Source organism: Paramormyrops kingsleyae, chromosome 5 (assembly GCF_048594095.1).
Source record: "Paramormyrops kingsleyae isolate MSU_618 chromosome 5, PKINGS_0.4, whole genome shotgun sequence".
Classification (NCBI taxonomy): domain Eukaryota; kingdom Metazoa; phylum Chordata; class Actinopteri; order Osteoglossiformes; family Mormyridae; genus Paramormyrops; species Paramormyrops kingsleyae.
The window spans coordinates 25,488,413-25,632,591 of record NC_132801.1 but is presented as its reverse complement, the minus strand read 5'-3'; the positions used below and the strand labels follow the sequence as shown (position 1 = coordinate 25,632,591).

The following is a 144,179-nucleotide window of genomic DNA, read 5'->3' as shown; positions in this document are numbered from 1 at the left end:
TAAAAAACCTGAGCCTCACAGGTAGATTGTGACACTTGACACCCATGAATCCATCTGTTTAACCAACCCCTTATGCTGGACAGGATCATGAGGGCTCAGATCGTGGGAAGCTACCCAGATGGAATACCAGTCCATCTCTGGGCGCACACACATACACGCAATGAAGAGAAACCAGTTAGTGTAACACTATACCTCGAAAGCCAGCGGCATTATCATTTCATCAAAGCAAAATTCCCAGTTATACAGAATCATGTTTGTGTAATTTCTTTACAAATTATAAAACAGCACCCCCTCCTGGCAACAACGTCACCTAGTTGGAGATGAGGTGGCTGGCCTGTTATAAGGTAAAAGACATATTCAGCTCCTTCTTTGGCCACAGTCCAGCCTAAACTATATTCTATACACTGCTGTATAAAAATGCGTAAATAATTCAGAGCTGGCTTAGTCAAAATCAGAAACTGATTGTCACTGTTCTTTTTCCATCCATCCATTATCTTTAAACACGTGAGCAATGGAGAGTTGCAGTGAACCTATCTATTCTAGAAATCAAGGTAAATTGCACCCTGGGAGTGATGTCTGTACAAATGAAGGCACAAAACAAACCATATAGATATATATCGACATATAGATCAAAATATGTATTACGGTATTTATAGATGAGCATGAATAAGAGAAGAAAATGCAGCCAAACAGCTCCAGGTCCCCACACATCATGATGCCATATGCTGCATTAATGTAGAATACCTTTCTAGATTTTGAATTTTATGGTAGCTATTTTTTATCTGGCTTATACTGGTCAGGGTCATTGTTTTTTTTTTGGGGGGGGGGGGGGGCAGTGGGTCCAGCCAGAACAGCAGAGTTTAATTAGCTGTAGCATTGTTATGCAGGGGGATGGTGGTCACTTTTTGCGGCTCTACAATATGTACAAAATATATCGTAGAATATGGAGATTATTTATCCATCTCAGTGGGAAAATGCTCTTTTTGCTTCACCCCATCTTGCTCTCCATGAGACTCACATGCAGGCATGAGTAAGCTTGGGGGGCAGCTGAATGGGAGCTGGGGACCTCAGCTCTTCCTCAAGGGCCCATGGACATGTGACTGTCCTGCTAAGACCAGGCTTGAACCAGTGACCTTCAGAACACAAGCACAGAGGCTTAGCCTGCCAAGCCAGTAACCACCACAGGAGCAGATGTCTGGGTGCTGTGTAGCTCAGTGGGCTAAGCCTCACTGCCAAAGAGCGGGAAGTCCCCAGTTTGAGCCCTAGCCTTGGCAGAAAGGTCACCTGTACAGTATGTGGGGCCTTGAGTAAGGCCCCCCAGCCCCAGTGGCACTGCACACTGGCTGACAGTGCACAGTGACCACCCCCCCACCCTGAATGTATCCTCATTTCTTTGTGTATCTCATGAAGAGCATGATATGGTAGGAAAACAGAAAATTTCTCCAAAGGGATTAAAGTTTCACTATTCTGTATTATTCAACGTGGTTTTATATTTTTCAGTCAAAGATATATATTTCTTACTGGTGTGTTCAGTTTGGCTAGACCTGGTAGTGTCAGTTAATGTTGATCTGGATTTTTCCTGCATTACAAAAAGCCGAAAATAATACTTTCCAGGGTGACATACCCGAATAGTTATGGCAATGGAGTTAAAAGTTCCATTTTACTGCATCACAATTTGACGGTTTGACAGTCACTTAAAGGACGATGCCAGAATGTTGCGACCTAATTGTTGTCAGCGTGCTGAGCCTGTCTCACGGAAAACTTGCCTGAGACAACGGCAGGAACCAGCAGGATAAAATAATGCATCATTCTGGCAGGAAAAGGTACTGAGCCGACCAGGAATGGTGCTATCAAATGATGTTAGGAGTTTTATTCAAAACCCGAACATTCAAACTGAAGATTATTAGGCATGAAATAAGTCATAGTAACTGTCAGTATGGATAATGGTAAAGTAAATAGGTGAAAGTGATTAATTGTCATTGTCGACACACCACAGCATGCAACAATGAAATGTATCCTCTGCATTTAACCCATAGCAGGGGGCAATTCAGCGCCCAGGGAGCAGTGCTTGGGGGCAGTACTGTACCTCGCTAAGGGTACCTCAGTGGTACCTTGCTGGTCGGGGATTCGAACCAGCAACCTTTCAATCACATTTCCCTAACCAAAAGGCCACCACTGCCACCGACTGATAGATAGATACAGTAGATAGATAGATAGATGGATAGATGCAAGCATGTCATTATTTATCATTGTACAAACACACGTACATGGGAATTAATTGATATTTTCATGTATCACACTTTGATCCCTTATAAGACCCACAAATACAGGTGGAATCCAAATCAGCCAACTATCCAGCACCTTTGTACAAGTTTTTGGGGTTCAAACCCACACAGCCACACACTGTGCCAAATAACCATTGCATCATTATTCAGAATCATAACCTCTCTATCTGGTTGACATACCAGGGCATAAATTATCGTAGCACTTCTAACTGGGTACGTGTGTCAGCTTTACACACTCATTTGGCACATATTTGTTGTTGACAAATTTAATCGCACTTTCATTGAGCTTCAGTACTTCTTATTAAATGTTGATAAGTGTTTCCACCAATTTTAACTTTGATTCAAGCTGAGCTTAATAACAGCTACTCAGAGACCTTGCTTTTTTATTTCCAAGCACATTGTTCATTTGAAAGTACTTTCCAGGCCTGACATCATAAGCCTTCGGCACCCTTGTGATGAGACACATCACCACAGGGTGGTGCCACAATCACACTTAACAGTTAGGCAAGCATTGATTTGATGGCAGGCTTTATCATTTTCACTCACGAGAACACAAATCCCTAAGTCAAAATTTTATAGATTGTTCTAGTCTTTTGTCAGGTGCTTAAGTTTATTTTTGGTTTTAGTTTCTTGTCATCCATATATTTATCCTTTAGCTTTTTTCTGAATTTAAAATAGCATTTTGAAGGCTTAACGATTATTGTATTCAGAGTGCCTGTGTAGAAATCCCACATTTCACAATAGCTGCAATGTGAGATGATCTCAGCGTTCTGGAAATCATCTGTGTGTTCAGTACCTAGAACCACGACTTTACTGATGTTTTTCTGTCAGCAGCAGGAACCTCTGACTGCTGCTGCCCCCCGCTGGTCACTTCTCTGTCCTGATCTGAGGGGGTCCGTCTCTCAAAGCCCAGTGAGATTATTTCCATGCACAGATGACAGATTCACACTGTTATTCTGGGTGAACTGTGATGAATCCTCTCCCCAAGCCAGTGCCAGAAGCATATTCACCCTTTCGGCTACCCCATTGTTGATGGTGTCTGTTTGGTGTCTTAGGCCCCTAATTAACATCAATATGGTTTATTTTATTTCCAGGTCAGGTTTCTGCCTTTAATTGCTACCCTTGACTTGTTTGTATGTTTTTTTAAAATCTATATTTATGTAAATATTATTTAAAATTTGGTCACTTCCAGTAATGGAGCCTTTGAAATGTATACCCAAAGAGAATAACAACGATAAATCATGGTTAATTTTTCAAAGGAAAAGGTTCAAAGGGTACAAGCGGGATAAGTTCTTGACGTAGGTAGCGTGATAGAGAAGGAGGGATGACTCCTAGGTGTCTGATGGCAAATGTGCACAGACTCATAAGACGTCAGCTCTCAGCTATAGCAGTATTGCACCCCAGCTGACTCTTGCCCCGTTTTATTTTCTTGCATCACATGAGGCTTCATGACTTCTAGAGCATGTGTTGACTAAGTTCACACGTCACCTGAGGAAAACAGCTTTGTTTGGGGTAACTGAAGGAGTCTCTCTCCAGCACGTAGCTCTAGCTGTAGTGACTCCTTGCAGCTTTTCAAGGGCAGTATGCTGGCAGATTTATTTGCATAATAAAACAGCTTTTATCTCAAAAAGTCTATACAAGCCTTATATATCTATGTGCTTAGCTCACTACACCTACGGTAACTCAGGCTAACATGGGATACATTTCAGAATTTTATAAGCTGCTTGTTGGAAATATCAAGATTATTTGATTGACCTATAATGACAAAACAACATGCCTTGTTGATCTAAAACATTCTTTTTGGTCCTAAAATCATTTAAAATGAATATTCTCCTATTTACCTTTGTTGTTTGTTCTCCATTTTACATCATTTATGTGTATCGTGTAAAAAGAATTAAAAATACGACACTTGTTTGCTTAGCTAGTTAAAAATTAGTCATCTGGTCGAAATCTAAATAGTTATCTAAATGGACTTCTCTTGCAGGAACAGTTTTACTAACATATGCACAAAAGCAGTTGGTCAGGCTACATTATTACTAGATCTAGAGGCTGCTGGGAAACATCTACAATGGTAATTTTCCAAAGTGTATTTACATAAAGGGTATAAAATTGCTCCAACTGCTTCTCCATCCACACGCCTATTTTAGGAGTGCTTTGAGGAAGTCTCTGGCGATACCCGAGTACCAGATCGCTTCCCTCCAAACTGACACACCTCTCCAAGCAGCTGTTTACGCAGAGCAATGCTGACCTTTCCCTTACTTGGGCAAGTGACAAGCAGCGAGGCAGAAGCTAACTCCCATGCTTCCTACCAGCTGATCCAGGTCCTTGTGCCCTTCCTTGTCAACAACAAGTCAGACACCACAATGTTCTACAATGTAGAGAACGTGCAAAACAAGAAAAAATTGTGGACCAGCTAATTCCATACATTAATGACAATGCCGATATGCACTCTGTGGCCAGTTTATTAGGTACACCTGTTCTTAGTGCAATCAGCCTTTTAGACGGGGAATCATGTGGCTGCAGCTGAATTCATATGACCTGCAAACAGGATCAGGATGCTCCAGCATTAGAATAGCTAAGACAGGTGATCTACGCCAATTTAAATGTGGTGTGATTTATGGTGCCAGGCATGGTGGTTCTAGAAACATCCACCCTCCTGGAATTCACATGCATCACAATTTGTAGAAATTACGGAAAATAAAGCAATAAACCAAAAAACAACCAATCAGGGGCAGTTTTGTGGCTGAAAACACTTTGTTAATTAGATAGATCAGAGGAGGATGCCTTGATAAAGCTGACAGGAAGGCCAGAAGTGCAAAAATAACAGCCTAGTACAACAGAAGTGTCCAGGAAGGCAACATTGAAATCACAGGGCATCAACCCTTGAAATGGTACTGGTGACAAATGTGACACCTAATGAAGTAGCCAGACCTTAATCATGTGTGTTTCATTCCTCTTGTTTTAGGGTTTGTGCTGCTAACAATAACCAATCTTCCATTTAAAGACAATGGACAATGATGTATTATTCATAAAATGTAATACATGGTCAATGAAACGTACCTATGAAAAATTGTTAGCTTGTGTTAATGTGATTAACCGAAGTTGGAAAAACAAGTGACAACTAGAGTCTGGCACGGAAGGGTAACGTTAAAGAGGCATGTCATCACATTTGAATAGGACGACATAAATACAGAGCAATTCCAAATAATCAGGTTGTCCATGTTCACGCCTTTGGTTTTGCTCTTATTAAAACTGGTTTTGTTACTAGATGTGAATCAACCCTAGGTGATTCGGCAATTCTAAATAATTTATTTGTTGATGCATTTTAGTTTTTAAATGTGCAATAGAAGTAAATAATCTAGATATTTTTAAAACACAAACATACTGAATCAAGGTTGTTTCAAATGTGATTGTTAAATAGAGTTTTGATGAGTACCAAAGTTGTTGAAGTGCAAGATCATACTACCTTGTACATAACCTCTGACGACAATCCCAATGACTTCACTTGGAAGAAGGTGCCAACCCAGTAATGAGGTCATATTTATTGGAGCCAAATATTGTCATTCATACTGCCATTTTCGAATCACCCCCTTGGGTCAACAATTTTTACTGGTGCCAACCCTGCCTCCCACTGCTGCCGTCGGCAACAACTTTGACCATCGCCATGGAGATGTTTGCAGTAGGGTAAGGAGGGAATGGGCCTCCACATGGACTTTGACCACTACTGATTTAAGACCACAGTTGCCTGTGAATCCTTGCCAGCTTGTCTTGCATTTTCGCCAAGCTCTCATGCCTTTCGTTCCAGTTCTATATTCGGCGTATGACGTCATACCTGGGTGCCTTGCATAGCCTTTCATGTGACTGATCTCCTTACCTTCTGACAGGCCCACTGCCTCTGGCGATTTTTGAACTTCTGCCTCATTTGCTGGACATACCAACCCCCCCCCCCATGTAAATCCCTGATACCGTGCCTAAAGAATTAGCAGAATAGATATGTTAAACAATTTTCCATGATTTTTATACAGTACGCGCTAACACAACTCTGCCATAGTCAGTACCAGACTCAGATGAGAAAGGGGGAGGGCTTTTCGTAAGCTACCCACCTTATACCCATAAAACACATACGGGCACCTCAGTGCTGGGAAGAGATGGATCTTCTGCATAAATATTGATGAAATCATGTGGTGAAAGCCAAAGGTCCTGAGAAGCTATGTGGCCAACTACCCTTCTACAGTACCATCCAAGAAAATCAACACTGGGACATGGAATGTAAGGACAATGTCTGAAACCGGGAAGACCTTACAAGTAGCAGCTATAGATTTACTTTACCTGGAATTAGTCAGACCAGAAATGTGCAGTCTTGAGTCTCTGAGGAGACCACAGGAAAGATACTGCTATACTCTGCACATGAGGAGGACAATACTCCAAATATCGAAGGACTAGTGTTGATATCATCCAAATCCATAATGTGGGGCTTTGGCTCTCCAGTTGAAGGCGTGGGTTTGACTCCAGTCTCTGGCACAGATTTTTGGAGGGTGGTTTACGGCTCATCAGGTTATACCTGTGATCAGTAGTTCACTGGTTTGAATCCCAGAGTATGTAAGCATTCCAGAGTACAGGTACTCATACATATGTAAACGGGAAATACAGTAAAGTATCTTTTCATTATCATAGCATTCTTCCTAACCGAAAAGAAGAACATGAGCATATGGGGGGTCTCAGGAGACAAGGGTTTGGACAAGTGCTCCCCAAGGGAGGGAACAAGGGAACAATATTCTAACAGGGTCTATTATGAGGCAATGCTCTGTTCTAGGCTGTCAACTTCCAGCATCTATACATATCAAGAAGGTGGTAAACAGGATGACCTTTAACTGAAAGAAAGACCCAGGTGACTATCAGATATGTTACCGGCAAGCTGGCTTTCAAAGAGACAGATCCTACACATTATAGTTGAGCATTCAATGGAATGGAATGCCTTGCTGTACATCAGTTTCATTCATTTTGAAAAAGCATTTGACAGTGCGGGCAAAGAGACTCCTTAAGAAAGTCTCAGATATTAATGTGTTTGATTCAAGTATCAAGTATGAAGGATTGAAGTGCAAAACTGCCCATGGAGAACAACTAACAGATACCCTGTACCCCTTCTCCTCTTGCCTGTGATCCTCCAGATAGAGTAACGATGACCTTTAACAGAAACTAAATTAGCTTAGATGCGGAAAAGGTGACCAAATGGCATTGAAGATGAACCAGCAGGCAGGCCTTGTCCTGGAATTTCCAGCACAAAAAGAAAAGACAGGCAGACACTAAAAATAAAATCTACTTAAAGTAGACTTGAATAGTAATGTGCCCGTACCTCACTGAAATTAGTTTCAGAAATTTCACAATGTGTATAATTATTGCATGGTACATACTGTAGAATGATCAGCAAGTTTTCCTTTTAGCTGATAATTCTCAAAACATAAAATAATACATAGGATATTTCCCAAAAAGTCTTTGTCTGAGCTCATGATAACAGATCCATCCAGATCCATTGTTATCTGCCCTACCACAGGGCTGTTCATTAGGCCAGTTGCCAAAGACTAAGGAAAACCTAAAAATCTAGCATAAGCAGCTTTAGCTTGCTCTGTTCTGCCTCCTACTCCACAGACCTGCCCAGCACCAGCACACAGTTTTGCTACATTCCTCATTAAAATAAGCCAGAAAAGTAAATTATGTTGTATTTTCATTAATTGCCTCGCCATAAGGTGTGAGATTCATTATGCTGTTTTGAGTAATCCAGTTAAAATTTTATGAAGCAAATTCAAGGCTAGCAGGACTAAATGAAAAGAACCTTCATTAAAATCTTCATAATTGCTGCACTATTCCATCATTTGCGGTATTTTACATATACTGTATAATAACATTTTCAAATGCATCATTCAAAATAAAACTTATTACAATCGTGTAATTTCTTGGTCATAAATACAGCACAGGATATTATGTAAGGGGCACTGTCAATGGGGGTCCCCATCTTGTCCCCTTCTGTCCTCCGTTTCCCTGTTTGGCCAGTGGGTGTCGCTGGACATCCCGTTCTAACCCTCGTGTTTTCTAACATTTACAGCTTGTGTAAGAGTCCAGCTAAAAATCATACATCCCATGCTGTTGTGAGTCTGAGGCTGACCAGCCTCCCCCTTTTTGGGTTGTTTATGCCCCAGGACCCTTTATGTAAATTTTATGTGTGTATTATGTTCCTTGTGTTTCTGCCCTTTGGTGAGGTCCTTACCCTGTCTGTACTTTAGCTGAGTATTTAGTCACATGTGTCCAGTTTATATCCTGTGTTCCCTGTATCTGCTAGTGATGTAGCCCTTGGTAGTGATGTAGCCCTTGGTAGTGATGTAGCCCTTGGTAGTGAAGTAGCCCTTGGTAGTGATGTAGCCCTTGGTAGTGAAGTAGCTGTTGGTAGTGATGTAGCCCTTGGTAGTGAAGTAGCCCTTGGTAGTGATGTAGCCCTTGCTAGTGATGTAGCCCTTGGTAGTGAAGTAGCCCTTGGTAGTGATGTAGCCCTTGGTAGTGATGTAGCCCTTGGTAGTGAAGTAGCCCTTGGTAGTGATGTAGCCCTTGGTAGTGAAGTAGCTGTTGGTAGTGATGTAGCCCTTGGTAGTGAAGTAGCCCTTGGTAGTGATGTAGCCCTTGCTAGTGATGTAGCCCTTAGCTCTTGGTTGAGTGTTAATAACCATGATAATAACCCATACCTGTCCCTTGTCAAGACCTCATTACTTGTGCATTTAAATCCCTGCCTGTTCTCTATCCCATTGTCAGCTGTTGTATGTGTTTGCAGTTAAATGGTCCCTGTGAAAACCCTGGTTTGAATCTTTGCATGTGCTTTGCATTTTCTCATGTTTGCTTTAAGTCTTTGGTAGTTCAGTGTTTGCCTGCCTGTCTTTGACCCATTGTGGTCCCTTTGGATTCTTGTTCGTGTGAATCTAGTGTGAAACCTTCTTCATAAGACAACCAGTGGATCAACGTCCATTGTGCCCTGTTGTAACAGGTACCCTGGATGAGATATAATACATTAGTTTTTAAATTAATGTTATTTTCAAATAATGAATCTTGTGATACATTTCCAGGATGATAGAATCGTAATATTTGTCATAATCATCTAAACCTAAATTGTTGCACAGTTGGATCTGGCATTGAGAAACTTGGTCTCCATGTTTTGGGACAAAGCACTTTAGGGTGTGACTGTAACATTCTTAATATCAAATTAGAGCATCTAAAATTTCTGTTCATCAAATGTTTATCAATGTTTCATCACAGGTTATCAATATTAAATAAGTTTTTTTTTTTTTTTTTTAAAAAAGCTTTTTCTAATAAATGTAACAGGTTTGCACTTGATTTGGCTAGTAAGTTTGCAAGTTAGCATTAGCTAAAGTTTTGATTGTAATAAAAAAAACTGCTGGGCAAGTTTTATAGGAGTTACAAATGTGAAGGTCTGTGTGCCTTCGACTATGTGCAGCATCATGCGTCCATTTCTACAATGAACAGTGCCGTGTTCACAGTGCTCACATGTTTCAGCTTTTTAGGAAATGAGTAGTTTGTGCTGCTGCCCAGGCCCACTCCTAAAATACATGATTTTTAAAACAGTTTTTAAATGCAAAACAGCTCATCCCATTCCCCTTAAATTCCAATACATCTGACAGAACTCATAATTCATGTTTTATTTTTTATTTCTTTTTATTTATTTCTTTTTTCTTTACAAAAATAAGTATTTTCAAAATATAAACAAAATACTGGTGTTAGAATCCTCCTTCTCAGTTAAAAACAGGGTAATAAAATCCAAACAAAACAAAAAAGATTTCATGTGCAAATGTGCACATGCAGTGGACCCATATATACAAACAAACAGCATCACTCAAACCAGAAAAGGCACATTGATGTTACTTCAAAGTAATACAGCAAAACACAATTACACTCTGCTTTGAAAATGATACTAATAGAATGGAAATGAGCACTTCAGCACTGGGCACATGAAATTCCGAACTGCAACATATAATTTTCCAAAAGTAATATGAGAGTCTTTTAAAGTAGCTGGATCATAAGTCTGGTCATTATTCCAAAATCAGAAGAAATCTACATAGTGATGTAAAACTCTTTGCCGACTGAGTATTCAAAAGTTGATTTTTTAACTTGGTGAAATATAATTTTCAGGCTTTTTATAACTGCTTTGTCAGCATAGAGCATATGAAATCGGTCCTAGCACCGCAAATACAATACTGGAATCCAGAGTACCAAAATGGTCTTATATATCTTCATACTGGATATGTTATATTCCAACCAGCTTTTGCAGACATTTTATGTTATATGATCAAACAAAATATATGCATGCACAAAAAGACACTGCACCGTTTTTAAGTATTAAATACCTTATATCGTGTACTTTGAGGTCCACAGAAATGTTGGTATGTTAAATGCTGCAGTAAACGATTGCACAATTGAATCGCATTACATAAATTTTACGTAAATTTTGAAAACAAAGGACCACATCCAATGTTGCTAATTAAATCAAGAAGATTTTTGTGAGTCATGGCAGAGGATGCCTTTACCAAAGCAGACACACAAACTTATTTTCAGTGTGATTACTCCAGCTTCCGGTCATCCCTTAATACGCCATAGCCAATGAAACTCTAGGCCCTATACTGGCAATAGTTCTTTGGCTGCACAAGCTTGTACCATACACAAGTACACTCAGGTTTTCTGGGGAAAAAACAGTCATAATTTGGGGACAAATCAAAATAAGTGCAAGGATATTTACATTATATCATGCTTGTGACACAGGATCTTCTAAATCAATGGCTGTATAGGTGCCACAAGCTTCTGAGACAAGACGACAAAGGTATAAACATTACATGATCAACAGCAAAGACAACCTAATGGTTACAGAATCTTTCCAAATCCTTTATCTCCTTGTAAAATATTTAGCACTGCTCATCAGTTGAGCGGTATTTTTAAAATGCTGCTTTTGATCATTTCCTATCTTGAATGCCCTCTAAAACTCCGAACACCATTCCAAGGACAACATACTCAGGCCTCTTTCACTTTCTAAGTCACGGCTACTTGTACGCAGACCAAACCTCCACGCTATCTTCACACAGGCCCGACGGCTTGGTCAGAAAATCTAGGAGACAGTGTGAATGGACAAATACAGTGATCCTGAAATGATACAACAACTGTGGTTTAACACAGTGACACATTTTTCACAGTCCAGAAATTCCACGGACAGATGATCTCCAAATCCCTACAGATGTCAGTCTCTCAAGTTGCCTCCTATTAGTTTACTACTGAGCTGCAGTCTGCATTCCCTCTTCAAGCAGAATGGTCGATGAGTAAGGCTGGCGGTCCACACCATCTCCTTCACTTGGCCACCCGGTAAAAAGCCAGGTCGAGGGGTTCTTTACTGGGCACGCACCAGTCATCTGCCTCGTGGCTCATCTTGTAATGTCTCAGTGCTGTCATGTTAAACACAGGCAGCTTCTCCACAGAATCAGTTGACAAAGCCTGGTGATGGGAGAACAACCATCAACATGTGTGCAGAACAAAGACAAGGAACGATGCTTCTTAATAGGTGCCAGCCTGTCTTGGAGATGCTACTCTAATACTACATGCACATAAGTATAGCTCCAGGCAGCTAAGAACAACCAGGGTGACTTACTTTCAGGTGGATGACGGCATCAGTGCCATGGCCCTCCATCGAGTAAAGCTGCAAATCTCCCTGGAAGTACTGTGCGTACAGCCGTGAGATGGGAAGACCATAGCCAAACCCAGCCTACAACCAGGATAAGGAGTACAAGTCATTTAGCTGTTGTTACATACTGCTTTTTAACTTGCGTACTAGAGGGAATCTGATGTTTTCTGTGCAACAGGTACTGGTGGCAAGATTTACCAGTGGTGTTCGCTGGTGCTGGCCAATCTGTGGTGTGGGAGCTGTAGAATACATATAACTGAATAGCTTCTCCATCTTCCGGAAGGGCACCCCACCACCCCTGTCACTCATCTGCAAGACAGAACGGCAGAATTAGTCAGCAAACAGGTGTGTGCTGCATAGCAGATCGGCAGGTCAAAATCCGTTTGCTCAAGAGGCGACCCTGACACACCGATAAGCACTGAACAAAAAACAAAATTTAGGCCAAGATTCCGTACATCACCACGGTTACCAAAAGTTAAACGAAAACGTACTATAGACAGACACAGTTACAGCAGCATAGATATTAAAAACAGACATGATCATCGCCCTGCATCGTTAATAAACTTCTAATACAGCAGTTACTAGTAACTTTATCTAGGGTTAATGGATAAAGTTTAACAGTGCTGGATAAATTACATAACATAACCAGCCTTGGACAACATTCATAAAGTGAACTGTAAATAGAGCAGAAAGTACTCTAGAGGGAGCCAAAAAAAACAGAAAAGGCTAGTCAGATAAAAAATAATACCTTGATTGACAGGTCCTCTCCACCAATCGCTACCATGACTTGAATTGGTGGAAGGTAGCTACTGGCCTCATGGTTTTCAATCGTTGCTCTCATAGCATTCTGAAGAAGGTAAGCTTTAGTTAGACAGTGGCTCATAAGAGTGTTCATTGACAAACATTTTAAGACGGGTAGGCTTTCTTACCTTGAAAAGCTCAAAGAGGATGTGATACAGGTGGGAAGGCACGTAGACAATGTGGATGGGTTGTTTGGCATTGTTTGCTGAGCAAGGGGAAAAAATCTTTTTTTAACATTACATATTCTAACATGGCCTCAAAAGGACTGTGACTTTCACGATGTTGACTCAACAGATTTACATGGATCACCTCACCCGCTGGTACTCAATGGTGCAAAAAATTGATAACAATCACAAAGGCAGCCAATCATATGGACTTTTTTCTTTACAGTGCAAACTTCAGATGTTCCATTTAAATGTGCTTGAATTCTATAGTGCTGTTAGATCATTTAGAAAGTAAAGTCAAACAAATAACTGCATAATCAAGGGATTTTCAACAGCTAGCATTAAAATTTTAGGAAATAACTGAGCTGTGCTAAGCAGTTTCACTTACTGTTAAGTTCTTGCAGCTCCAGGTCAGGTGAAGTGAGGTAATACTGGTTACAAAGCATCGTGGCACTCTCGAAGGCGTCTGGAAGAGGACATGTGGACAGACAGCACTTTAAACTCAGCTCTCCTATCAGGCTTAATCTCTCCACGTTGAGGCTAACCATGACCTGGGCTTGCAGACTGACATCATAACTGCTTTTTCTTCTGCACAACAAAACAAAGAATTCAAATCATGCCGACTCACCTCTTACAACCTCTGCGACATTGCAGTGGGGGTCAATGCAGCCAATAGTGTTTGGGTGGGCTGGGTTTGTGGTTCCATCAAAGACAAGAGCTACATGACGCAAAAAAGGAAAGAGCTGTAAATGCAATTTGAAAATAAGGCAGTCTAGGAAGGACCGCAACTTAAAAGTACACTGCCAAAAAATTATACCACTCTCCTTAAAGGTTTGAAGATCACAAAACTTTATGATAAAACAGAACAGCAATTCAGCTTACGCCACAAAGCTTCACTGAAATTTCTGCACTTCAAGCATGTCAAGCTCATCACATCTAATAACCTTTCTCACCACATTGATATATCTTATTATGCAACATATTTCTGTACAGTAGAGTTGCTATTATTGTTCCTGTTTGTTCCCGGGCACTAGATACCGTCTTCATTACTGTTAAACTGCGATTGGAAATGCGCGATTCAGCTTGACTACAGCCTGACACTCACTGTGCTGGTTGATGAGCATGCGTATGGAGATGCGGCTCATGTAGAAGCGGTCCAGGAAGTACTGGATGTTCTGATTGGTCACGGGATCCTGACCAAAGGCCTCCTTGTACTCCATGACGCCCTGTGCCATAGTGGGCACTACATCATTGTGCCTGTTCCTGATATTCACCAGTGTCTCCACAAAGCTAAATAAAAATATACAGAGAGAGTCTGAGACACAATCCCACATGATTCAGCCTGAATAAAGCACAGAAAATACAGAAACTAATGGAAGACTTACTCTTCCAGGACTTTATGTTCTTCAGCACTTTTGTCAAGGAATTCCAGGATCTCCATCAAGCTTTGGATATACCTAAAGCCACAGAAATAGGAGACGAACGTGCATTTTCAAATTCTGTAAGAACTAAAAAGCACACCAAATGCTACTGACCTTTTGCAACTGCAGTGAATCACTACATGCAAACAACTGTATATTTGTATTGTACTTAGTTTGACAGTTGTATGTGTTTGCAGTTAGATGGTCCCCCCCCCCCCCAAAAAAAAAAAAAATTAATAAAATGGAGGGCAATTGCCCATTTTACACTTCAAAACTCACAACATTTTCTTTTAAAATATGCAGCTTTTGTATTTTGTTGTTTGTTGATCCTTCAGCCACTGCAGTTTTTTTTTATAGAATGTGCACCTGTCGTCTTAAAAACCACATGAAGGTGGATCCCGTATAAAAGTTTTTTATATATAAGAATTCAGTGCGCATTGTTTGCATGAAGCAACTGAATACAGACGAAAACAGAAAAGCACCAGCGCTGGCCACTTATTTCAAATAATTATCGCAAAAACAAAAATATTGTAATAAAGCGAAATGGGACAAAACAGCACTGAGGGTTTCCGTTGAAAAGGCGACTACAGACAGCCCTTTGACCCATGCACCACGAAAAAAAGAGGCATAGACTGTTCAGTTGGTGCAGAGTACATTGTGTTCCCTCCGCTGCAAGGAAAACAAGAGCACCTAGAGGAAGAGCCGCGCAAGCGCCACTGTGTTCCTGGGGAACGGGGAAGTCTGCAAAACGTCTTGGCAGCTGCATTTTGTTTTTAGAAGTACTGCTTAATTGTTATGTAAATAATAACTAAGTAGTCTGTGCTGTTGAAAAAATAACACTAAGCCATATTATTCGTTTGCCTGAAATACACTGTAAACACTGCTCGAAAACATCGAGACACGTGACTCGCGGAGGAGGAGGGAAGTGGGACAAAGTTCACAGCATAACCATCGTACTGTAAACTACCCACATAAGCCAAGTCGAACAAAGGACAAGCTATTTATAAAGCTGACGATGCTCATTCTGCTAGAAAACAACTAAAATAAATACGAGACGTAAACGTAAAACTAACACATTCATAACACAAAACACGTTTTAAATAACATAATTTAATCTCTTCTTCATGATAAGCCGTAAATATGCATTTTATGACTGTCGCAAGTCTAGCATATAAAATGCTGTTACTGCAACTCGGCATGTAAATAAATGAAAATGCAACGATAATTTGCTCGTACCAGCTCTGCACCAGCTGTACGGAAGGGGTCGTCAGCAGACGGCTGGGCAACAAATTGATCTCCTTCATGATGTTAGAAAGGCGGACGGGAAGCTCCTGTCTCAGGAAGGCAAACGACGTCTTCTCACATGCATTGGTTGAACCTGCGATTGCAGAAATTACAGCGTTTATTGTCAGTCTTTTTACAAACACAAAACAAATTAAATTGCACTATTTTATCTTGAGAATTTGCCATTGCAAACAAGGAACTGACCAGACATTCATATTCCATGAAACACGTACACAATACTGAGTAGTGCTGAATCCAAAATGCAGTGCTTGCTTAGATTAAGAAGTTGCATTTGTCGACCCACTATTGATGTTTATCAACTGTCAAGTACACAGTTGTACAGTTCTGTTATAATGTATGACAGATGAGAAAGAATATGAAAAAAATTGTTACCAGTAACCGATAAATACTAAAAAGGTAAATACGATAAATTATGTTATGTAATTTATCCAGCACTGTTAAACTTTATCCATTAACCCCAGATAAATACTAAAAAGCTACTGCCAAATTTAATATTAACATTTCTGCTTTAGTGTAGCTATAGCGACGCTGCAGTGACGCATGAACGTTCGTAAGTATTTAGATTGTAAACAGCTCTAAGATTAAATAGCAAATTACAAATGACCAAGCATTCTGACGCAATAGCCACTGAACTAACCGGCCATGCAGAAGAGTACAGTAAAGCAGTACGTTGCGAAACGAAGCACTCCATGCATTTGAAACGTATTTTTATTTTTAATATTTGCATAGATTGTTGCAGATGACTAAAATTCACAACACAACGTAAACTGTCACTTAAGCGATAACAGACAAAAATAAAACGCTATTAGCCGCAGCAAAATAAAACGTTATTTAGGCACAGCAAAATACGAATCTGATGTTAGCCATCAGTTGTGAAACATAATCACGTTAATATAATGCATATACAAAACCCCGATGACGTTAAAGGTAAACAGTACTCACCGAAATCAAGAAACTGTTTCATGGAAAGAGGAGAAGGTGAGAATTTCGAAAAATGGTCAATGTGCTTTGGCACGTTGGCCAAAGCAGAATTCTTCATGAGGAACCTCACAAATTTCATTGTGATGGCAAAAGCATAACTACCGCAAAGGAAAAATAAGAACGCGCCCCAATAAACAACACCAACTGGGAAATGAGCGCTTATTATCTGACACCAGTTAGCAGTCTGTGGGTCTCCCCTAAAAGGTGTGGTTTGTATGCTGCATGAGGGTCTGTATGTTCAACCAATCAAAAGCGCTGTGAGGCAATTTTATCCAATGAGGCAGAGAGAGGTGTGTCCAAAATCATGCAGTCAGCAACGTGTACGTTAACATGCTGATGTATGTGATGTTTATGTGGATTTCGTGGGACGTTCTGTCCTGCCTGCATGTCCAACTTAAAACTGGGCAGTGGTTCGAGGAATGGGATAAACAGAAAATATTCCCTTCAGTCCATACCTCCTGATATATCAGTGTGGTGTATAGCATCATGGAAAAAATAAGATGTATTTACAGTTTCAAAATAGAAATTTCACGACATTGATCGACTTTTTCATAGTAACCAGCTTTAGTCTACATGCAGATTTAACGTTTCAGAATATTAGACCACGGAATTTAAAACGGACCATCTCTTCATATTGTTTTGTTTTTAATTTTTTTCAGTTTTTCAAATATATCGTTTTGATTGTACTGGGGACATAATGACGTTTTTGGCCCTAGGTAAGCTTTCATCTTCCAATAAAAATGGGTGTCATGAAGCCAAGGCTGGTGTGGTATTTACCTGGACATGAGTGCGATTTTTAAAACAAATGTATGATGAGTGTGTTAAAATACAGATTATCCATTTTTTCAGTCACTTACCCAGTACTGGATCACAGAGAGCCTGGAAAATACATAAGAGCAAATGGCAGAGGGATCCCTGGATAGACTACCAGTGCTGGACAGGGCACATTCACACACACACCCTGTATTGCATAGTGTTATGAATGTTCTACCTTCATTAACATTATATACTGGACTCATTATATCATGCACATCCTGATCCCCATATCACGATACCTATTCATCACTTATTTATTGTTTACTGATTTCTATACTGCACTGTCTTGTCGTGCACTGCCTGTTGTTTGTCCCATTGTCCCCCGATGCACATGTCCCCTCCCCGGCAACTGTGGCACGAAGAATTTCTTACTCAAACACATCTACAGGTGGCTGCCCTTCGCGGACAGCTTGCTCTACAAAGAGCAAGTTGAGGGAGGCGTAAAAACAATTTCCCCACGGGGATCAATAAGGTATCAATTATTATTATTATTATTATTATTATCTGATAATAAAACATGAAACATGCAGTCACTCCCGGTGAGCAATTTAGGGATTCAATCCACCTAACTGCATGCTTTTGCATTGCAGGAGGAGAACATCAGACACTGCACACAGAATGGGGACAAATTGTGAAGCCTTAGCCCTGAAGCTATACCCACTAAACCACCATGCAGCCCCATTACTACTAGTGCTAGATTTTTCACATTTACTTCTTTATCAAAGACTTTTATTCAGTTGAGAAAGCCAGGTTATCTAGTCCCTGGAGCGACTGGGGTTAAGGGCCCAACAGCAAAAATAGCTTGCAGACCCTGGGGTTCAAACCAATGACCTTCTGATCACAGTCGCAGAGCACAGACCCACAGAGGCACAAGCTGCCCATTGGTTGGTCCGCAATGGACCAGCATCCTGACCAGCCCGTCCTCTGTTTCATGCCCTGTGCTTTTGGGAATAGGCTGCAGATTTTGGGTAAGTGGTGTAGGGAAATGGATGGATTGTTATTGCTGTTGTTGTTATAAGTACAAAGTAACAAGGGGTCATCTACCCTCACTCGAGAACGAGACCCTGACATACTTGAACTCCTCCACTTGAGGCAGTACCTCCTCCCTGACCTGAAGAGGGCAATCCACCCGTTTCCGGCTGAGAACCATGGTCTCGGACTTGGAGGTGCTAATCCTCGTCCCCGCTGCTTCGCACTCGGCTGTGAACCGCCCCAGAGCACGCTGGAGATCCCCAGCAGATGAAGCCAACAGGACAACATCGTCCGCAAAAAGCAGCGAGGCAATCCTGAGGCCACCAAACTGGACACCCTCCACACCCTGGCTGCGCCTAGAAATCCTGTTCATAAATATTATAAACAGGACCGATGACAAAGGGCAGCCCTGGCAGAGCCCAACCCGCACTGGGAACACGTCCGACTTATTACCGGCAATGCGGACCAAGCTTCTGCTCCGTTCGTACAGGGACCGAATCGGCCACAACAGTGGACCCCGGACCCCATACTCCCGAAGCACCCCCCACAGAGCACCTCGGGGAACCCGGTCGTAAGCCTTTTCCAAATCCACAAAACACATGTAGACTGGATAGGCAAACTCCCAGGCCCCCTCCAGTACCCTTGCGAGGGTATAAAGCTGGTCCAGTGTTCCACAGCCAGGACGAAAACCGCATTGTTCCTCCTGAATCCGAGATTCGACTATCGATCTCACCCTCCTCTCCAGTACCCCGGAATAGACTTTCCCAGGGAGGCTGAGAAGTGTGATCCCCCTGTAGTTGGAACACACCCTCCGGTCCTCCTTCTTAAATAAGGGGACCACCACCCCGGTCTGCCAATCCAGCAGCACTGTTCCTGACCTCCACGCGCTGTTGAGAAGGCGTGTCAGCCACGACAGCCCCACAACATCCAGAGCCTTCAGGTACTCCGGGCGGACCTCGTCCCCCCCCCGGGGTCCGGCCACCACGGAGCTCTTTAACCACCCGGGCCACCTCAGCCCCAGTGATGTGCAAGCCCTCCCCAGCACCCTCGGGCTCTGTGCCCTCAGATGTCTCAAAGGCGGTATGCGTACTGTAGATGTATCTGAGGCAGGGTTGAGGAGGTCCTCAAAGTATTCCTGCCACCTCCAGGTGATGTCCCCAGGTGAGGTCAACAAGGTTTATTATGAGTGGCCACACTGGAATTGGATATCTTTACACTGTAACTTAAATTTAAATTAAAGTTGTCCTCCGAAGAGGGGGGGTGGTAGTGGGCCAATAAAATAAATAAATAAATAAAGAATAGGGGTGACAGAGCGTCTCAGTACTTGCACCCAGGTTGTGGAATGAACTGCCTGACATTAGGCAGGCCCCTAGCCTCTCTGTTTTTCAATCTCATCTTAAAACTTATCTTTATTCCCTGGCTTTTAACTAGTAGTGAGGCTGTACATTCTGATGGTCCATATTTATTGTAGTTTATTACTATTATTTATCTATGTGTTTTATAATTCTATGTTCCATGACTTAATTGAAATGTAAAGCACTTTGGTCAACATTGTTGTTTTTAAATGTACTCTATAAATAAAATTTGGTTGATTGATTGATTGATTGATTGATTGATTAGGTACGGGGGTTTCTGCCACCACTGGCACCGACCACCCTGCAGCCACAGCTCCATACAGCCACTTCAGCAATGGCTTCCCTTGGCCGCCACCCGATCCACATCACACATTAACAACATGAAAACAATGTCATTTTATTAGATTGTTTAATCATCATTCATTTTCAGGGTCACATAGATTATGTGTAATTAATTCATTTATTACTGCAGGTGTATGATTAACAATTCTGTATATATGGCTTTGATCATAAAACATCTGTTGTGTTATATTCATTGCAACTTATCAGCTAGTTTAAATGTGCAGATAGGTTGCACTATACTATCAATTTGATCACTAAGTATGACTGTGACCTACTTTGATGAAAAATACTTGCCTGTAGATAAAACATACCTCAATTTTACTGACAAGCGCCACCATGTGGTGGCTGTGGGAAAATATTACAGTAAACATACATGTTTTGTAATAGTATCAAATGTATCAAATGAGTTATATCTAAGAACAAACTGGAAGTGTACTTGATATATATAGGAAATGTAGTGCTGTGACAGATGACCTGGCCCCCACAATCCCCCGACCTATAACATATAGAGTTGTTTTGTCATGAGTTGGATCAAAGAGTAAGAACAGGGCAGCCAACATGTGCTCAGAACTTGTGGAAACTCCTTCAGGCCTGTTGGAGAAGCATTCCAGGTGGCTACATCTGGAAACTGGCTAAAAGAATGCCAAGAGTCTGCAGTGCTGTCATCCAACCAAAAGAATACTATTTTAGAGAGTCTAAAATTTGAGAAAATGTTGGTCATTGCAATATACAGCGCCCTCCACAATTATTGGCACCCCTTGTAAAGATTTGTAAAAAGGGTTAGAAAAAATCCACCTTTTGGTGAAGAAACTTCATGTCACACTGAAAAATGCAACCTTTCATTAACATAAATGCATTCCAAGAAAAAAAATCCTTCATCAAGAAATAATTATCTTTAACAAAAACATGTGCCACAATTATTGGCACCCCTGGAAATTATAGTGAACTCAATGTAACTGAAGCATGTTTCCCCTGTAAATTGTACATCTTTGAGTTGAGTGGAGTGAAGAGGAACCTTCAAGCTGTAATCCATGACTTCCTGGTTAACAGGGATACGAACATGAGGTGACACAGAACCGAAATTCCCTTAGACATCCATCAACATGGGAAAGATAAGAGAACATACAAACCAAATGAGGGAGAATGAGGAATGGGTATTAAAAAAAAGTTACTCGCCTTAAAATGCCCATTTCTACTGTTAGGGCATTAATAAAAAAGTGGACAACTGGAACTGTTACAAACCTGCTTGGAGGAGGACCCAAGTTTATTTTCCCACCACGTACATTGAGGAGGATCACAAGAGAGGCAAAAAAATCCCCAAGGATGACTGTTGGTGAATTACAAGACCAAGTAAAATCTTGGGGTTACCACGTTTCTGAAAAAACTATCAGTTGGACAGGACAAGAGCAGCCTATGCTCCTTCTGCAGGCCAAAAGTTACATTACACACACAAACACACACACACACACACACACACTGATCAAATTTTGAGACAACTCTCCCAAAAACTGAAGCAACATCGCTTAGTGGCAGCAAAGTGAAGGGTGACAGCTTTCAGCTTTTAAACTTCTGAATGTGAACAGTGAAAAAATATTTGGCAGTTCATATTTCTGCTTCACTAAAACATTATATCGAAGAAGACTTAGATAAAATACTTGACCTTGAGAACTCTATTTGAAATTATTACTCTATTTAATTATTAAAATTTTTGATAGATCTTATTTCACAAAAACATTAAATGGATGAAAAGTTACCCCAGAAAATCTACACCTGATACGCTTCAGATAAATCGCACCAAAACTGACCAGTAGCAATAGGTGGATTGCAGAGGATGGAAACAGCAGAAACAGAACGTAAAGGCAGACTTGCAGGTACCTTACTGTAAACACAGCTAGCTGAAATCTGAAAGTATTTTTTTTTTCAAACTTCCCAGGAATATTGTAAGATGATTCTCAAATTGTGGGATTTCTGACTCCTAGCTCTTGGTCAACAATTCTGAGCCCTACAGGAGACATGAAACTAAAACCTGGAGGAGGAGCCTATTGATTCTTCTTGAACAGAAGTGATTAAATGTTCTTCTTCTGGACTAGGATTTTCCCGTGAAGGACAAAGGGACAGGCAGTAAGGTACGTGCATTGGATCCTCCAATAGGCTTTGCCTCCTCTTGAGGCTCACTGGAGTCCATTTCTCAACACTGAACTGGCTTTCCTTTCAGGGACAGACCTACCTGACGCCCTGCTTAAAGCATTAACCCCACAAGCCACATCTATGTCGGGGAGAAACACCCCTAGCCTTCCTGAGGTCTTTCAGGCTCTGAGTCAACAGCTTCTCTCGGCATCCCCTGGACTGAGCCTCCGACGCTCTCGCTGCTTCGGTTTGAAGTCGCACTTCAGCCCTTGGACAGCCTGCACTCTGTGTACAGGACAGGGGAATTACTTCATGTCTAACTAAACACATTATTTCAGAATATCATGTGTATTTTCTTACTCAGTGCTTAGCATTGTACTATTCACACCACATCTCTTGTTTTCTCAATGTAATGTGCCTGTGTCGCACATCCCTTTAATCACACCACATCTCTTGTTTTCTCAATGCAATATGCCCACGCTGCACACCACGTTCATCAAACACTATTGTCCTATACATTATACAAACATGGAGCAGAACTGTACAAAATGGAATTTTCACCAGCCTGGCAATGTGACAATAAAAGTTTATATTCTATTCATGCAGTCAGCACTGTGGGAGAGCTTCACAGAGTATCGCATGGCAGTCAGACCTTTCTGTGTCCTGCTGCCAAGAGTGTCTTACTTTTTCAGTTCCAAAGGTTTTGGCTCCCCACTCCAAACTCTTCATGGTGTTCTTCTTGTTCAGGTGCCTGCACCCCCCATTGAAGCCACAGGAGAGCTGCTCCTTCCTAATACAGCTCCATCTGAACCGGCAGCTACCTCAAAAACATTTTCAATGCCTCCCTCAGGCCCTTGAATAGATGTTTTTTTTTTATTTGAAATATATAAACATAAAATCCTTTCAGCAGATAGACTTGCAAGACAATACTGCTAAACAAGTAAATATACTTGTGCATTCACACTTGCTATCCACTTGGTGGCAGTACAGTACCTGATTAAAATGAACATTGGACGTTTGCTCGCATGCAGGCTGTCGCTGTGGCACAGGAGCAGGGCAGAGACGCCAGGCGAAATGGGGGCACAGCCCTTCTAAATGGGGGGAATCGAGAGTCCAGTGCAGCATCAGCATCATACACACCTCCCTCCGCCCTTCCTCCATTGTTTTCAGACTGGATGCCTGTCATATCATCTTTCTGGTGATAAGTGGCTGGCTGTCATTAATAAGAGCAAAGTGGTCCAGAGCTGGCAGTGTGAAGCGGAACCAGGGACCATGCAGTGGGGTCTGCCAGTTCACAGAGAGCCGAGGACTTACTGGTGTACTTTTTATGTACTTTTATATACCCACTGGTGAAAAAATTAGATAATAACATTTTTTATAAAACAAGAGTTTCTGAACTGGTTTAGCCTGAGGAACTACATTATTCCTTGGTCAGTAATGACCCAAAATCACAAGGAGGCTACCGATAATTATTTAAAAAAACAAACAAAAACAAAAAAACACACATCAGATGAGGAACACTGCTTTATGCAATGCTGCCTGTAATTTTCATTGGCATCAGAAGTGTTGATTAGGGATTCAATCTCACGCTTTTCCAAAATCAGTGGTATGATTGAAAGGTACAGATAATTATGATTGCCACTAATTCTAGTGATGAACAGAAGGAAAGCTGCTGTGCAAAGTACAAGGTCACATCAAGGTCACAGCTGTGTATTATGTCTGATGGGGATCTTTCATTGACCATAGACTTCCTGGAATATACTGCTCTACATATACTGTTCAGACAGGAAGTTCGATATTATGTGAGAGCATTTCTGAGGCTGTGTGATCCCTGCACTGTGCGCACAGATTCCCTTCAGCCTTCAGCTATACTTTGCCATACTGGAGCACCAGGGGACAACACAGCATCACACTATCAATTCTGACACATTTGTACTACATCCATGAAGTATGTGGAAATTCTATAATGCACATATTCCCTGCTTTATCTGTAGTATTTATAAGCATATACAGTAATAGGGATATCCCAATCCATTTTCTAGTACACCGATCCAAACCGATCAAAACCGATCTGATCTATTAGTAAATATTTACATTTTAAGCCTCTTGATTTCACAGTATGCTTCCTGATGATGTTTCTGCAAGTGCCTCATTAGATTCATTGTATGAAATGACCACGCATCCAAAGGATGGCATTGCAAACATCGCAGGTAGCTGTTGGGCTACTTTGAGTGTCAGTTTTAAAGTTTGTGGTTTCAAGTCATGTGCCTCGGGCTTTACTGCAGCATGTGACGGAACCTTACAATCTGCACAAAATTGGGCAGACGGGAGAAATTAAATAGATCGGACCTTGTATAGCCGATACCGATCGATTGAAAAATACCTGGATCAGCGCCAATCCCGATCGTTGATATCGGCTTGGGAAATTATCAGTACATAGAGCAAAATAAAGGGTGAGTAAAAAGCTGCTGCATCTTTAAGTTTCTTTGAAAGAGGAACTTGTGGCAGATTCAAAAGATACTTTATCATGGACATACAAAAAACATTGCTAAAATAACATAGTTGTTCCTCTGTTCCTTTGGGAAATCATCAGTTGCTCAAACTGTAATTCAGTGATTAGGGACAAGGACTCATCTGCCTGTGGGTGAAGGAATGAGAGTTTGATACATATTTACTTTCTAGGCAAAATATATTGCTGAGAAGATGTGGTTCATATCTGAAAAACAAAGAGCAAATCAAAGGCTCTGGCAGGAAGGGAGGCACAGGAGAGGGTAGACAAAAGGATCAGCTGGGAGGTCACAGTCTTTTCAGAGTCGTCGTCCTCCCCCACGTACATGGTCAGAGAGCACGTGTACCTCTGGCTTTCACTCTCCTCACTGGGGAAGACAGTCTCTGCCCCTAGTTGAGACCATTAGTGTTTTGTGGTCAACTGTAAAGTAACCATGGTTACCATAAGTCCGTGTGGTGCTTATCGCCCCCTGCTGGCGGTATATGGGCATGTGAGATAGCAGGAGGGCATTGTTCCCCCAAGGGAGAGATAAGGTCAGGGGAGAGTCTCTCTCCACACTTCTAATCAGTTTGTAAATGTATAAAATAGTCCTTTTTAATGAGGAGATTGAGGAGTAGATAACAAGCTGGCTCAGGGTGTAGATTTGGGTGTGGACAGTACGGACACACCCCCACCAACACTGTGGGAGTACTGTGTGTGTTTGGGGGGGTCGGGGTTCCGGGCTGATTAGGTTCCTATCATTGCTAAAACCAAATCTACGCCCTGTGTTTGGCTCTTGTAGTTTTCTGGTACCACTTCAGAAAAAGGCTCCATTTTGTCACTTATAAATAGTAGAATCTCATTAATTAAAAAAAAAAACTGTTATAACTTGTTTATAATTGTTTATGAGTGATTTACAAAGAATAACAACATAATTAATAATCTGATTATAAACCATTCATAAGAGGAGTCTTAATGTAAAGAGGTACCAGTTTTCCTGCTGTTTTTATTGTTAGAGCTGAAATGGTGTTTGAGATGCTTGCCTTGTTTGCCCAAACCTGATGTGTTCTGCGGGCGTCTGTCTCACCCTCCAGTCCTCCTCTCATCTGGATCCGTTCACAGATACCAAACTTACAGGGCATTTCATAGTTAATTTTGAAATGACCGAAAACTTAACAATTAAATGAAATAGAGAGACTTTACACCAACCCATGAGAAAATAGTGTTTTTCTTTATTGCATTTTGCATTCCATGCGACAGAGATAAAGAGGAGAGCAGGTCGGAGGGGGGGGGGGGGGCGGTGGGGGTCACAGCAAGGGTCAGGCAGCACCCAATGCCCCTGTAGCAACTGGGGTTACGGGCCTTGCTCAAGGGCCGAATGGTGGCTTCCCATTGCCAGCCATGGGAGTTGAACAGCAACCTTCTGATGACAGGTATAGGATTCTAACCCACAGAACCGCACACTGTCCCAAGGCATTTTACCTTTTTCCACTGTAATAATTGTCACAAAATGACAAGGATCCATGTGAAGATGCAACAAAAAAAAAAATACCCATAGTCTGGAAATAGGCAGTAGATTGTAGGGCAGGAACAAGCAGCTCAGGGGATTACACCCACGAATGTGAGCAAAAAAACAATAAATCAGGTACACTGGAACAGAACTGAAACATAATAACTTACTACTGGGTAAAGAATGCCGTAAGATACACATCCAGTTCCTGAGCTAGAGACATATTAATATTCTGATGAGGCAGACTGGGCAGACTGGGCGTGGCTGAACTGAGATCTGGCTGCATGCAGGTGTGACAGTACCTCTATGAATCAACCTTTACTTATGAATAATAATAATAATAATAATAATAAGTACCATACATTTAGCGCCTTTCACAATCCCAAGGTTACTTTACACAAAAAAAAACAGTAATCGGTACAGAAGGAAGAGACATAAGAGAAATGTTCAAAGAAAAGAAATGAATTTTATGAATTTGTACTGTGTCTGTTCTTCTAGTATATGAACAACAGCACACATTCACATGCAGATTATTATTCTTATATATCTGCAGGGTTTCTGTACCCCTTCCCACAGCCCCACACAGAAAGAAGGTGATGCCCTTTTCCAGAAGTTTCTGTATTGCTGAAGCACTTTTGTGATAAAGTATCAGAACGTCGGAGCCTTGTTCCAGCCAAAATCCCCATGATTCCCTCATAGTGGTTCTGCATGACTTTGGTCTCATGAGGTCATTTGTGTGCTTGTGCAGCCAATTACAGTCCATTCAGAGGACTACTGGACTGGCTCAGTACTGGTTATTTTTTACGTTGTTTAAGTAGTTAGAAGAAGGGTGCTTTTTGCCTTTGAATGAATATATTTAGGAATATATTTATGTAATCGTGCATTTGCAGTACCATTCAAAAGTCTAGACACATTTCCTCTTAATGCATATTTCTCTATTTTAGCTGTATTGTAGTAAAAGGCCTCAATATAATTAAGTAATACGGATCAAATATTGAAACTACGAATGGAAGTGTTCTGATGCAAACTCTCCAAAATAGTCCCCTTTCGGTTTAATGACAGTACTGTAGGCTCGTGAGATTCTTTCAACCAGGTTCCAGACGTAGCCACCTGCAATGCTTCTCCAGCAGACCTGAAGAAGCTTCCACAAGTTCTGGGCACAAGTTGGCTACCTTGCTCTTATGCTTCCATCCAGCTCATGTTAAACCAGCTCTGTCGGGTTTAGGTTGGGGGATTGTGGGGGCCAGGTCTTCTGTCAGAGCACTCCATCTCTTTTTTGTTTACAAAATCATACTTACTACTTAACTTTGAGGTGAGCTTAGCACTGTTATCATGTTAAAAATCAAATGATTTTTGGTACTGTAGGTGTGTCCAGAATTTTGACTGTATTTCAGCATATGTACGTAATTAATGGAACAAATTTCAATTCATTGGGCTTTGCCGAGACAACAAAATATTATAATAGACCTTAAAGCTGAGGCCTTGTTTTTATTACCTATCCTGCCCTCTGCCATAACCACAAATCCAGGAGGGCTGTGAGTCACAATGAGCTAGGACAAGGTACCATTGTGCAATTTACAAAAGGTGTAAGGCTGAGGCTTCAGTGCTACCCAATGAGCTGGCCCACTTCATTATATGTAAAAATACATTGTGGCAGACATAATACTATTACTGTACCTTATCCATTGAAGTTGTAGATACAAAGGTCTACTTTAGGGTTACTACAGTCTAAAAATATCCCAGGAAGGTGTGAAGTTAATTACATCTTGACGAGGTCAAGTCCATCACAGAGCAGTCACCTGACATTTTAAAAAGTTCTTGTGCTGATGAAGAAAACATCATGAATTACAGTCAAACCAAAATGCAGTTTGGGGTTACATAACCAACACTGCAAGGGTTCTCACAGGAATAACATTACAGTCTTCAGAATCATGCTACATTCATTATGGTTTTTCATTTAGGCTGATCTGTGAGATATTAGGAGTACAATGCAAAACTTCACTGTCTGCGTCAGCATATTTAGTTGTAATTAATCATCGTTTTATGAAACTCACATGGACAAAACTATTGTGGATTACAGATAGACAAGCACAGTCATGGCTGATTAAAGGTCAGCATAATACAGGAAGCATCTGGAGATGTTTTAACGAATAAGCAAATTCACTCAGATTCTCAGAAAATCTGTTATTCAGCGCAACTTAGTCAGCCTTGGCTGAACAAATCTGTGAAACAGAATGAATCAGAAACCAGCTCTCAAAACTTAATTTTATAAAATGTGATATCATATCATGTTGGTGTTTTGAAAGTTTTGTTTCCTGCTGCTAGATTCATAGATTTGCTTAAAACAACCACTTGAGGTTTTAAAGTATAAAATGCTGGGTAAGTGAGTCCTTCCCCATGGACAAAAAGAAAAAAGAATTGATCGCCTGTAATCAACAAGACAAAAAAAGTCTTTAACTTTCATAGTATTTGATATTTACAACAAAATATTACGACACAATATTTACAACAAAATAAATGCACTTTCCAATTATTAGTTATTCAATGCACAGTGTGATCATGAGCCTCCCAACATGGAAAAGTCGCTGTTCAATCCAATCTCAGTGACCTGCACAGTGCAGCGGTAAATCAGTTGCATTGTACTCTCAGGTCTTCCGGGCTATCAACTCAGTTCCTGCCCTGGCTATGTGTATGCTACTAGTATGCTCCCTCTGAGTGTTTGAGTAAGGTAAACAGGGTATTACATATAGCGTGTGATTATCAGCATGCATGATCGCAAGTGCCCTGATATGGATGTCTCTTTCATGACCTGTTTGGGTATACAGTAGGGACATTTCAGTCCATTACCTTTCGTGGGACTTGAACCAGTAGCCCGTAGAGTGCTAATACTACATCTTTTGTGGTTTACACCACCCTGACCTACAGGTTATGCATAAATGCAATGTCTGCACAATATAGCAATTTAAGACCATGGTGTAATTTTAAGCCAGTGATTTAAGACAAATGGATATGCTATACATTACAGTGGACGTGACTCAATAATGTTATACACCTTTAGAATAAGAAAACACTTAAGACTTTTTTGCAACTAGCCAGCTGGGCTAGTTCAGTTAAAAAGGAACTAAGCCAAGAAACAACTAAGAGACTAAATAAATGGGAAATCATGTGGCGCAGTACAAGAACCCAGGGTTGGTGTTTGACGGTGATAGATCGTCAGCCTCATCCTTACCGAAGCCTCATTTAATGAAACACAGCTTGGTACTCATGAACACATGAACTTACGAATTAAATAGGGCAGGATTAATCGGGGTAGAATTAAGAGGCGGCTGGAGGTAGTTTTGGATGTGATCCCATAGTGATCCTGCTGGCACATAAGTTTCCTGAAGCCTCATTTCATATTACCGGTAGTTGTTTTGTTGAGCTTTTGGGTTTTCTTTTTGCTAGTTTAGCACTATTTTTTTGAGTTCACCATTTAAAATGGGCCGTGACCCTGTTTTGTGTTGTGATTTCATAATAAAGGTCTAGCTGTAAGTGGCTGGCCTGCACCCCTGTCCTCTTTTCGTGGCTGACCTCCACACCACAACTTTTCAACACAGTATCCAAATAAATGTCACAGCTGATTCACTGGGGTCTTTGTTTCAGTGAGTGCTGCAAGTTTTCAATACCTGCATGCCTACTTCATTTCACAATCAGGCCAGAATGTGGCAAACACAAAAGAACAGGTGCTTTTTCTTTTTCAGTATGGGTTGACTTTATCCAGCTACTTAATTTCCTTACATAATTTTAAGCATGTTTTGCCAAGAGGTAAATTTGTCCTTGTGTTCGCCAAACATTTATCTTTTCAAAACTTTCATTTGGATAAATTCCTCCAATCAATGGAACCCGACAGTACGTCGATTTCACTTAATGGCTCGTTTTTAACTGCGAGAGGAAACTAGAGAAAACATGTACAACCCAGGCAGAAAACTGAAGAAGAACAAACCCAGGGATGGGAATCAAGCCCAGCTGCCTGGGGGTACGAGGTCATGATGCTGTCCTGTGGTTCTCCACGGTACCAGAATAGTGCTTCGATTTATCTACAGCTTGACCAGACGAGGACATTATCCTTAGCCTCTTCATTTTGATTTTTATTAAAAGCTGCACCTGAAATACTCTGGACATGGTGCAGGGTCACAGCAGCCTTATCAATCATTCCATATGAAATTATTAATGCAAATTATATATTATTATTGTTTTATGAATATGTGCTTCTTAAACACTCAGGGCAACTACTTTTGAAATTACATATGGAGAAATATTTCTGATATTCTATGCAGCACATATAAAAATGACCACAGTCATTAGAAAAACAAACAATATTGTTGTGGTTTGAGAGATGCAGGACTGGCCAGGCACTGGGAGAATGAAAGGGACGTGATTAAATCCAAACTAAACAGCGACTGGGAAACGGTAAGATGTGTGCAGGGAAGGGCACAGGCAACAGGACCGGACTGGGGGTGGTGAGACAAACAGGGACTTATATATAAACACCAACGAGGGGCAACAAGCAAGCAAATCATCCGGGCCGTATTAGGGAGGAGATGGGAGGATCAGGCAGACATGACGGGCAGGATATTACAAATATATAAATGAACAACAGAATGCTGTTTCTATACTTCCTTCTTAATTTCTCTGGTCAGTTAACAATTAGCTGCTTACATTTAAAATATTTCCTGGACAAAAAGTGAATTTACAAGGTAGCTTTTGCAAACAAGTTTAAATGGTTATAATCCATTTGACTGTAGAACACTGTACACATTAGATAGATCTCTAGCGAAGCTAAAGAGCACAGAAAAATTCCATTATTCAGCTGGTTTCCTAGGTTATTTTTTCAGATTTGCACATCCCAAAATCAATCTGGCTTTTGGGGTGATTTTGGATCAGTATCAGTTAGGTGTGGTCCAGTATTGGGCTGTCTGGTCAGATGACGTTCAGATTTGGCTGCTATATTTACCCTAATGCATTCCGTTCATAGGCTGACTGTCATTCAATTTAATACTTGGGTGGATCTGGACTACCAGATATGGGCCATCAAAACTGCCACATTTAATTCAGAACTGGGCCACATTCGTGGTGTTATCTGGGTTGAAGCCATGTGCATGTGTTGAGGTAAATCTCTAAAGATGAACAACTGTAGTATTTTTTGATGAAATACAAATATAATTGACTGAAGATGTCGGGAATAGTTAGCTTATGAATTAACTTCAATAATTCTATCATTCTCTGCTAAATGAAGCAAAAGCTTTCACTCTATTTCTTAGATTAAATAAATCTCTGATATCATATAGGTCAGCCATTAACCAATGGAAATGTTGTAAATTAATGAAATGTAGCTCTTTAAGGAGCCAGGGAAAACTTAAGATCTTTTTCTGGAATGGTAGAAGAAAGAGGAAATGGTACATAGAGCATTCTTCTGCAACTCACATTTTCTTCTTTAAGTCTATTAAAGCTCTTGGTTAGTATTGTATTCAGTTTTGCCAACATCTTGTTACTCAGCCTTCATAGTAAAACAAACAAAGCAGAACAAATAAATAAATATATAGCTAGATAGATAAAGAAACATACAAACGCAAGTTACTTTGTTTCTCTATGTCAAATCAAACCAGTCACATGGCTTCTCCTACCACTACTACACCAATGACATCCAGATATACCTCACCTTCCTTTCTGAAGACACCACAGTCTCCATTCACATCTCTGCATGCTTCATGACATTGCAGCCTGGATGTGGTACCATCACCTCCAACAAAATCTCTCCAAGACCAAGCTTGTCGTCTTCCCTGCCAGCCCCACCATCCACCATGACATTACAATTCAGCCTGTATCATCCACACTGTCTCCATCAAGGTCCACCAAGATATTTGGGGTATTGATAGACAACCAGCTCTCTTTTGCTGAGCATATAATAGCGTTCTCTCAATCGGGCAAAATGACTCTGTATAACATCAGGGCATCAGGCCTTTTCTGTCTGAAAATGCAGGTCAGCTTCTAGTCCAGGTACTAGTTACCTCATGACTAGACTATTGCAGCTCTCTAATAGCAGCATTACCAGCATGTGCTGTCAGAACGCTGCAGATCATTGAAAATGTGGCAGCATATCTGGTATTCAGTTAGCTTAATGTCACCCTTGTCTCTCTTCACTGGCTCCCCACTGGTGCTAACATCAAGTTCAAATCCTTGGCGCTGGCCTTCAGACCCATTAATGGACAGGCACCCATCTCCATCAAGAGGCAGTGTAAGACCTGTGTCCCAACTCGCACCCTTCGGTCGGCAAACCAACGCTGCATCACCATGTGAGAAGTATCATAGCAGATGTTTCTCATCTGTGGTTCCCCAATGGTGAAATGAAGGCCTCAAGACCCAGTTGTTCCAGGAATTTCACTACTAGCCTGATACCCCTGTTTGTTTCCTGAATGTTTTTATCATTGTACTCCTGGTCCTTCAATAGTCTTATTAGGTTCTTGCATTGTTAGATGTTGCTGTGTAGCTCCTGCCCCAGTGCTGCTCACACTTGGACCTGGACATTCATTGGAAGCTCAGCCTAGATGCTCTTATGCCTAGTCGACTCCTCGACAGCATGTATGTTTCTAATGTGCTATTTGCCTCACTTGTACATCGCTTTGGACAGAAGCATCTGCTGTACTATAGTAAATGTACATTTATTTTTAATTTTTTTTTTTTTAATTTTTGGTGTAGACTTATATATAACAACACATCGCAAAACACACTTTAAACTCTTTTTTTCCATTGCATAGTGCCCCTTGTCTTCACTAAGCTATATATTCAGGGATATCTCCTGAAAACACAATTAAGGGAACACGGTTAATCTTAAAAAGCTGGTTAAACCTCACTTTACAAATTGAATGTATCAGTCTGCGGTCATTAAGTAGCAGCCCATGCATCAACACTTGTGTTGTGGAAAAAAATGAAACAATTCAACTATAATTATTCATCACATTTATGTCCATGCATATAAGAGATAGGTAACTTGGCAGCATACACATAAGGTGCACTGTAAGACAAATTTTATATATACCTATTTATACAATTTGAAATAATCTTGGAAGTTATATGCAAAACTTCAAAACACTTGACTGTCACTTGATTTACTGACAAATATCTTATTGTCTTGATTCTGTTTGGCATAAATACGTGTCTCATACTCCTAGATGAGAACAAAGAGATGTAAAGCTTTTTATACCCGTTCAGCTGGAGCCTGTGCAATACAGCATAGGGCATAATGCAGGGGAACATCCTGGACAGGATGCCAGTCCATCACAGGCACAGGCTCTGACACACACAGGCTCACACTACGCGGAAATATCTATGCCAGATGACTGAACGTCGTGTCTTTGAGCTGCAGGAAGAAACTGGTAGGAAAACCCAGACGACTCACGGAGAACATGGAAACTCCACGTGCACGCAGCGTTGGGACCTAAACTGTTGAAAGCCTACTGAATAAATATATGGCCAACCACAACTGTTTTTAATGGGCATTGGTGGCTTGCTGGTTAGGGAAGTGCGCTTGTATTTGTAAGATTCCAGCTTCGAATCCACGACTAGCAAGGCACCACTGAGGTACCCTGAGCAGGGTATTGTTCCCCAAGCACTAAATTAGCTGCCCCCTGCTATGTCACGTTGTCATATATGGGTTAAATGCCGGGGACACATTTCGTTGTTGTGCTGTGGTGTGTGAACAATGACAGTCAATCACTAAATTCTAATTAATAAACTGAGAAAACACTTTTAAAACTCATAAGTGTTTTGAGCGACTAAAAGAACGCTTAAGCAATAATACTATATCATAGTTATTTAATTACTGGGATGGTACCAGCCTTCTGCTACCGTATTGGTCCTAGGCTCTTATGTAATGTAAGACGTAATTCATTTATATGGGGGAAATTATAATGTGCATATATATATGTCTTAAAAGTTGTCGGTAGCATATTAAAAATTTTGTTCCCTCCCCGTTATTTACGGAGATTGACATTGGTCCTATTGAGTAGCAGGGATGCTGAAGAATCCACGCCCAACCTGAACAACAGCAGCCTCTCGTCTCCGGTAGTTAGCGCGGCTGGAAAGCTGCTTCTCAGTGACAGCGTGAGAGCGAGGGGGCAGCAAACAGCTTCAGCTGTCTTCAGATACCGTTAGGGTACAATCGTTTCCTTCCTGGTCATGGCATTTACGGATTGTGCAATGGGCGACCGTAAGTATGTCTTGGGTTTTTTTCTTGATAACGTTTTCTGATCCTTGTTTGATGCCGTGGATCCCGAGCCAGCTGTTTTAGACGTGCGTTATGGAAAGCAAAAGCTGGCGCTACTGTGTGAGTAAAAGATGCACAGACAGCGCAAACAGATATGCCTTCCGAGTGGGGGACGGCGACGGAGCGCACCGTACATACAGCCATGTTGTAGTGGTCGTGCTGCAAATGAATTTATGGTTAGGATGAAGATCTTTTGTCTTCCTCAATTGGCCACAGCGCCCCCAAATATAGCGTGGGCTCTGAAACGTAATTAATGCGATTCTTTTTACGGAGCCCGACTGCACGTGATTATATAGATATACTGTAAAGGCTATTCAATTACACTGAAACATTCCGGTAACGGGGCCACTTGTGCTGGATATTATTGGCAGCAGTAAGCCGGAGTTCTTCAGCCTTTTTTAACTTTAGCGAATTGCATATCATATGTGTGTGTGTGTGTGTGTGAGAGAGAGAGAGATAAAATCGTTGCGCTCTTCCTGTCACTTGAAAACAAAACGACAATGAGGTTAAGCCTTGAAGTACGAAGTCTGCTATATGGCGTTGCGCTTCTGTTTTCGTATGCATAGTAAGCTCCAATTATAAAAAAAAAATGTGATCCCTAGCATGGATGTGTAATCTTGTAAAAAGAATCTGTCACATTTTAGCTATATGATATTTTCTTATCCGTGCGTTATGGAAACACATGGAAAGAAATGTATCTTTTACCTAGTGTAATTATGTTAGTTCAGTATGTCCTCTTCTTTTCGCGACGAAGGCATGTTGTAGTTTGATGGCGATGTAAAATGCAACGTAGGAAGCCGTTTGGCTGCATGTCGCAGACCTGACGGTGATTCATTGCCTATTTACCGGGTGGAAGCGTAAGACGGAGCGCTGGCGATGGCAATACAGACCAAAAGGATGACGCTGGGGTTTTAACCTGAACACCGACCGGTGACACTAAAAAACTAAGTGGACAATTCTTGTACAATTGCATATATACATTCCAATACGAAACAAATGTGTTGGTACTCAGTATGTTTCCATTTTTGTCTTTGTTTCCATTCGATCAACAGCTGTAGTTCACAAACCACACTTAGAGTAATATGAAAAATAAATAGGCCAGGATCGTCCTGCTACAAAGGAGGATCATTTAACTTGAAAAATCGTTATTATTATGACCAACAGCGGTTCAATAATACCATAAAGACTGGTTGGCTGTTTTCACTCTCATTTAGGTCTTATGAGTGATTGGGGAGTTTGGCATTTTTGATACAACAGGGGGAAAAAGTAGACTCTAGATTTGGTCTTTATTGTAGCATGCCCTTTCTAATAGGTACAGTTACAAATTTGTGAAGGATCATTCACTGTGTCCTTGGCTGTCCTATATGTCCTGTACTTTTGTTATGGAATGGATTCTGTGTGATCTATGCTCACGGTTACAGGAGCCATTTTTAGAGCTGTTTTCTTGTAGCTACTGTTTGTGTCTGTGGGCTGACATGCTTCTTATCACTAGAGGGCGATGTGTGCTGAGTGATGGTCAGGTGGTGCATGTTGGAGGTTTTAAGGTTGCAGGTGAATAGAAGTGGGTTTGTTCAAGTAGCGGAAGCTGTACTACAGTACCACACAGCCTTAAAAGTGCAGTAATGTACTTTATCTGTACTACCATCAAGCAAATTGGCTGGATTGACCCATGGGATGAAATATGACGTTTCACTGGGGTTATGGGTTTTTATTTCCGGGGAAGTGAAATGGATCAAAATATTTCCCAATTACAGCATTGTGTCTGGAAACATAATATTTGTCAGCATGATGAACATTGTCTCATGACGTGACAAATTTCAAACCAATTAATATGGTTGGAAACAGCTCCAGAACATGGAGAAAATGGACAGCACAATGACTCAATGGCAGATATGATTAGCCTGTCCATGTGTTTCTGTGTGCTGGAGGACAAATCTCACTGAAGTTTCTTTTACTGTGTCTAAGCCTCAGATATTTGGGAAGATGGAATCTTGTACCACGGTCTGCATGTGTCATGCAAACAAAAATCCCAGCTGCCAGATTTAGACTTGAGTGTAGCAAAAATAATGATTTTTTTTAAATGAGAATGATTGTCTGATATGATACATGTTCTGCTCTGTTAAAGAAGTCATGCCTTTCAGTGACACTGAGTAAAAATACTGATAATACAGATAGTGACGATTTTGACTAAACAAACCAACACAAGAAGTCAAGTTAGTCACCTGGAGAGGAAACTGGCACCCATATGGTTGACCAGGAACAGAATTTATGCTTCCTGTTTTTATTGTATTAAAGTCTTAATGTAATCCACTATCTTATTAATTAAGGTTACCAGGCATAAAGCTGTGGGCATTGTTCCACTGCAACAGGTGGCATATTTTTGATACCAAGAATTCAGTACTTTCCCTTTCCATTGATTTCTGGTCAGGTACCAGTATCTAAAGTACCAAACCAGTTTATCTTTTCAGTACTTTGGTGCTTTGGGGCGGGGCTCACAGGCATTTATTATCGATTATTTATAAAAAAAAATAACCGGCCTCGCAAACACAAAGTACATCCGCTATCCTGAAAAAGCGTAGTTACCAACTCAGAAAACAATCATCAACAAAGTAAAAAAAAGACCAATAGTAATAATGGATGAGTGGACATATGATGAGACTCGAACTTTAATTGCGATATAGCTGCAATAACAGATGTGGTTTTCTGCGATGGGTTGGCACCCCATCCTGGGTTGTTCCCTGCCTTGCGCCCATAGGCTCTGGACCCCCCTGCGACCTTGAATAGGGCTAGCGGTTTCAGAAAATGGATGGATGGATGGATGGATGTGATTTTGTTGCAATTAATAATGGAATATTTATAAAGCAAAAACAGAGTTCAGAATAAATACATTTCTCACAAACCTGTCTATAGGACTGATTTAAACAATACGGATGAAAATGGTTATGATTGGCTTGGAGAGTGCATGCAGAGCTCATGCAAGTGCAGCGGCGGTAAACTTTAAACTGATTTTGTAAACATATATTAGATAATCTTGAAAAAGAATAATCATTAAACTTGCTAAGTTCCTGTCACAAAGTAAAAACATTTTAAAGAAGCTTAAGCCCTGTCGCGCTATAATGTCCAGACAGTATGACAAAGGCTGATCTCAACCCAGCTGTCTCGGTCCTTGTGATGTGAGAATTGCATGTGCATAACATGCGATGTTGGTATAATTATCACATATCCACCAGTCATATACTATAGGCATTCTTCAAATTCAGTACAAAGTATCCCACCTTGTGTTGTGATGTCATTCAGCACTGGTATCAGCTTTTCTTCCAGTGTAAATCCATACTTGTAGTAATTTTTTGAAGTACCAAAAGTATGGTACCTGGTGCAGTGGGACAGCACCCTAAGATATTAGTGCTTTTGACTGTCTGTGGTATGTAGGGAGAGTTAATCTGAATTCTACAGAATGGAGCCGGATGAGAGATGAGGTGATCCTGGAACTTCACTTTCCTAATGATCGAATCGACTTTTTAATAGTTTCTGTTTTACCTTGCTTTTTTATTGAACACACTTATGCTGAGAATTCTAGAACCTCTCTACACATTGTAAAACAACCCTATCCCCAGTACATTGTAAAACAGCCCTAGTTCTAATACCAGTAAATGTTTGTGGTGAGCCTGGAGCTTATTGCAGGCAGCATAGGCCTCCCTGGGCAAGATGCAGGGCACACACTCACATGTACAGTCACACAACTGGTCATTTAAAGGTGCCTGACGATGTGCTTTTGGGCTGTGGGAGGGAACTGGTGTCCCAGGAGGAAGCCCACACAACACAGGGAGAACATGCAAACCTCAAACACACACACGCACACACACATACAGTACACACACACACACACAACAGGGGCAGTATTTGAGCCCTATTACTCACTGTGCCCCCCACTACAACTATATTTAAACCGATTTCCAGAATTTGCTTTCAATGTCTGCATGGGCAGGTTATAAGAAAAAGAGCAAAGAGGAGTCTTCTACTGAAATCATGGCACACCTTGGTTAAATTAGACAACTAATTAAACTATAATAGACAGCAGCAGTAGTGGATCGGGACCAAATGAATGCCCAAGCTTTAGGGTTCCTATTGACATTAAAGTCAGCTGCCATTGCCTTCTCAGCCCCCTCTGTCACAGTCATGACTTGATTAGCCTGCACTCAATTTGTGCTGCTGTTCTTTTAAGCCCAGAGGACTGTCGGCAAGATGGTACTTAGAGGACAAATGCCTAGAACTGCAACTTTCCTCCTTCTGGTAATACACAGATTCAAGCTGAGCTTTTCACATGAGCTTTGTTCCATTATGAACTATTCATACTCTTGTCCCTGGTAGATTTGTTTGGAAAATGGCTTTGACATTTTGTGATAGACAGACAAAAGCTTATGATAAAGGGCGACCCTGATGCATACAGATGAGCAACAGTGGATGGTCGCCTTTTTACATTTGTAGGGCACTCAGATGTCCAGATTAGAGTTTTAAAAAATGGTGAGGTACCATTTCACTTATCTTTAAACCATGGAGATCAAATATAGCCAGATTAAAAATGCATTCATACATATTCATGAACTGCATACTCACGCTATAGTCAAAATGGAACCAGAGCCTCTATGATCCATTACAGGGCATGAGGTGGAGCTCAAGTAATTCCATGTTGGGCAACTATGCATAAACACAGTTGCATGCACAAACACACACACGGTTTGGTTACTAAAAATCACTGTGGAGCAAAAACTTATATGAGCTTTTTGTCTTTAGAATAAAGGGTGAAACGCATGCAAACGTGAAGACTATAAATCACAGAAAAAGATGGATTCCTGCCCATAAAGGATGATAAATTTAAAGCCATTATCACATTGTTTAACTTAAAGTCTTTCCTTAGCATCACAGGATATTCTCACCACATTTCTTGGCTCAACAAAGCTAGACTTTAATGTCGCGTTTGTGGAAAAGTACGGACAGGTTGGTCTATCACCTATGAGTCACCCCTGCATTCAAGACCATCTCTCACAAGCTGACCAGTAACCACGATCTCTAATGAGCTTTGCTAAGATAAGCACCACCCAGGCTGTTTTCAGGAGCTGCTACTTAAACACTGCCGTTAAAATAGTTGACACAGCACAATGCTGCTGAGACTCGGTCATTATGTGGGCTTGCACACAAACGCCACTGTAATCTCGAAAGAGCATTTAAGCTCTTGCATTTGCTACTTTTCAGTTGAAAAGCTTGGAAATACCTGTGATGAGTATGAAACAGCTAGCTAAAGTACGTGCGACTCATTTCATGCTTTTGCTTTTAAATTTTTATTTATTTATGCTGATTCCATCTGTTTATTTATTTGTTTATGATATTTATAGTATTAATACATTAATATAACATATTATCAATATGTAATATAATAATTAGTAAAATACCATATTATATTAATATATTACTATTACATTATATTGGCTTAATATCTTGAATCGAAGGTGTGCAATACAAGAAAGAGTGTTTCATTAAAGTTTCAGTTGATACTATGGCTCTGACACCGTAATCTTTACCATTAGCATCTGTCATTAGGGGTGTAACAATTCATTGATTCTAATCGATACATTGATCATTAAGGTCACGATGCGGTTTCATTGACTCGTTTAACAAATACCAATTCTTATCATTAAACCACGGCTTTATGCCAAAACGGGTTAATGCCAGACGAAGTTTGGAACTACAATTACTGAGGCAACAGAGCGATGGTGACTTTTATGCGCCTCAGCACTCGGTGACCCTGCTGTCACATTACCTGCTCTGCCACTTTGTGCCTGAGTTTCAGTTGTTCCTAAACGCTTCCACTTTGCAATAATACCATGTGTAGTTGACTGTGGAATATTTAGCAGGAAGAAATTTCATGGACTGACTTTTTACAAAGGTGGCATCCTATAACGGTACCACGCTTGAATTCACTGAGCTCTTCAGAATGACCCATTGTTTCACAAATGTTTGTAATCCCGACTACATGGCTAGGTGCTTGATTTTGTGCACCTGAAGCAATGGGTCTGAATGAAACACTCAAATTCAATGATTAATAGGTGTGTCCTAATACTTCTGTCCATAAAGTGTATGTTCATATGTTTTCAGAGAGTAAGCTATTCATATTCTGAAATAGTTTTTTGTTGTCAAATACAAAGCAGTATGTTTCTTGCGCAGACTTTTTTGTGTTTTTGAGCCATACTTTTTTCAAAAATACATCCTCCTGAGACCCAAGGAAAAAAAGTGTCCTTCCATTGTAGTTATTTGTCTTTATAAATTTAAGTCTTTTTGAATTCAAATAAATTCCACTTAAATCATTTTCAATGTTTTCAAAATATTTATCATGTATTACTGAATTGATTTGAATCGCATCACATATCGAATAGCTGCCTAGCACAATCAAAACAGATTCATCATTGCGTAACTTACGATTTCCACCCTTGTCTGTCATATACTGAGACTGCAGGTGATCCTCTGCATGGGAAAAGCCCTGAACTGCTGTTTCTCTACTGAGCAGCTTTTCTCCCCTTTTAAATAAAAAAATGATGGGGCTGTCCCATCAAATCCAAGATTTATAAAAACATTTTTACAGCAGAAGAAAGACAGCTTGTTATGGAAAGCTCTGATTTAATTTATTTTAGCCTCTGATTGGCTCGTCAAAATTTCCCGAGATATTGAAATGTCATCTCAGTAATGTACCCACAACACACCAATATTATTCTCCTAAAATGACTGCTACTTTGTACTGAGTGGTCAATCACCCAGTGTTTCCGGGACGGGACAGAACATCTTATTTTTGCTGAGCCCTTCCTGCTTTCCCAGGTATGACTGATTCTGACGCCCGGCTTCACTGCCGTGGAGAGCACCTGCTTTACTTTGTTTTTATGTGCAAGTGATGTAACTGCTCTGGGATGTCACGCCTCTCAGCGCCCACTGAGGACTCAGGAGCTCTGTGCCTCTATGGAGGCGTAACCTGATATATTCTGGTAAGAGGGAGTGTGTGTGAGCAAGCAGCAGAGAGAGATAAATGGATGAAGGACCAAGTAACTTTGTGCGAAGCAGCGCATCTTGTCAATAGGAGAAGAGAAAAGGGCGACGTTCCAGGTTTGATCATTCTTTGTGTTTCACGCAGCCCCCACCTGGGATTCCCAGTGTGCTGGCCCAGAAAAACCAGGTTACCCAATTGTTTGTGCTTGGCTCCAGATCGCAAAATCGCAGTAGGTGACATTTAAAATATCTGTTGCTGCTAATAGAGAGAATCTCCACACTGCAAGTGCGTCTGAGCTTGTTATGAGCTTGAGTATTACTGCTGTAAACACCACCTGCAGGACCAGTGACGCCGCCGGCTGGGAATCGGCCTTTCGAGTTATGGATGTGTGTAAAATTAAATGCTTGTTATCTTGACGGGTTCACACTCCATTTCCAAACATTTCTATAGCAGTGATTGTAATATGTGGTGATAATTATGATGCTGTATAAACAAATTCATGTTGTGGCTGTACCAATGGCTGAGTTAAGTAGAAGGCAAGATGCATAATAAACGAATAAAATATGGAAGGATGAGTCACTAGTGGAAACTTGAATGGGGGATGGAGCAAACATTCTCTACAGCAAGAATAACTGTATATTGTTAGAGTACAACGCTGCTGGAGTCAGTGTGGAGAGGAGGGAAGGGAGCCATCGAGTGAATAGTAGGTGGACCATCACGGTTGCATGGTTACTCATTTCACTTTGAATTCCCAGGTGCAGCAGGAACGCGTGAAAGTCAGGCCTGAAACACGTAAGACGTTAAACAAGGAGGCTGACTGTTGTTATTCAACATGCTGCTGAACTTCATGCCGCACGCACAAGGCGGACATCTTCCATTTATTATGATGCGTAATGATAAACTAGCACAGAAAAGAATAGTGATTCCATTTCATGAGTCTAATTTGTGGGTGAAAAAAAAAATTGTCCAACCGAGGATCTGCAAAAAGTTTCTCAGTCCATATTGGATTGGTCAGAGCCTGGGTTACCAATAACAACGCCGTCTGCTGTACACGAGGATGGGGGTGACAAATATGTTATCGATGCCATCATCTCTGTCACTACCAGTGAAATCTGTGGGAGAGAAAACTTCACCATCAAGCTTAAAAATGCAGGGATGAACTTTTTTTTTCACAGTGCACCACAATGGAGGTGTGAGGCGAATGCATAATACAATTGCAACAATCCTACAGGTGAAAGAGAAAGTAGCACCACCTATATGATAGGAGAACCGATACAGGTTATATTGGGTGACAGTCATGGGCGTAAATTAACTAGATCGATGAAATTTTGTGAATTGATATAGAGTCGTCAAAACCAGGATCACAATTAATTGTAGCAGAGACCCCCCGTATTCATTTATAACCCAAAAATGAATGGAGAGAGACTCGAGGGGGGCAAATATATTTTTATGTGTATTCAGATTCACACCAGGTAATTTCTGCTACTAAATTAAACTTTTTTGTTTGGTTTAAGCCTATCACAATCTGTGAGATAGCAGCAAAGACTTGCATAAGACTAGACACCTATGAACATGCTAGCTGTGATGAAGACCAAATTCAGTTACATAAAGATACTGGAATTCACAATTAAGACTCAACAGACTCAACAATCTATGAACCAGTGAAACTGAGTTTATGCTTTTAGAGCTTGCTATCTAAAAATGTCCTGCTGACTAATATAATTGACCCCTAGAAACAATCAAGAAAATGGACTTGGCACAGTTGAAATAGTCAGTGCCAGAGCAGAATTGACTCTTCTATTGAAAATGCACTTTAACACAGGTGTGAACATTGCCAGGATGAGAAATTTTCTCAAGGTCAGTGGAAGTTGGTAGTTACTGCAGAAAGCTGGACAATAGGGAGCATTTGATCTTGAAAATCTTAAAGTTCCTGAATCTGTTAGATGTCAGCTGGAAGATATGATTCATATAATGTTTGTTCATCACAGTATTTGGTGTTTGAACTCTTCTGACACCCTTTTCAAGTCTGCAGTAAGTGATTAATGCACAGAAAGTAACAGTAGACGTCGTAAGGATTGTGTTGGGGTTACCGAAAAAGAAATTGCTGAGTGAGAGCAGCAAGAAACAAGCATGACAAACAAGGAGTTCTTCTTCGTTAAAAAAAAAAAAAAACTGCATTTGCAGTATTAAATAGTGTAGCGAGAGCATACTGGGAATATTGTAAATAGCCTCTTGTTGTCGAGTGGGTGCTTGCTTGTGTCGTATGTGAAATCTGTCTGATCTTCGCATGTCTTTAGTCATTGTATAAATTACCTACCATGTACTGTATGTGCCTTATAGTCCAGCATCAGACCCTCTTGTGTTTCTGCATTATGTTTGTTTTGTTGCTGGTTTCATGCTGCATTAATCCTTTTAAGGGCTTAATGAAAGGGTGTTAAAAAGCCTCCTTGTTTCTCCCCGCTGTGATGCCACAGTCTGCCAGACTTTACAATACAAAGAGTGTCAGACATCTGTAACTAATGGACAGAATGCTGTTCAAAACTGTATAATTGAAAGATTGGGTGGGACCCTATCAAAATAGCTCAGGTATTTTTATTTCAGGGTGGCTAAGCCCAATGTTTTTGTGAAGAGCTGCAGGCTTCGGTGAGGCCCCTGAATGTAGGGAAGTCAACAGAAGTGGATACTGTAAGTTATTTCTGTTGAACTTCGTTCAACAAAGTTCTCGTACAGCGTACAGTCACAACTGGTCAGAGAGCTGCTCCGGGTGGTCAGTAAACAGGTAGATCATTAAAGGAGGTGTATCTCTATAGCTTAAAGATTTAAGCAAATGATTTGCATTCACCTTTCAAAGACACTCAAACAAAGCAAATAGGCCTTTGTAAACAGTTTCCCTTTTCTTTTCTGCTTTGTCCTGGCATTTGTAACAGATTTTTTTTTTTGAAAAACCATAATCCCAATCACGACACCCTTCACCCCTACCCATCCCTAACCTTAACCATAAGTAACCAACCCAAATACAAGACTTTTGGCATTTTTACTTTTTTGATTGCATTCACAGATTTCTTTAAAACTGAGGTTATCCAAATGGGGACCTCAAAAGATGTCCCCAAAAGTAAGGAAATTTCAGGTTTTACTACACTTTGGGGACAATTTGGTCCTCAAATGTGATCTATGCAAACCGACACATACACACACACACACACATACACACACACACACTGTGGGACATTTAGAGATGCTAGTTAGCCTAACTGCATGTCTTAGACATGTGGAAGAAAACCTGCCCCATACACAAAGAACATGCAAACCCCACACGCACAGAGCAGAGGACAAATTCAAACCCCCAATCACGGAGCTCTCAGGCAACAGTGCTGCTCTCCAGATGATCTGTTGTTGTTTCGATTTTGCGTTTTAATATATGTGGTGCAACCAAGTCAAAGTGATCTTGAAAGTCAATGAGCTGATGGTGTTAAACACTTATTTGCCTTTAAGGCCTTTAGGTACCATGTTCTGAGTATTAGGGATGCTAATTATGTTGACGTGCATGAAGAAGTCTATTAATCTTGGTACTGGGAAACAAATCCGTAAAATTCTCAATATAATGGTTCCCTGACTGACTAAACATGGTATTTATACCTCAACTGAAATTTAAGTTCCCTTTGTTTCTAGAAAATCTGTCCCTTTTTAACCACCAATAATTATGCAAAATATACGGAGAGGGCTTCCGGTTGAGTACCTGCACATTAAAAAGTCTCTGCACGGGCCTGGTCTGTTGAAAGCCGAAATAAAATTATAAATGCCGAAAACCTGGAGAAAATATCGAAAACCTATTTTCTCCACTAACATCTTTAGAGTTATTCAAACCTTGATGGATTAAGTGCTTTTTAAAAATCAGTTGCCTGAAAACAATTCATACTGTCTTTCATATTCATTTGAATCATTTTGCTTGGCAGAAAAATATATGAAAGATATTTATCACTGGTCATCTGGCTTTGAAACAAGCCAACCGTCAGTATTTCTCCGCTAGAAACAATTAGCCTGTAAGCTTTTTTCCTCTCTTTTGTTTTTATCCAGATGGCAGTGCATTGCGCACGGAAAACGCGATATTTATACAGTGACATTTATTCTATTTGTTACGTAATTCTTATCAGTATTATATACTTAAATTATAGACTAAATGATGTACTTTTATTGGTATATAATTTATATTAGTATTGGGTATTGTTATCTACAGATGACCACAAATGTATTTCTCCTGAGGCCTGATTTTGGGTCCTTGAGAATGTGTGCTTCCCTATGCATGGACTATACTGGGGCATTTTAATCACTTGGAATGTGTTAGCATTGGATACAGAGAAGCACACGTGCAGCCGCTTGGCTTGGCAGCGATCCTCCTCGGCCACGCTTCACCTAGCGGTCTATCAGTGAGTCTGGTTGGCGTTTCCGCCGGGAGATTAGTTGGAATCCCCGACTCTCCCACAGTCCAAAAAAACAGGTGAACCAGTGAGACTAACTGTGTGTGTGTCTGTGGGTCATGTATATATTACATTGTAGGGACCAAATATGCCCACAATGTGGTAAACATCTGTTATTTTGACATTGTGGCGACCATTTTTTGGTCCCCCCTAGAGGAAAGTCAATTTTAGAAAAATGTGTGACTGCAATCACACTTAAAATGGCAAAAATTGTGTTTTGTTTGGTTAGTCATTACTTACATTGTTGAGATTTGGGTTATGCCCATAGAAATTCATTTATCGAATAAATTACATCTAAATATGTTTTTTTTAGCATTTAAACACACACACACACACACATATACACACATATATATATATATATATATATATATATATATATATATATATATATATATACTGTATATGCATGCTAAACTAAATCCAAATCACACAGCTGGTGAATGACGCAAGAGGCTATGTCACATTTGCAAAAATATATGAGTAATTGGCTGAATAGTCTGTAACAAGAGCAAGTTAGAATAAAACGATGAGTTCATACATTTATTTTGCAGATGCTTTTGTTGACAGTGAGCTACATGTGAGGAAAGCTTTGGAGTCAGAGCACAGGGTCAGGCAGGGTTAAGGGCCTTGTTTGATGTCCCTCTCCTGCCACATGAGACTGGTTATTGATAACCTAATTAAATGAGCAGTTATTGGAAATAGATGGATGGAAAGCAGTTTGGGAAGTAGCTCCATGTATCATTCTGAAATTTACGTCAATAAGTCTCCGCTTAGCTTTCTTTCTATTGCTTGGTATGAAAGTGTTTAAATTCACTGAATAAAAGATAAGTGACTGTATGCATTAAGCATGCATGAATGTATGCACAGTAATTTCCGATAGAAAAAAAAACTTATGGTGTTAAAAAGCTGACATCATCGGGGCTTGAAAATAAAATTCATACGACACTGAATAAATGAATAAAATGTGTTTCGTTATTTAAAATTAGAAACTGATATATGCCAGAGATGCCAATATTGTTACATGTATTTATATATTCAATATTCTGTATAGAAAAGTGAGATTTATACGCATCTGGTATTGATGGCTTACCAAGTTCAAAGTGTTTCCTTCATAGGAGCTCTTGATGGATGCGTGTGCAGTCTGTCATTTTGATGATGTGTTTCAGTCTGCCCCAAATGTAATGGAAGTCTTGAGGTTATACAATATGTTTCCGTATATTTTTAAAGCTTTCAGGCTTTTTGTTTTGACAGTGCTTTGCGAGTAGCTGCAGGGTGAAAGCTTTCTAAGGTACACTGGGGATTTGTAGAGGTCGCACATGGCCGTCATCGAGGCAAGATTGCTGGCTGCTACATCCCGCGTCTCAAACGGAGTAACGGGAGCTGAGATGCCGGGAAGATGGCTGCTGTGCTGGCTGGATTGGCTGGTGTAAGGATGGTGTAAAAGCTTTGGAAAGATTTTACATGTAGTTTTTAAACGTCTGCAATGAAAGGCACATGCCAAAATTTGAACCGTACTTAAAAGTTTACATACTGTATGAATATGATTTATAGCTGAGTCATGAAGATGAAGTGTTACTGAGACCTTCTCTTTTATAGTAAATATCAGCATAAAGTAAAACTAAAGTAATTCCCAGTGTACTACATTCTGCTCTCCATAGACCTCCTGTACAGATTTCAACAAAGGTGTTTCTTTATGCCTTTTTGACTATTTATTTAATTTAAGCTGCATGTAATACAATTTCCTGTACATATGTAGGAGGTTATAAACAAAATAAGCTCATTTTTTAGTGTGATTTCCTTTTTAAGCAAGCACACTGATGCATTTGGACTGGATGATTAATTTGTTTTTCTGGAAAGTCTAACCAAGCCGAAAGCACATTCACTATTTGTAGATGTCTGCCACAAGCAAGTAAAAGCCATGGGCCTGTGGTAGTTAGCCTGTCAAACAAAACACAGAAGAGGTATATCAGTAACAATGGTCAGTAAAGCAGAGCAATGCATAGGCAGAGGTGGATAGTTCAGGACCGGAATGTAAAAATCCAAACCAAGGATTGTTTCAACCAACCTGCAGTTGAGTACTGTATAACTGTGACGCTTTATACTTAACTCGTTGGTTGAAACAAAATCTTGGTCTGGATTTTTTCTTTCTGGACCTGAATTATCCACCTGTGTGAGGAGGGCATTGTAACGACAGAAGGATTCCACCAGATAGTGATGCAGAGTTCATTGTCCTCAGTCTAAAATCACAATTAAGTAGTCAGAGCTGGTATTCAGACTAAAGTTAATCTGGCTCAAACTGGAAAATGGAGGGTAATGAATGAAGTCATAGGTAATCATACACAGGAGAACTCTAAGGCAAAATGCCGTAGTTCACACTGTAGTTCAAAAATAAGAAACAGGATTTAACAAGCTGTGTGTGTGTGTGTAGGGGGGGGGTCTGAGTTCCGATAATGACCCAGTGCCTTTCAAAGAGCTTCTTTTGAGGGGCAAGTGCACAGAATTCAATGGGAGTTGGGGAGGGTTGCTGATACGAAATGTAAATAAAGCTTTTGCAAATTAATTTCTTTTTGGTTGGATTTATGGTAGAACAGTTGCTTAAAAGAGAATGCTGCTCGTTATCTCTGAATATTCAAAAGGGGCCTCAAACAGGCAGCTTTAAGCTTAGGCACCAGTCACCTTTGAAGTCTATAAATACTACAAAAGATACATGGAGAATCATTGTCTGATGACATTAAGCACATACCCCATGCAGGCATTATCTTACAGCAGCCTTATAGAGACCCCTGACATGAATGCTTGATGTTAAGTTGGGCATATGTTTGCAATAAAATATCTATCGCAGTGCCTAGTTTGTAGTTTGTTGTGTTCTGGATTGGCAGTCATTGAGCAAACCTACACTGATGATCAACTGTAAATTGGGGATGAACTGGCCAGTGAAAATGACTGGGTAGATTCCCAGTGGTCCGCTGCATCCACTGTGTCCCCAGCCATGAAACGTATTTGGGGGGATTTCGTGTCCAAGGCTGATGTTTGTTCCCAATCCAACCCCAATGTAAACTACAGCCTCTGTTTATCAGGTTTGCTTACTCAGCATAGTTGTTTTGAAGCCTTGCCAAGTATAAGCTAGATTTAATATATAAACACCTATAATATTAATTTAATTTAAAAGTCATGTAATAAAACGCGAATAACCAAAAATGTTTAAAACTGTGTTTATTACTGCAGCGAGCTCTTCGAAGTCAGTGCTGGCTCATTGCCTGAATTGCTTTTAATATTTCCTAAACAGACACTTTGAGAAACTGATGCTGAAGTAAAAGCCAAGAACAGAATAGAGATACTATATTCATCCCTGTGAGGAAACTACCCCCTCCCCCATCTTGCATATACAGGTGACAGCAAGTTAGGGGGTCACAGTGCAGGGTCAACCAGTGTCCAGTGCCTCTTACTCAGATGTTGTGGGATTCAAACTGACAACCTTCTGATCATGGAGAGCCGCACATATTAATAATATAGATTTATAATGTTTATTATTATTGTTGTTGTTGTTATTATTATTATTATTATTATTATTATTAGTAGTAGTAGTAGTAGTAGTAGTAGTAGTAGTAATAATGATGATAATAATACAGTGGTACCTTGGTTTACAAGCATAATTCGTTCCGGAAACATGCTTCTAATCCAAAGCACTCATATATCAAAGCGAATTTTCCCATTAGAAATAATGGAAACTCATATGATCCGTTCCACAACTCAAAAATATTCATATAAAAATTATTAATACAAAATATAAAGTAAAAATACATAAAACAAATTAACCTGCGCTTTACCTTTGAAAAGAATCGTGGATGGTGTGAGGGAGACGAGAGAGGAGGGTTATTTTGTAGGGCAACTTTCACTATAATTAACGGAATCACTGCTATCTGTTGGCTCACTGGAATCTTTTTCTGTTTGTGCGACTTTAAAAAGGAACCCATCCAATGACAGCCTCTTTTGCCTCCTTTTCGATTTTACAAAAATGTGGACATTGCATTGTCGTTAAACAGATTCATCGCTCGCACTGCTACGCCCTTATTCAGGTGGTGCTTTTCTACTAAATTTTGACTATACGAGTGAGGCATGCCGACTGAGACCGAGCATGGGAGACGATTACCCACAATTCCGCAGCGTGAGAAAGTGAATAACCATTGGTTCAGTTGTGATGACATGCGCTAGGCATCAAAACAAGAAGCGCACGCATGCGCAAGAAAAACAAGGAGCGCATGTGTGCCATATGATTTTTGATGATACTTGGCGCTCGTAAACCAGGACTTGCTTGGTTTCCAAGTCAAAATTTATTAAAAATCTTTGCTCGCCTTGCGGAACACTCGTAAGCCGCGTTATTCATAATCCGAGGTTCCACTGTAATGGTAGTGATAATAATAAAATGATTTTAATAAAATAGTTTTACTGGTCAGTTAAGAACATAAGAAATTTACAAACGAGAGGAGGCCATTCGGCCCATCAAGCTCGTTTGGGGAGAATTTAACTAATAGCTCAGAGTTGTTAAAATCTTATCTAGCTCTGATTTAATAGGAACCCAGGGTTTTAGCTTGCGCTACACTATCAAGAAGACTATTCCATACTCTAACTACACGCTGTGTAAAGAAGTGCTTTTTCAAATTCGTTTTAAAATGTTCTCCCGCTAATTTCCATTTATGGCCATGAGTTCTAGTATTTAAACTAATATTGAAGTAACTATTTGGTTGAACAGCATCCAGACCCGTTAAAATCTTATAGACCTGGATCATGTCCCCCCTTAGTCTCCTTTGCTCGAGGCTGAACAGATTCAGCTCAGCTAACCTCTCCTCATAAGACATTCCTCTAAGAGCAGGAATCATTCTCGTGGCCCTCCGTTGCACCTGATACATATTACATGTAATGTGCATCTAATTTAAAGGAAGGCTCCTGACGGTATGAGTAAAACCACTGTAATTGTTTTCCTCAGAGCTTTTCAGCTAGATCTTTACATCCTGGGAAAGGTTTTGGCTTGTGCGCATCATACGCTGTGGTGCTGGTAGACTTCACGCATGGAGATGGCGGTGAAAGGCCGTGAGGATGAGGGTTTCGGTCTTCGCTAGCCTCTTGGCATCTCGCTACAAAGTGCTTGTGGAGGATTTGCTGCAGTCCTCATTTGGGCTCCTGCAATGGTGACAAATATGTTGTGCCATATTGCTGCTATTCCCAGTGTTGTACAGCACCAAACACTTACATAATCTGCGTATAGTCTTTGTTTTTTCAGCCATGTGCTCCATTCACCGATTTTACACTCAGGCATCACAAGGATGCGTTAGTTTGTGAAAGACTATGGGAATCGCACCCTCCTAAAATACCAGTGGATTAACGATGTTTATTCCTAATAACCATATGTCAATTGATGCTTGCTACTAAAGAACATTAAAATTGCATCATTATAATGGAGGCTGTGATATTTTGGCTTATATTCATCCATCCATCCATCCATTTATCCATCTATCCATCGTTCATAACCACATATCAAGAGTCTGGGGCAAATCCCAGGAACCATGGGGCAGGGGACACCCTAGACTGGATGCCAATCTCTGACAGGGCAGCCTAGCCTGTAACATGATTTACCATATTGTGTTGGTTGGGAACACAAAAATAATCAATGCTATACTGTCAGGGTTGTCCCGTTTAGGCTCTGAGAAATCGGTCGGTGCTTTTTCTCCCGACTGATTATCCTGACAGTCTCTGTTCTTGATTTTTTTACTAGCAGTGTGATCACAGTTATCACTAGAACACTAAGAACATCAAGCAGACGTCCATGTCAGGTATGAATACTAACTGTAAAATAACACCATTTATAGTCATTACCTTCTCTTCCTTTCTCATTTTTTATTAATGACAATGTTTAGTTCTTTCAGAATACTGTCCTGGGAAACAGTGCATCAGTATCTGTTTATTTTGCACCTGATTTCTCCAGCTCTCCTTTTTCCCCAGCCCTTGTTTAATGAAGCACAGCTGTTTCGAAAAACATGAAGCTAAATTTGTGTAGTAGGCAGTTTTAAATTGTCCACAGATGGGCCAATATAGACAGAAAGCAAACTTTACAAAAATTCCACTGTCTGATTGCTATGTGCTGGATATTTTTTGTGAAAACAGTACCTATATATTCCAGTTTCTTATGGGTAACTGAAGTTTGAGGAGTTAGTAATGTTGCAGCGTGTTCTATATGAAATACGATTATATATCACTCTGCTATTCGTCGTTCACATATCAGTTACATCACAGGCCCATATATGAAGAAATAATCTGGCTCATGTTATAGCGCTAGACAGTTCTGTTTCATTGGAGTATTATACATACACACGTGCGCATGTCGGGTGTACCTATCCATATGGGGACCGCTCATTCACTTCTATGGGAAAAATGCTAACGTTAACTATGACAACCCTAAACCCCACCCAGCCCTAACCAAAAACAAGAGTTTTTGCATTTTTAGTTTTTTCATAGCACCGTTTTTTATAAAATAGAGTTTTCCCTTATGGAAACCGGTCCTCATAAGGGAAAAATGGATATTTATCACATTATGGGAACATTGTGTCCCCATAACGATATACTGTAGGTATATACTCGCTCGCACACACACACACATACTGTATATGCACACATACACGCACGCACACCGCACACACCTATATATATATGTGTGTGTGTGTGTGTGTATGTGTGGTGTGTGTGTGGTTTTGTATGTAAATATTATTTTCTTAATTTGCACATTGTCAGAAATGGGGATTGCAATAGGTAAGAATTTGAACAGACAGACGAACAGATGGTGGTACCAGGTATGTTTGTGGTTGTCTTGGGAAGTTTATCATTACATTTATACAGGCTTTATTTGCTGAACATCTTCACCGATTGACTTCCATTTTTGTTAAGCTTTGCGGCATTTTATATCCGTTGGCTTACAATATTGTGTGACCGCTAGATTTAGTGATTGGGTAAAAGGTAGTTAGAATCATTTTTTGAATAATTTTGTTTGCTTTTGTTTTTAAGGGTGGCTGAAAATTGTGGTGGTGCTTTAAATTCTCTCTGTGGAAATCGTGAGTGGGGATGCACTTCCAAAGAATTGCAGTTGGAGATGCGTGTGTGTGTCGCTCTCCCTCACTCTTCTGAAGCTTATTTTCCTGACTGTTCCTTTCTGATTCATGCTCTGCTCCACAACAAAGCAGCTGATGGGTTTCCGTGCATGCGGTGTCCCTGCAGAGGACCTACTGCACATCGGTGGTGCTCATGCAAAGGGCTGTCAATCTGTTGCCGGGTTCTGTTCATCCCATGCAAAGTCCTTCAGGATGTTCCCCCTGCTCGCCTTCCTGCTCCCGCTCTGTCGCTTGTTCTCTGCTTGTTTTCCTGCGTACGTGCTTTACGACACGCGAAGGTCGGCCGCGATGGCATTCTTCCCAAGGACACTTACAGCTCGCTCGCTCGCTCTCTTTGTACACTGAATCTATACGCAATGTACAGTTTCAGCGACATTTCCCTGTGAAATCTGGTGTGCGTGCGCAGGTGGGTATACATATATAAATCATCAAACACGCTGTACACTTATCGTTCATAAATGGATATGAGGGCTGGGAGGTGGAATTTCGTTATTCGAATAAAAATTGAATTTTAAAAACATTTACATATTCAACAACAGGAATCCGCAGTCATATTTTTTTAAGATTTATGTGGACAACCATTAAGTCATCTAACACATTTCTTCATTTTTGTTTCGCATGTAAGCCTTCATCAACAAATACCAATCATTTAATTTTACGCCACAATTTAAACAACTTTTTGTTGTTGCTGCTGCTGGCCTTTGGATAGCTAAAAACCAAAAAATTATATGTTATCTTGTCAATCCCCTCACTTAAGACAGTAGCAGGCTAGCGTTCACGGTCGGTTGAACAAAACTGCTGCGCGATGATGGGCTGGCTCTAGTATAATTGCAATTAATACTCAAATTAATTCAAATGATAAATCTTTTACATTACAAACATTCAAATTCCATTTAAAAGTAGTTTCTCAGCTCTGGGGAATATGTAGATGTGCATTTTTTGAGGGTTACTATAATGGCATATAGTTATTACTATTCAGGGGCGCCATAAGGCAGGGGAAAGTTAGGATGATTCAGAAGGACCCCTAAGTGACAGGGGGCCTAAAAATAACTGGATTGGTCTGGACTGGGGGGCCCCTGTTATTATTTACTCCCTCCTTGGTCATCTCCTTCTCCTTTTTCTGTTTTTCCCTAAAATGATGGTGTAAATTTCATACCGGTTTGACCATCACCATATCTGTAAAAAGGACCTGATTCATAGACTTACAGATCCTCTCTCCTGTAGCCATGCAGGCTAGAATAGAATGGAAATTCCATATGAGGGCAGTCGCCTCATTTTGAAATGTTCAGCTCTAGTGGTTTATGGGGTTTTTTTTTATGCAGGTGTTTCAAATGGGTGTATGACTGAATATGTTACGAATATAAAGAATGAAAGTATGAGCTAATACAGAAAAAGCAAATAGACCCCATGGCACCTAAGGTGTAGCCAGTTTTTATGGCCATGTCAAACTTTGATTTAAAATGTAACTTTGATTTGTTTGATTTGCAAAACAGAGTAAGGGGCAGATAATATAAAATGTAGTCATTACAAAACATTATGCCTGTACAGTAACATTTAGCCTTTTGACTGGGGCAAACTGGCAACAAAAAGCAGGCCAGGAATTTGGGGGCAGTACCCTTTGGTATGTCTTGCTGCCGAAATTAAGCTTTATCTGTTTATTATTATGCTCGATGGATGGGTTGGGGAAAAAGGACAGGCTATCAGGAAAATCCCGATTGGCCGGTCCGCAGCTGACTTTTGATATCTGATGCTAGCGTTAATCAGTTTCTTGCAACTCCTCCCTTGACCACGGTCTAGTTTATACCCAGAATTTAACCCTTATATTGTCTCCATTATGTCTGAGTGTCATTTGTCTAAGTTTTCATCTATAACTCATCAATGACCACCCATCAACTCGGCCCCTTAGCTGCATAGGTGTCTTAGGTGTCGTTCAGCTTCTTGTTCATGAATATACTTTTAACCAATGTTTCGAATAGCCAAGGGCTAAGCCACGATTGTTTAGCTGCTGTTGAGCTGTAAGTGTGCCGCAAAGTATACATCATTAAAAAGCTATTTGAAAGCTTTCCCATGCCTGCTAATTAATTATAATTCATTTGCATCCTTAACAGCTTCTTCAGTTGGGACAGCAGGAGCACAGAGAGTGGCGGGGCACAGGGCAGGTGTACCCTGAACCGGATGCTAGAGGCAATCAGGCAGCATCTGTGCCCAAATATATTCATAGCAGTATGCTTGTCTTTGACCTTCGGCACACAATCAAAATAATAAAACTTAGAAGGAGAATGCAAAGTCTTTATTGGCAGAGCTAGGATAATTAGCACCTTCAGCCATGCTGGGATCATGGATATGTGAGGCTAAACATGTGATAAGGGTTGGGGGGGGGCAGCTGGCAGTGAAGCTTGCACAGGTCATTACATGGACTGTGACCACATTATTGTAGGGTACAATATCGCTATGGAAGTGTTATCTGTTACTGTGTCTCCACTATGTACGGTCGATACAGTCCTTGCATTCTCATTTGAAATATGTCTCAATGTGTCGGCCTAAATGCCGTGCCTTGCGGTGAAGTACACGTGGTAAACACCCCTGGCTCCCCGCACCTTCAGCCTACACAGCCAGGTTTGAAACCCCAAGCCGTTGAACTTTGACTATAATGTGTTTTTACGGGCAGCCCGGCGCGAAGACAAAATGCTTAGCAACCAGCACTCCCACGACACTGTCCTACACTTGCTTTTATGTGACCATTATCCAATCTCTCCAATCTTTCTGTGTCTTAAAGCGTCATCGCATTTCAAGCGCTGATATAGAACCAGAAAACCTAGAGCTTTAATGCAAAGTGCAGTGTGTGAACAGGCACGTAGTTCGGAAGCGATGGATTGCCTTTGATTTCATGGGCTTTGTGACATTAATATATGAATTAGCCATGGGATATAAACATATGGACATTGAATAATTTGCCTCCAGGGAAGCTTTTCTGTATTGTTGTTTTCTAGACTCAGAACTTACTGCTGTGCACATTAATTGTTACAGTATACATGTCTGGTTTGTGATCATCGTTTGCCTTCTATTTCTCTAATCCACGTCTCTGTATGTGCTCCAGTGTGTAGGCAGTGCATTATATTTTCTAGCAACTGCAGAGGAGGTAAGACAGGAGTTATTAAATTTATCGGAGGCTCACCAAATAACCACAAAGGACGATTTGTTGAAACCTAGTTATCACTCCTCAGATCTGTGAAGCCGCCATTATATTAACAGTGTACTTTACGGAGCACAGAAACTCCCTAATTACGCACCAATATCCGAGTAATGTGAGTTTTTTCCTTTTCGGATCGTGTCATGGAGATGTAGTTCATAAACTGTCTCTTACATAATTTATTTGAACTCCTATAAATTATACATTTAATATAAAACATGTTTCTTAGGCTTCCATGTGAGAGTTATTGCGATTGTAGCTGTGGTGTCTGTGCAGGTATCTCTGACAATGAGCTGGAATGTCCGGGAATTATCTTCAACGTCAAAGTTTTCCCCTGCTGTTCATTTTTGGGGATCATAGTTCGACAATCTGTCATCAAAGGAGATACATGCTTTTTAGAATAGAATGTCTTTATTGCCATTGCGGCAAAAGAATTCAGCCTGCATTTAAATCAGGCCATAAACCTGGGAAATAAGTCTGAGAAGCTCCTCATCACGATGCAAAGGGGTCGGACGAAAGGCCAGATGCCCTGAGAAGCTGCCCGGGGAGATGGGAGACAGGCCGGCACACACAGGCGTATAGTACAGGTCCAGCAGCCGGCTGTAGGACCTATTGTCTGAGCTGATCCTTTCCATCAATCTGCCGTGTGACACCCACAGACGCTGTCGCCCGCCTCGCCGTCCTGCCCTGGCTGCGGCAGGATGAATCACCCACTCCGTAGAGATTAACTCCTACGGTAGCAGACCTGAGCATGAACCTCCTAACAGACTCCACCAGTTGCCTCGCTTCCTTATTTTATTCATCCCCTCAGCCTCTCTCTATCCTTGGGCACTTTCTGCTCCACTGTATTGCTGCTCCATCCACATTTAGCGTGACCTGGCCAGACCGTGGGGCGGGGGGGGGGGGGTGGATTCTTACCCACAGCCGGCCTGTATGATGAAATATGAACATGCGAACCTCAGTGCTCTGTCCTCCCTCTAGAGTCGCGCATGTCCGTCTTTGGACTGCGCAGGTAATTTAGGTGATGGGGGAGGCTTTAACATGTCCTCGTCAGCAGTTCCCATCTCTCCCAGGTGGTGCATGAGCTCTGCACCTGTTTCTCGATCCGGTAACACAGCCCTGCCGGCTCCAAATGCAGAGAGCTCCATGCGCTATTCTCATCTCATCTATTCTCATCTCTTCTCATTTATTCTCATCTGCTGAAAGCACAAATAATAGAAAGTGTTATAAATGTGCCTGTGTGTGTGTGCGTGTCTGTATGTCTGTGTGTCAGATCCACACACCAGATCATCCATCTATCTTCTATCTTTTATTCTGGTCCAGTCATAGAGAGTCAGGGGTTCATCCCAGGCAGCATAGAGCACAAGGCTGAGGTACCTGCATAGGATGGCAGTTCATCACAGGGCACATACATGCACAAACAATCATACACTACCGATTATTTAGAGATGCTACTTATTCTGACTTCATGTCTTTGGACTGTGCGAGGAAATCATGTGACATGGCAAGAACATGCAATCAGCACAGTCACCAAGCAGAGGCAGACTTCAGAATGCTAGCATTGCTGGTGTGAGGCACCAGTGCTAACTTCTCAGCCACCTGAGCTTGAAATATATATCAAATTATTTATTGCAGTATTAATTTCTATGAGCTGTATGGGCGGAAAGTACAGGGGGCTTATTGGGGATGTGGTTGAAACGAGCTTAACAGAATCAGCAGCAAGGAGAGGAAATAAAGAAAGGTATTTTCCTGTCGGGGTGAGGAACACACACCGGGGGGGGGGGGGGGGGGGGTCACTAGGGCTGTTTTAGGACTTCCTTAACCACCCCCCTTCCAAATAAAAATACATAAATTAGTTTAAATCATATGCTCATTCATTTATATTAAAATCAGTCCCACCCTACTAAAGGTTCACTGCCCCCCCCCAAATAAAAATATATCAATTAGTTTAAATAGCATTCTCATTCATTTTTATTAAAATCAGTCCCGCTTACTAAAGGTTCACCGCCAACCCCCAACCCCCAACCCCCGCCCCACTTCGTAAATCTCTGCTGGTGCTCCTGGCGTCAGGGTCTGAGCTGGGTCACTAGACAACGGGAAACAAAATTCAATCTTTTATAAGGACTATAAATAAGGAGCTGATGACCCCGAACAGTCTACCTGACTTTGCCTGCCGGAGACACTTTCCTGCAAAGTTAATGATAGTCGCTGCATGAATATGCTGATTGCCAGTCATCGCCAAGAACATCACACATCTACATAATGTGAGACACCGGTAGCGTATTCTGAGCTCTGCGGTGGCCCGGTACCAACATCGGCTGCCTCCTTCAGCTGGGTTAGAAATATGTAGTCAGGAAATGAATTTCTTTTAAGGGTAACAGCAGCTGCACTTTCAAAGAAATCAGACTTGCAAATCATCTTGTGCTGCTTTCTTAGGACATGCTTTAAGTGTTTCTATTCATAAACTGTTATTTATGCTTTTTTAGCGAAAAAAAACACATTACCATGGTGATGGTAGCTTGTTCTCTTGGGTTTTAAACGGTTTTAATAGGAAATAATTTGAAATGACTTTATTTTTATTTTTAACCATCATAATCCCATTAGAAATAATTGTATGATGCTTTGATAGCCTATTGTCTTATTTAATTTTATTTTATATGAAGTACAGATAATATGATCTTTTTTAGAATTTATAATTAATAACATTAAAACTGTGAGTGCAATACTGCAGCATTTATGGTATTTTTAACTGACTACCAGTTATTTATAAAAAGAAACCGCACAGTAGGGATGTGGGGAAAGGGGAAGTATTCATCACCATAGTTACTAAGGCTTTTGTTCAGCGTTAAACTCGAGGTCATTAAGATTCTCAAGCCTGCAGTGACTATCAAAAAACTCATGAAAGGGGGGAAATTATGCCTCTTAACTGTCACTTTCATCGTAACTATAATTTTATAGATATTCAGAGAAACTCAGGTTGCGTAATTTGATTGATAAGTAGAATGGGAAGGTTGGACCTAAAACCCTGAAGTCAGAACTTATGCCTTGAATGACTACTTCCTCCGATTTCATCTTTAGTAGACTGATTTTTTTGGAATTCCTATTGAATTGCTGGCTAATTATTAAACCCAAAGACCACGTTTGGATTGAAGTTCATCATCAGGAAGCCACAATCCGAGTCTATTTGCCCCTATATATGTTTTCAGATCAGATAAGATGCAATCAGCGATGATCACAAACCAAAATTTATATAGCACTGTTTCAACCACTGGGTTTACAAAGTGTTTCAGAGAAATTAAGAAAAAGAAATTAAGATATGCAATAAATAAATAAATAAACATACAAACAGACAAATAATTAAATAAAATGCTACCAGAACCATGGGATTTTAACCACCCACCTTCTCCGTAGAGGACTCTAGCCCCTACCTCACTAGGGACTCTAGCCCTGTTTTGGGCGTGCATGGTATGTGAAGGAATAATTCACATACTAGCTAACAAAACCTTTAATGAACTCAAAAAATATAAAAAAAAACACATTAGAAACAAAATGATCACTAGGGGTCTAACACAGGCAGGTTAATTAAACAAGATCTTCAACAGGCTAGGGAAAACACAAGGAGAAACTAAAACCAAACAGCTTCAAGGAGCATAAGCAAGAAAGACCTACAGGAACAAAGCAGCGAGCAAACACAGGGAAACAACAGCTGCAAACACAATGACCAACTGACAAACAACGGCAAGGGAAGGCACATATATACACATATAACAGATTAATCATGACATGATTACAAAACTAAAAACAAACAGAAACAACCAAGGTACAAAACAAGGAATCATACAAGAACACAAGGAACATAATAAACAAGGATATACAATGGAATTTAGGGGCACAGAACATAATGTTCAAGTTAAGGCCAGGTTCGAACCCATGACAAAGGAGATGCTCGCCCACGTAGCCCATTCAGTCATGCAGTAGCCCTAGGAGCAGGGGAACAAACTAGGAATAGAGTAGACCTGGGAAACATCGGGAGACAGGATAGACAGTGACATCTGCTGGCCAAATGGGGAGCTGACATACAAATAGGGGCAGAACAGTGACCATTCCACACAAGCCCTACCAGGGACTCCATCCCCTAGCTCTTCTGGGGCAGTGACCCCCAGAATTCTCAAAAATAAATGAATAAAATATCTGATTATATGTGCCTAAAATGAAATAGATAGCAACAAACACTAGCTGTATAGTCTTGTCAACATTTTCTTTAGCATGAAAAGCAGTCAGTATCAGCTGAGTGAAATGCTAACACAGCACTTCTGATTTTCTGATTCTGTTGTGTTCTGCAGGCTTGTCTGGTGGAACATCCATGCTTCTGCAATTCACCTAACTATTTTTGCATGTATCTGTGTTTTAATTATTCAATGGCAACAATTATACAATTGCAAATAATTATATAGGTATGATCAAATTATAAATCAAAGCAGATCAAATTATGGATCCATATAAAATTAAAAATTGCATCTCCTTGCAGTTCATAGAAGATAAAGATATGAGAATTGAGGAAATGTTATTGTAAGGTTTAATGACATAGATGTTGTAGTTGAGTAATGACTGATTTAATTAAAACTGAAAATAGAACACTGTCACAATGAATGCCTCTCTGGTCCACCCTAGACCTTTTTGGAGAGTAGCAGTATTACCAATAGTATCAGGTTTTCTACTGAGATGTTTTCTTACATTTCTGTTTGAAGTTCAGCTTGAATTTCACTTAGTAGTTTCAGCATGCAAACTTTGTAGAAAGATTCCACTGCATTGCATCATGCCCCCCTGCCCACCACCCCCAGCTGGGTGCTGACATGGACCTCAACAGGCCTCCAGATGGTGTCCTCCAGCCTCCTTTGGCCCTTAGATGGGAACATAAGTGCTTTCTCTGCCACTGTGTACCTGGGGGGGGGGGTGGGGGGTTATTAGGATGGTTCTTTATTATTCTCGTCCATCTCTGTCTCCCCTCCCCTGCTATAAGCTGTCGGCTCACTTGTGATGGGTGTCGGCATCCTTGGAAATTACAAGGCCGTCATCACTCTGCCGCATCTTTATCAGTAGCTGAGAATGACATGCGCTGATCCAGACGAGAATCTGGTGTGTTTACGTGCAGACCTCATTTTCTCAAAGGTCAGTGCTCTGGCAAGGTCAGGGTTAGCAATAAGGCCAAAGGGAAGTGCTGAGGCTGCATGACACCCTGTAAGTTGGTCCCAGTAGAATATCAGAAGGAAGAACTCTGTACTCATCACCCTTTCACAGCACCCATGTATGTAGCAGATCAAACAAGACATGGGTCACCAATGCACATGCATTTCATGTGGATTTTGAGGTGGACCATGCTGCTTTTTCATTTTGAGTGGCAGGGAATATGCTGGTAGCAACACTGCAAAAATGAACACTCCAGGCAGCACTCCAAGCAGGATGGTGAACAGAACCGTTGGATACTGGGAGGGAACCTTACTTGGTAGCAGGAGTCAGGGAAGGGAAAAATGCACACAAGAAAACAATACAGGCATTGGGTGGCGTGTTCTGAAATCTGGATGTGGGGTCCAAAATCTGCCACAGTTTTAATAGGATTCTAAAGCTCTGTTGTCATTTGTATAAATACAAGTATAATTAGATACTTTCTTGCGTACCACCCTGCAGACTTAAATACCAAATAATGATGAAGAACAATAAAGAGTAATAACAGAATAGAAAGCAAGAACAAACATTATGCATACAATACACAAAATATATAATATATAAGCAATACACGTACAACATACAAGGACAATCAAGTAGGACAAGATGCAGTGATTTTTAGTGGAAGTGATTAATAGAAAACATTGGTGATTGGGATTATACCTCAAGTTCTTGGTGTATGTATATTGTGATTGGGCGTATAGCACTGGTCTTAATCTGAGTGGTTTACCCTGCCCTGGGATTACTTATCTTTACCGCCTTCCGTACTTAGTGAGGAACACACCTATACCCAGGCCTAGGAATGGAAATAGGCAGAATAGTCTTTCTCAAAGCATTCCTCAGTCAGGAGCTTCTGTGACAACAAGTAAGTAAGATGGGGGACAGCATGGAAGAGTCTGCGTGGCAGCTGGGTCAGCCTTTTCAGACTTGGGTTGCACACATTGTGTCAGCACTGTTCCACCCGGCCTTGGCATCGATGGTGCTCTTCCCTACAGCCCTGTTAATGGGTTCCCAGTGGCTTTGCCAGAACCTGGTCCAAAACAGCCTCTGTGAAGCACCCCCCTACAGGGCAAACACATGCAATGAGGGCGATGGAATGCGGCAACTGATGATGTGAGCATTAACCTGTCTGTGTTCTGATGTCTGATTTAGAGGACCCATATTGCTTGAACAGACACAGCAACAATAGATACTAGTAAGGTGCAATTAAAGTGATTGGTTTTCTGTATGCTTGTGTGTGGAGTTAGCAAGTTTTTATGGGTTTTATCTAACAGTCCAAAAACATGCAATTTAGCTTTAAATTACCACTTAACCATTATCCATTAAACTATCCTGCGGTGGATGGCCATCCTGTCTGCATCCCTTGCGTCATGCCCTGTGCTTCTTGGGATCAGCTCCAGGCTCACTATGACACATCATTGCATAACTGGCTTTTGGAGATGGATATGTATGTCTGTGTGTATGTTTGCGTCTATAAGTCATATGGGGGAAAATTATAAATAATAATAATTATTATGGGAAATGTATCTCCTTAATGCGTTGTGTTAATTTTAAAGTCATTTCTATAATCAAGTTAACGCATGGAGTACTTCGCTGCCCTAAGTCAGTGATGGGCACAGCTAGCTAACCGAAAATTTAGCTTTGATAACTGCTAATCCGCTACCTGTAAAGCTATAGGCCTACTGTATTTCGATACCGCTAACTGATAAACCATTGAAAAAATTAGCGGAAGCAAACCATAATCGTTAATTGAAAATATATTAATTTAACTTCGGTTTAGTTTTTGGCTCTGAAACCCTTAAACACATATCTAGAGAGCTAAAATTTTAACCTGTTTAACACTTAAATCCAATCTGTTGGATTAGAGTTATTACCAGGGAATATTTAGGATTCACCCAGTTGGTATTGTTGGATCTTGTGTCTCCGGAATAAACCTGCGCTTAATTTTTCATTCAGTGATATTCACTGGTGATATGCAAGATATGAGCTGATATCTGTGCCACTAGAAACTGAATATGAATTTTGTATATTTGAATCTGCAGTTATCCACATTACAAAACTGAATCTGAATTTAATAGTTTGAATCTGAATTCCAGTAACTCGAAATAGCATTTATCCTACCTCGAAAAATTCAGTTAGCAAATTCAATTTCAATCTAGTGTGACACACATCCGGGTCCTTGAGAAAATGTAATCGACCGCAGATTCACAACGCAACTCATTTCACAGCATGAAGTAGGGGGGTGTTTCACGAAGCAGGATTAAGGGAAAGTCTGACTAATTTCGACAAATCTGGCTCATTTAAGTGGGAGTTCTGTTCCATCAACGAATCGCCACTGAGCTACCATGGTGACTTAAGCGAGTGAACAAGTCTGCTCCCGTCTCGTCGCACGGAGCGGGGAAACACGAGCAGGGATCCAAGAAGTCAAGGAACACGTGCTTTATTCAGGATCTCACACAGGGAAACACGCAAATGACATTAAAGACCGTACTGGAGAAACATTCTCGAACAAGGACATAATCCAGTTATACTTATAGTGGACTCGCTTATAACGGAATATCGTCTATAAAGGATGAGGTCCGCTGGTCCTGGCCGTGCGCCTCTAAGAACATGCAGAAAAAGCATCAGATATAGCGGACTCGCATATAACGTAATTTTACTTATAACGTACAAACAATTTGATCCCAGGGCCGCTTTTTCCTGTAGTTTTGTTTGGCTATAACGGACATGCAGGCTCCGCCTACAAGGCGCCAGGCGTGCCGGTGATATCCAGCGCAGGTAGCCTACGTAGTCAGGATTATTAATAGTCACACTCTATACATAGACATGGCATAACAGCAGGCAACACTGATTGGTCTGTGTGGCTGTCCATCATCAGTCACGCTCTGCGTCGGCAGACGACGCTCGCGGCTGGAGGGATACAGTAAGCAATGAGGTCAAGGTTACTTCTGTATCGTACATGTATAACCACTTATAGGCCATATATACTTCCAACAGTCAGGTAAAGTTGGATTACTACATGTACAATATAATAATCTATACCACAAGTGTGTCTGCTGGGGTGTGGCATGAGTAAATTGTGTCCTGTAGTTGTGTTCTGGGCAAACAGCAACTCATGATATAACGGATTTTGGATATAACGGACTGTTTTGCCAGATCCCTCAGAGTCCGTCATAACGGGATTGTACTGTATTAAAAATATTTTCAGCTCATGGTTGGGCTTGTACAGTTTGAAATGAGCTTGAAAATGCAGGTGGCGCAAGCACAGTTAATATTACTACTAATCATGAATGTCATAAACGCAAAAAAACTAATACGAATTAACAATGTCAGATGTATTGTAGACACTTAAACGGTAACTTCATGAAGGTATTCATTTAAAAAAAATAACTGTAAAACAGAATATTTTTTGGCTGTGCCACCTGACATTTTTCAGTCTGTGAAAACTTTGACATTCACCCACATGCAAAATATATTGAATATGGGCAAACAAATCTCTATATTCTGATTACATCTAGAGGTATACCCATAGAAAAAAAAATGTACATTTACCGTATTGGCCCGAATATAAGACGACCTGAATATAAGACGACCCCACCGTGACCTTTTCCAAGTTCATTTTTGGGAAAAAGTTTTTTGAAGACCAGATTTTGTCTTATATAGAAAACTTGTTTATTTGATAACGATCTTTTACAATTTGTTGGAACAAAAAAAAAAAAGTTCAATATGTCAATTTCTATAGCCTATGGAATAAGCTGTGTTAGCGCAGTGCTATTAAATAAGACACTTCAACTCTTTATTTCCTGAAAACTCTGTTGCCTGGTGACATGAATAGCATTCTAAAAAAAAGAACAACAGAGTAAAGATTTGACGGGAATATAGCTCGGGAATATTCATTACTATAATTTTGAAATTGAACTCATAACTCCGTCTAAGATGTTGGTTAATTTGACGAGCCTTCGAACCACTTTGTTCAAGATAACCTCTTGACATCTTCATTATTCAGTGTTGTGGCATTGTTGTGAGGGACGGTGGCCGAGTCATTTAGGCTAAGTCAAAACACGAATAAGACAGCCGCGAATATAAGACGACCCCCCCCCCCTTTTTAAGAGGTATTTTTAGAACAAAAACTGCGTCTTATATTCGGGCCAATACGGTAGTTATTTTTGCTTTTATGTTATGTGTTTGTTTACTCTATTGTTTTGTTGTTATGTATTCTTAGAAATGAAGGATTGTAGCACTCCAAATTGGGAGTACAGCTGAACCTACCAGAAGCAGGTAGAACATTTCTATAAATTCATAGAAGCAAGGACTCTGAGCAAAGGTGGGCCAGCACACTCTTAGATTCTGTTTTTAACTGCCCTTGTCCCAAGAGGTTTGCTAGTGAGATGTTTATGTTTAATGACTTTTGTTCTCTCCTTGTATTAAAACTGCATGCAAAACTTGTTTAGTGTAGTTTTCATATATAATCTATTTTTAATTGTAGCAGAGTAAGTAGTAGCAGAAAACAAGAAGAGCTGATAGTACAACAAAATAAAATGTTGGTTGATATAGAGATACTGCAATTGGGATTATTAAATGGACACAAGTACAATAAATCATTTCCTGTAGCAAAAAAATGAAAGTTTTGTACATTGTTTTAAAGAATACTTGGTGTATCATACAGGACCATTCTGATTGGTTTGTTCATACATAAAGCCAGAAGGTCTCAAATGAAAAAAAAGATTAGTACTTAACTACATGAGACAATTTACTAATTACCCTTGTTGAAGGGCAGCCTGCAGGTATTTACATAATGAAGAAAGGGGCAATTCAAGTTAAATGTTTTCAGTTATCGCAATTTACTAAAGAAATTAATCCAAATTATATAAATAAAAACCAGGATACTGAATGAAAAATGGAGTGATAGTGTGAGGTGAAGGCAGGGGGCGCTGTATAATAGCTGTATTTTTCCCATGGGCTACTAAGACATTTTGGATTGCAATAATGAATGTGTCCACATACAATGTAATTATAAAGTGAAGTGTCATTTGTTTTAAAACCCCACACATGTTAAAAAAGGGTCAAGGGTATAATTACACACAAAACAGAATGGGACATCTATCTAATTTGTACTCAGGGTGATCTGTATGCTGGGGGTTAGGGACAGTTTTCCTTCTCAGGATAGATCAGTCATAACTAGATAAGAGGTTCCTGAACACTGGTGAATGGGTGCAGGAATAGAGGGATGACAGTATCCAAGGCTGAGTCTGGGCTACCTTATTGTATGTATTAGATGGGCTGGTAAGTCTGCAAATCTACAGCTTACATCCACTCTAATACCTGCTCTTAAACTCCCAAACAGCAGCCTTCCACCAGCATCTTTGGGCTGTGCGCCTGCCTGAGTCTGCGTGCGAATTCGCGTGGCCCATTCCCAGATTATCCTGGAGGCCGTAATAAATTGAAGAACATTCATAGTTGGCTGTGTTCGAAGGCAGCAAATGTCTGCGGGTTGTTCAGAGCAACTTCAGAAGTTAACATATCAACGTAAACCTGAATATTATGAGTCATGTAGGATCCACAGCCAGCGCGATTTAACAGATTTGCGCATTAAATTCTGCATCATATGTCTGACTTTAACCTTGTTGCCTCTGGATTCTTTTATACTGTATTGTAATATGAGTAATGATTTGCAACGTTTAAAAGTCATGGCTAAAACACAGTAAAGGATTGTGAAAATACAGTCATGCCTCAGCAAGCATTCGGCCAGTCAAGCTTGGAGAACCTGGAAGTGCAGCACATTTCCTGTGGCTGCTTGCGGTCCCACTAACACGCCACATGGCCAATGCTAACACCCAGTAGCCCTTGTTCCCCCGGCTGCTGCTACTCTTGTCCACTCCTCATTACTATCATCTGTTCATCTTCAGTGGTGACCCTCCCCATGGGAGCCATTTGTGAAAGTGTGTTGTGTATGTGTGTGGGGGGGGGGGGGGGGGGTGTTTAGCAGGGACTCCCTGTTCCCTGTGCTGTGCTGGAGTAGTTTGCAGGTTGATTCCTGCTCTGCTACCCTCGCTGGCTCACACATGCACCTGTGCCTTGATATTAAGGCCGTATCCGCTGCAGTCCACGGGCCTCCGCTTGCCCTTCACTGATTTGCAAGTGGAACCCCGCAGGCTGCAGTTTAGAGGTCCGCAGGGGCCGGCAGGCTTCTGTTCCTGGAACTCACACTGTAAATGTGTGTATTGCATGTTATACACAAGCCCGCTGAGGACTGGTGGCATGGCTGTGTGGGGGCTGGGATGGAGCGGGTGGGTTTTGTTCCTGCTCAGGTACAGCTATAAGCTTTTAATGCATTTAATGAGACACATTTGTGTTGGTTGGACTGTTTCAAGGCCTGAAGTAACTAATATATTTGCATGCCAGTGGAATCGAAGGGACCAGTTACAGAGAATAGAATATCTTTCCTGTACATGTACAACAAAACTCTGTGTGCCTTCCTCCGCCAATGCTCTATAAATAGAAAAAGATATATATAGAGAGTATGATAAAAATTTCACATGACCGTTTTAATAAAAATAGAAACTAGCAGAATAGATCATTTACCAGATGGTTTTACTACCTAGGTAACAGTGGAATGTGTTAGTCAGAAATGAAGAGTATATCTATTGAAATACTTTCTTTGCACTGGATGTACTTGAATTTAAGTGTAATGCCCTTTTTTGCCCAACCCCGACAGTGGTCTCTGATCCTCCAGTTTTCTGTTTGTGTCTTGCTTTGCAGATTGAGGGTCACTGATGGAGTCTTTGTTCGGGGGAGAGCTGGGCCTCCTGGGCGGGGGCGAGGGACTCAAGGAGGATGTCTGTGGGGTGGGTTGGCCCACCAGCCCCATCCCCGATGACATCTACTCTGCCTCCCACTTCGCCCTCATCACTGCCTACCACGACATCAAGACTCGACTCGCTGGCCTGGAACGAGAAAACAGCAGCATCAAGAGGAAGCTGAAGCTGTATGAGATAAAGGTAGAGCGTGTGAGCGCCCCCAGAGTAGGGGAGGGGGGTGGCACGTCACAGGGGACTTTTTGTAGGATTGACTGAACCTTCGGATCTTGAGAAAAAGAGGAGCGCTTTACTGTATGTCTAACTCTTCAGTGTTTAACCATAGTGCAGAGCCTGACAGTCACATACCTGGGCTTCCTCAGTGAGGTTCTGGCAGATCCAGACAATGCAGTAAAGTGAGAAACATAAAAGCGGTTTTACAGATAACAATCGTGATAACAATAACAAACTAATTATTCCTTTCCCTTCACATGGCTTTACGCTGTCCTCTCAGCTCGTCAAACACGCAAAGCCTCGTTCAGCTGTCTGCCTATACCTGCTCTGAATCACTGGAAATGTCACATTTGGTTCATCAGATCAAACCCCGATCTTTGACATCGATCAAGCTGAGGTTCTGAGTCCTGTCTCTGGATGCTGCTGCTGCATGTCTGTTGTACAGCTGCTGTAGTCTGACGCTGGTAAACGGACAAGCAGAAAGAATAGCTCATTTTTAAAAAGCAGAATCTGAGCTTGTCCAATGTATTGGACAATATCTGTGGTGGATTAAGCTGTGGAAGCAGAATAGAAAGCTGTGAGGCTGGAGAGGCGGATTCATCTGCTCATAAGTTCATGGGCACATTTACATGCAGTGACTACATGCATTGTCAGTGGGACTCTCTTAATACACTAACCGCTTTGTGCTCAGGATTTATTTTCCATTCAAGTTTAAAGACAAGATCTATCAACTCTATTAAATGGGGGTTTTCCACTAGAGTAAGAAAATGTTTTGATATCAGTGAACAGCGGGTGGGTGATTCTATAAAAAGCTGCCCTACTACCATATCTTGGTACAAAAAGCCTTTTGTGGATGAAGTTGGACCAAAGATGCTATGCTGTTAATGCATTTAGACTGTTAAAGGTTAGAAGAATTTTGTATTCTAAATTTGGTATTACATTACTTTTCAATCATTTGGTGCTAATATTATGGTCATGTAATTTACCTGTGAATTTATGAATGGGCTGTCTTCTCTGCACCACCAAAAGGTCGGGTGGCAGCATTCCGTAGCAGAAAGTCCCAGGGCATATTTCTAATGTTAGCATCATATGTGAGATCCAGGCTAATTGTAACACAAATCTTTCATTACAGTTTCATTTTTAGAAAAACTGTGAGATGCAGCCATTGCGACCAACTCAGAAACTCTAGGTGTTTACACACAAAAGAAATGTGTGCCACTGACAGCAATGGAAGCTGTTACCATGCATTGCAATAATACATGACAGAGATATGAGCAAAGGACTCAGCAGGGGACCCTATGGCACTCCATGCATGCGTGCATAGTAAACAGAATATTTGAGTTTACTCTAAGACCCGAACCAGTACATCAGCTGTCTGCTGAAACCAACAAGGTTTTGTAGGTCAAGAGAATATGGTGATTTTCATGGTGCCAAAGGCAAGGGAAAATGCAAATACAAAAGTACATGAACAAGAGACACAATCAAAGGAGAGAATTGTTTAATGTAGCAGCAACTGGGTCAGTACCATGGTGTTGCCCAAAACCAAATTGATATGTACCGTGGACATCAGCAGGCTGTGAGAAGGTGGACAGCAGTAATGTTTTTGTTCAAAAAAAGATTTGAAGACGTTATGTAACTAGAGTGGCAACAGACACACAGAGTACAAAATGTATTAGACGAGGTGGATGGGCACAAATATCAAAACGCACAAGTTTTGGGAAATGCACTACCTATATAAAACTGTATTATGTTGGTTGTGTTATGTGTGTGTATTTCTGAGTACCATCAACTCTCCGCATTTTCAATTTTTGTAAGTTTGATATGTTTCTTACTGTTTTTTAGTCTTTATTGTTTGAATATGACTATCATGTCATAAAAAGTTATCATTAGTTCCCACATATTACACCTAACATACTGATATAAGGTTTGAATGCTGCAAAGCTGACTTGCCCTCAGAATAGATGAGGTGTGCTCATTGGCTGGCTGGCAGGTCATGTGACCAAGAAGCTTTAGGGGCTCCGAAGTGACAGATACCTTCAGCCAGCAGCACCAGCAGCAGTGTACTTACCTGTCACACCCTTGCAGATGTGCCCATGCTTACAAACGGCCACTACTCCCGAGCAGGTGCTCACACCAGGGCAGACATTTTCATACGCGCCGAAAAGAATGAAGCGTGTGAAAAAACACGGGAACATTTTTACATAAAAAGCAAAACATGTTAGAATTAATCAAAATGAGAACAAAACAAATCAGTTTTGACTGGCTTATAATAAGAGTTATGTAAGGGATGTAAATGGTAAGACGAAGCTGAAGTAAAGAGGTATAATGTCTGCTGGGAATTGTCCTGCTCAATTGCGTTTTGAATCCAGCCACGTGACAGAGTCCCACGTTTAGCTAAATGACCGTAGCCATTACAATTTTCGTTCGTCATGGCCACCGTAGGCTGGATGTAATTTATCTTGAAGGGTGTAACTAGGTTTCAGTGGCCCAGTGGTTCTCACGTGCTCGTAAATGAATGAGGAACTGGAATCCAGCGTACTGCAAGGTCACCTTACCCCTGTGCCATGCTGGCGTCTCTTTTCAGTTCCCCATGATCAGCGAGTTCGGAGAGGACAGGAACTCGTACTGCTCATTTGAGCCCAAGGAGACTGCTCTGCTGCAATCGGAAAATGATAACCTGCAACAGAAAGTCAACACCCTCACCCACGAGGTAAGGATGGAAGAATCTGGTGGGGGAGGTGGAGGGCAGAAGAAGGAGAAGCTAGAAAGGGGTGGGGTAAAATGGAGGATGTACATCAGAAGGTCCCTGTAAGCTGCCAGATCAGAGGGATGTGATGCCTCATGTCTTGGGAAGCAGTTAAAGAGCTCTGGATACGTTCCCAGGATCTGCGTCATGATTCATACCTTCGGTGCTTCACTACAAGAATGAAAATCCTCAAAAGCAGTCCAGCAGATATACACTTTTCACAGTGCTCCAACCAGCTACCCAGGTCTATGGACGGCAGCGTGTTGCAGTGGCCACTATGGTGATTAGCATCACCGGCTCCTACTTTCTGCTGCCACTGCCACTTAGTTTCTTCTCCTTTTCTTCTTTGAAAGTCTTTCTCAGCCCATGCGTTAGCCGCTCGCCAAACTTTTCCCTCCTCCTCCTCCACTAGCACTTACTGTCTAATTCTTCTAGGCATTTGTCATTTTTTCATAACATAATGTCAATTAATTTTATTGGCATTATACATAACCTTCAGCTGCCAATACACTTGAATCTCCTTTGACAGTTCAGTTCCTACCACAATATTTTGAGCCAGTCCCACTTTCTGAGGGCTTAGTCATGATGCTTAAGTCACTGATAATTTTCTTTTCAAAATCCCTGCAGAATATATTTCACATGCAGCACCAACATTAAAGATAAAGATGTCAAACATGCTTTTCCTTAAAATCCAGATCTCTACTTGAATTACAAATGAAGAATTGCTTCCTGGTTGCCATTCTCAGCGCTACGTTACTGTTCATGTGCATTAATATCAGATATTATAGTCGAAATCTACCATCATTTGTTGTTTGGCACTGCTCTTGGCCTCAATGTGATGTGACATCAGACCACAGGGAGCCAAAGTTTAGAACTTTTGAGAAGTGATACTAAGTTTCAGTGTTACCCACTTAAAATAACTGGTTTCTAACCCCAAAATGTTTTTATCGGTTTAATCCAGCAGTGCCTTTCTTCCATGCCCATGTGCACTCTGATCTTCCTCTCAAGTCCCCTTCTTCTCACAATCTCCTTCCTCCTGCGCTCACAGCTCCAGAAGAGTAAGGAGCGTGAAGAGCAGCTGGAGGATGTGATCCAGGCCTACGAGAAAATCCACATGGAGAAAAGCAACCTGCAGAGAGACCTTGACAAGATGGTTAGAGACAAGCAACCCTCTATGGTTCTCCTCAAGCATGTGAATGATTTAGCCTGAAGCTGCCCCAGTCCAAATGAGGGTAAACTGTAAGATGGTGTAAACGATGGTCAACATGCTCTTATAGAGCTTTATTGGTGGTTCATCTGCCCCTTGTCAGTACGCTTTTCAGAAAATAGCGTCATGGCCACTTGCTGTTGGAATGTATCCCATGATGCTATTTGTGGTTTTGACTGCCTACTACCTAGTCAACTAAAAACTAATCCCAGTACTTAATATTCAAGTATAATATATGTTTATAGTGCTGAAGTCCAGTTCTGAATGGATTTGTGATTGACAATACCAGCATGGAAAATAAGAACATGACTGGTATAGAAGTAATTACAGACTATAACTATGTTTCAGGCAAGAAGTAAAATTTGGATTTTCAGTTGAGTCTTCTTGATCGCCACGCTTGTCCTAAGACATTCTAGTCATTTGGCCTCGCTGCCTTGACCTGTGTTGCAGACGACGCTTGTGGAGAAGCACGTGGAGCGAATCCGCGGCCTGGAATTGGCACTCAGGCAGCGGGACAGTTCTCTGCAGAAGCTCAACTCGCAGCTGCGCAGCAAGGATGTGCAGTACCTGCAGCTGCACGCCAACCCCACCATCTCTCACAGTGAGTGCAGCTGCTGCTCCGGTCTCTCGCTCACCTCCTGCCCATGCTGGCCTGGGGGAGCCCTGTACCCAGTACCCCTGCTACCTTTGCTTTGTGTCCAGTACTTTCCAACGGTAGTGTCCACTCTTGGGGCCTTTAGGGTTTTATTGTTCATCCTGCTGCAATGTAGACACTCTGAAGTACTGTACTTTAATGATGGTTTGAGGCTCTGGTGCACTGTGTAGGTCTCAGTGTGCGCTCACATACACACTGACGCACAGAAACACACACACAGAAGCATCCTGTATCCCATCCACGCTGCGTGGTCGTCCTCACTGAACCGGTCCGGTTCACCGTACCATCACTTTCCGCCCACTCGCTCGATCTCTCTGCATGAAGGCAACATGATGCATCACGGAAGGATGCTCTTCAGGGCCGAGAGGCACCAAAGCCTTTGTACGATCCGCATTCCTGCGATTGTCAGCTGGTTCTCAGCCAGGGACTGGCTGTCCTGCTTTGTTCTAATATCCAACCAGGCTTCCAGAACCGGTCCAAAAGAAATATAAGGATACACATTTTTTTTGTGAATTTGAAATTTGTCTTTTTGTGAAAGGTGACTCAGTTTATGGGCCTTTTTCATGGTGGCTTTGCATGGTTGTCGATGTACTGGACCCATTCAGGAGGCCACCTTACTGGGCGCGGAGGCAGCGAGCTACTTCTCACTCAGAGGCATTAGTCATGAGCGGAGGGTGCCCCGCTACACAGCGGCCGGTGCCAAGTGCTTCTTTCACACACGGTATAGGCAGCGATTAACACGAGCGCAGATTCGCTGGGAGTCGACGTGCCGTGTGGAGCCGCACGTTAGCAGCCGAGGCGTCGGGGAAGCCATGTGGCACCAGAACCGCCGCTAAGCAACATCCCCATCGGTCCCGAAACTGGGATCAGTAACTTGTATATTATTATTATTGTAATCATTCTTATTACTGCAATTGTTTCTTCAGACATGCAGTTAGATTAACTGGTATCACCAAATTGCGGTGTGTGGTCACCGCTTTGTACCCTGTACCCTGCCTGGCATAGGCTCCTGCTCACTGGGAACCCAAACCAGTATACATGGTTGGAGGATGGATGGATGCAGGGGCATCTGAAGCATTTTGAATGTGGTGGGGACACACTGGCATAAAACTAATATTTTATGTTAAATGTGGGGGGGTCCAAACGAATAATTATGAAATGTGATGGGGACACGTCCCCCTCACATTTAATGGCGGCGATGCCCATGGATGGATGGATGTATGGACGACTGTTACACATTTCTTTATCATGTTTCTAGTGCCATTCTACTTAAATCACATGTTTTTTTTGTAGGTATATTAATGATAAACAGTAAGAATAATTATGGTAAGCTCGTACATCGATCGATCGTCAGGTCGTCTTCAATCCGTAATTACCTGATGGGAGAATGACAATGATTTATATAAATGGAACAATAGAATCAGAGAAAGGTGACTCACGGGCCACTAGGTGGCAGCATGCATTCACGGGATACCCTTCGTTCTTCAAACAATTAAGGGTCCGGATGGCAAGTAGAGGCTTTCGCTCTGCAGTTTCACCACATTCCTACAGCGACAGCATGCGAAATGTTATACCTCAAAGTAGGATCTTCAGTAACATAATGGTAACACGGCTGAGCAAGCTGGTTAAGGGCGATAATGCGAAAATGTGCATATCGCCTATTTATGGCCCTACAGTTGCGATATCAGTATTGCAGATAGATTTTTTTTAATTAGAAGTAAAAGAAGCAGCATTATCTGTATTGTTTATATATTGTGATCGTTCTGATACCGGTAAAGGGATTTCACTGAGGTTGGTAATGCACCGGTGCAGGTTGTGGTATAACTCCACACGCGTGTGCGTTGCTGATGCCTACATCCGCTCCAGTGCTGCATCCCCCAAAGCCAAGTCACCAGCATGGGAGAGGCAGCTGAAAAACGCCCGTTCATTTTATTGCAGTGCGTCACCAAAGAGAGAAATTACAGAAGAATGCCGGAGTCAGAGAAGGGGAAAAAACGCAAACGAGCTGTAGCAATCATTCGCTGCTAATTTGCGTCACTGAGTGGAAACAGGCTGTTGACTGCGGCGCACCGTCAGCTGGTCAGCTGGCAGCCCATGTGCGGGGCCGCGGATGTTTTACGAAAAATCTAATGATTGAAAAAAAACAACCACAGAAAAGCCGTCGTGACACTGTAGCCCAGGTATTTCACAGCCTGCATGAAACAATGATCGTGAAATAACAATCAACCGTCACATAACGGCCCCACCTTATCGTCTCGATCGGTTTTAAGCGCACAGCTGCCGATTTACGTTCATGTAAGTTCTAAGGAAGCCACCCTCCACGTTAAATGACCTCACCTGGAAACTGATCTGCAAAGCTTTTTACATTGTCCCCTGGAAACTGCTCTGCAAAGCTTTTTACATTGTCCTCTGGAATCTGCTCTGCAAAGCTTTTTACGTTGTCCCCTGGAATCTGCTCTGCAAAGCTTTTTATGTTGTCCCAACAGTCTGTAAACTGCCCCGACGTTTTTGATGTAGCTAATTTTAGGTTTATAATGGAATAATATATAAGATTTCTTGCTTGAGCGTGAGAGTCTGAAACCATGAGTGTGGTGCCAGATGCATGAGAGTTGGCAGCCCTGGGTTACTCAGCTCTAGAGGTTAAGGGTGTTACACCTGCTGTGTGTGTGCGTGTGGCCAAAGGTGCAGAAACTCCGCCAGTAGACATTGAAGACATGAAGTTCTTTTGTATCATCAGTAGCTATAAACAGCTAATAACGTTGGAGATTTTGGTGAAATAATCATAAAATCATCGCCTCATATATTTGTTCTAGACAGATGTGAGGTAATTCATGCAGGGAGGAGAAATATAAAGTACAGGTATTTTATGGGTTCTACTGAAATAAAGGTAGCTGATTATGAGAAAGATCTCGGTGTGTATGTTGATGCTTCCATGTCCCACTCTTGCTAGTGTGGGGAAGCAATAAAAAAGGCCAATAGGTTGTTGGGTTACATCTCTAGGTGTATGGAGTTTAAGTCAAGGGAGGTAATGCTATGATTATACAATTCCTTGGTAAGACCCCACCTAGAATGGGTGGTCACCATACCTTAAAAAGGACATTGCTGCCTTAGAAAGGGTTCAACATAGGGCTACAAGAATGATTCCTGCTCTTAGAGGAATGTCTTATGAGGAGAGGTTAGCTGAGCTGAATCTGTTCAGCTTCGAGCAAAGGAGACTAAGGGGGGACATGATCCAGGTATATAGGATTCGAACAGGTCTGCATGCTGTTCAACCAAATAATTACTTCAATATTAGTTCAAATACAAGAACTTGTGACCATAGGTGGAAACTAGCGGGAGAACATTTTAAACTGTATTTGAGAAAGCATTTCTTTACACAACGTGTAGAGTATGGAATAGTCTTCCTGTTAGTGTAGCGCAAGCTAAAACCTTGAGTTCCTTTAAATCAACAATAGATAAGATTTTAACAACTCTGAGCTATTAGTTGAGTTCTCCCCAGACAAGCTTGATTGGCAAAATGGCCTCTTGTTTGTAAATTTCTAAACGTTCTTAGGCCTCTGAGCCACTGCAAGATAATTAACCCAACGCTATGTTTATCTTTGACGAAACAGCTCAGAAGGGGAACTGAATCACTCTCAGTCCTGCTGCTTCCAGCGCCGCTGTGTGTCACATGCATCTTTATCCCAGCCTGGGTTTCCTGCAGGCCTGATGCTTGCTGTCCGAGGTCATTATTTCTAGGTGAACCAGTAATCCGGGAGATAAAGAGCTGATTGATGAGCATGTACGCCAGTGTTTCCCAACCCAGTCCTCACGGAACCCAGCCAGTCCATATTTTTGTGTTCTCCCGGCTCCCAACACACCGATGCAAAGTGTTCTGAGTTCTTGATTGGTTGGAAGCTGGGAAGGAGAAAAAATGTGGACTGTCTGGGGTCCCTGAGGACTGGGTTGGGAAACACTGATGTAGGGGTTCCACTGGATGGGCATGACGCCTTGCACGTGTTCCCACGCCCACAGTGCTGGACTGCCCGGCCCTGACCCTGCAGAGCTCGCGCAGCCTGGACACCCTCACTGACATGAAGCTGCAGAGGTTGGAGGCCGAGCTGGAGGGGGCACGGCACGAGGCCCAGGGCGCCTGTCAGCGGGAGGAGGAGCTGAAGGCCGAGTGCGAGCGGCTGCGCGAGGAGCTGCGGCAGAGCTCCCAAAGGCAACAGGTCAGGGGCCGCCAAGCACAGCGCCCCCCACAGCCATACAGAGCTTATTGCGTGAAGATGCTCTCCTCTTAATTAAAGCTTGTTATAGGCACAAAGGAGTGACTTATTGGACACTAATTATGAACTTAATAATCAAGTCAATTAGTTGCACTTATTCCTAAATAAATATCGAGCGTGGTGTGTGACTCAGCAGGTTAGGTGATCTGTAGGTCGTTGGTTCAAATCTCAGGGTTGGAAGAGTGATGTCACTCTAGGGCCCCTGATCAAGGCCCTTAAGCCCCAATTGTTCCAGGGACTGACTGACACCCTGCTTTCTCAAAAATCTACATTGCTTTGTTTAAAAACATCTTCTATATAAATAAAAACAAAGAAGATGAATTTATAATGCTAGTTTGATAAAATGTGACCAAATGCTTTTACTTCTGTACCTTAAGTTTGAATAAAGACGTCTGACAGGTGCTTACAGTACCTGTCAGTACATGCTGACTAGGGAACAGTATGAAGTTAATAGCCCCATCAGTCATCCAGCAACACTATGGTGCCTTTTTGATGCAGGGTATGCGTGGGGGGGCAGATAAGGTTAGACTGCCGTAGTGACAGGCGCCAATGAAGTCCTGCTGACTCGGGCTTATGGCTGTTGCTTGTGCCCCCTAGTAGGTGGCGCTGCAGGCGCACCCCTCTCCCGAGTGGTCTCGTCACATGTGAGAGTATCTCATCCTGAATGCATGGCATGAGCATCTCAGTCCTGATGTCTGTCTGTCTGCCCCCTGCAGGACATGCCAGGCATCTGCGAACAGTGCGACGTGGCCTGGATTAAGAAAGCGGGGGACGAACAGTGAGTAACCAGCTCATCTCAACACTGTCTCATCTTTATTTATGTTTTAAACCTAAAAGCATTATGCCTGAATTACCCATAGTGTGTGTGTGTGTGTGTGTGTGTGTGTGTGTGTGTATGTGTGCTCGCGCCCGCCCTGCAGTGAATTGGCAGGTTGTCCAGGCTGTTCCCCTGCCTTATTCCCTATGCCACCTGCCTCACAGTTGACCAACATGAATGGGTGAATGCTTTCCAGGGCAGGACAATTTGAATTCGCTCTGGAGGTCTGGCGACTCTCGCTTTTGTCATCCGGCACACGTCCGTAGCCCGCGGTCCGTGGCAGACCCGGCGTTGCCGCTGCCTGTTGGCACGCCAGAGGAGCCCGTATTGGTGTGGAAGGCAGGGTTCCATGCAGAGCAGCTGCAGAAGTGCAGAGAGGTGCTCCGTGAGAACAGGAAGCGCCTCGTGGCAGGGCTGTGGCTTCCAGTCCGAGGGAAAACAGTGTGACGGCGAGCCGCTGAGACCCAGCCCTGTTTATCAGCTGTTTCACAGGCTCCCTCTAAGGGGGTGGGGGGAGGGAGGGGGCGTAGGCTTGTCAGGAACTAAGGTATGGGTGGGCTGCCAGGGGCCGAGAAACAGCACAGTTTCAGACAGAGCGAAAAAAATCAGGCGGAGGTTCCGCCCGGGGCAGACAGCAGAGGGCAGCGGCCGGTGGCCCACTGTCGGAGATTTTCCAAACCTGACTCATTCTGTCGCCTGCCACCCCCTCTTTCATATTTGTATTTTCTGTCTGAGTGGCTGTTCAGTTCTTGTAAGTCCCATCTTTTAAAATCAGGCCAAATTGACTTGAAAATTGCCAGCATTTTCTTTAATTCTGTACTGTGGAATTCTGTAAAGTGAAAAAAAAAATCAAATTGTTTTAAACCTTCTGAAAATTATAAAATAAGCCATGAGGATTTTGTGAGCTTTTATTATATCTACAATTAATGATTATATTCAGGGTTCTTTCTTATTCTTCAAATTTGAACTGGTACATAGCACTTCAGTTTGTGTTTGATTAGATAACAAGTTGAATTGAGTTTGTGATAATGCAATCACTGCTACTTGTGAGACACGTTTCCTCCCAAAGACGTTTTTCTAGCCTTCTAGCCTTACTTGCATATGAATGTGTGCCAAATGTATTGCTGTTGTTCACGGTGCACTAAAGGTTCAAATAATCTAAGGGCCATGTGTGTGGAGTTAGCATGTTGTCTTCATGCCACCTTAGGTCTGTGTGTGTGGAGTTAGCATGTTGTCTCCATGCCACCTTAGGTCTGTGTGTGTGGAGTTGGCATATTCTCTCCATGCCACCTTAGGGCCATGTGTGTGGAGTTAGCATGTTGTCTTCATGCCACCTTAGGTCTGTGTGTGTGGAGTTGGCATGTTCTCTCCATGCCACCTTAGGGCCATGTGTGTGGAGTTAGCATGTTGTCTTCATGCCACCTTAGGTCTGTGTGTGTGGAGTTGGCATGTTCTCTCCATGCCACCTTAGGGCCATGTGTGTGGAGTTAGCATGTTGTCTTCATGCCACCTTAGGTCTGTGTGTGTGGAGTTGGCATGTTCTCTCCATGCCACCTTAGGGCCATGTGTGTGGAGTTAGCATGTTGTCTTCATGCCACCTTAGGTCTGTGTGTGTGGAGTTAGCATGTTCTCTCCATGCCACCTTAGGTCTGTGTGTGTAGAGTTAGCATGTTCTCTCCATGCCACCTTAGGTCTGTGTGTGTGGAGTTAGCATGTTCTCTCCATGCCACCTTAGGTCTGTGTGTGTGGAGTTAGCAGTCTGTGTACAGCTTTTCTCCAGGTACTCGGAGTGGACTCCCACAGTCCAAAGACATGCAGCCCGGCTGACGGGCGTCTTTATATTTCCTGTAGTATGTGCGTGTCTGTCTGTCTGGCATCCCATCCTGGGTGTACACATTGTACTGTGTACTGTGCTTCCTGGGATACACATTTCTAGAATACAATGACGGAGAAATAATCTGCGTTGAGGCAGTGCCAGAGTACAACTGAGAAGGTACCGATCGCTGTCATTTGGGTCAGTTCCAGACCGCAATCCCTCTCTTTGGCATATTTTCCTCTTTGGTTTTGAGAAACATGATTGGTGACCAAATGTCCCCCACAATGTAATAAAAACCTCTTATTTTTTTACGTTATGGGGACGATTTTTCAGGTGTCCACAAAGATCTGTGAATACAATCATAAAAGTAAAAATGCCAAAAGTCTCGCATTTTGTTTGGTTACGTATGGTTAAGGTTAGGGCTGGGTAGGGGTTAAGGTCGTCATGTTGGGATTAGAGTTTTCCCCATAGAAATGAATGGAGAGTCCCCACAAAGATATAATTACACAGCCTGTGTGTGTTTCACTAAAAGTTTTTTTAACAGTAAGAAAAAGATTTTCAGTATATTTTGCATTTCATTTCTTCACTGTATTCCATGGAGTGTACAAACTGCCAGCAAACCCCAAAAACTGCTTTTCTTTATCATATTTCACGTAGCAGTGGTTTTAAAGTAATATTTTAGTAGTGGTGGGCGATATGATAATAATCAATCGTGGCTGGTTACAATTCTGTGCACAATAAGTGTTTCAGAGTTATCGCGATACAGCACTACTGTACATAACACTGCTATTACAGGCAGCAGAAACATCTCAGTGCTGTCTGAATATCTCACTTCTTTGCCCATTATCTGTCTCAGTGGATCTTAATTAGTCACTAGATCTTGAACTAAAAACTTGATCTTTTCTAATATTTAGCTAACTTGGTTAAAAAAAAAAATCTGTCTATGCCATCGGACAGCTAAAAATGTTGCACTCACACCATGCAATAAATGCTGTCTAATATACAGTATGCAGTTTGGCTGATAGGGAATAATTGGTTCGAAAAAATGGTTCTGCTTTGATTGTGTGGAAATGGTTTGGATTTGCAAAATCCTATGTGAACCAATCTAGTGATATTTGGAAACTCTGCAAATTTACCATTCATATAAACGTGAATGTGTACTCAATACTTTATTAATAAAAATGCTTTTGGTATAATGAGTCATGTAAAGTAATTTAATACCTTAAGTTTGTCATTATACTGTTTCTTGTGAGGATAGAATGGTTAATTAACACAACTACATACATTCCTATTTGGTTGGCTTGTAAAAAAAAAAATGTCTATCGTTGATCGTGATCCTAACCAAAAATATTGTGTTGTAACATTTTGGTCACATCGTCCACCCCTGTATTTTAGCGATTATCACAGTTGAGCTGAAAAGTCAGGAATATGCATTTTGTAGATGTGAACGGCAGCCGTAAAAATGAATATTTTAGTATTGGACTATAACTATCAGTAAATAACCCTTGGTAGCAGATGTTGGTAAACTGCGGCTTAAACTTACTGTGGGTAAACTTTGCTGTGAGGAATTTTAGACTTCAAGCCAATTGTAGACGATTACCCTTGACTGTTTTATTTGAAACGATTACTGAGCTAAAATCTCTGGCCAGAGCCCCAATCTCAGCCAGACTCGTGCATTAGTTGGAGAGCGTGCGTTTGTGAGAACAGTCAACACGACTTTCGCACTAGTGACGATGGCTCTGTGGGCTTGAGGGTCATGCCAGCTTGCATTCCAGACGGCGCCAACATGTCTGCTGCGATGGCTTTTGTGACGCCCTCTGTGGTCGGCAGCGAAGTCACCGAGACCCTGGCACTGTTTCCACATTGTGGCCAGCGAAAGTCTGCTTTCTGTCCGACTGCAGTGACAGAAGATGGGAAAGTCATTTCTGATTTGAATCATGTAATGCACGTTGTTTTTCCCCTTCATTTGTTAAAAGAAAAGAAAGTAGTGAGGTCTTCATGGTGGACTGGAACCTAGAGCCAGCCGGGGACAGTGAACATGGTAGATCACTGCTTCTAAGCCACAGCCTCTTACCGCTTGTTTATTCTTCAGTGGCACTTTACTATCTAACATTCATTATGAGGAAATGAAATATCACACTGAAATGGAAACCAGGAAACTTAGCTTGTCTTGAGAGTAGACATGACTAAACCTGAATATAGGGTTTCTTTTTCTTTTTACATTCAGTAGGTTAAACAAGGCAATGAAACGGCTACCCCTCTGAATAACTTTTAAAGATTCAGTTAAGTTAATTTCCAGTCCAACTCTATCTTATGCCAGTGTGCTAACAAGCAGGCCCTGTACCGTTACGTTACACAGGAGTAACCCTGTACAGGACTGGTGCTCGTGCACAGACTGTACACCCATATCACACGTGTTTCGTCTGCGAAAACTTGTATGCTGACAGACACACAGATCTATGAACAAATGCACCAATGGCACGCTCAAATTCCTCCTGAAAGAAGCTCATATTCACTCATGCAGGTGGGTGCAAACATACAAACAGACGGGTGCTGTTTATGCGCAGTTAAAGATAGTAAAAGAGGGCAGCTTCCTCTGACGGAGCAGAGCTGCAGCGGCAGCCACCTGCCGTTTGTAACACATTCTAGGCATTGACACGTACGCTGTAGTATGAAATAAGTTGACTTTTGTTGCTTTCCAAAGTGGAGGGTGAGAAGAGCAGACCGCAGTACGCCACAGGGCAATGGTTCTTTCTCAGAAGGAAACAAACTAGCACATTTGAAGGTGCGCTGACTGAGATGGATTTGCAGTCTGTCTTTGTGTTTGACCTGCCGGTAGTGCCACTGTAAAGCTCCTGTAAGTATGGGGAATGTGAGTGTGACTGTTCTGTTTGGGGCGGGGTGGTGTTGGTGGTGGGGGGGGGGTTGGGGAGCAGGGCGCAGGCCCTTGACAACTTCACTGGAATGCGTAAGGGTGCAATGCACTGTGTCAGCAAACTGGGTTGCACTGGTCATGCACGTTTGGGCTTCAGTTTATATACGTAGTGAGAGATCCCGGTAGCAGCAATGCTAGTCTGCATCTGAGTTAAAGAGTTTGTTTGCAAACCTGGCTAACATGACCAGAAAATAAAGGAGTCTTTGCATATGTGTTTGCAACTGCAGTATGTTTCACTGTAAACAAATACAAGCGGTGTGTATTACTTTTTCAGCGTGGTTTTATTGGTATTAAAATGCAATCACGGTTGTGCTGTATTGTACTCTTAAGTTCATGGACCGTTTATTTTCAGAAGTGTTAAGCTATTTTCGCATAGGAAGTATTAAGACGGGACTGAGGAGCAGCCTATGCATGCAAAACAGAAAAGGGTCTCTCTTGCTGAACTTATGAATGTTCACCGCTGCCTCCGTCTTCAGAAAATAATCATGATGTGCCATGAATCCACTATCTCTACTCTGCTTTACCTCCTGGTTATCGTGAGTAGATGCATTTGAGTAGCGTCATTTATGCAGTGATATTTTTGTGCGGTCTATGAACCCATCAAGGGGGCTCTTTTTCTGTCCTGTGAGGTATGTTTCTAAGTAACAGAGATGATGGCCCTATCATTGTTGTCATCGGTACCTGCAGTCATTATCAGTTCAGATCGTGCCACTCCTGTCAATGAAGATGGTTTGTGTTGAGGGCCAGAAATAGGAAATTGTAGTTGGTGTTTATGCTTTGATTTTTTTTTTTTTTTTTTTTGGTTTGATGGTTTGTTTTTCTCTCTTGTTTAGTTCAGGAAATACAATAATCAGCTGATATGCTGCTAACTGATGCTGGTACAAAGCAACCAAGTACAGATGCTTGTTATATATTCACTGCTATTAATAATCGACCTACAGACACATGAAAATGCTCACTTCACATGGTGATTTTTCTATCGTTTTACCATGATGCTGAAACCTTCCCTAAATAGGGACATTTAGATGCTGTGGCCTTTTCTCTGCATCTGGTACATGTTCAATAGGTCAGTCAGTTATCGTTGGAAATTTTGTGTCACTGGTTAGAACGATATTGCTGTGGAGAGCCACATGGACCATTAAGATTACAGCTGGGAGTCCTTGCTTGAGAAATAATTGTCAGGAAATTGCTATTTAAAATGAAGTCTTAGCTTGTATTTTTATGCTTTGTATATGTTGTACAGTATGTATCACATATTAGTCTGCATTGACCTGGCCTTTTTTTTTAGTACATACTGTAGCACTTATTCTTTCTCAGTTATGTTCCATGGGCATCAAAGCACCTTTTTAAAATGTATACTTCCCAAAATCTAATTTAATGATTGAAATGATGAATAGATTTTAAGCCTCTATTTAATACATTTTAAATGAGCGATTTTAATCCTAGTCTTCCAATATTGGTCTGCTTCTACATTTTGTAAAATAAGTTGCAATTTCAAAATTCAGGATCAGAATCAGAATGCCTTATTTACCGTGTACGAAAAGTACGAGGAATTTGTTTTGGGGCAGGTGGTGGCATGAGGTATAAAATTAAACATTCAATCAGGACAGATGTACAAATGACGATGAATAGAATAAAAAATAAAAACAGAACAAAGAATAGGAATGTGCTGATGATATATAAATAGCAGGGGACACGAAATTACTGAATTCTATTGAACAAAAAAGTATATTGCTAAATGTGAAAATAAACATGAACCCGATGTGCACCGTGTAAGCAGTTAGTGCCAGTTTGTGTCATATTGGGTTGAATCATTCGACATTGTTAGCTCAACATGTATTTTAACCTTGAAAGACTCAGTCATATCCATGCCTTTTATGCCAAATGTTCACGATGACAGGTCTTAAATATTAAAAATCAATCTTTAATCCTCCTTTTGTGTATTCTAACTTCAAATTTATATTGCTCTGTTGTTGAAGCATGTATATCACTAATGACTGCAATTATTCATGCAAAAGTTTTTACTGAGAAGATTTGTGTGTCAAACGTCAGATGAGTTTCTGTGCATGCATGCAGTCCTGCTGCATGTGGAATTGCAGGCGTTACCACAATGCAGCAAAATGCTAATTACTGCACACTAAATAAAACCTCCCCATTTAATTTGAAAGCTATTTACAATTTCACAAAATTTGCATGTTTCAAATTGTTTTATTGTATACATTTTTGATGTAACAATCATCTTGTCATTTTGATTACTATTTATATATTTATTTAACATTTTTTGAATTGTAAGACACTCAGCTTTGTTAAATGTCCACTGTAATTTTATGCTCCATGCACTTGTCTGAAAGTGACTTTCTCTGTTTCAACTGTTTTCACCAAATTTTTTGAGAGTGCATAATCTGTGACATTCCTGCATGCCTTAAGCACAAAAAATAGAAGGTGGAATGATTTATTCATTCTCTTCTTACTGTGAAAATCTCTTACTTTTTCTAAATAGTCTTTTTAGTGAAAGGATATATATATATTATGTCATATAAATGTATTAATCTTGGGCATTGATTATAATAATAATAGTATTAACTTTTTTTTGCTACTAATATTTTACTGTTAAATACAAGTGTACAGCTACAAATATTTTATTATTTGCTTTAACATTGTTTTATTCTTACATTACATTCTATTCTAGACATTTCAGTGAATGCATTACATTCGAGGCAGTGAATGAGCATTGTACGATTTAGAGTTGAGTAAAAGTCCAGGCCGGGATTTTGTTTCAACCAAACAGTTGAGTACTCTGTGACTGTGTCATTTTTTGCTTAACTGGTTGTTTGAAACAAAATCTTGGTCTGGATTTGTACTCTCTGAACCTGAAGTATCCAACTATGATGGTCTATGGGGCTGCTGTATACTCAGTTTTCTTCCCCCAGCTAATCTTTTAATTAAGCATGATTAGGTCAGAAACCTAATGTGGAATTCACATATATATTAAAGGCTGGTATATTGAATCAAACATATTTCAAGTTATATTAAGCTGCATTCATGTAAAATATGACCGTGTTCTCAGTTTGGTTGCTGCTCGTCAAGACTGACATAATTGTTTGTTCGTTGAATTTATAAGTTTCAAGTGTTCAGTTGACTAGCAGTTCCGTATCAGTACGTAAATTTACATAATATATGTGTATATATGTCATCATAGGTTTTCCTCCGGGTACTCCGATGTCCCCCCACAGTCCAAAAACATGCTGAGGCTAATTGGAGTTACCAGACTGTCCATAGATGTGCATATGTGAGTGAATGGAGTGTGAGTGTACCCTGCAATGGGTTGGCCCCCCATTCTGGGTTGTTCCCTGCCTTGAGCCCATAGCCTCCAGGACAGGCTCCGGACCCCTCTCGAAGCGGTTACAGAAAATGGATGGATGGTTGGATTATGTACATCCCAGAAAAGACTGATGGAAATGTTTAGGTATGCTAAATCATAGGCAGGATTAAATCAACACGTTAATTAGATATTGCCAGACAGATGCAAAATCAGCACTCGCAGTGGGTCCTGGATAACAGGGTTAAGAAAGCGTGTTAGAAAAAGTTTTTCCTTTTTTTAACATGTAAGCGACAGCCTTTGCCTTTTTTTCTGAATGGCATACTGATGAATTCCACTCCCTTGTTATATGTAGGTCTTTAGAAAAAGAGACGTATGCAGGTAAATATGCTTGATTTAGGAAAATGGGTTTCCTAGATATCAGAGCTGGCCTGGCCTAGCAGGCCACCGTTTAAAGCCATGAGAAAGAGACTTGGGGGGGGGGGGGGGATCATGTCTTTTCTGGCCCCTTTCGGCCGCAGCCCTTTCTGTCTTCCTAAAATGGGGAGCAGGAAGTAGGCGGTTGATGAGTCATGCCTTGGTGAATGCATAAAGCCGCAGCGAGGCCCAGTGGGACAGGGGTTATTAATGCTGCCACATGAGTAATTTTCATCTCCCCCTTTTGTATCGCATCATGCGGTGGGCAGAATTCAAACCAGCCAGGCAAGCAGCCAATAGAAAGAAGCTACAACATGTTTTATTGCCCGTCAAGTGAAACCTTTATTTTATGCAAGGAGCTAAAAATAGTTGTTCAGAATAGGTACTTTTAGTTAGTGTGACCAGATAATCCATCTCAGGGAAGACGCTCTGAGCTAAAACTGAAAGGCTCCTGCGCTTTGCTAAATAGTTCAGCTCTTCTTGTGCTTTGACTGTTTTGTTTCCTTGATTGAAAGACTCATCCAGCTGTTAACATTAGTGACGCATACATGACTATAGGAGGCTGACTACTTAACACACATCATGATTTTGGTGCTTAAGTGAAATCCAGGTCCTTTTAAATACAATTTAAAAGTAAGTAAATTGTAAGTAAGTTTGTAAATCCCTTCCTATCTCAAAATGTCCTCCCTGACATGGATCTGGTCACCCTATGTTAGTGTGTGATTTCGTACCAGCTTTTTCATTGTTGATTTGACATTTTGTTAGTGTGGCCATTACCTGAGATTCATGTTTAAAAAGGCCTGATATTTGCAGGTATTTTGTAAATACACCAAGGATTAAATGAGGTTGTTAGACATGAGGGGAAGTCTGAACTCTGTGTCCTCCCTTATAGATTTAGCCTTTGTTTCCCTTTGTTAGTAGTGATCTTTCAAATTTGTCCTTGCTCAGAGATACAGTTTTCCTTTTATAAAAAATGGCAGTTTCTATTGTACTGTGTAGGTACTAATTTGTAAATGTGGTTGCTGTTCAGCAACAACACAACTGCTTGTATATGCTGATAATTTTTTTTGTTATAAAATCTGTGATGGGTGTTTCAACAAAGAATGTTGAGGTTTTCCTTGAATAGGCCATTCAGCTGTCTGAATAATTAACAACTTATTCGTTTGCTTTCACATCATGCTGTTAAGACAATTCAGATTAGTTTAAAACATGGAATCTTTCACCCGTTTATGGAAACATGAGGCAATAATGTGCTTCTTTCTTTCCTGCATGATCATGTGTTATTTTTATGCGGCAAAGTGGTGCTGTAGCTTCAGGAAATCTCATGTTTGTCATTTACAAAATGAAAGGAACTACGAAAGTGACAAAGCTCAACTTTGAGTAAATCAACCTATCTTTTGACAGTATGACTGCATTCTTCTTTAGATTGTGTTGTACTGTGTTTATTATTATTGTTGTTATACTTTTCATTATAGTAGTATAATATAATCCTCGTACTGTGATGTTATTACTGCTCATTGATACTTTCTGATCATATCGATACTATATGTATATATGTATAAATATATATATATATATATGTGTGTGTGTGTGTGTGTGTGTGTGTGTGTGTATATATCCATCCATCCATTATGTATACCGCTTAATCCATCTGGGTCGTGGAGAAGCTGGAGCCAATGTGTGTGTATGTATATGTACTGTATATATATATATATATATACACACACACACACACACACACAAGTTGGTCTACCTATCTAAATGGGGACCGTCCATTCATTTCTATGGGAAAAACCCTAATGCCAATCACGACAACCTTAACCTCTACCCAGCCCTAACCTTAACCATAAGTAACCAACCCAAATACAGACTTTTGGCATTTTTACTTTTTTTGATTGCATTCACAGATGTTTATAAAACTGAGGTTATCCAAATGGGGACCTCAAATGATGTCCCCAAAAGTAGGGAAATTTCAGGTTTTACTACACTTTGGGGAAGATTTGGTCCTCAAATGTGATCTATGCAAACTCACATACACACACAGGCACACGCATACAAAATTAAGTATTAGTTGTAACCAAATGAGATCCAGGAGGAAACAGTTGAACATTAGATACATCTGCATCTAATGTATGCAGCTGGCATTTTTAGCTGTGGAAACGTTTGAAATGAAACAGTTTCTAATTTTACTCAACAAGTACCACTGAGATCAGGCTGTAGTGGATGGAATCCCTGAATTAGAGCTGGGCAATATGTAAGGAATAATTGACGACGGGCCGTTGAATTATTAGAAAAATAATGCACACCCGAGGTGGTGATGCGGCCACGACGCGAAGCGGAGTATACTACGGTTGCCACACCTCAAGACATAGATCAGATGATATATTTCAAGGGATTCGTCCGGTTTTTCTACTTAAATCGCTATTGTGAGTAGGATTATTTCTTCCGCATCTCATCCAACGACTCTTTTGCTAGTTCCAAAACGTCATTAGCTGTTGTTTTTTTTGGTGTTTTCTTCGTGTTTTTCTCCCTCGAGTATGTCTAGCTGTTCTTCGCTGATCGTTTTGTTGTTGCTGGCTGCCTTTGATGTCCGCTTCCGTTTATGTTGTGTTTCATCTGGACTGTCTAATACTGCTGCAGCCCAGTTGTTGAAAGTTTCATATTCACCGTAAATATTAAAATTTACTTTCGGAAAATCATCTGTCATGTTGTTGTTTTTGTTAGTCCTGTGTGTTGTATAGGTACTGTATGCTAATTTCCGTTATTAAAGTTAACTATGCGAAGTGATATGGAACTGTAATGCGGTCAAGAGAGCTGCCTGGAACTACGTTCGCCGTGCGTTTCCATGAAAATAATTGCACACCTCAGAACGTTCGTCAGCCAATCAGATTCAAGCATTCAACGGTCCCGTAGTATAAAGCAAAATATTTTATTACGATAATTTTTTTTCCATATCTATCGATAATTATCACGATATAATTCAAGTGATTATGTCTATACTTAAAGGCTCCATTTTTTAACGGAGCCCCTTAAGGGACCTGTGCAATAAAATTAAAAGCTGTTACTTTTGACTTTTTTACTCCTGCACACGCGAAACTATCTCTTGTGCACACAAAAGTAATAGCTTTTTATTTTTTTACACTTACGACTTAGTTTTGCGCATGCAAAATTATCTCGTGCGCATGTGAAAGTTACTCGTGTGCACACAAAAGTAATAGCTTTTTATTTTTTTACACAGGTCCTTTCCGAGGCTCTCATCCATTATTAAAAAATAAAACATTAAGTCCCATTTTAAATCATTATGCAATATGTCCCATATTTCTTCAGTTGAAAGTGGAAACCCTAATTGCTGGTCTCTGTCTTATACTGTAGCTTTTACAAATATGTTACTCACTCTGATTTCTTATTGCTTCCACAAGCTTCATTATTCTTTTCTTTCGTTAACTTCACTTTTCACCAGCTGAAGCTACTTGACCTCCCGCTGCACTCACATTGAGTCCGTCAAAAAATTGTGCTTATGTTTGTATTTTGCCTTTTACCAGCGCACAGAATTTTAGCCCACATATATAAATTTAAATAATAGTAATAGTAGTAATAATAATGATAATACATTTATTTCAGACCCAAGTAGCACACATTTTTGGGGGGGCCATAGGGGGGCCATGCATATTGTCAAAGGGGCACTAACCCCCCTTAGAATCACCCCTGCTGATTTCGTGCATGATTTAACCAAAACAGGAGCATGTGTAGTTATGTGAAATTTCCAAACAATTTGTTAGTGGAGAAAGAGTTCCTTACATGAACTATACACTTATGTTCTCTTCCCTGCACAAATTTGTTCTTTAACAAGCAAACATGTGATTTGCACAAGTACTGGTACATTGTAAAGCTTGCCCTCCATAGCTTGGGGGTTACAGCACAGGGCCCGCTAATGTACAATGCTCTTTGAGGTGGGGCTTAAAGGCCTTGCTCATGGTCTCAGACATGTGACTTCTGCCGAGGCCAGCACTTGACCCAGCAATCTTCTGATCACATTCCTTCTTCCACTTGTCCTCTGAAATGTGAAAATGACCTTCTCGACTATGGCCAGTGAGAGCCAGTGAAGCATGTAATGGCGTGCTGTAAACAAGCATATGATTGGCTGGAAACTATACCTGGGACTGAATATATGCACCTACTGTGAATGAACAACAAGAGTCTCTTTTTCACCCACTCACCAAATTGTTCACTCCTTCATGTTTTATGTTTAGAATGAGAACAAGAGACCCAAAGGAGTAAACAATTTGGTGAGTGAGTGGGTGAATGAGAGACAGGCTCCCTCTTGGTCATGACTGAATGAGAGAGCCATACCTTGGTCGTGACTAAAATACACCATCTACTGGTGTAGTATATAGCCTACATGTGCAGTGACTTCCCGTATGCTACAATTGTATTTTAGACATGCAACATTTTCATGATTTGTTGCGTAGTATGGCGCACGGAGTGCGGACAAAGGAGTAGGATGCCAGGAGTTGGGAAAAGACGGGGTTTAATTAAAGGGAAGACAAGCAAAAGCAGACTGACAATACAATGACCAGACTGGGGAAACAAACTTAAATACATTGAACTAATGACAGCAACAGCTGGTAAAAACTGGGAATCCACACGAGGTTAACGAGGGGGCGTGACACATAGAAGGAGTGGACGATCGGGGCAGGACAATTTAAAACCAGTTTTAACCAAGATTCGTTAGTGTTTGGACTTGTTAGCTGACTATGTGATTAGCTGTTAGGTTAGTGTTTTTAACATGAGTAGCTAACTGTAGTCAAATAGAATTTTAACAACCGATTATGTAATAACACAGCGTTATGTAATTACTCAACAATTTGTAACATTCTGTCAAGTTATGACATAATGCGGTGTAATTACATAATGCATCGTCACACACTGTGTAACAACACATTATGTAATAACACCATATTATGTACTAATTCGACAGAATGTTACAAATTTTAATCGGGTAACTTTTCTGGGGTGCAATCTCTGAAAGCTTCACCCTGCTACTGTAAGTAGTTCATTATCTCACACTTAAGATCATTCATTGATAAATGAGTGTTTCTCAAAACCTTGTGTAACTAAAGTAGTTTGTAACCACATTCATAATTTAATGAGTGATCCGACCCACTCGTTACTTTCTGTCATTCCTTATTTGACCTTTTGCCTGCTATTCTGTCACAGAGAAACAGAAGTCGGCCATAATGGATCACCGAAACATGCCTATTTCTCTGTTTTTTGACGTTGTAGTAATAATAATAATTATTATTATTATGATAATGAGGATAATATGAATACAATGATAAAAATAATAGGTTAATATTGCAAAATATAATAATGTAGGCTATAAATTTGTTTTTTATTTTGTAGAGTTGTTATATAATGTGGCACTATTACATAATGCATTGTTACAAAGTTACGAACAGACACAAAAAGGTGTCGACAAATCACTTGCTTTTGCTCAATATCATCTCTCTGGAATGCAAAATACTGGTATTTCCATACAAAGGAAGACAATTGTCTTTTCATAACCAGTTCTTGTTTGCTTTTCTCCTCTTCACTCATTTTTAATTTCTCGCTTACACACGCGCCACATGGTCTATGAGTGAGTCCAACAGCAGGGACGAGAATGATTGTCTCAGAGAGCGTGTGCAGAACTCATGAAAAGCAATGAAAAGCAGTGACTGACAGCCCTGGTGAGTATTTTTATATATGGGTCAGTGACAAATAAGGTTTGGCAAAATGAGCAGCTCAGTCTTTGTTTGATAAAATGTACGTTTTATTTAAATTTTGGTTTCATGTAATTTGAAATGGCATTTGCACCATTTTTTAAAGGTATGACTGAATGCACCTGAACATGTCAAATGGTGTAACCACAAAGGAATGAGGAAATATGAAATATTCCATGCACCTAGACTGTAAATGTACTTTAAAAAAACTTCATTTAAAAATATTGCATAAAACAGATTTTATTACCATTATCCCAAAATTGAGATTTTATGCTATTTTTTTGCAATATTGAGTGGGACATATGCTGAAAACACCTCTGCTTACTAAATAATCTTTGACAAATTATATTAAAAAATTGTTTTAAAAATATTATTACACTGCATTAGAGGATTAAATTTTATTCCACATTAACTTTCCTACATTATCATATTTTTAATGAAAAATACTGGTCACACCAATTGACACAAACCAGTCACACCGCATGACCATTTTCTTCTATAGTCAATGGCCATTGCTTGTTGAAGACACAGAAACTGAAAATCAAGTGTGACAGTCTACAAGGTCAGCTGACCTTATTTGATTTGATTTGAAATCAAACATCTAACAATGAAATTATAAATTCATGTCTTATATTGTGATTCCAGTTAAGAAAAATATCTAGCAACAACAACTCAGGTTAAAAACATGCCTGTGTGTTTCTGTCTGTGTCTGTCTATATGTGTGTATGTCTCTGTCTGTATGTGAGCATTTGTCTGTGTATGTGTTTCTTTCTGTCTGAGGCCCTGTTTATACTTGGTTTTAAAATGTGTCTTGAGCAATTGGATGACAAGTGGACAGCACAAAATCCAAACGTAAAGAATATCATAATAATATAATAAGACTTAGGGCTGTTTTCGACTAAGGATTCGTTCGATTTTGCCGTAGTCGACTGATAGTCGAACCTTTTTTTTTTTTTTTTTTAGATAGCAGCTAGATTTTTTCCATTTCAAACAAAAGAGTTAAAAAAAACTAAAAGAAAAACATGGTGTGTAACAAATACCTTTTATTCATTTAAAGCCAAATTCACAATCAGAATCTAGTGATCCCGGAAAATAAAATAAAATAACTGTCGTATTGCACAGCCTTGTATGCAAGGACAACATAAGCCCCTAGTGATTGTGACGTTGTCTACGTATAAGCCCGTATAAAGGATAGACATGTTTAATGAGGAAACTAACTGCGCAAAGTCATGCACTTTTTATCTAGACGTCTGAAAAATTGTTTGAATCTCCGGTCTCAAATGAAAAAAAGTTGCACAGAAGGACCATTGTCAGCATCAGCTCAAGTAAATGGTAACCACGCTTTCGAACAAACACTTTTCTCCGCCATGCATTGTTCTTAGCAGCTCTGTGTCTCCGAGGACGGCGCTGTCTGTGATCAGGGCAGAGTAACGCAACTCTCACACACGCTGCAGTATTTGAGAGCTGCCTGCTCCGCCCCACACACTCACAGAGTGAAACTCTCCGACACAAGAAAAAAACATAACTGATAACATCGGGCTGATATGGTAATAATTAAAATGTTAACAATTAAAATGATTTTTAACGATTAAAAAACGTCTGTGAGCCCACCAATAAGCGCACAAAACGAACTCTATTAGAATCAATGATCCTTAATGTTACCTGTAAGCTACAGTTGGTTGAAGGCTCATTATCATTACCCCAGTTCCCAATAGCGTAATTCGTGTTTTCTTTTAAAGCAACATTTCATAGCAAACTACTTAAATAAACAGGTCATTGAAAGATCAGAATTTAAGCCTTACCGTTTTATCCCAGGACTCTTCCAAAACTTCTGGCTGTGGTCCTGCACAAGGCAGCATGGGTCACGTGTTCCACAGCAACAATAACACTGGGCTGCCCGCAGACGTGCCTGTCTGAAAATCGGCGTAGTGCACTCGGATATCGGCCGATGCCGATACATTAAAAAATGCTAAATATCGGCCCGATATATCGGCCGGCCGATATATCGGTCGACCTCTAGCTGCTTCTCATTGGTTACATAACACTTTCCTACTATTCGACTATGAGGTTCATAGTCGAATCAGACGTCTACGAATCGAATCGTCGAATCCTCGACTATTAGAAGTCAGCCCTAATAAGACTCATTATAATCTGATTACTCAAACCACTTGCCGAGGAGGTCTGGGACACATTTGAGCACATATCTTTTGTAGTGTAAAAAATAATGCGTCCTGATGCATCCTGGACAAGGATGTCATAAGAAAATATGTCATCAATGCAGGACATGGTGGTGGTTTTGGTGACAGAGTCATATGTAATATCTGTGTGTGGGGCCATTTGACCATCTAGCTGAAGTGACATGGGCAGTAATGAAATCTGAACACAAGTGGCCAGCTGGACATGATAGATTCTTGGAGATGCATGATAGACACACATGTAAATGGCCATGTGTCTTGGCTGCCCACTTATGATCCAATGGGCCATTTTAAAACCAAATGCAAACAGGGCCGCTGTGTCTGTCCGTGTGTCTGTCTGTCTGCTTTTGGGTGTGTAAACTACGTTTGACTTCTTTTGGCACGGTAATTGGCCCTAGCAACTTCTTCCTTGCTTGAAAGTGCCATCTATTATGCAAAAGGAAGCTCTGTTATACTATATTACTTATGAAATAGCAGAAATTTAAGAAATTGTATTTACAGATGTAAATTTTAATCTTTGAGTAACATTTCTCCTATCACTGAAATATTGGTCTTTTAGGTCTTTTAAAACTACTATTCATGTTCAGCAGTCACTGTTCACCCACTTCATTTTGCTATGTTATGAAATTATGTACATATATTACATTATGTATTGCTGGAAAGTGTAAGTGAATGGAATTCAAATATGCATAAAAGATAAACATTTATAAAACACCAAGGTCGTAAACATAATCATTTTGTTCTAGCCTTACAGAGCTTTGATAATAATGTTGTGGATAAATCACGTTTTACAAAAATGTAGCACTGAACACTTGAAAATAGTTCCATATAGTAAGTTAATTCATATTACATTTACCTACCATCATAAACTAGATATTTGACAAAATTGACTTCAAACAGAAAGGCTTGCAATAGGAGTTAAATAGTGTAACCGGTTAATTTAAAATCAAGTTTGACAGGCATTATCAGGGACACTTATGTAAGCACATGGCCTTGTATGAATTTTTCAAACATAATATTTAAAGTAATTTTTCATAATTATGATGAATTGTCAGTTTTTCCTGTGGTCATACCATTTGACATGTAAACTATCTAAAGTATATCTAACCATACCCTAAAAATGTCAAATTATCTGATATTTTAAAGAGCGTTACTCTTGGCATGCAGCAGTCAGGGTCATCAGAGGTCCTTCTTTGTGATATTATTTCCCATCATATGGATTTCTTGCACAATAGGAACAAAACAGCTCCTTGAGTGGTGGTTACACCACCTTGACACTAAAGGAAGTTGCCCTGATTAACATGAATCACCAAATTAATTACAATATTCAGAACAATGGTTTTCCATTAACCAGGGTTTGAGTCTCTGCCTTAGCTCTTTGTGTGAGGAGTTTGCATGTTCTCCTCATGTTATTATAGATTTTCTTCCAGGTACTCCAGTTTCCCTCCACAGTCCAAAATGCTAAGGTTAATTTGAGTTACCAAATTGCCTGTAGGTGTGCATGTGTGAGTGAATGGTGTGTGACTGTGCCCTGCAATGGGTTGGCCCCCCATCCTGGGTTGTTTCCTGCATTGTGCCCATAGCCTCTGGGATAGGCTCCGGACCTCCACGACCCTGAGTAGGATAAGTTGTTACAGATGATGGTTGGATGAATGGATAGATGGATACTTCTAATGTAAGATTATGGCAGACCTGTTGCTAGGGTGTTTTACTGAGAACCATTTTCAAGCAATTTGGTACCAAGTTTTTACGGTTACACTAGATTGAATTTTTTGCCATCATCCCCCAAGCATTTTCTCAAAATTGATGCAAACCAGAAATTTTAGACTAGGTCCTCAAAAAATAATATATGCAAGTAATTTACAAGTTTGTTTTTAAATTTCAGTGCCTTTAAATTTAAATTTAGTCATCAGTAATGTGTCTGTCTGCGGAGAGAATATCAACCGCGTTGAGAGGTTCACGTACCTCGGCAGCGACATTCATGTCTCTGGTGACTCTTCCTATGAAGTCAGCAGATGGATTGGGAGAGCATGGGGGGTCATGAGGTCGCTGGAAAGGGGTGTGTGGCGCTCCTGATATCTTTGCAAGGGGACAAAGGTCCAGGTCTTTAGAGTCCTGGTGCCCCCTGTCTTGCTGTAAGGCTGTGAGACATGGACACTATCCAGTCAACTGAGACGAAGACTAGACTCCTTCGGTACTGTGTCTCTTTGGAGAATCCTTGGGTACCGCTGGTTTGACTTTGTGTCGAATGAGCAGTTGCTAGAGGAGTCCTGAATGAGGCACATTACCTGCATTGTGAGGGAGCGTCAGTTACGGCACTATGGCCATGTGGTGCGTTTCCCTGAGGGTGATCCGGCTCGTAGGATCCTCATTGCTGAGGACCCGAGTGGCTGGACCAGGCCAAGGGGACGCCCACGTAACACCTGGCTACGGCAGATGGATGGCCATTTCCAGAGAGTGGGACTGGACCATGTATCTGCATGGGGGATCTCCAGTCGTGATCCTAAGGAGTTTTGCTGTGTGGTGAGTGCGGCAACGTGCTGCATCAGCGAATGCTCCCCAACCTGACCTGACCTGACTTAAATTTAATTAAACCATATGGACACAAAAAAATAGCTGAACCTGGTGCAGAACTCTCTGATATACAGGTTGGCCCCTCTTCTCCATCATCTGAAGGGGGGGGGGGGGTTGTCCCTTCATATGGCCTACCTTTTACCCATTTGTAGTGTTTGAGGTTCGTTTTCTTTTCCCCACTTAGTTGAGCCAACCTTCCGTTTTATATATTGTTTTTAATGACACACGGAGAATGAGATTCAGATGTAACGCGGATCATCTCAGTTTTGAAAGGAATGATGTTTGTACCTGTGGCACTGGGTAGTAGAGAGCAAAGATCTCAAATGCTGTTTTGGGGGATCTCTCTTAATGTGGGACTTTATCTTCAGATGCTGGTATATCCCAGATCCTCAACTAGAAAGATGTCAGCCTCACCTCATATTTGTGCTTCTGAAAACATGAAACTTTACATTCCTGTGTGCATTGTAAATTAAGTATTAATTGTGCTTCTATACTTTGCCTAGGGTTTGTCTTAATTTGAACAGCTTCACAATTTGACTTCAGTATTCAGTCAGTGTTCATCTGATTGCAGGGTCAGTGAACACAGAGCCAATGAAAAGTATAGCCTGACCGTTAGGTTCTGTTTATCTCTAGCATGGACACTGGCACCTAAAAGGTACGAATGAAGGGCTTTGATGAATTTTATGTTATAAGTTATAAATCACATTTGCATAGGTATTTGCAGTTTGCATAGTTAACTTTGTTTGAATTAAATGTGAACAAACAGGAAATTTTATCTATAATTGGTGTCTCATCGTGTTATTGTACAGTGTTTTACCAGTCAGCTAAAGATCTTTCTCCCTGCAGTGTCACCTAGCAGTTATAGTTTCTGTGTAAACTGGACAACATTCTTCAGCACTATTTCGGAGAAAAGCATGTGTTGCTGTGCTTTCATGATCAGGTTAACACTGGTCTTGCTTTGTTAGGTCAGAGACCCCAGATTCTTGCAGTGTTGTTGATTTCATTGATTACTTTTAAACATTGCTTTGTGAAATAACCACATGGTTCATTGTTGTTATGCGTATACGAATTGATAAATCTGTGAGTACTGTACGAATTTTCTAACATAAAATACCCTAAAAGTCTGATTTCTTTTCTTCCAATGATATCTTTGAGTCCTGTTTGAGGCAGTTTGTGGGAGAAAACAAAGACATTACTGAACTCTGGTCAGTAATCAACAGAAAAAAGAATCCAGATTTCATCTGTTGAACATGATCTGCAACCTGTATGTCTGTAAATATTTTGACAAAATGGAATATTCAGAATTTGTTTTACCAAACAATATAGAACATATGTGTGATGTCACACAGTCATGTAAAAAATCACTTTTGCAAGCTGAAGAGTCAGTTGACTGGTGCACAGTTTGTATTAAAGCTTTGCCAAAGTCTCGTACGCTGAATCGCACTTGTGCCATAGGCCTTCATACAGGCTGCTTTTGGAGGAATGGACCGTTTTACTTAGGCAAAGATTTGCTGGTGCATTTCTAGTAATTCAACACTTGCTGTGTTTTTTTATTTTATCAACCACCATCTTTGATTCCAGTTGCATATTGAGTCAAGTTATGATAAAAACCAAAGCATTTCACGAAATTGATTGGAGAGATGAGATAAAGGTCACCTTATCAGGAATCTGAGGAAGGTCATCTATGCAGCTGCAGCCTCCATCACACACCATCATCTCCAGACTTACTAAGTAGATGAATAAAAACATAGAGTAATTTTGTAGGGATGCTGGAAGTTACCTGGTCTGTCTATAATTTTACATATTCTCGTCTAATTGGTATTGTGTCATTTGTAAGAGGTTTTTAGGTTTCCTAGAAAAGCAGTATGATATTTTTAGTTTCTTCATGTGACAATAACAAGATGGTAATTAATGATAATCAATGGCTATATTTCTGACCTCTTTTGTAGTACATAACAGACAAGACATCATTCATGGATAAGCTACATAACAAAGTTCAGCTTTTTAACAATAAAAGGTTTTCAAATGATGGTATATCCTTTAAATACAGTAAAGATTTCTCCAAATAGGCTGCATAACATATATTTTTTAATTAAGTGAGACTCAACTTAAAAGGGAAAATAAAGTTATCTTTGTCTCTGAAGTAGTAATTTGCCAGTGACTGACTGAATTTTCAAGTTTAACTTACCAAGTCATTTTTCATGATTATCGTATGTGCTTATAGCAGTAATAAACAATGCTATTGACAAAGTTGATGTAATATGCAGCACTATATATATGAGTATCCAGTGTGAGTTTTTCACATTTGGTTATTTGTATTTTTCAAGGGATTAACTTAACGCGTGTGTGTATGTGTGTGTGTGTGTGTGTGTGTGTGGATTAGGTACTTTTTGCAATCAAAAAAGTAGAAATACCAAAAGACCCGTATTTAGTTATGGGTAGGGTTAAGGCTGGGTAAGGGTTAAGGTCGTCATGTTGGGATTAGAGTTTCCCCCATAGAAACCGATGTCCCCACAATGATATAATTACAAACCTGTGTGTGTGTATGTGTGTGTGTATATTTATTTATTTATTTATTTTACAATCTGCCCTTTAGGTCTGCGTATTTTGTTTTGTTTAGCTGTGAAATTTATATTCCTATATTCCAGTCTGTATGATGTATTAACTTAAGAATGTATCCTGAAAATCTTTACTGTTACTGAGAAGGACATCCATATGCCCTAGTTAATGAACATACTATTTTTAGTGAGCTGTTTACTCCTTGTGTAAATTTAGGATTAGGTTTCTAGTGGATATGAAATGGGACATCCTCCAGTAGAATAACAAAGTAAAAAAAACATTTATTAACTCAATCGTTTCCAAGTCAATTCTAAGCCAGCGAGAGCTGTCCATTAAATATATCATCTATGATGCGTGAGCTACAAGCCCAATAAGATCAATCAACACCACATACACAACAGCGCCCCCGGGCCGGGGCAGGATGGAATAGGGCCTGCATACACTTCTGATTGTATCACTGTTGCATATCTGGCCGATTAGGTGGCCAGATGGGTTGTTATCCCATGACGTCCATGGAAGTTATTTCCTTCCACCTTTTCTCTTCTGACCTTTCACTCATTGCTCTTTAATTCAGCCTCAATTGTTCATTTTGTCGTAAAAAATTTCACAGTAAATTCAAATGAAATCAAATTAAACTGCATTCTGTCAGACACAAAGTATCCCATGGATGCCCCCCCACCCCCCACCTAATTCCTACTCCTCCCAGACCCCCCAACCACTACAATATGTAACCGTCCTATATTAGGCTTCACAAAAATAGCCAAATATTTCAGTACATATATACAGAAATGGTTTTGTACAATTGCTATCATTTGACACAATGTTCAGTTGCTTTAGTCTTTTAGGCCGAAATATATTATGAGGTTATGTAGTATTGCATTTGCGTTATGCAGCGCTGTGTGGCTTTTTTGTTTGCTACAGTACCGTGTCTTGAAATCTGAAGACATTACATGCACATTCGAGTGCTTTCTCTTGCCATTGAACTTTACATACTGTGATGTAGAGCATTGTGATGTTGAAACTGGTGTCTTTGAATTAGTATCAGTTTGCTAATGAAAAATGATCAGTCAGTGACAATGAGAAAGTGGGAACCGACTGTCATTCAGCATTGTGGAGCTCAGGATAATACTTACACTCACATGCTGATAATATATCTAAGCATTTTCACTCTCACGGTTGAAACGATGCTGATTGTACTGTTCATTTTGGTGGCACTGACTAATTCATTGGTGGATTTATTTGCTTTTGAGACATGAGTTAATTGTTGTGAGTACGTTACAGGCTTTTGCAACTAAACCGTAGCGTTGTGCTATATGCATGCACTGTTTTGAGAAATGCTCTTATAGTCTTGAGAAAGTTAAGCATGTTTCATGAAATGTGCCAAAGTAGTCAAGAAAAACTGTAAATGTGACCAGTGAATAAAGAGACATGTAATTATGTTCCTTGTGCATATGTATTTATATATATAATAGAGAGAGAGAGAGAGCATTTTGATGGAATCACAGGACGTATCCTGGTCGGAATCCAAACATTCTCTTGATTTAGCTGTATCTTACAGTACATTTGAAAGCTTTCAAGCGTTTGCAAATATTGCAGAGCTTGTTGATTTTGCACCAGTTTCTGCGATTGCAGAATTGTAAAATCCTGGAAGGGATTGCAAGATGTCTTGTGCAGTCACCCTTTCTGTCCTCTGCTGCCACCTAGCACTGCTGTATCAGTTTTGGGGTGATTCATCTCAAAATTACGGTAAATCGTGTGTAGATTTTCATCCATATGTTTTTGTGAGGCGATAATATGATCCATCAATGATCAAATACAGTAATAAGATCAAAGTTCCTGTGTCTACTGCAGTTAACCTTCCCTTTGTTGTCACTAGGCAGGTTTGGTTCAGTTTTGGCGCGACTTGTCTCAGTATTTCATCAGGTCTACATCTTCGCCAGTGCAATGAGTCTGCTGAAGATCGCTCAGATATTTTTGTTATAGATATCACACTAATACGTTCAAGCTTCAAATCTGCCCTTTTCTTTGCTATCACTATGCAGCACTTTTAATTGTGAAGCGATATATCTTAAAATTTGATCAGTTGCAGCTTATCATCCATACAGTGCTTCTGCAATGGTTGGAAATGATTCGGCAATTTGAGTTAAAATGAGTTATCATGGTAACAAAATCAAGTGGTTGAAGCTGCCCTTCTCCTTGCTTCCACTTTGCAACGTTGCTTCATTTTTGGTGTGATTTCTCACAGAATTTGATCAGTTCCAGCTCATCACCTATACAATGCATCTGCAAAGGTACTAACGAGAAAGTGTCTGCACCGGCAGACCGGTCCCAAAGCCACATGCATCCACCAAACAGGGAATACAATCATGAACGATAAAATACATGCTGATATTCATCTAAGAAGCATCTTCCACTACTACTGTACTTTTGTGTCTATCACTTTTTTTCCTAAGGGTGCACTTCTGCTGTGATATTCCTGTAATAGATTTTCAAACAAAACTTGACAAATCTTAAGTTCCCACCTTGCTTATATGAATATGCATTACGGAATCGACTCCATCTGCACATGGTCATTTTTATATTACTTTCTTACAATTTCACAAACGTAGTTTTATAATATGATGTACAGTAGAACCTTGGAACTCAAACACCTCTTTATTCAACCAACTCAGACATCAAACAGGTCAGTTGAATTTTTCACGACTTGTATCTCGACCGTTACTGGTAAAACTCGTATGGGTCGAGACACGTTCAACTCTACCAATGCAGACCTCGGACGGGTTGGTCAGGAAAAACCTAGCCACAACTTAACTGAAAACTCAGAACAAAACAAAACAGACCTACTGTGTCTCTGATGGGCTGAAACAAAAGCAAACAGACCTTCTGGGATGCTGGTGCCTACTAATCACTCTGTCTTGCAGTACCTCTCGACTAAGTTTGACGTGTGAAAGCTGTGTTTTTATGTTCGATGTGAATTTTTTCGTCCTTTATCTACAGTACATTTAGTGACACAGTAATCATGGTCCTTAAGAAAGTGAGCAGTGATAGCAGTAAACCAAAGAGGAAAGTAGTGAGAGCAACTGCAGAACTTAAAAAGGAAGTTATAGCGAGACTTGAAGGTGGTGCACATGTGTCTGCTCTCGCTTCAGGGTATGGGATTGTCATTTATTTCATGTTTATTGCTTTTGTTTCTGTGCTTTTTCATGTGTGTATTAGTTTTACATTGATCATGATTTTCATCATTAGTTAGGAGGTAGATAAGTTTAAATAGGAAATCATTTGGGGGTCTGGAATGGGTTAAATTCATTTACACTATTTCTTATGGGGAAATATGACTTGGAACACAAACAACTCGACCACCATATGTCCCCCCACAGTGTAATAAAAATCTGTTATTTTGATGTTGTGGGAATCATTTTTCACATCCCCACAAATATCGGTGAATGCAATCAAAAAAGTACAAATGCCAAAAGTCTCGTTTTTTGTTTGGTTACTTATGGTTAAGGTTAAGGCTGGGTAGAGGTTAAGGTCGTCATGTAGGGATTATTGTAGGGAGTTTTCCCCATAGAAATAAATGGAGATTGCCCAGAAAGATATAATTACAAACCTGTGTGTGTATGCGTATATGTTGCTGATCTTGAAGAGGTTTTTCCATCACATTGCCTTTTCCATTCTGGGTAGAAATGTTTCGTCAGAGCCTTATGGAGTACCTCAGAATACGTTGTCATTCTCACTTCCAGGTGAGAGTTGAGTTCTTGGCTTTTGTTGCATGGTTGCCGAGGTTGTTTTTCCAGATGCATAGCAATCGAGAGCACTTGTTCCAGGAGAGGTGAATGATGGGCAAAGGAAAGTGAGGGCTTTCTGATGTTAGACCTGTGATCACATCAATCTTCAATTTAGCTGATGGCTAATGTGACAACTGAGAATTGTTTATCAACTTTAACAAACTGACAGGAAAAAATCCTGACAAATGGTGAGTAGGGGTAAACAGTCTTGACATCAGTTCCAATTATAGCTGTGCCGACAGTTTAGAACCCTTTGGTCCCTTTGGTTCTGTGCACATAACTGGAACAGTAAATTATTTTATACAAGATCAAGGGTCTTCCTTGGGGTCTGCAAAGCCTGACAAACTGCATTGTTGATACGTCAGCCTGTTCTATGCCCTGTGTGGCATTAGCCTCCAACAAATCAGTACATTACTCTCCTCCCTTTCATTTATTCTCTCAAAACAAAGGTTTAATTGTCTCTTTCAACACCAGCTAATTATTGAACATCCCATCTCAGCCTCCTGAAAAATATTTAAACCCCCTGGCTCCCCATTCCTGTAGTGAAACATATTCATGGGGGAGTCCTCCTGTGGAGCAGGAATTGCTCAGGGCAGACCTTATTTATAAATAATTGAATATAACATTGCCCTTTAGTGATAAGGGGACCATAGCCCAGGTCCTGGTTTTAAAAGTTTTGAAAAACCGTGCAAAAATGTAGGAAAGGCTATAAGATAACAGTATGTTGTTGCAGAGTGCTCAATAGCAACATGGGTGTTCCATCATAATAATTTTTGTAAGGTGTTTGGTCGATGTATTTCACTCTGGTTCAGTCTGTACAGAAACCGTACAGGCAAAATGTCTTGTTCACCAGCTCATTACGAGACCACATTACAGTGGCTGGTTTCTGCTCGTTTCAGCTTTCTGCCTCAAATGACTGAGACGATGTGCAGTAGGGTGGCTTTGTCAGTGCATGCTGTGTATGGTGTCGGTCACGCTCTGTGCCCTGGCCATCTCCGCCTTAACAGTGTGTTCCTATTGATCAGACGTGGCCACTGGTTTCCAGTCTGCCTTCACGCAAGCATTTAATTAAATCATCATTCATTATTTTAATCATTAACGTTAATGTAGATCATTTTACCTAATTTACCTATCTTGAGCTTGTCAGGGGTAGAGAGGAAGCAAACATCTGCTCACACTACAGGACCTGGCATAAAAACCCCATTTTTAGACATAAATGTTGGCTGTCTAATTAGGAACGTGTTGCTGTGGTCATTAGTAATAAATGTTGTGTGACTAGAAAAAGTAATTTCAAAACTCTAGGGAATTTGGAGTAAAACCATTAAGGCATAGTTGCTGAAAGTGATTGCTGAGATCTTAAGCATTTCACGGTGTATGTTTTTAGATTTTAGGAGGTTTTTGCAACCTTGCTGCTGTGAATTTTGAAATACAGGACAAAACGGTTGCCTGTCAAAAGCATAGATTTCTTATGTGCTTCTGTGGTTTGGATACAGAAAATAGAAAAGCGGGTAGCTTTTGAAAAGCAAACTTGGAGGCCTGAGTCTCGGCGAATAGCAGCAGGGTTTGGGGCTCTTTGGAGACGACCTCGGCGAATAGCAGCAGGAGTTGGGGCCCTTTGGAGACGGCCTCAGCGAATAGTAGCAGGGGTTGGGGCCCTTTGGAGACGGCCTCGGCGCCGTGAAGCCAAAGAGATGCTTGCAGCAGGGTCCTACTCTGTTTCTGAAAGGAGTTTCTCACCGCTAACGTGGGTTTGTTATGATTCAACTTTCAGACATCGCTCTCATTTTCTGTTCTGCGGCACCGCGCGTTCAATTGGATGAAATAGATCCATGAATGAAGCAAACCGCTCATCTTTCAGCAGATTAACTCATAATAGAAAAAGAGAAACTTCAAGACGACAAATCTGTACTGTCATGTAATGTTCTGATTCTATTTTTAAAAACATCGCAAATAACTTGGTGTTTGTGTGCTAAAGGGGACCGTGATCACCATGTCTGTTTTAGTACAAATTCAACGCGTTTAGTATTTTAATCGTTCAACAAATTCCCCAGAAGTGATATCACCTCCTGCCTCTCATCTCCACAACATGCAAGGAGGTATGGGTCTGGGTCACAGTTTATAAAGGTCAAGTGGAAGATTAGCATAGATACAGGGTTATGGTAATAGCAGAAAAACCTATGCTAATTGTCGACACTTCAAAACACACTTCCAGCCTGAACCAGACTGTCATAAGGACTACATTAGAAATGGAAAACAGAGTTACTGATGCTGAGATTTTCCAAATGATCTCAAGACAAAGCAAAATATACCAGCCAGAAAATGCAGGCTCTGCAAAGGCTAATGGTCATACTAGGCCCTTTTCCTTTAAATGTGAGACTGAATGCCGATCGGGGAGCTTTTCAGTACGAAAGGCCAAACCTTTACAGTTATATTAGCCATTAATGCCTCTAATGTGGTATGGAGAGCAAAATATGGTGGATACATATAAGGGAAGTTCCGTTTCCGTGGCCGCGCCCCCATCTTCAAACCCAAAAAAACCAGTAAGAATGATACACTTGGTTATTTTGCTCTACTTGTTGTTCATGTCTATTTGCGGCCTCTCAGATGTGTGCTGAGCTAGTGACCTCACTGCTAAGCCAGTCATTCCGGCGCAACTGTGTGGTTGTTCGCATCTTAGTCAGACAGAGGAATTATTAAATTTATAATTAGTTAAAAAATATTTAGATTTTGTAACAACACAAAGTGCCTAGTTTTTTCAACACAATGCTTGTTATTTATAGAAAGAATTATTACACAAAGACCATGTATAATAGAAGTCTTTATTTGTTTTTAAGGCATTTGTACAGACTACCGAAAAAGCTCACCCAGTGAGTTTTAAGCAAATGAGCCATGGATGGATACTGTACCTAATATTTAGATTTTGCTTTCAGGACCACAAATTTTCCTCTGTTTTATTTACAATGAAATATACATAATTTTTTATATAAATCCATTTCATCCCTTTACCAAATTGTATTTCCGAAAAACATCCACATTATGGGTTCCTGAATTGCACTAGATTTGCTGTCACCTCAGCGCACAGGAATGAATCTTTTTGTAATGTTTACTGTGCTGAACATAATTCCACGAGCTGCTCTCTTAATGAAGAAGTAACAGGTTTTGGCTTGTCTTGTGTTTCATTGTTAGCTATTAAAGCTGTGTTTCTCAACCCAGTCCTCAGAGACCCCCCCCCCCCCCCCCAGACAGTCCACATTTTTGCTCTCTCCCAGCTCCCAACAGGTATCAGGCATTCTTGATTGGCTGGGAGCTGGGATAGAGCAAAAAGATGGACTGCATAGGAGTCCACGAGGACTGGGTTAAGAAACACTGATTTAAAAAGAGATGTTCTTGGTTCGATAAACCCATTCTTACGTTCTTTCCTCCTTGTTTTTGCCTTGGATGCAAATTATTGTTTGCGATTTTTGACCATGTGCCGGGCTGACATTCACCTGCTGGCCTATATTCTTCAGGGTGAACCTGGCGCTGGCCTACACCGAACTGACGGAGGAGCTGAGTCGCCTACAGGCCGTCAGCGCCAAGCAGAATGAGATCCTAAGGAAAATGTCACAGGAGCAGGCCAGTCCAGGTGAGGTGGCGCCGCGCTCGTCCCACTGTTCAACAGGTTCAAAACCTACAGTTTTGCGTTTCTCGAACTACCGTCTCTGAGTGACCCAGGACATCCTGATTCTGGTTTGCAGATTACTTCCCACCTCGATCAGTGTTCACAGGTAAACAGCGCTTGTGAAGTCGGAAGCGGGGGTGCTGATGCATGCTTGTCAGCCGTCACGCATCTGGCGTGACACTCACGATTTCTGACTCACACGCTCACGCAAGAAATCTTACACCAAATCTGTATTTCACTGCAAACCTAAAATTAGCTGCATCAGAATCATTGGGGCTGTTTGCAAACCCTACAGACTATTCACAAGGTAATGTTACATACTGTACATGTAAATGCATGTGCATGTGTGTGCAAACTTCTTTCGAGTTGAAAATCTCACGCCAGCCAACTGACCAAAGTTAGCAATCCTGCACTTGTAATCTCAATCTCTGCAGCAGAAATCGACCTTCCATTAGCAGTAAAGGAAAAAAACAAACGTATTCCAGCAGCTAATCTCCATTGTTTCACTGGCATGTGTTTTGTTTTGTTGACTGAAACAATACAGCATACAGAAACTAACAAACTGTTACATTTTCTCCTGTATAAGATAAAGAACATAAGCAACCTACCTCTTATCTGTAAGACTTGCACACCTAACCACACAACCACAAAGAATATTTTCTCTGTGATACTGGATACACAACTTGAGCAAGAAGTAAATGCTATGGATTTTTGTTTTTATTTTTGTTTTCTGTGCAGGATACACAATGCATGTTATTTACCTTTGAAAAGGTCATTCCAGAAATGAGTGAACACAGTAAAATAATCTAAGAATACTTTTTATTAAGCTAGAGGAAGATTGCATAGTAAGCCTAGGAAGCATGAAAGCAGTATTAGTGAATGATTGTGTTCAGTGGAAAATGGGTTACAAATGTGCAGCGAAAACCACTGAGGTGTGAGGCAGAAAGCAACATGAAAAAGGCAACGAATTCTGGTCATTCAGCTTACGATCAGTGATCTTTAATACAGGCAGTTTTTATTCACAAATCTCATCACATATGGATGACGAAAAAATTTGAATCAAGGTTTGAATAAAGGTTGGGCTGAAAACTAGGATATGCTGATTGGTCCAAAGTGGAAAAGGAATGCAGTGTGTGAGTCCTCCTCATAGAGTTCAGATTTCAAGCTTTATTGTCATGTGTTCCAGAGTGAATTTTTTGTGCCATGGTTGCAGGGAGGGGGGGGGGGGTGGATGGAGGCATAGTCTCCAATTCTCACGCATCTGGTGTGACGCTCACACTCTCAGGCTCACGCAAGAAATCGTACGGCAAATCTGTTTTTTTCCATTATAAACCTAAAATCAGCTACATCAAAACCGTTGGGGCAGTTTGCAAACCTTATAGACTATTTACAAGGTAATTAGACTGTTACATACATGTGCATGTATATACAGACTTGTTTCAGATTGAATATGTCACTCCAGCCAGTTGGCAACCCTGTGCACAGGACTGTAGCACAATACAAGAAAAACAGCAGAATAAGCAGTTCTAAATATATATAATATAAATAAATGCAGTGGGGATAAGGATGCAAACAGATTGTGTAGTTATAGTGTGATTTATTGTCTGTGTACTAGGGAGTCTCTAGCAACCAAATTCCTTGTGTGCCCCAGCATACTTGCCGAATAAAGCTGTTTCTGATTCTGAGAGCTGCTTTTTTTTTGCAAGTAATCTGTTTGTTTGAGTATCTTTGGGTTGTTGCCCTCTGTGGTTGACCAAATGTGGCCCATTCTGACCCCATGCCGCCTGTGCTGTGCCTCCCCAGTCCAGCTGCACTCCCCAGTCCAGCTGCATTCCCCCATCCCTCAGCGCCACTCCCCCATCCCTCAGCGCCACTCCCCCATCCCGCAGCGCCACTCCCCCATCCCCCAGCGCCGCTCGCCCGTGCTCCAGCGCCTCTCCCCGGACATCCACCGCCGCTCACCACTTCCCGAGATGACCGACGGCCCGGCGTCCTACTCGTGCCGGCCCACTACCCACCACCTGCGGGCCAGCTTCCAGGGCCGGCGCAGCTACTCCGAGGTGGCGGACCCCTCGGCCTACCAGCGGCCGCCTCGCTTCACCCTGGATCCGGTGTCCACGCTGCCCAAACCCCGGCCCTATGCGGAGGGCTACGTCAAACAAGGGGTTCCCCAGCCTGGGCCCCCAGGGGGAAGTGGGGGTAGCCTGGCAGGAAGCCCCCGCCACAGCCGCGAGCCTCCCTTTCCCATCTCAGAGGTACCCCATCTGCGTTTTGATCCGCCTCCGGGTCCCGCCCCACTGCTGCCCCCGGCGCCGCCGCAGTCCTCCGAAGACGAGGAGGAGTGGGCCTGTGCCCACTCCAGCAGCCCCCCACGCACCCTGGGGGCGTCGGCTGCCACATCCGCTGTCCGGGGGCCATCTTCCTGCTCAGCTTTTCCGATCCCCACAGGGCCAAACACTCTCAGCTGCCATCCACCTGGCTACATGCACGCCGATCACGCCCAGTCTTGGCCCTCCATCAATGTGAGTCATAGAGCGCAGATTATCCGGAATTTTCTTTGATACGTTACTCCGGAAAAAGTACATCTGCATGAATTAGGGAGGCTTAGCTGCGTCACTTAAACACCTTTTTCTTGCTCATAGAGATGCCAGTGTTAAGCTGAAGTTGTTCTGAAAGATGTTGAGAATTACGTATTTATTTCTGGAAATGCAACATGCAGTTTTGCAAAACAAATGAATTTAGTATTTTGATTAATTCATCAAAAGTAGTGATTCGTCATGCTGCTAATAACCCAAGTCTGTTGAGTATTTATTCAGCAAAACCTTTGCTTTTCCACCCTTCTAAAAGTAATGAACAAAACAGAAATGAAACCTGTGAGAAATGTAAGCAGTTACCTCAGTAAAAAGGTTAGCATACAGGCCCGCCATGGGTGACGGTATTTTAATGGGAGATTTTAATTGATTTCAGCTGTGGATGGAAACTGAGGAGAATGACATCCGGAGTTGTCCGCTGTGTCAGCTGATCTTCCCCATCGGTTACCCTGACGATGCTCTCATCAAGCACATCGACACTCACCTGGAGAACAGCAAGATCTGAGGCACACGCCTGGGTTCGGCCATCGTGTACCTTGTGCAGTCTCAGAGCGTTTTGTGAGAACACCACATGTTATCTGGTATCATTTTCCAGAGTTGAGTCATGCATGCATTGCTGGAAGGAAGCAGAAACTGCAAAAAACGATAAATAAAGCAATTAGAGAGGGCCATTATAGAAGAAACATTTGCCTGTTCTCCTTTACTAATTGACTGTTTCCAAGTCTCCATCCCAGGGTATATCTTGTACAGCATGGTGAGTGAGGGTCGATGCTATCAGGGACTTTCAGAATGACAGGTGGATCTGTTTGATGAGACTGTAAATGGACTGAGATTTGATGTAGAGTCCTGGTGTTCGACGGCAGCTGTGAATCACTGATGATGTCTGTGGAGCATCCTGCCGCCACATCACATCAGGGCGCCATCACCACCGCCGTCGTCGCTCGCCATCTCAAGCGCACACTAATGAAGATGCACGACCTTGGAAGCGCCTGCACTTTCATTCACGTCAGCGACGGTCTGTCCTCTCGTGGATGCGTTCAGGACGGCCACACGCAGCGTGCGAAGAGGAGCGTAACAGCTGCTATCAGTCTGCTGGCTGGCCTTTACTGTGTAATTCGGCAACGGAACCCAGACCTTTAGGGTCCCACCTCATGATCTTAGCAAGACATCTATTAGTTCCTCCGACAAACTCACGGTACCTACAGTCTGTATTTTGGTAACACTGTTTAGAGATAGCTAAAGCCTTTCTCCTAGAGCAGTAGATTTTAATTGCATCTTTCAAAGGGAGCAGTAGATGTAAACTTTCATTTTAACTAAGCGCTTAAAGTAATTATTTTAATAACGGAGCTAATTTAGTGAGCTTTCTTTGTGTTCATGTTAGTAGCTAAGAGAGAGCAGGAAGACCTGTACACAGTCGTCCAAGACCAAGGATGGAGAAAATGCTGCTTGAACAGGCACTAATTTCACTTTCAGAGGTTTTGGGATGTATTTCCCAAAGCAGTCGTGTCATCTGTCATGTTTTCCTGTTTTTTTGGGATGTTATTAAAGGAGATTTCATTTGATCCAGGGAGCAAGTGTAGTCAGTTATTCAAGAACTGTACTCAGGTTTGCCAGCATTGGAACAGGTGACAGACGATGTGGTTAAGAAGCCCAAATGTCTCTCACCATGTGCCGTGAGCTTGTAGGTCATGGGTTTAATTCAGATTGTGTGCTGCTTTTAATGGTTTCCTTTGTGCATGCAAGTGACTTGATTAAGAGTTTTTGGTAGGGAAAAAAGAAAAAAAACTTGGGATAATACAGATCTGACAAAATCCTTTCCTGTCAGCTAATCTGAATGTAGTAAGTACTGCTGGTGTATATAATTTTTTTTTTTTAAACAAAAGGTATCGCTCTTTCTTTTTTTCAATCAAGTGATTGAAAGTTTTATTTCTGAATTTTTATAACTTTGCCCCACACACATTGATACTGTATGGTTTTTGAGTATAAGGTGCCGGGACGTTTGTTTCATGACTAACTGCCTTCAGTTGTTTGCACATGAGCTGCTTTTCGTTATGTCTTCCTGAACATTAGAGGAATGCAGTGCTTATTTTACAGCTCAAGCTGAGACCATGAAGAAAGACCAGTGGTGACGTTAATTCATTTTTGCACCTCGCAAAAGCCATGTCTATTGGTTTTGGTGATTAATAGCAAACGCTTCTGCTGTGATGTGGGGCACAAATCCCACAGATGCGTTCCTCTTATGATGAACGTACCAGACAGACAGCTTGCTGTCTGATCCCACTGATTTATATTCATTCACCAAACCAACAGTTTATAAATATAATGATGCTTTGCAATGATCTGAAGTGTTGGTTGAAATCAGTCCACAGAACAGGAGATCCCATTCTGAGTCTGCCTGTTTCATCTTTAGCTCCTGGATGATTCTGAAATCTTGAAGCCTCATAAAGATTCACAGGGGCTTTCAGAATCACTCTTTTTATGTCTGATTACCTAATGCAAGGCCAGATTGTACATGGCAGTTGCTCCCTGATGTCTCCTTGAGAAACCACAGCCATTCCATGTAGTTTTTTTCTCCTCCGGCACATAATTAGTGGAATACAATTTGCTAGAGATGAACTAGAGCAAAAATATAAGGATTGGCTGAAGAACTCAGAATGATGTTGCTTTGAAAAACAACTGAGGCAGAGTAGCTCTTGATTGAATTCCTGTTCTTTTTTAATCGGTGTTGCTAATTGGAGAAGAATGTTATTAAATCTCCAAGAGCCATAGTGTTTAACTGACCTTTAACTGAGCAGTGCCAAAACCTTTAAGAACTTAAGTACATGTATCTAGTGGTGAGGCACGCACAGGTATGGTTTTGTGTAAACAATAGTAGTAGCTGAAATCAATTTCTCCATTTTGTGGTGTCTAGAAAACAGAAACATACTGTTATTAGAACTTGTGTCTGTCTGGAGTCAGTATGTTTTCCAGATATTTGTGTGGCTTCCTCCCCTGTCCTCTGGATTTCTCTCTTGAACTAGGGGCAGTTCAGGGGAATTCAGGGTGACTCTAGGTGACTGAACGCATGTGTGCATGTGTATGATGTATGTTGACCCAGAAGAGAAAATGAAACATAGCAAAGTGTTATCAGGACAGGTTCCCCATAATGGAAAAGTGATATTGTGAATAACATAATCTGGCATTAGACATAATAAGTATTTTCCCTTTTCCCTCCCTTTATATGTTCAATGCCCAAATTAAATATAGGCAAGGACAGTGAATTGCATTGAGACTGATGCTGATCTGCAAATATAGTTTGTTAAAACTAAGATTTTTATGACATGAGGTGAAGCAGTGGGTGACTCCACGGCCCTGACTTGATGTATTTGGATACCATTGGCAAAAAAAGTTGCATATCTCTGTTGAATAGATTAAACTGCCTTGTGTGAATATGATGCTAATTAAAATACTTTCAATGTGACTTTTAAAAATACCAGCTGTCCCCCACTGTAACTAGTGGAGTATTTTAGAGTTTTCAGCTGTTGTGTTTATAGCTATTTTTTTTGCACTAGTGTACTTGCTTAGAATTTTTCTGCCTATCGTATGGCATACTGGAGACTACTCTATGTATTCATTAAGGATTTGACTCTCAGAGAGAATATAAGGTGTCACAGAAAGTTTCCGCAATTTCAGTTTCAGCAAACAACTGCGGAAGATGTCTTCGTTTTTTACTTTTTCAGTTTGCAGCATAACATCTGCTGTGGTCCTCTGTAATTAACTACTGCATTCTTACAATATTTAATGTATCAGCAATAAAAACTGTGCCATCTATCTATCTATCCATCTATCTATCTGTCTGTCTCTGTCTCTCTGTGTAATCTGTTTGCTAATTGACCTATTTAGCTGTTTAGCTTGTCTGTAATTATGCCATTATATTTTAGTGTTTTTGCTTTACCGATCCTTTATGGTTGTCTGTCATTGCCACAAGCCAGTGGCTCTGCTGCCTGATTTATATCACATCATGTATCTACAAAATCAGTCACGGTGGCAAACCAGGTTCTTCGTTTCCTCTACAACAAATTTGTTACTTTTCATGATGTATCCGTTTGATCCCGACTACAGTTTGATTCTACAGTTCAAAGGCACAACATTTCATGCACATTTTCAATTAATATATCAATGTAATTTTCTTCTGTCTATGTTTAATTGCTGTTAGTGTGAAAGTTGTTTTTATCTTATGTGTTTTATTCACAGAGTGCCACACCGTCATCATTTTGTCAGTGTTAAAACAGAATTTCAACTATTTGTATTTTATGACTTTCAAAGTGTAATGGGTATCAAAATGCATCAGATATGTTCAAATGATGTAATAATTCACACATAAAAATATCTAAAGGGATGCTTTCCTTTTGTGTGGCTGCCTTCTACCGTTGCATTCTGTTGAGAATGCTTGTGGCCCTCCGTGTGCACTCCTACATGCATAGTCAGATTCATCCAGTTACATCCTGTCCCATGCTGGTTAAAGTTGCACTTCTCTCCGCAGCAATCCCTTTTGAAACATGCTTTCTTTTCTAATGCTGATTATGTACCCATCACTTGATACATGTATTATAAATGTCAGGTCCTATCAACAAGCCCCCCAAGGAAATCCCTTTCTTAGATTTTTTTTAATGCATAACTTATAGAGGACAAAGAATCGGTTATCTATGTGATCTTAACGTGGTGGTAATGGACAGAGGTTGAAAGTTAAAATTCCTCTACAGTGAGCCCTAATTTAACAAAACTTCCATGAATTTTTGGCTTGTATTGTCAGTTTCAGAAACTTCCAGTCCTGTTCCCTGCATATAACTATTTTTGCTTGCTTGTGTTCCAGTTAATCAGTAAGCATTAGCTTCAAGTGAGTTGAAATCATTAAACCAAATGTGTTTGATTTGTTACTATATATTTTTGTCATACTCAGCTGAATTTTGTGTTAAGAAATTTCACTAATGGCAAAATGAAGATGTGACTATTTTATAGATTTGTTCTTTAAAAGGAAATATTAGTTTTTCGAACATTTGATAATGAAAATGTGAGATTAGGCCTAATTAGACAATTTACCTTTGTTTGCAACATGAACCACACAAAGTACATTTTATCAAAGGCGTAGTTCTGATAAATCAAGACTTTATTTATTTTATATAGTAAAACAGAAACACTACTAAAAATTATAGCAAATCTCCCACGATGCATTATGTTGATTGTTAAGTCATCATTTCAACCAACTCATGCGTTTGCATACATACAAGACCATCATGGTTAGGCCAAAAAGTGAGACGAGGAAGCAGGTAAAAAGTACAGAATGTAAAAAGTTGCAATTCTTTAACCTGTGGATGTTTTGTTGAATTAGGAGCAAAATGCCCATATTTAATTATTCAGCTGTTAAAGCATCAGAATTTGTATATAGCATTACTTAACGCAATGTAAATACTTGTATGTTTTTAATGCATTATCCAAATCCACTAATACCACAAAGCAAAAACAGTGTGACAGTCTAGCCATTATTCACAAAGAATTAACTCAGGAGTTATTTAAAGATTTGCTCTTTTTTTTAAATCCAGTTCCATAAAGCCTGTCAACGTGGAACATGAAGCTTCTCTAGAATCGTCTGTTTTCTCCGTCTGCAGTCGCTTCATTAGAAAAAAAACTTGTGATAATAGAGAATAAAGTTCTTAAATAACTCAGGGGACAAAGCTTTGTGAATATGGCTTCTCTTTAGGGCACCTCACCCCCCCCCCCCCCCCACAGGGACTAAATAACAACTAGCCAAAGTTTTAATGGCATTTAAGTAATACTAATGGGGAACACTAATAGGACTATTTTGTGATAGCACTTGCTAGTTTGAGGATTTCGAAATAGACAAATTGTACAAAAGCTTTACTTTTTTGTTTTGTAAATACTGTGAAAAATAAACTCTTACTTGCACTGAAACTTGCACTGTGCTCATTTCAGTACTTGTGAAGGAATGTGCCCAGCAGTGGCTGCAGTGGCGCTAACGGCTGCTCGCGGGAGTAGCCGTGCTTACTATCTTTCTGGCTTTGTGAAGGAATGTGCCCTGCAGCGGCTGCAGTGGCGCTAACGGCTGCTCGCGGGAGTAGCCGTGCTTACTATCTTTCTGGCTTTGTGAAGGAATGTGCCCTGCAGCGGCTGCAGTGGTGCTAACGGCGGCTCATGGGAGTACAGTAGCTGTGCTTGCTCCCTTTCTGGCCTTCTGAAGGAATGTGCCCTGCAGCAGTGGCGCTAACGGCGGCTCATGGGAGTACAGTAGCTGTGCTTGCTCCCTTTCTGGCCTTCTGAAGGAATGTGCCCTGCAGCAGTGGCGCTAACGGCGGCTCGCGGCAGTAGCTGTGCTTGCTACCTTTCTGCCCTTTTCCGCGGCGCTTTTTTGGTTATATATCTCTACAGTAAAATGCAGAATTTATACTCCAGTTGTAAATTATTTTAAAAGGCCAAATATATTGTGATTCCTTAGTAATAAATTGTGACCCCTGCTTCAGAATTTGAAGTCACTATGCCAGGTGCTTTTGGTCTTGGCTTCTAAGGTTTGGTAGGTTTGAGCGTATTATAGGCAGTTTGTAGCGTTGTGCAGCTGCGGAAACACGAGACCTCACCCAGAATAAAGAAACGTTCTTGCGTATTTATATAGTTGAAATGGTTTCAGGCTTAAAGTTTTTGCTTTCTAGGAGTTCAGCTGGGTGAAGGAGGTGGAAATCTAGATACTGAGTTTGGTAAATGATAGGAAAGAAGCTGGACTTGAGAGTTCATCCATACATACCTGTAAATCTTTTGTAACCATTTATCAAGTATAGGCTGCAAGGTTAGATAGTGAGCTAAATTAATGCTAGGTAAATGTACTTGCCGCTTTGTGCACGTAGAGTTTCTCATTTGGGGTTTAGAAATAAAGAGCATTGTTCAAATGTTTATTTTTCGGCTGCTTTTTTTAATTACAGTGTAGCCTTGTTCGTTCCTCCCTCTCCCCACCACCCAGATTCATAATTGTCATAAATATAACAAGAACACCATGAATTTTTTAATTCTATGCTATTCATTTTTCCAGCACAGATATACTTAAATTGGTGCACAGAATGCTAATTTTTACCGGTTGTCAAATTTCTAATATGAATAAATCATCTAATCATAATTAGTTATATTGAACTTGAAAGTTGTGTTTTTCCCCTTCAGTTTTCTATGTGAAGCAGGGAAATTTGCCTCTGCAAAATAAGAGTTCTCTGATTTCATGAAATCATGTGACTGCTATACATGATCGTGTGTCATAGCCAGTCTGGTGACAAATGGATGGAATCAATTCTTCAGTCTTTTGCCACCGACTCATCACCTCCTACACCCAAAGTGTGATTGCATACTTTTTCACTTCTGCTTCAGATGATTGATGTTTTTCTTCCACTTCAGCTCTTTGACCAAGCGAAGCAGATGTGATTTGTGTCTGTGTGATACAGCCCTGCTCTGCTAGGACAAACTGAAAGCTGAAATCTGTCGTAGCCTGGCAAACTCCTAGGAGCATGACCTTTTCTCTCCGAATTCTTCACCAGGGCCAAGTAGGTGGCGTCAACAAAAATACAGGTTCTTCACATTATGGCTGTAAGCCTGACAACAGTCCTTTGAGGTTCTGATGCATCTACCCAAAAACTATTTCACACCCAAACTGAGATATAACAGTGTTTACAATCAGACGTGGAAACATTTGCATAGCAGTTGTCTTTCTAGGCTTACACTTTATAGGACAAAAAGGTTATTTAGCAGCAGCATTGGGAATGTCCAGAATGTATAAATCCAGACCAAGATTTTGTTTCAGCCAACCAGTTGAGTATAAAGAGTCACATTCACAGAGTACTCAACTGGCTGGTTGAAACAAAACCTTGGTCTTTCTTGATCTGAACTTTCCACCTTTGTTTGTAATGGATTACTGTTCTGAGTAACCTCCCCAACACTGTTTAGGAGTAGAGCCACTCCTGCCATATTTTTCGCATCACATGCGACTAAAACAATACAGTGCTGTTATCTCAAGCAGATCATTTTGTATTGAGCTAGATAGGGCTTTGTGTCAGCCCAAGATAATGGTAGGTAGCTATTCAAAATTGCTATAGCCTTATTGTTAATAGGCACTGAACATTTCCCATTTAACTGATGAGCCATCTACCTAAGGGCTATCACAAAATCCAGTGGTCCACTGTTTTAGGTTGCTGGTCTTGTCTCAAGCCATTTAATTGTGTTGTTACTCAGCAGATCAAGTCTTTATCTTCAGTACCAAAGATTATAATTTTAGTCATTGTAAAGATGAGAGCGCTGTCGCGTGAGTACATTTATAATAAGAGGTTTCACATTTTCATTATATTTCACTGGGTAATATAGTATCACACCTCCAAGTTTGTGTGGTTGAATACAGCCCCGTTTGTGTGTGTGTGTGTGCGTGTGAGTGGATTATGTTAATATTACATTGTGGGGACCAAATGTCCCCCACAATGTAATAAAAATCTGTTATTCTGATGTTGTGGGGACCATTTTCCAGGTCCCCACAAAGATCTGTGAATGCAATCAAAAAATGAAAAATGCCACAACATCAGAATGTTGTCTGGTTACTTATGGTTAAGGTTAGGGCTGGGTAGGGGTTAAGGTCGTCATGTTGGGATTAATGTTTTCCGGATAGAAATGAATGAAGAGTCCCCACAAAAACAATTACAAACCTGTGTATGTGTGTGTGAGAGAGAGAGAGAGAGTAAGAAAGTGAGAGCGTATGTGACAATGTAAGTGTCAGCATGTTTCACTCATCTTTCTGAGGGCTTCCTCCAGGTACACAAGTTTTCTGTCAATATCCAAAGGTGGGTTTGTGACCATTGTTGTGCATGAACATAATGAGACCCAGTCACATGACTGAAGAAGATGGCTGAGTTAATATCCTTTATGGTAACACCAAAACAATGCTACAGGTGTCAATTACATTTTTAATAAGCACCCTATGGTTTATTCCTGTACATCATGTGATGGCATTACCACACTGTTTTGTGTTAAGGTGCAGGTGCATTGAACAAAATGTTATTAGTGTAAGAAAAGGTGTTATTCTTGTATGATTATGAAATACAACCAAAATCAAGCAGGGGCAAATAACTGCTTGATGGACAGAAAATATCAGACATGGATGAAACAGATTGCTTATTAAATGGTATTCTTGGGTCACTAACCTGTCTACAGTACATCTTCAACCTTATCACTATGGGAAATACCAAAGAGCTGACTAAGGACATCAGAGACAAGATTGTTGACCTTCACAAACGTGAAATGGGCTACATGACCATCAGCAAGCAGCTTGGTGAGAAAGTGACAACTGTTGTTGCAATTATTCACAAATGGAAGAAAGACAAAATAACTGTCAATTACCCTCTGGGGCCCAAAGGAAGATCTCATCTCATGCAGCATGAATGATCTTAAGAACAGTGAGGGCTAACCCCAGAACTACACGGGAGGAGCTCGCTAATGATCTCAAAGCAGCAGGGACCACAGTCACACTGCTCAAGAGGGCCCATGTTCAGGCCTGTCTGAAGTATGCCAGTGAACACCTGAATAATACCAATGAGGCTTGGAGGAATGTCATGTGGTCAGATGAGACCAAAATCGAGCTGTTTGGCATCAACTCTACTCGCCATGTTTGGAGGGAAAAGACTGCTGACTGTAACCCCAGGAACACCATCCCTACTGTCAAACACAGAGGTGGAAGCATTATGCTTTGGGGGTGTTTTTCTGCCAAGGGTACAGGACGGCTGCACCGCATTGAAGGAAAGATGAACGGGGCAATGTACTGTAAAATCTTGGATGAGAACCTCCTTCCTTCAGCCACCCCTTCAACAGGTGGGTCTTCCAGCGAGATAACGACCCTAAGCATACGGCTAAGGCAACAAAGGAGTGATTCAAGAAGAAGCACATTAAGGTCATGGACTGCCCTAGCCAGTCTCCAGACCTTAATCCCATAGAAAACCTATGGAGGGAACTAAAGCTTCGTCTATCCAAGTGACAGCCTAAAAAACCTTAAAGATTTCAAGGAGGTCTGCAAAGAGGAGTGGATGAAAATTCCTGATGATCTGCATGCAACCCTGGTGACCAACTACAAGAAATGTCAGACAGCTGTGCTTGCAAACAATGGTTATTCCACCAAGTACTAAAACATGTGTTCCAAGGGATTAAATACTTATTTCCCTAGATAAATGAGAAATTGGTTTGTAACTGAAATAAACCTACCAGTGAAATTATAGACTTCTCACTTCTTTATTAATGGTTCAATTTAAGAATTCAGCAGGGAGCCAAATAATTATTTCTCTCACTGTAAATAATATTGAAAATGCTTTACACTTTGTCATAAGGGCGGATCATTAGGATTCTGTACTTTTGGCTGCTGTAACAATTCGAATTTCCCAACTGTGGGATTGATAAAGGTTCAATTTACTTAATCTAATCTAATCTTATCTTAATCTCGCCTTATCTCATCTAATCTCATCTCATCTTAAGGTGATACTTCTGAATAGAAATCTTACCGCACTACTGTACTTACCAGTTTAGACAACCCACCTACCCATCTTCCAGCTGCTTATAGTGCTTGGAGACAGTGAGCCAGAATGCCAGTCCCCTGCAGTGCTCATATGCACACTGCCAGCCATTTATACATAATACTTAGGCTAACTGTACGTCTTTGGGCTGTGGGAGGAAACCAGAGTACCCAGGGGAAACCTGCAGAACATGGACCAGAATATGAAGGGCCTGCCCCTGAGCCACCATGCTGCCCTCCTTTACTGCAGAATTAGACCATTAGTGGCAACTCAGCCTCAAAAGCAGACATAGTGATTTAGCCACAATGTAACCAGACTCCCTCTCAGATTTCAAGTACTTTTACTATTTAGGATACTCCAGAGTAATGGGCTAATGGGTTTTAGTCTAGATACATAGTAATGTGGTTGGCTATTGGTTTTAATCCCCCTTCTGTACTCTTTAAAACTACTTAATCACTCTTTTTTACTATGACGATTACTGTGCAAGGCTACAGATGAGTAGCTCTTCAACACCCTACTCTCCAGTCTGAGTGACAATTTGGAATCATCTGCACAGTGCTGCGTTGTGTTTCACCAGTGATTGTTTCCAGAAGATCCTTGCTAAACACTACACTGGCACTCTTATAGGCATTTTCGGGAGGTAATTACACTCAAGATAAGACAGTCATGTATCACAGCCAAATGTTTATTCTTAGTAGTAGTCCATCTAATAGTTAAATAGGCTATGTGTCATTTGAAAGACGAAGTAGCAACATGAACCATGGAGCGATATGGTACCACAACAGGAATTAACACCCGTTTAGACGAGTGCTGAATAGTCACTTGGGGTCTTTTTAACAAGAAAAGGGGGTTTTTATCAGAAGACTTGTAAAGTTACCCCTGATAGTGGGGGAGTTGAAAGAATGAGAGCTCAGGGGGGTTTCCTGCACAGAGAGAAAAAAATTGAAAAACCGCTAGAACAAAACAAATTAAACTGCTTGAATTTGGTTCAATGACCCAAAACCAATCAGGTAAGTGAACTTGTCAAATGTGGCAAGACCTGAATGTGAAGCTGCTTTACACATTGTCTCATGTCTGCATTCTCTGTTGCACATTCTCTGCTTTTTCTCAATGAAATACTACATGTATTAATGTACTAATTATTATTATTATTATTAATGACTTCCATATTTCTGGTAAGTGTTATGTGGATCTTAGTCTAATCTAACCTTGAGATGATAATAGACTATACATACAGGGCACCTGCATAAAGTAATTGTGCATTACAGCCTTCTAATTAAGAACTGTGAGTATTTAACAATCAGTAGAAGTTTGTTAATTCCTATGTAAGCAAAAAGAAGGGTAAGAACAATAATACGAATAGTGTTTTGGAAACAAGTTGTCTGCATGCGTAAAAATGCAGGCCCCGGGAACGCTTGGTTCTGCATGCAGTTTAATTATCATCTGTCCTGCAAATGTCTGTATGCTTTGCCGACTTTCAAATAGCCCGAGTAACAGTTATAATGCCTGTTATGGCTCTAAATGAGTCGAGGCAATGCCAATAAAACGGCACCCGAAATGCCCAATCCTGCAGTGCACGAACACACAGGCACAGTGTCTTTGTGTTAACACAGGGCTAAACTTCAGACATGCGAGCACTCGATGAACCCACCCATCCTGTTCTGGAAACCACAGGGCCATTATGAGGCAGCTGTCGTGCAGCACATGCTTCTTGGCCTCTGCCCTCTTTTACTCGACCGTAATGCAACAGCACAAACTCCTATAAATAGACTTAAAGTCAGTGCTGTTGTTCTCTATTCAACAGTAGCTCTGAAGCCCCCCCGCCTCGCACACACACAAACACACACACAAACACACCGCTGGAAGCGACCGCTGACACCACACACACTATGACCACCCACCTACACACAAACCCCAGTACCTTCATCTAACAGCATAAATACGTTTCTTCTCCGTTCTCAGACCAAGTTCCCTCCATTTCAAGCACCCCACAAGCAAATAAAATGTCAGAAACCGGGTAGTTTAGCAGAGTCGCTGAAAGCAACTTGTATTAAAGGACTGATGCGAATTCAACAGCCACTCGGTCTGTGCAGAAAAGGGCTACACAACATTTACACTTTATTTTAGAATTTTAAGACTTTAAGATTCTGTTTCCATTCCCAGGTATCACATGTAACCATTTAGAACTGTCTTTTTTAACTATTCTTTAGCCCTTTTTTAAAAATGCACTTTATGTTTTTCTTTGAAATACTTTAGAAGCATTGATTTGTGCTAAACCATAAAGACATAATGTAGTGCGTTGTAAGAGAATGCAGCTGAATCTTTTACACTATTATCAACGGACAGATAAATCAATATTGCATTTCATGAACTAGTGATACAATTTCTCAGTAGGCACAATATGCTTTGTCTGTGTGTCACCAGACAGGAAATCAGACCGATTTAAGGATCCCTTTATATTTATCAATGTTGTAAACCACATCTCCATTAATCTATTCATAGCTGTGTTACTGTGTTAATCGAGTTAGCCAGAGTGCTACTAGATATGTAACTAGGAAATGTACACGGACTTATTGGCAAATGTCTTTAGGTTGAATGTGACGCCACAAGGTGCTGTAGGAAATATTTCTGTTTGAGAAACGCAGAGATTTATGCAGAGAATACAGGGCAGCCCCAAATAAATCCATACAGTGTGATGATTGACACCTAATCTTATAGGCAGATTTAATCACGAGCAGTTTTCATTTTCAGTTATATCCAGCCTCTAAAGGATTGCACAATACGTTTTTAGAGCTGAACTTGGAAGGGACTGCTAGCAGGAAAAGGTATTTTTACAAACTGCTTCCTTCATTTTTGTAGTGTGAATGTGTTACACTTGATTACGCACAATGATTGCATGGACAGGAAGATTCTAAACCTTCTCACCTGACTGTTGGCAAAGTAGCACACAAACAGAAACTTAATGACATTGCATTTCATTAACAGCATATGAAGCAGGACTTCTAGGAAGGCGACAGCTCAAACCACGTGCTGTCAAATTCTGGAACTCTCCTAGCCTCCTCTCATTTTACTAGCTCATCTATTTTCTTACCAGACTTTTATATGCATTTCACAATACGCATGTTTTTATCCAACCCAAGTTCGTATGTCGTTCGTCAGGATATAATTGCGCACAAAATCTAAAAGGTACAACAGCAGTGCCCATCTTGTGATTTGAACCCTCAATCAAGGCTGCATTCTGCTCTCATTTCAAAGTATGTTCTCCCTGATCACACTGCAGTTCCATAAGTTCTTTGAACTTTTAACTTTTGTCCTCTTGAATTTGCAGACTGTAAAACAGATGGACTTAAGGATCCCTGTATTTTATATTTACCGATGCTGTAAGACACGTCTTTTATTCATAGCTGTGTTAACAGGAGTGTTACCGGAAATGTGTACTTCTCATTGGGTCAAATGTGATGCCACGTGGTATGCACATCTCCATGGGATGTGACAAGGATGATGTGACAGAGAGAGGCTATTTAGGAGGAGGGTCACAGCTGCCATATTTTTGGCATCACATTCGGCCTTCACCGAGAAACAGAGACAGCCCATTCCCCATCATGTCTCCAATTCTGCAATCTAATGCACTCCTTAACAAATTTTAACCTCTATAAATGTTCAGAATTATTCAGTCGTATCTGTAAATTAATCTTGATCCAAGGAAATGGAATTCAAGACACATTCAGCTCTCGTCCCCTTGGTTATTATGATTTTTTTAAAATCCTGGTATGATATAATTTGGCTGAATTTAGATGTTGCCTATATGGCATTACGATGGAGTTAAGTAAAATGTTTTTTGTTTTTACTTACTTAATTATCAAAAGTTTATGTTAAGTTGAATTATGACTTTTATCAACCAGCAAAATGAAGGTATTATTTCCACATAAAACAAAGGGGTTAGGGTGTTAAGTACATTTCTTTGACAGTTCACAAGCTCTCATAAATAACTCATAAACTGCAGTATCTATGAAATACGGGTGAATAGAACATGAAGCACACAGTGCAGGTAGATTTTGAGCCTTCATGCCATTTTAGGTAATTCAGGAAGGCCACGGCCTGTCAGTGTTTCTGCACACATTAGGGACCACCTTGGATCTCTGGTAATATTCAGTGACGGTGCTGGGATTTCCCAGGGTGGTCTCATTTCACAGTGAATCACTTGCTCAATCCCCACCAACCTCCCCACTTCTCCATCTCTCAGTCGATCTCCAGGCTTAAACGAACAGCAAGGGACACACGATGCCTTTTGTTTACTAAATGTCACATTTTCTGTTACTTGTACCGGCGACTGTACTCAAGTACATTGAAAGGCCTGTTTTATTTTCAGCAGTTTGCCAGGCTGTGATTTTAGTTATGACCTAAGTAATGAAAATAAATCTCAAAGTTACAATGATAGCAGTACAACTCCCAGCCCTTAGTATTTTTGCATACTCTGTCTTGTCCACTAGGTGGCCAGCCAGCCTAAGGGAAACTAAAAAGGCTGCAGCACAATGGACAGTGACCTTTCCCAGGGATCAAATGTAACCAGTTCTACTCCCGCCCATAATAATGAGAGTCAGGCTTAAATTCTGTTACTACATCATCGCTCTCACAGCTGCCACGTGCCTTACATCATAACTGCACACATTTTTACTGAAATAATCTACACATGCTACTTAATTTAACTCCACAAATGATATAAGAAAAGATGGTTCACTACTCTAAAAATGTTTTGTCAGTCATACGTAATATATTAAATGCATTACAATCTTCATTTTCATTTATTCTCATTTACACAAATGTAGTATTTCTTTAATTAAACCACTAGCCTTTTCAATTGTTTTATTTATTTATTGTTTATATTTCTGCATTTCGAGACATTTATAATACTTCCAATCTTCATTACCATGAATGCTGCTCCTCATGCTTACGGATGGAGGAATGTACATCAAATTGTTTCATTTCTTGTAAGTAATGAAGAAGCATTTGCACGTTTTGTTTCCTGGCAGGCTGATCACAGATGGATGTTTCATACAGCATGAGTCTAGTATGCCGTTTCCCTTCACATACTGCCAGCTCTCAGTAACTGCCATGTCGCTTGCAATATGGAAATTTTGTTTTTGAGCTGAAATATCAGGAATACATGACATTTCCTAGCTAAACAAAAATAGTTAGAATTTTCCAGGTATATAACTTTTGGTAATGCTTTACTTGGGGGGACATGAATATTATAGTAGTGCATGCTTATTTAATGCATTAATTAACCAGTAACTAGGTATTTTTTAAGTACTCATCCCATGCTTGTTCATCGTTAATCAACCATGACAGTTTTCATGGGGAAACCTATATTAGTTGTTATTGTTGAGTAGTAAATGAGTTGTTAAGTCCCCCCCCACCCAAGTGAACTCTTCCCATTATTAAGTAAATGGTTAACTGTTAACTAATATAGCGCTGGAATAGTAACATGTATATGCTTTTGGGGTGGAATTCCCATTTAAATTCTAAAGTTTGCTTGGCGTTCCCATTTAATTCACAATAGATCATGAATATTATCTGTTCACTAACAGGAAATCACATGGTTTTCAGAAACCAGTAAAAAATGCCTTTGTGCCCGAAAATCCAGAAGCCATGTGTCTCATATAAAATAATGGCTTTTGTCCCTTATGAATTTAATTTATTTGTTATCATACTGCACAGTATAAAAAAAAACAGTGGTAGTTGGTAAAAAAGCCAAAACAGATTTAGAAAGCAGATAGCTGGCAATAAAGACTCATAAGGTGACGTACTTCCACTGCGCTTGGTCGCTCGGTCGCTCGGCCCCGCTCAGCGGCTGTCAGCGGTTTCCTTTGCTCTTCACGCTAATCAAGCAGTGATGTACATCTGCACCCCCTGCTAATGTAAGAAGATTTGTCATTTCTTGAATACAAATGGACCTTCCGTTTTCCAGGTCTGTAATCTGTGTGCATACATCAGGCTTTGGATGCTGCGCAAAACTATCAGCATGACCAGGCAGCTGGCAACAGAGCATACTGTACATGCTTTAAAGTCCAGACTTCACACTGATTTACTGTGTGTGCAGGAAGTGAAACGAGCAGTGGGATGGGAATATATATATAGGGTGAAGTTAGACATCATACAACAAACCAAAACGAGCAAACTGGCACAAAACACATAACTGGATTATGCTGGTATTTACACAGACATCTCCAGCCACAAAACAAAGCAAAGAAAAATGCAGAAGCCCTTGTACGTATATGAGAAGTACAGACTACTCCAGGCTTTGATCAGTGATAAAACCATCCACATGGTTTTTTATGAATCTATATTCAAATAGATTCATAAAAAACACCTGCACAGGATCCAAAGGTGCAGGCTATTTTGGCACAAATATAACTAAGTGAATATATATTTTCAGTTTGCTGAAAACAGTTCAGTGCCTTAGTTGAGTATGGGCCTGCTTTCAGCAAGTATCACTGCAAACATGCAACCATTTATCCATCCTGCCCTGGAGCCTGTCCCTGGGGGCACACAACACAAGGTGGGAGGGCACTCAGAAGAGGACCAGCCCATTGCAGGACACATACAGTCACTCCCAAACACTACAGGTGTTTTCCCAACTGCAGGGTGTTTTTCAATATATGTACTTGACCATACTTGTACTCGTTTTACGTCATCTGCCTTTGCCAAAGACCAGCTCCAATACTATGAACAGAAGTACAGAGGATGGTAAAAATCCCCGGATGTTGTTCTTGCCCCACCGCAAATATCAAGGATACATCAATTGCATCCTCGCCAAATTAATCCAATCCCATGATTCTCTGAACCCGAAGTTCATTCTTGGAGGCAAATTAGCAAGACCGGTATTGCCAAAACCACAAGTAAAATCTTTGTGTTCCTTGGTATTGGGAGAAAATCCATGTGACCCGAGGAGATCATGCAGATTCAATTCAATTTCAATTCAATTTATTTTTTATACAGCACATTTACACAAAATTAGACTGAGCAAGCCAGTGGCGGCAGTGGCAAGGAAAAACTCCCTAGTACGAAGAAACCTTGGGAGGAACCAGACTCAACAGGGGAGTCCATCCTCCAGGGGCCGGCAGAGCAAGACCAAAATAACAAAGCCCTGGTTTAAATGCTCCAGTTTGTTAAAAGCAGACGGTCCAGTGGAGACCTGGATGCTGATGTCTGGGCATGCAGGTGATGCTGACGGCAGGATGGATGTTGGTGCGGTCCAGGCAGTAGAGATGTCACAGCAAAGTAAGTCATGCACTTGATCCCCCACAGACAGACTGGAGGTGAGATTCAACCCCCAAAACTTAGAGGTTTGAGGCAACAGTGCTGCCTTTTGAGTCAACATGCCAAAAAATATTATATTCTTGTATCTGGTCGTATTCTGTATTTCAGTGAATAAACAGCAATAGTTTTCATATGATGAAAACACTTAAGAAATCTGTACATTTACACGGCCTGCACTCAGAAGATGCTGCAGAGCAGATGGGCTGCCCCAGACAGCAAACTTAGGAGGAGAAAGTCACCATTGAAGTTTGACCTGTTGACCTGTTGACCTGTGTTTCGGGGGGGGGGGGGGGGGGGGGGGCTAGGCAGATGCTGGGACATAGGGGGTTGGGGGAAGAATTAAGCAAAGTATGGCAGGATTTGGGCTTGTTTATCTGGTGTTTTGTTGAAAAACGAAATAAAGGACGTAAAGAAAACAGACTGCAAAATGCCAGAGAAGCAGGATATGACCCCGGCTGCCTTTTTGACAGATAACTGGATAACGACTCTGCTTACCTGAATGCTGAGCAGCAGCATCTTACTGCCTGCATCTGGGCATCCCAGAGGCCATCGTTCATGTGTCTGTTATAATGTAAACAATAGGACCAAGAAGTCAAGCAACAATGGAGTGTGACTCTCCTTCATTTGAAGGTGGATCCTGTAAGAGGTCTGTTTCTGACGGCTGCATCTCTCCTGAGCAACTGCTCTTGCCCTGGGTCTACAAGATTGGTCAGACATTTTGGAGGTCAGATCACTGAAACTAAGCTCTTTTCTAAGACAATATCACAGTCTGATCAGTTGAAACAAGTGTTTTTTTCCTGTCCCTTCTGTCCAGCCTTTCTATTCCTCTCAATCAGAGAAAAAAATTATCATTACAATCTCCAAAGAAGGTAAAGCGAGATTGGGCGTGTAAGCTTTTGCAAACTGATAATTATTTCCATACTGCATAAGTGCAAATGTATAACTGAGATAAACATAGGTATATTTTGTTATGCCGAATCATGTATTTTTTAGCTAAGTAAGGCAAAATTTCCAATAAATGAATAGTCTATATTTCAAAATCAGAAATTAAGTACAGAAATGAAATAAGAAAACAAGGCTTTTATATATGTATTTTTCCATGAATACTAGTACAAATATTTGATGTAATTATGTGTCTGAATAATATATAACAACATGAAAGAGCCCTATAGTGTAGAATGAAATTCAGTTCAGTGATTTTGTATAAGTGCAGCCTTTATAGGAAACAGAATCTCTGAAAAGAAATTCACCGTGAAGTTTCCCTTTTGGATATTATTCAGTGTCTTTCCATTCTGAGGTCTGTGATCACAAACAACTTGAACCAACTCCCCCCCCGTACACGCAGTTCCATAACCACACACCCTCAGAGATGTATATGTTCACCACGACCTCCTACACACGCTGCTCTCGGCTTCAGTTTTCAGATAACTTGCATATCTATTCGCACCGTTTCCTCGATTGTTTTCATTGGGCTATGTACTCTGTGTTGTCAAATTCTGTGGCGTTTAATCATGAAGTGTTTCATTTTTGTCTTCTTGCGTTTTAAAAGTCTTTCACAGGAAAACAACAATGTTATTAAAAGAATCAAGTACTGAGGTAAATTAGCTATCCAAATGAATGGTTTAGTTGATGGAAAGTCATAATAGTAACAATGTTATGCAGAATGGCTTGAAATAGCTTTTGAGTTAAATTGGTATTGTTTTCTGAATATATTTGTTAAAGAATGAAACAAGGGCAATATTAAATTATTAATTCTAATTTCTCACCATAACAGTGTTTTCGAAAACCAAAAAACAGAAAATTAAATTACATGGGAAGCACAAGTGCCAGATCACGAGCGTATAATCTTTATGCAAATATCCCACGTCACGTCCTGCCTGCCATGTCCATCTGACCATGCTGTCTCCTCCCTAGCATGGTCCTAACAAGCCATGTCTATTACTTGTTTGTCTTACCTCTCATTCCTAATTCTCATGTTAATCACTCCCAGCTGCTTCTCATTAGCTCCCTCATTACTTCCGTATATATATATATGCTTCCCAGTGTAGTGCTCCTCAGTCTGGTCATTGATGCTGAACCTTCCCGTTGCCTGTGCCTTTCCTGGTTGTCTGTCCTCCCATTTTGGATCCCTAATGCTGTTTGTTTCCAGTCTTTGCCCATTTAATTCAGTAAACTCCACGCCTGCCCTTGAGTCCATTCTTCAGGGCATGAAAGCACACTTATACCTGTCTGACCATGAACCTTCCTTTCAAACACCATGTATAATGGCAACACTTTGGCTAGTTTCTGCTCTGAAAGGAATTTGTCTACAGTCAATATATTACTAGCACCTTTGCTTATTGTGCATAAAACTTAGAAAGAAACAAACCGAAAGCTACACTTTTCTAACAGAATTATAAGTATGGGCAGGGGCGCCGTAAGGGGGAGGAAAGCTAGGACGATTCCAAGGGCCCCTGAGTGACAGGGGCCCTAAAAAATTAGGGAAATAACTGGATTGGTTTGGACTGGGGGGCCTAATATGATATGCTTTCATGGGGCCCAAAATCTCTAGCAACGCCCCTGAATATGGGCCACAGATAATTGAAGAATACAGCCAGGACGGTAAGGTACTTTACTCATTAAACAGGAAGCAAAGCCATGGGTCTCACTGGTTTATCTATATTCTCAGGTCATTCACTAATCCTCAGTCAGCTTCGTCTCATTCCATGTGTCTTGTGTCTGTGCGTGAGACATAGTTAGTGTTATTGCACTAGTGCCTGTCTGAAACCACAGAACCACACAGTACTACTTTCTACATGTACCGAGGACACACAGAGGTGAAGCACTTTCTCTATGAATCACCCATGTTTTCGTGTAGAGTGCTCTAAGGCTGACGAGCTCATGGTTCCTATTCATTTCTTATCCACAGGTTCAATCATATGTTACAAAGTCTGTGTTGACGTTGTTGTGACCCAACATTAAATGCCAGCCTTTCCTCACCTGCATCTTTCATGAAACCACATGTAAGTGTATAACCATGAAAAAATGTAATTTTTTTCACTTGAAAAATTTTGCCCAAATCGAATTCTGCACTGAAGTTTTTTTCCTCCCAGTTTCCTCGTCTCCTCAGGAAATCCACACGGCAAACCGTGAGTCACGTGACTGAGTGTAAAGAGCATCGGTTTCCTACCATCTCTTATGATTGTCATCAGGACATTCTCATTTTAGGGAAGCCGGAGACGCTGAAGAAAAATCATACCACAGAGGGTGGAACGTTTTCACCCTTTTCTAAGAACACTGTCTCAGCCCGTTTTTATCTTTCAAAACTTTCACCATATCAAGGATAAATCTAGCAACAGTAACTGATGAAACTCATTCTTGTGTTTCTGTTTTTTAATGTATTTTTGGTGGCACAGAATTAACAAGTGAGGTTTTAGCAAACCACACTTGGGATGCCAGTCGACGGGAGGCTTTGAGCTTTGAGCTTCAGACAAGCTCTTTGGTGTGATCAAGGTGTATTATAGCCGTTCCTTTGGGAGAAACGGCCTGTGATTTAAATGCAGAATAAATAAAACATAGTCCATCTTTCAGGGCAGCGCAGAACACCACACCGCTATGCACTTAGACAGTCTTGTGTTGGCACTTTTTTGCAACTTTGTTTGGCAGCCGTGAATGAGGGACCGAGCCTGTGGTGCATCCACGTTGCCGATTGGTGGCTGCGTGCCCTCAGTGAGCAGTCCCGGTCACCAGCCCATGTGGCTCAGCGCCAAGCGGTACGCCCCTAGAGCAGCCAGTCTCCCTTACACTCCCCAGTATCACAGCTCCAATCTGTCACCCTCCACTCACCCTAATGTGTGAAAGCAAGACGTGTTGCGCCTATTAGCACTTTCCGGTAAGGCTGGCACGCTGATCCCCTGTCCCCGGGGAGCCGGACAATATGGTGCCGTACGGACAGCCCGCCTGCCAGCCCGTTCCCCCGTTGTCACAACACATCAGTGAGCCTCCCGGGCCGGTCCACACCGGAGATGGCCTCAGCCACAGCATCACACACAGGCATAAGCACAGCGGAACACAGGCTGGCTGATCAACGTGCACAGAGACACAGACAGCCTGACTGACACACACAGCGCAGGAACACACAGGCCAGCTGATCAATTAGCTTAGAGGCACAGACAGCCTGACTGGCACAGGAACACACAGGCCAGCTGATCAATCAGCTTAGAGACACAGACAGCCTGACTGGCACAGGAACACACAGGCCAGCTGATCAATGAGTTGAGATACAGACAGTCTGACTGACACACACAGCACAGGAACACACAGGCCAGCTGATCAATGAGCTTAGAGACACAGACAGCCTGACTGGCACAGGAACACACAGGCCAGCTGATCAATGAGTTGAGATACAGACAGTCTGACTGACACACACAGCACAGGAACACACAGGCCAGCTGATCAATTAGCTTAGAGACACAGACAGCCTGACTGGCACAGGAATACACAGGCCAGCTGATCAATGAGTTGAGATACAGACAGTCTGACTGACACACACAGCACAGGAACACACAGGCCAGCTGATCAGTGAGCTTAGAGACACAGACAGCCTGACTGGCACAGGAACACACAGGCCAGCTGATCAATGAGTTGAGATACAGACAGTCTGACTGACACACACAGCACAGGAACACACAGGCCAGCTGATCAATGAGCTTAGAGACACAGACAGCCTGACCGACACACACAGCACAGGAACACACAGGCCAGCTGATCAATGAGCTTAGAGACACAGACAGCCTGACCGACACACACAGCGCAGGAACACACAGGCCAGCTGATCAATGAGCTTAGAGACACAGACAGCCTGACCGACACACACAGCGCAGGAACACACAGGCCAGCTGATCAATTAGCTTAGAGACACAGACAGCCTGACCGACACACACAGCGCAGGAACACACAGGCCAGCTGATCAATGAGCTTAGAGACACAGACAGCCTGACTGACACACATGCACACAGATGCACATGGAAAGACACACACATAGCATCAATACATAGTTCACTTCAATTCCTACCACAAACCCGTTGCCCCCAAGGGTTTAACAAAGAATCAGAGGTCCAGTTTATGGTAAAGGTATGGATGGATGGATGGATGGATGGATGGATGGATGTGACTAAGCTGTGAAAATAATTATTTCACAGATAATAATGGCAATCGATCAATTGTGACCCATAGATGTAATTACTCAGAAAGAAGGAGAATACTTTCTTTAGCCTGGAAAGCCTGAGCTAATTCCCAGTTTGAATCGTTAATCCACATGGGTCAGATATCTGCATGCTGCCTTATGTGTTGTTTTCTGTTCATTTCAAAAGAACACAGCAGGTTAGAAACAGTCAGGATAAGGACGGAGCTAATTTGTGGATAATTATTAGGTCAAATTTGAAAAAAAAAACAAAAAACATAATGCATTGCATGATGTAAGACATTCAAGCAGAACATAATCACGGCAGAAGAGATGGAGATGTTTCTTTATGGAACCTCCATCTCCTCCCCTCTACTATTATTGTTGGGTGGAAAGTACTGGTTGGAGATCTGCAGGTTTTGGCCTGAAATCAAATAAAGATTAAGAGCCGTAGAGGTGTGTCCAGGTCTCAGATCAGGAAGCATCGTCTGAGGAGGAAGTTGGGGCAGACCTGGGTCTCCACCTGCCACACGCCTGACTGCCTGCACGCTCATCATCTGCGACGACGCTGAGGGGCCACATGGCCCAGCCAGTGATGCAGGTGGGGATTCGCATGCACCCATACATACATCCAGGCTGGCATGGGGGGGGGGGGGCGGGACACGGATCATAAGCAGCGGGGTTGACGGATGAGGAGTGGCATCGAGTGGCACCCGGGCACGACGCCCCGGAGTGACAGGGCTGAACTTTGGGACATCCGCACAGTGGACAGCTTGAAGAAGAACAGGGCACCCGACAGTCACCAGGGGCAGAACTGTGGTCAACAGGGATGGTACGGCATTAGGGAGGGGGGGGACAGAGACTGGGACCACGGGGCACAGGGGTGGGGGTGCATGTTAGACATCACAGTATCACTGTAATGTCAGCTCATGTCATGTGCGATCAGCGTTGGCTCTAATTTTCTGAGCAATTAGGAAGCTTATATTGAGCAGAGCAGGGCTGCAACACCTGCCAGCTGCCTGTCACTAGCAGCCTGGGCTCCTCCTCCTGCAGCCGCACCAGCACAGTCTCCTCTGCTTCTCTTTTAATGTTGTCTTCCTGTTTGAAATGCTCTGCACATTTTGCTGGTTATCTGGGATCCTGTACTGGGGGAGCTGTTGGATGAATCGATGGATGGACGTCGATCAATGATAAAATACGAAAATGTACTCAAACGGCCCCTTTTAACATAAGCTGGACTAATAATATATTTATATCTAAACACTTTGGTGTCTCATAATTCAATTAATAACCTCAATCAGTCCTCAGTACAATACACTTTTAGCAAGACAGTGAAAAAGGTCCAGTTAATGAGGTTAGAATCCATCTGTCCATTTTCCAAAACCATTTATGCTATTCAGGGTCATGAGGGGTGCAGAGCCTATCCCCAAAGCCATGGGCACAAGGCAGGGAATAACCCAGGATGGGGTGCCAACCCATCACAGGGCACACATACTGTACCTTTCACTCACACATGCACACCTATGGGCAATCTGGTAATGCCAAATAATCTCATCGTGTTTTTGGACTGTGGGGGGAAACTGGGGAACCCAGAGGAGACACCACAATGACACAGGAAGAACATGCCAACTCCACACACGGAGCCATGGTGGAGACTTGAACCCTGGTCCCAGAAGTGAGGCAACAGTGCTAACCACCACGACTGTGCCACCCCCAAGGTTAGAGTTATATCCAGAAGAATCATTCTATCATTTCAGCATTTCCACTGTGGGGGTCTCCTGTTTCTGTCTCACTTTTTCCTTTAGTCTGACTGTCATTTTCAGCAAGGAGGTGTCCTGTTCTGGTACAGATAAACACACTGCCCCCGTCTTCCTACTGCAGTAGTGCTGTCACTGGCATCTTTCTCATGTGCCCTCCTCGATTCCCACTCCCCCTCCCCCAGCATGCCCCCTCCTCCCCACCTGTGACTAAGCTCTGATGTCAGCGACTGATCCTCTTCCACTGCAAAGGCCTTTCTCAAAATAACCAAACATATGTAAATAAACAGTCAGAGCTTCGCTTATGTGCCCCGTTGCCATAATTTTCATGCTTATTGCAGGCAACGTTCTACACAGCATCATCAAGTGCCACAAAATCCACATTAAACTATTAATCAACCATTAATACCTTCTACTTAGACACCACAATATACATAATGCATATTTACCATACTGTATACAGTATGCTTATTGCCTTAAACAGGCATGGAAACCTGTCTATTCAAAACCAATCACAAATGAATAAACATATAATATAAATAATCTGTATCCTTACATACTGTAAAAGGGATTATAACAGAATAGTGGGGAATTGTGTTTTAAGGTTTATATCTCCATTCTTCCTCTTCTAGGAATTAAAATTAAACATTGAATTTGTTATTTAATAGTTGATAAAGTAGTATCACATTAAGGAAACTCTGAGTTAATTAAATCAGCTTTTATTTAAATCCTTCAGATTACCTTTGTGTATGAAATTCCATTATTTTATCTTAGGTAATTCATTAATTGTAGCCTAACACGAGATAAACAGTCATTACAACATGAGTCAGCTTAGTCGAGTTATTCTTGGTTGCTTAAACCACGATTACAATCAACTGACTGTCAGGTAAAAAAAGACTGATGGTTGTTCCATACAGTTTCAAGCACCTTTTATAACTATGATAGTGTGACGCATAGAACATCCAACTTTCTCCTTATCTCCTATACAGGGACATGGTGGGCGGGGCAGAGACTATCCATGGCAGCACAGAACCCTGGATAGGATGCCAGTCCATCCCATGGATCACAGTCTGAGCAATTTAGAGACAGCGGTTGAGGTAACTGCATGTCTTTGGACTGTAAGAGGAACTCAGAGCACCCAGAAGACACTTGCATGATACAGGGAGCAAACTCCACACACACAGAGTGCAGAGAGATTAAAAAACCCAGCATGGGAGGTGTGAGGCAAAGGCCCCCCCCCCCTGAGCAGCCCCCCCCCCCAGTCATAGAACGTGGTTTGTTTTAGTCTGTGAAATTGCTTGGTTTTATCTTGTGTCTTCATGCTGTCTTTGATGCACAAGTTTGCAACAGTTTTAGGAGTTTGCATCACCTACAGATAAATGTAATTCGGGTTCCAAACGTGAACGATGAAGGGATGGCGAGGATCCTGAGAAGGTCAGGCCACAGGTGCTGAGCTGTTGTTCTGCTCAAGCTGCTTTCCTGCTTTCCTACTTTCACTGGTCTGCTGCTATCATCGCTGCCTCATGTCTGAGCAAGTTGGAAGACACCAGCAGGAGAAAATCTGAATGTCTGCTGAGATCAGGCGAGAGGATCGCTGCTCACGCCGCCCCCGGCTGCCAGCCCAGTTCTGCTAACACAAAGCTTCGGTGACACCCCTTATGTCATCAAATGCGTTACTGACACAAGTCCCTCATGAGTCCGGCATCTCTTCTCACACTTCAGCTCTCTGTCTGCTATGATGTGGCCCAAGTCGGTGCCATGTCACTTCCAACAAACGGCGAGGTGCCAGCCCTTGCTGTCCCATGCCCGGTTGGATATCATCACAATCAATATCCTCATGGGTTTGACGTCCCCCACCCCCATCTATTGTCTGGTTGAGGCACTGTGGCAGTTTTTGTCAGAACAGCCTTTTCAGGGTTCACGTAAATGACAAGTGCAGCTCACAGGCGAACAACTGCAAAAGAATCACAAATTAAAGTACAAAGTGCAGAGCTGTTTTGTCGGATGGCTGAAGGTCTGTTTGTATCTGGTTTTCCAGCTCTGTGCTTAAGGTATACGATCCTCCAGAAGCACAAAAAGCTCTTTACACAAGACTGCTCATTCACGGAGAAGTGCATGTATTTTCAAAAGCACATGGGGGCAGCACATGGTTCAGTGGGCTAAGCCTGTGTGCCTGTGATTAGAGGGCTACTGGGTCAAACCCAGCCTCTGTGGGTCCTTGAGCAAGGCCCTTGACCCCCAGATCCCTGGGTGCCTCAACAGGTGGCAGGTCTTCGCAGCCAGCTTACTCTACGAAGAGCAAGTTGGGGGAGGCATGAGGAGAATTCCCCCAAGGGGATCAATAAAGTGTTAGTTGTTATTATTATTATTATTATTATTAATGGATTCTCTCTGTGTGCCCATCTGGGTTTTTCCCTGCCTTGCGCCCATTGCCTCTGGGATAGGCTCCAGTCTCCCTAGGACCCTGAATAGGACAAGCATTTACAGAAGATGGATGGATGGATGGATAATGGATTCTCTCAGTCCAATTTAAGTTATTTAGACTTAGCCAGCATGATCAAATATAGGAAGGTATCACCATTTTCTAGCAACACAAATACAGTGGTACCTCAGTCCTCAAACTCATTATAACTCGAATTTCTTAAAAGTCGAACCAACTAGTTTGAAAAAAAATCACCTAGAACTCGATCTGAATCTCAGAAGTTGAACCGTGATCGCCGATCTAAGATAACTTGTATGCGCAGGGAAATGAGTCACGCAGCATATCTCTCAGCGGAAACAAAGGGTAACGCTTCAGTCTCAGTCTCGCATTCGCTGTGATAGCATCATGCATATTTACACTAGCTGAATACATATATTATATGTATATCTAAATGTATATATATACATATATATATATTTAGACAATGATAGACAGTAACAGTAATTATATTATTATATAATAAAATACATTTAAAAATAAAGATTTCTTATGAATTATTTTAATATTAATTATAAACCATTAATACATTTAATTATAATAATATTGTTGTGAGGGGGCGGCATGGTGGTGCAGTGGTTAGCACTGTTGCCTCACACCTTTGGGACCTGGGTTTGAGTCTCCGCTTGGGTCACATGTGTGTGGAGTTTGCATGTTCTCCCCGTGTCGTCATGGGGTTTCTTCCAGGTACTCCAGTTTGCCCCCACAGTCCAAAGACATGCTGAGGCTAATTGAAGTTGCTAAATTGCCGTTAGGTGTACATGTGTGAGTGAATGGTGTGTGAGTGTGTTCTGCAATGGGCTGGTCCCCCATCCAGGGTTGTTCCCTGTCTCATGCCCATTGCTTCTGGGATAGGCTCCAGACCCCCCACAACCCAGTAGGATAAGCGGGTTGGACAATAGATGGATATTGTTGTGCCCAGCGGGGACAGAACAGAGACAAAGGCACAGACATCAGTGTATCAGGGAATACAGGGTTTAATTACAGGTAAGACAGACAAACAATACAATGACCACACTGGGGAAACAAACTAAATACAGAGGACTAATGACAACAACCAGAAACAGCTGATCACATGGGGATTCCACAAGGGGGCATGGCACACAGAAGGAGCAGATGATCAGGGCAGGACACATTGTTTTTTTTTTAACTTTACACATTGCTTGGATACATTTATTTTCTTACTTTACAAGTTACTGTTTTGATAAATGTGCTTAGATGTCTTTAGTACAGTATATGCTCTTCTTGTTTTATCCGGTTCATTTTGTGTTTAAATGCTAAAAAAACACATTTAGGTGTAATTTTTTGGAGGCCAGGAACCAATTAATTGGTTTTCCATTATTTCTTATAGGGAAAATTCGATCAGATCTCAAATTTTTTAGTTCTGAACGGATTAAGTTCGAGTTCTGAGCTACCACTGTATTAATTCAACCTCAAGAAATTTATGCGACAACTTTATTATTAGTAAAAGCGTGCATGCCCATACACAACCCAAAATGAAAAATGCAGTGTTTCCATTGCAGGACTGATTCTGGTTTAAGCACACTAGTGAGTGACATCACAATCCCAGGCTGATTTTGACTGTGATGAGAAGAAGAGACTAGCCTGGGACCAGAGACACGCTTGTCTTACCTCCACAATGTTTAGGATGAACGGTATATAAATATCATCAGCCTCAAGGCCACAAAAATCACAGCGGGGCTCTTTCCGCCGTGCCCCTCCCTTTTTGGTGTCTAATTAGAATCTTAGGCTCGTTAGAGCCAACAAGCCTCAGGCCCCCAGACACAAAGTTGATTCCATCTGACGTAACAAGTCAATGTTAGGGGGTGGATGTTACTTTTAATTAGTAGAACAAGAGTGGTGGCCAAAGATGGGTAATAATAGGAAAAATGGGAGTCATCAATGTCTGCTACAGAGCTTGTCTATAAATGGGGCAAACAAAGGTTAATCCCAGAGGTGGATAGTTCAGGTCGAGAAAGTGAAAATCCAGAATAAGATTTAGTTTCAATCAACCAGTTCAGTATCAATAGTCACAGTCACAAAATACTCAGCTGGTTGGTTTAAACAAAATCTTGATCTTGATTTTTACTTTTTGGACCTGAACCATTGACCTCTGGTTAATCCCATAGACACCTTCTCCTGATACTTCCTTAACTATGATGCACACAACATGCATAAATACGTTTATTAGAATCAAATAGAAATACTTCTGCGTAGCTCGAGGAGTCCAAAGACCCAAATGAACATTTATACAGTAGATGTGACCAACTGAGCTGCCTACCTGGACATCTCACAATCTTGTTGGTGTAACATCTACAGCCTTCCAATTTTTGGATGACTATGTAGTCATCTAGTGCCATTGTGCTATTCTTGCTAAGTAGAAAGCTTTCTTGGCCTTTTCTGGTCTCTTTGTCTTTTTATCTATTGTGCAGCTGCCGCCCCTAACTCTCCCTGTTGGCCTGCTCATCCCTCCCTTCATCTGGTCCTCCATCTCCATCTTCCCCATGACCTAGTTTTACCATTTGATCTTAACTGGAAGGTTAACCCCTAGAGGGAGGGGCCTGTCAGTCCTTCGGCCACATCAGCTCTCGTGCGAAGGGCGCCCTTTGTTACTTCACATTCCCAAGCTACCAGACTCACAGTTCCGTTGTTGCTCCTTAGAAATCTTTGCTGCATCTCACCCCTGTGGTTTTACCATAATACCCCTGTTCTGGGATATAATTAAGCTCCTCGCACAGGTGCATTGTGGAGGGGCAAAAATAACAGGAAGATTCTGTCTTTGTTCTTCTCTTGTCCCTCCATTTTGGGGGGGGGGGGGTACTCTGTAGTGAGAAGACTTAATAGGCCCAAAGTGACATATACTATAGGCATAAAAGAAGGCCCCCAATTCCAAAAAGTGATTGGTATAATGTGGGTGGTACTTGTGATCTTCTTCTGACCTGGTGATGGTCCAGGCAAGGTCCCTCTTCTCCCAGGGGGTCAAACATCACCTCAGCATGGCCTAATGCTGCTGATGAGCATAAGTCTACCCTGCAGGTCTGCAGCCCTCTAGGGCTCACGCCATCACCGTGACCTGAGCTGACAGAAACACACACACAGACACACGCAAACATGCACACACACACACACACACACATATACACACACAGATAGGCTAGAAACTATTTACGTCAACAGGGGTGACTATATGTCAACAAGTGGTAGAAAGGGATAGAGGGTTCTTTCAGGCAAAGGCAGTGGGACAGAACCTCCATTTTCTAGGTCTCACCGTATCTCCTTGTAAACGGACAGGTCACGCATACATGCACAAAAAGACCATTCTGAACACCACACGGGGCTTCAAGAACATCTGAGACCTCTGACCTCTTCTTCCCTGAGCAATGGAACACCATGGAGGTACATCAAGATGCTCCCTGTGTGACAGTCCTGAGAACAGATATGCACATCTCACGCAGCATCTTCGTCTTCCCAGCTAAAAACGATTCACGATGCTTCTAGTATAGAGACTAAAACTACATTAACAGTGTAAAGTGTAACACCTCCGAAAAGAAAACTGGATTAATATATGATATAATTGTAGCCAGCTATTTGCACCAAGGCAATGAATATGACTTACCTTGAACACCTGTGGCCTGGTGGGATTCAAGTTCTGCACCTGACTGTGGAATTTGGAATTTACAGGTTTCCTCCATATTGTCAGTGGTTTCCTCTGCAGATTAGTTACATTGGTGTGTATGAATTACCCTAAGGATGCGATTATGTGATCTCCAGTGCAAGATGTCTCCTGCCTTGGTACCTTGTCTCTCTGGGATGGGGCCCAGTCTCACTACTACCCTGTACTGGGTATGCCGTTATGCAAGATGGAGAGATGGTGAAATTATCTTGAACACAATAGAGTATTACGGACAATGCAAAGTAGGAACATAAGAATGCATGAAGATATTTAGATCATTTTTCTAAATATGATGAGATTAACTATAGCAGACCTGTGCAGAAAAGTCAATACCCTTCCACCATGGTGTATTGTATAAGCCAATGGGAAATGTAGCATGAGCACAGAGTCACATTATAGTAATTTTGCATTGCCTTGGCGATTGACAGCTGAGGCTTAGCCATAACTGAGGCCCAAGCGCAGGGGGCTATATTTAGACAGATTACTCAGCTAGTCATAAGCAGGGCTTGGGCTAAGGTTTGAAAGGAGAAAAAGAACCAGAGACAGTTCCTAGTCGTATACAGTGACGCTTAGCTGCTGCTCGGATGGGGTTTGCTTGCAGTGTTTGTCTGTGTTAAGTATCTGCTGCCGAAAATGGCATGGATCACATTGGATATAGCATCGATCTTGCTGACACCAGAACAGGTTCACCAGTAGTCCAACAGTGTGTCAGTATTTTGGTAGAGAGGAGCAACATATTCATGTTTTTAAAATCTCAACACACTTAATTTCAGTATGGCCTCAGATGGATTAAGTCATATGGCAATTTAATGGTAGAAGGGATGAGACTAGATTACAGTCTTAGAGCAGTTAGAGGCTGAAAGTGTTGTGAATCAGGAAGAATTGGTTAACTGCACTGAAAGGAATGACTCAAATGACGTGAATGATGACTTCACACTTACCTTGTCACTGCCAGGCCATTGGCAAGAATGTGAAATGGAAGAGCATTAGACCTCTATTTGTAGATCAGACAGGGGCCACTGTGGGAGCCACTGCAGTTTTACAGTATTAGATTGGGCGGACAGCCACAAAAGTCACACATAGAAAACATAAGCATAAGCACAAATGATCAGTCACACAGATGACCGGTCGCACAAATGATCAGTCACTCTCCTTATTTTTCATCAAACTGCAATATAATCACTAAAGTGATTGACAGCTTCTTAAACATTTCATATTGACAATGAGGTATACTATGAAGAACAATGGGAGCCCTTTGCATGGGGAGTGATGTGCCAATAGAGTTACAGATGGTTTGTGTAGGGATATGGTTTAATGGTCCATATTCACAATGAGGTATGCTCTGAAATACAATATGTGCCCTTTGTATGGGTAGTGACATACCAATAGAGTTTGTCCAGGGAAATGGCGAAGTTCTCCATTCTAGAACTGCTAGCTATCAAGACTTCTATCTGAAGCATTACATCACTAAATGGGTATTTTAAATTGATAAAATTTTATCAGTTGATTTAAAGTTTTGATCATACAAAGGATAAAAGGAGCTGAGTTGGGTGCTGCTGCATCACATGGTGTTGTGGTTAACCTTGGGGTTTGATTCGCATGCTCTGGTTTTCTCCTGCAATCCAAAAACACTAAGGCGTCTCCATGGGTGTCTCTTAATTACCTTTAGTGGGTGAGTGTTTACCCAGCGATGCACTGGCATCTGGGACCTCTGGGCGTCTTGGCACGGGCTCCAGGCTCACCATGACCTGGTAATAGCTAAGTGGTTATATAGCACAGATGAATGTCTCAATGTTATAGGTGTATATAACCCAATCTGGAACTATGTCTCTTTTGTCCCTGTTCCCATTTCATGCTTCTGAAACATGAGGAACATCCAGCCTCGCGCCCTGCCACAGTAAGCTGCACTCTCACTGAGGGGGTCTCCAGTGACCCTTAGTCTTTTGACTCGATCCTTGGGCTATAGCCCAGATTAGGCCCTCACTGCCAGTTGGGCTATGGCCAGAGGTGTGAAGCTCAGGATCAGAGTGGAAACAATGATCTGTTTGAGTCCTTGAGTACAAGTACTGGAGTAAAATGCTTGTGGCCTGGACTTGGGGGTCGTCATTTCCACATGTCACGCATTGGCAGTTTAACACCCAACAGTCATCATATGGAATGGTCATCGTATGCCCCCCCCCCCCACCCCCGGAAACATTACTTAACAAAAAAAGGAAAAATATTTTTTGTATTTGTTCTTTTTATTTCTCAATTTTAAGTAATACAATTTGATAAAGAAAAAACAAACATTTGTTTATAACAAAAAGGCCAACTAGAACAGGAAGACCAAAATATTCTGGCGAGTTGGTTTAAAATATGAGTAATGTTTCAGTATCACTTTTCAATTTTATCAATTATCAATTTTGAGATCAAAGTTCAAAATAAACTTAACGTCCATACTCACTGAGTCAAAGCACACACATATCTGTCTGTAGCACAGAAAATGTTGTAAGTAGTTCTTGAAGACAGAGAAATGGAGGGTGATCAGCATAGTCCAGTGATAGACAAAATAATGGCTGATGGTGCAAGAAGGTAGGTAATAACAGAATGGATAAGGAGTGAAAGAGAAGCCCATGGTGTTGATCTGCTGGAATGCGGAATGGCAGCTCTGCCTGGGTTGGCACCTAACCCTACATACCTCAACCAGCCTTCTTCCTGTGTCTCTGTCCTCTCAGCTATTAGTCTCCTATGAAATGGGAGACCCCCTCTCCACTTCTTCCTGCTGATTTACTCTACCCACCCCCACCTCCAGAATACCACCCCCATTGCCATCCGGCTGTCACAACCGGTTGGCCAGAATAGAAGCGTGACGTGTGTGCAGTTACTGTCCCCAGAACTCTCGAACCGAGGATCAATGGTGCACAGGAGCACGGGATATTCTGGTGTCAAATTCACTATCTAATGATGTCTCAATCTGTTCTGCGCACAATAAAAGGTTCGTGTTTTTTTTTTTGTGGTAGGTAATGAGATCACCAATATATGTTCTAGAAAAAGTCTCACGTCCAAGTTCTTCTACACTCAAAGCAGAGAAGGAGAACATCTGCAGAGTGGAAGAAACTAGAAGAGCTAGAAGATCCTCCATCGTGTGCTATTTGTTATCCAAAGTTCCGAACTGAAGAACATAAACGCACATCTCTTTTCCGAAACTTGCTGGGGGGCGGTGGGTGGGTTGTGAA

The 144,179-nt window shown here is 41.2% G+C and overlaps 2 protein-coding genes and 1 long non-coding RNA gene across 9 annotated transcripts; 1 reads left to right on the top strand and 2 right to left on the bottom strand.

The window, feature by feature from the left end:
- Positions 1–9,973: 9,973 nt before the first annotated feature.
- pdk2a (pyruvate dehydrogenase kinase 2a) lies at positions 9,974–16,881 on the bottom strand. The gene is made up of 11 exons (XM_023814379.2): positions 16,640–16,881; positions 15,629–15,770; positions 14,357–14,428; positions 14,077–14,261; positions 13,600–13,689; positions 13,360–13,437; positions 12,936–13,012; positions 12,755–12,853; positions 12,205–12,315; positions 11,974–12,087; positions 9,974–11,819 (listed from the first exon to the last, which is right to left on the bottom strand). The coding sequence occupies exons 1-11, from the start codon at positions 16,755–16,757 to the stop codon at positions 11,676–11,678; spliced, it is 1,230 nt and encodes a 409-aa protein (XP_023670147.1). The 5' UTR covers positions 16,758–16,881; the 3' UTR covers positions 9,974–11,675.
- Positions 16,882–34,233: 17,352 nt separating this feature from the next.
- Positions 34,234–115,952, top strand: LOC111845161 (TANK-binding kinase 1-binding protein 1). 7 transcript variants are annotated; one of them, XM_072712469.1, is made up of 11 exons: positions 34,234–34,533; positions 65,891–65,946; positions 68,428–68,666; positions 71,281–71,406; positions 72,491–72,595; positions 73,100–73,250; positions 77,319–77,515; positions 78,289–78,350; positions 107,261–107,376; positions 109,216–109,934; positions 110,380–115,952. In XM_072712469.1, the coding sequence occupies exons 3-11, from the start codon at positions 68,442–68,444 to the stop codon at positions 110,506–110,508; spliced, it is 1,830 nt and encodes a 609-aa protein (XP_072568570.1). In that variant the 5' UTR covers positions 34,234–34,533; positions 65,891–65,946; positions 68,428–68,441; the 3' UTR covers positions 110,509–115,952. The 7 variants fall into 7 exon arrangements, with proteins under 7 accessions (XP_072568570.1, XP_072568569.1, XP_023670125.1 ...); XM_072712468.1 differs by having other exon boundaries at positions 65,891–65,992; XM_023814358.2 differs by lacking the exon at positions 34,234–34,533 and adding an exon at positions 64,460–64,603 and having other exon boundaries at positions 65,891–65,992.
- Positions 61,598–63,817, bottom strand: LOC111845164 (uncharacterized). The gene is made up of 3 exons (XR_002838561.2): positions 63,790–63,817; positions 62,982–63,073; positions 61,598–62,730 (listed from the first exon to the last, which is right to left on the bottom strand). It is a non-coding gene; the product is annotated as an uncharacterized lncRNA (long non-coding RNA).
- Positions 115,953–144,179: the final 28,227 nt, after the last annotated feature.

What these genes read in the sequence shown, in the direction of transcription:
- LOC111845161 (XM_023814357.2), top strand. Translation starts at nt 68,442, where the DNA reads ATGGAGTCTTTGTTCGGGGGAGAGCTGGGCCTCCTGGGCGGGGGCGAG. An exon ending in TCAACACCCTCACCCACGAG is followed by an intron (nt 71,407 to 72,490) that starts GTAAGGATGGAA and finishes CTGCGCTCACAG; the next exon opens with CTCCAGAAGAGTAAGGAGCG. An exon ending in AGAGAGACCTTGACAAGATG is followed by an intron (nt 72,596 to 73,099) that starts GTTAGAGACAAG and finishes CCTGTGTTGCAG; the next exon opens with ACGACGCTTGTGGAGAAGCA.
- pdk2a (XM_023814379.2), bottom strand. Translation starts at nt 16,757, where the DNA reads ATGAAATTTGTGAGGTTCCTCATGAAGAATTCTGCTTTGGCCAACGTG. An exon ending in TGTCGCAGAGGTTGTAAGAG is followed by an intron (nt 13,438 to 13,599) that starts GTGAGTCGGCAT and finishes GTCCTCTTCCAG; the next exon opens with ACGCCTTCGAGAGTGCCACG. An exon ending in AGCACCAGCGAACACCACTG is followed by an intron (nt 12,088 to 12,204) that starts GTAAATCTTGCC and finishes TCCTGGTTGTAG; the next exon opens with GCTGGGTTTGGCTATGGTCT.